Genomic DNA, 139,465 nt, shown 5'->3' with positions numbered 1-139,465 from the left:
TCGGGGGTCCCGCGAATCGCGGGAGGGGGGTCGCGGGGGTCCCGCGATTCGCGGGAGGGGGGGGGCGCGGGGGTCCCGCGATTCGCGGGAGGGGGGAGGCGCGGGTGGGGGGCGCGGGTGGTCCCGCGAATCGCGGGAGGGGGGGTCGCGGGGGTGGGGGGCGCGGGTGGTCCCGCGAATCGCGGGAGGGGGGGTCGCGGGGGTCGCGCGAATCGCGGGAGGGGGGGTCGCGGGGGTCGCGCGAATCGCGGGAGGGGGGGTCGCGGGGGTCCCGCGAATCGCGGGAGGGGGGTCGCGGGGGTCCCGCGATTCGCGGGAGGGGGGGAGGGCGCGGGGGTCCCGCGATTCGCGGGAGGGGGGAGGCGCGGGTGGGGGGCGCGGGTGGTCCCGCGAATCGCGGGAGGGGGGGTCGCGGGGGTGGGGGGCGCGGGTGGTCCCGCGAATCGCGGGAGGGGGGGTCGCGGGGGTCGCGCGAATCGCGGGAGGGGGGGTCGCGGGGGTCCCGCGAATCGCGGGAGGGGGGTCGCGGGGGTCCCGCGATTCGCGGGAGGGGGGGGGGCGCGGGGGGTCCCGCGATTCGCGGGAGGGGGGCGCGCGGGGGGTCCCGCAAATCGCGGGAGGGGGGGGGGGGTCGCGGGGGGTCCCGCGAATCGCAGGAGGGGGGGTCGCGCGAATCGCGGGAGGGGGGTCGCGGGGGTCCCGCGAATCGCGGGAGGGGGGTCGCGGGGGTCCCGCGATTCGCGGGAGGGGGGGGCGCGGGGGTCCCGCGATTCGCGGGAGGGGGGGGTCGCGGGGGTCCCGCGATTCGCGGGAGGGGGGGGTCGCGGGGGGTCCCGCAAATCGCGGGAGGGGGGGGTCGCGGGGGTCCTGGCAGAGGGTAGGGATGTGCAGGAGTAATGGTGGATGGTGGCTGTGGAGTAATGGTGGATGGTGGGCGTGTACTGTAGCCCTGGCTGGGCGGGGGGAGGTGATGTCAAGGGGGTGGAACGTCAGACACATGAAAGTGAAACTGTTCTACACAGGAACGTTCTCCACAGGGGTTGAGTGACAGATCTGGCTAAATATATAAGAGATACTATACTGATTATACTATGGCGCTCTAATCATTTTTGTATACCATAAATTAAAATTCCCTCAAATAATTTACCCACTATTGAAATTAAGCACCCAGGTCTATAATTTGCTGAGTCTTCACTTTTTTCCTTTTTTGAATATTGGTACTACATCTGCTATTCTCCTTAGGCACCATACAGACGAAAATGAGTTCTCAAAAATGTAATTCAGAGGGTCTGCTAATTCATCCTTTAATTCCATTAGAACCCTAGGATGAATCCCGTCCAGACTTGGGAATTTGTCTCTTTTTTATCTCATTTGTCATCAATTCAATATTAAGTTCTTGCTGGCTTGTCCCAGTTATGGTACCTGTGGGTTCCAGTGTCTGCTCTTCCCTAGTAAACACTGATGAGAAATATGTGTTTAACAGTTCTGCTTTGTCCTGATCCTCTGTAGAGCTATTACTGTTGGTGTTGATTAATGGGCCTATGTTCTCTTATATTATTATTTTGCTATTTATGTATTTGGAAAACTTCTTGGGATCGGTTTTGCTCTCTGTGGCTATGCACTCTTTAATTTCCCTTTTAGCTACTTTGATTACCTCTTTAAAATTGTATTTAGTTCTTTTTACTTATTGAACGCCTCCTCATTCCCATTAGCTTTGTAAAATTTAAATGCGCTTGTCTTATTTTTTATTGGTGTCCTTCTTCTTTTTTGCCCAACCATGGTGGCTTTTTCCTATTGATTTTACCCGTATTGTCCTTTGGGATATATTTCATAGTTAGTGTTTCTACCTAATTTTTTAGGGTTTCCCACATTTCCTCAAATAACGTTTCCAACTCAATTCCATTTAAAGAGTCCCTGAATAATTGAAAGTTTGTTTTCCTAAAATTTATATTATAGCTGGTCCTGTATGTTGGTGATTGCTAGGGAAAGAAAAGTATGTCTCATTGTGGTGCACTCGAGAACAAAATTAGATAAAATGTAACCTTTATTGGGTATATTTTAAAATTGTTGCAAAATATAGACACAAAGTGATAAACATTAAACACAGATATTAAAAAGGATAAGAAATCCCCACTCATTGTAGCCCGACCCTGTATGGTTCCCTAATAAATATAATATTTATAGTATTAGCCAGAGCATCAGTTATCACAAAATAGTAATGTGTCGTGTCACTTTAGCGATTGTGGTTAACACTGACAGCTCATTATTAAGGTTGCCGCTAGCATATAATGCAAGAGCAAAAAACTGGGGTTTTAAAGGTCATACACCCCAGTATTGCTTTAGGCAAAAATGTGTAGCAAGTATAGCATCCCATATGGTTAGATTACCGTGTACAGATAGGTCGCGGTGGAACGGATCACCTCCTGTTCGGTCAGTGTCTGGTGAGAACTGCCACCTCTACACCAGTTCACTGTACCGCTGCTGGGAGGGTGTCTCACGGCGGCTGCTGTGTGCTGGAGAGGGCTGAGGCATGTATGATACAACGCCGCCTGTCCTCCGTCTGCCCAGAGGTCAGGGAGTCACGGTGTGGACGTCACACGCCACGTCCCTGACCGAGCGGACCCAGTGGGGTCTGGAAACCGCTCTGGCCTATAAATTTTAAGCTAATACAGATCAAAATGCAATTTCAATAGGAAAAGGGTAATCGTCAGCGTACGCTTCGGGTAATCGGTCAGCGTACGCTTCGCAAGGGAGCTTCGGCAGGACCTGGTCATACAGAGACATAATTTTCTTTCCCTTGTAATCTAAATCAATTCATGTCCAGTGGTAGCACACCCTCACATGTCATGTTGGAAATAACAATATAATATCAATTGAGGGTTTTTCTGAAATTTGATTCTCCAATATCCTTGTGCGACTGTTATTTCCCTACTCCATCCCCTCTTTTTTTTTGGTCCTGTATGTTGTTGTTTACAGAAGTTGATTTTTAGTGAGACCATATTGTGGTCTCTGTTTCCCAGATGTTCTATTACTTTGGTATTTGATAGTAAATCTATATTATTTGTTAATACTATATCCAATAATGCCTCGTTACTGGTCAGTGCTTCAACCAATTGTGTGATAAACTGATCCTTAAGTAAGTTTAGGAACCCACTGCTTTTAGTTGACGTACTGGTCTCATTTGTCCAGTCGATGTCAGGAAAGGTAGAATCCCCTATAATTAAAACATGCCCCTGATCTGCTCATTTTTGTTATTTGGACTAAAAGTAGTGCCTCAATGATTTATTCTATAGCCCATATAGATTCTGTTTTTTTATGAATCTGTTGGCCTTGAGGCTGAGGTATGCTGGAGGTTGAAAGGTAGCTGGATGAATATGTAATTCGCATAAATGGAGCAACGATTGGAGATATATACCGGCTATGGAAGAATACACCAGGATACTGGAGTGGACTTGAATAGAGAAGACTGAAGAAAGACACTTTGGTTTCAGAAGAATTCAACAGGACACTGGACCAGACTTAATACAGAAGACATGAAGAATACACTCTGGTACTGGAAGAATTCACCAAGATACTGGACCGGACTTGATACAGAAGACATGAAGAATACACTCTGGTACTGGAAGAAAGAACGTTAAAGTTTCCCATCCCCGTTTATTTACATCATCTGGACATACTTCACTATATGTACTTTCCATCTTTTTTACATATCCACGGGAAATATCTGGAAGAAAGAGAAAGGAGAAAAAAAGCCGCATTTGGGAACTTTTAAACCAGAAGATCAGCTTATGTGAGATCTATCTATAAACAAATTGAAACCCTCAGTATAGCGCCAACTCACCACATTGTATTTGTGTATTGATATTGTATTGACAGGAAGATAACCCCTGTAGGTGGGCAGGCTGCTATTTTATTTGCGCAATAGAAAACTTTACCCCATTTTATAGTATACTGGAAGAATTCACCAAGATACTGGACCGGACTTGATACAGAAGACATGAAGAATACACTCTGGTACTGGAAGAATTCACCAGGATACTGGACTGGACTTAAATAAATACGACTAGAAAAATACACTCTGGTACTGGAAGAATTCACCAGGATACTGAAGAAGTGTACAGCTAACTGTATAAGAGCTCAGGACTTTGATCCTTTCTGTGGAATGACAAGCAAAGTAGATGAGTCCGTTCTTCCTGTTGCCGCCAGTATGCCATATATTAGTATATGGCGGCTGCTGGCGATCCGGTGAACATGGACACGCAAGCTTGCACATCCATTGCTGAGAAGGCGGTGCACAAGCATCTCCAATGTGCGCGTGCACCATTTGGGAAATGGCAGGGATGGCAGATGGTGATCGGCGTACCGGGAGACACTCAGATGAGAGTGCTCCAACTGTGCTGGCATCTGCTTGAAGTCTGGGAACCTGTTTTAACCCTTGACTGGAGGGTGGATTAATAGGGGCATTTATATTGAAGGCTTCAGGAAAATGGCGGTGCCTGGTGGACAGCACAGTAACTGCTGTTCACCCAAGCCAGATGCGCACCCTGGAGCCACTCCGGGAGGAAGTGAGCAACACGGGCAGGAGACCCCCACAGCATCCACATGCCGGACCACGGCACTGAAGGAGGCAAGGCCTGCCGCACGATCCGGACAGCCAGGCCATGACATTAAGAATGATAAACATGCGACACAGTAGCTGATTGGCTGGAGCGCCATTTATCATTCCTTACAAGTGATAACAAGAATATCACTTGTTGATAAATCTTACCCAAAACTTGATAAAATTTAATTTTTAGATAATTTGTTCAAATATATCACCAGGCAAGCCCACATCATAAAATACATCTGTGCTCCACATTGTTCAAGCAATCCACGTGAAGGTAATACAGTACAATATATCATCTAATACAGCATATTACCAGTTACTTTTATTATTATTTTTGGCATTTAGTGCATTTTAGCAAACTCTTTAATGCTTCCTTAACCTCTGTATTCCTAAGACTGTAAATCAAAGGATTTAGCATTGGTATAAATATACTGTACAAGACAGACGCCACCCGATCCTGCTGAAGGGCGTATTTAGAGGATGGACGGAAATACATGAAGAGAACTGTTCCGTAGAAAATGGTGACAGCCGTCATGTGAGAGGCACATGTGCTAAAGGCTTTATATCTGCCCTGTGCCGAGCGAATTCTTAGAATGGTCAGCACTATGTAGGTGTATGATACAAGAATAATGACAAGGCAGGTCATTGTGACAAAACCACCGACGATAAAAATAAGAGCGATATTCACAGAGATATCGGAGCAGGACAGCTTGAAAAGCGGTGGGATGTCACAGAAGAAATGATTGATGACATTGGGTCCACAGAAGTCAAGTTGGAACACAAAACCGGTGTGTATCGAAGCGGTGAGTAAACCTCCAAAGTACGCCGCAGTCACAAGTTGGAGGCATACAATGCTACTCATGGCAACACTGTACATTAGTGGGCGACAAATGGCCACAAAGCGATCATAGGCCATCACTCCCAGAAGAAGACATTCAACTGAGGCAAAGGAGACGAAGACATACATCTGCAGAGCACAACCAATGAAGGAGATGGTTCTGGTTGCCGAAACAAAGCCCCTCAGCATTTTAGGGGTGACCGATGTAGAATAGATAAGGTCTACAAATGAGAGATTGCTCAAGAACAGGTACATGGGCTTTTGAAGATGTCTGTCCAACTGGATCACTGTTATAATGCCAACATTTCCCAGTACGGTGGTGACGTATACATGAAGAAATATGATGAACAGAGGGATGTAGAGTTCAGTTCTGTCTGTAAGACCCATAAGGATAAATTCTGTCACGTGGCTCTTGTTCGTCATCATTAAATTCAAACGATATCTGTCTGTTAAATTACATAAAGGCGTATGCTTAGTAATATCATTGCATCTGTCAGGAGAACAAGACTCTTGTGGCATAGAGGCACTATATAAGTGGTATATTTCTACATGTCCCCACTAATAGAGCTGCACTCTCCTACAGAGTAAGTCCCTTGTCCATCTACACGTCCAGAGTCCATTTTTGTTGACATTGTGGAGGTGAAAATCTGGTATGGAAAGACCAGTGGGAAGAGTTTTAATAATGAATGCAGGAGATAATGTGTCTGGTGTGAGAAAGTTGCGTATCTTGAAAATAAGATGCATGTAACTAGATTTTACTGTAGTATGGATGTGAGTAAGAAAGGAACGTTCAGAAGCAAGGATGACACCAAGGGACACATTTACTAAGATGGGAGTTCTGTTGAAGTTCCTTCACGGATCCCTCCCAGCATGCCCAGCAAAGGTGTGCTGCAAAGGACTTATAGGAATAGTGTTGGTGCATGTATGATTATTAAGGTTGCGAATACCAGCGGTATGTGGCTGGATGCACCGCGCAGTTTAGTGCATCCCGCCCACAGTATTTGTTTTTGCTGCTGATTGGTTACTTTTGATAACTTCTCCACTGGTCCAAGTGTCGCCTCTTTTCTCTACTTAATACAGCACCCCCTGAATTCTGAGGTTTTTCATTTTCTATGACATGTTATTTAGGGGTCTATGTACTTAGAAAGAAATGAAGTGGATGTACAGTAGATAATCTACCAGCTAATTGGCTCTTAACTGCCATGTTACAGGCTGTGTTTGAAAAATTACAGGCGATAACTGCCTGGTAATTTATCTGCATCCACTTTATCTCTCTCCATGGATTAGTAAATTGACATAGATTGAGAAGAGCTTAGTGTAGAGGTCCACAAAAGTGAACCTTAAAGGCCCATACACACTTGACGATTTTCAGCTGAAAATCGCTCAAAACAGCCGTTTTGAGCGATTTTTGGCTCAAAATCGCCTAGTGTGTATGGCCCAAAGATTGCCCACTAGCGATGATGCGCGCTCCCGCATCATCGCTAGGAAAGTGGTTCATCTGCTGGTTTTACCAGCAGATGAGGCGATGATGGATGGTTTTTCATCCATCATCGCCATGTGTGTACGCCTGCCGGGCTGAAAGATTAACCACTTTCAGCCCGGCGGACCGCCCCGCTGCCCCCACGCCCCCACGCCCCCCCGCCCCCTCGCCTGTCATACTCACGGCACCCTGCGCTCTCCATCTGGCCGCCCGGCTGGCGCTGCTGCTGCTGCTCCCCGGCCAGGTTAAACACCCGGCTGGCCCCGCCCCCCCGCCCTGCACAACACGGAGCAGACAGCACAGAAGTGCTGTCTGCCCAGCTAAACACACTGACCACCAATGTTTATATATTTCTGCCCACTGCCACCAATGTATTAATTTAAAGGCAGCAAATGTTATATAATATATATATATATATATATATAATAATATATATATTATAATATATATTATATTATATATATATATATATATATATATATATATTATATTATAATATATATATATATATATATATTATAATATAATATATATATATATATTATAATATATATATATATATATATTATAATATATATATATATATATATATTATAATATATATATATATATTATAATATATATATATATATATATATATATTATTATATTATATGGCCAGGTAGCGCCCCAGGCGGGGGGGGGCGCTCCGGCACTACTCGCTCCACTGGGGAAGGGGGCGTGATGCGGGTGCCGCGTTGCTCCACGGGGTATCGCTCCGAGGGAGGTAAGGGGCTGCTGGTGATGCGGCCGGCGCTGCATGGCTCCACGGGGGGGAGGCTGGCGGGTGATGCAGTGAGGGCTGCCACGTCAGAACCCTTGGAATTCAAACCCAGCCCATTTATAATGAAAGATTTTCAGCAAAGTCTTTCGCCCTTCTGAAAATCTCTTGCTCTTTGGGGACAATAGCTCAGTGTGTACGCACTACTTTGGTGAAAGATATATCTATCAAAGATTTTGGCAAAGTCTTTTGAAATGAAAATCTTCAAGTGTGTATGGGCCTTAAGGCAGCCCAATGGTCCAGATTTTAAGTATATCCATGCTTGGCCCCAGGTGACTTAATATTCCTCAATTTGATTTTACCCTCTGTACTGCGCCATAGATATATCTAAAACCTGGACCATTGAGGTGCCTCGAGGACCGCATTTTGAAACCTGTGACTTAGGGACTAGGACAAAGCCTTGAGGTTCTCCAAGAGATAGAGGAAGTAGAAAACAGGCGGTACCTGAGAAACAAATACTAAAAGAGTGAATTGAGAAGAAGGATAAGAACCAGGACATGGCAGTCACCAGAAGACCTAGGGAACGCAGTGGTGTAAATCTAGCACACGGTTTAAGGATTGCTTTTAACTGAAGAGTATACAGTGAGGATAGAAACCGCTTATTCAAAAAGCTTGGAATGTCATGGGGCAGGAGATACCAGAGGCTCCTTGCAAAGACAGTTTGCATTGCAGAACAGGAGAATTCACTGCATGCTTTTTTAATCATGGAAAAGATGAAATTGGAAGAGAGAGACATTATTGTATCCTTGGATAAGCAATAAGGAAAGGAGAAGTACTGTAGGTTGAAGAATGAGTTATGAATCTTGTGCTTGAAGTAGAAAGAAGGATTTGATGGACACTGATGGATTTTGATGTATTGTTATTACGTATTTATTTTATTTACAGTGTCTTAAATATTCAGATTCCGTTGCGCTTTAATTGTAAACAGAGATAAACAAACTGGGTAACAACAGACAGACTTGGAGGTAAGAGGGCCCTGCTGCTAGTTTACAATCTATAGGGATATAAGAGGGAAACACAAGGACAGGCACCAGTAATAGCATAGCTTGTATGTCCAGATGGGAAGCTATAAGATACATAAGTGCCTCAGAGGGTTATACGTGTAGAACTTAAATATGATAGGCTTGCCTGAAGAGGTGAGTTTTCAGGGAGCGCTTGAAAGTTTAGAGGCTAGTGGAGAGTCTTATTGTGGGTGGAAGGGCATTCCATAGGATGGGAGCAGCCCGATGAAAGTCCTGTAATAATGAATGGGAGCTAGTGATCCGCTCAGAAGAGAGACGCAGATCTTGTGCAGAGCTGAGTGGTCGAAATGGGAAATATTTTGTGATAAGTAGAGAGATATAAGCTGGTGCAGTATGGTTAATAGCTTTATATGCTAGTAGAAGTGTTTTATATTGAATACGGTAAGATACAGGCAACCAATGAAGGGACTGGCAGAGCGGATCAGCAGACAATGAGCGTCTTGCAAGGAAGATCAGCCTAGCAGCTGCATTTAGAATGGATTGCAGTGGCGAGAGTCTGTTCTTGGGAAGACCAGTTAGGAGACTATTGCAATAATTAATGCGGGATATAATGAGTGCATGGATAAGAGATTTAGTAGTGTCTTGTGTGAGATAGGGTCGTATTTTGGATGTGTTTTTTAGATGCATGTAACATGATTTGGAGACAGATTGAATGTGGGGAACAAAGGACATTTCAGAGTCGAGGATGACCCTTAGGCAACGAGCTTGTGGGTAGGGTAGATTGTCGAGTTGTCAACAGTGATGGAGATCTCAGGATGGTAACTGTTCTTAGCTGGTGGGAATATAAGTATGGTATGGTTTAGAAGGATTAAAAAGAGAGCTAAATGCACCAATATCCATAGCATTTCAATAGGAGGAGTATATACTGTAACTGTATATTTAAAGAAGTCATTCTAAATTCATCAATATGCCGATCCCAAGCATGTTTACATTGTACTACTGTATTTGCCTCTACCACCTCTGATGGGAGGCTATTCCACTTATCTACTACTCTTTCTGTGAAGTAATTCTTCCTCACATTTCCCCTGAATCTTCCTCCCTCTAGTGTCAGTGCATGTCCTCATGTTCTGTTCCTCCTCTTCCTGTGAAGAATGTCTCCCACCTGTACCTTCCTCCCCCTAGTGTCAGTGCATGTCCTCGTGTTCTGTTCCTCCTCTTCCTGTGAAGAATGTCTCCCACCTGTACCTTCCTCCCTCTAGTGTCAGTGCATGTCCTCGTGTTCTGCTGCTCCTCTTCCTGTGACTAATGTCTCCCACCTGTACCTTCCTCCCCCTAGTGTCAGTGCATGTCCTCGTGTTCTGCTGCTCCTCTTCCTGTGAAGAATGTCTCCCACCTGTACCTTCCTCCCCCTAGTGTCAGTGCATGTCCTCGTGTTCTGTTCCTCCTCTTCCTGTGAAGAATGTCTCCCACCTGTACCTTGTTTAAACCCTTGATATATGTGAAAGTTTCTATCACGTCCCCCCTTTCCCTTCTCTGCTCTAAAGTATACATATTAAGGTATTTATTCTTTCCTGGTACGTTTTGTGATGTAGGCCATGCACCATTTTAGTTGCCCTTCTTTGTACAGTCTCTAATGTATTTATACAGTACTGTGTATTAGGGATGAGAGGGACCAATCTGATGTGGTTCAACCTGACATCATAGATGGGAAACCATTTTTGGGCAAACGTACTAGAACCTGTGGAGCTTAATAGTAATATAGAACATGACTTACATCTAGTAGGCGTGTTAGCTGAGCATGTGCCAGTGTTTTCCCACCAACCTTGTTGTTGTGTGATGTCCGAGATGGACAGGATGATAAAGGAATCAAATATAATCACATTTATTATGCTGGAATAACATAAATACACATAAAAATCATGCAGTGATATAAAATACAATGGTGCACGTGATATGGTGTAACAGTGTCAAATTTGGGATTCAGCACCATACCATGTATACACAAATAATAAATATACAACTAACAATAATGTCAATAATGCCTACAAAAACCCACAAAAATGGATCAATATATCAATTGAGTGATAGTTTATTTATTTATTTATTAACAGTTTCTTATATAGCGCAGCATATTTCGTTGCGCTTTACATAGGGGACAGTGATACAACAAAACAGGGTATTTACAGACAGTCAAAATGTAGGAGGGCCCTGCTCGCAAGCTTACAATCTATAGGGCAAGCTTACAATCTATAGTTAAATTGATAGTTGCGGGCTAGGGATCTGGAGTGGGTCCGCAGTAAAGTGGGGAGGACCTGGACCTGGAGGAGTCCAGTAGATAGACGTCAGGGTAACCCTAATCAGGTGTGACCCCCCAGTGTCCACTCCGCCCCTGCCCTGCCTGTGGGTCAGTCGGTGGGATCCGAGGGACACAGAGGTCCTAGAGATACTTACCTTCCCTGCACTGGACCACAATCTCTCCTTCTCATTGGTGTTTGTCCCATTGGTACCTGGGAGTTTGTGATGCAGCTGCAGTGTCTTTGTCTTTGTCCTTCCACTTGAAATGTCCGATCTTGTTGGGGGTGATTTCTTTAGCCTCAGTAGGTGGGGGTGAGTGGAATAAAACAATCTGTTGCCCCAACTCATTTCTGCCCCGCCGGGCCTTCACTTGGGTGTCTTTGTGGTAGCGTGTCTCCTGCAGTAATAGCAGAAGGACGATTATTAAAAGTGACATATTTCTATGGTGCCGATGTCTGAGCAGGGCACATAATAGGCCAAGTTAAAGGGCTTGGGCCATAGATTTGCAGAAATATATTGGCTTTGCTTCGCTTCAGGGTTATGTGTCAAGACATCCTCCTTCAGTTACAATGCATCACCATTGTGCTCTGGAAAATGTGACAGTTGGTGAACTCTCACTGTGCACCTGCTAAGTGACCAGGATTATGTGACCTGCTGGGTGGTCGGGAAACTGTGACAGTTATTTGCAGTAAGCAAGGGTTTTTTTTACTTTGACTCCTACAGGAGTCAAAAGGGGTAAATGTTCCATCCATCAAACCTTTGCTTGGTTGAAACTGGACACATCAGCTTATTTGTTCTGAGTATCATTATTCTTAGCGCACCTGCATTGTATTGTTCCTGTATTGTTCCGGCAAGGTGTTACAAGTCTCAGCAATATCACAGCACTTCTTATGACTGCTTAAGATTAGGATGTGCAGTCTGAACCTTGTTCCGCTTTATTTGTGTGTATAATCTACACTCGGAGGTGATGCTGCTTCTGCTTGGACTAATACCCTTCCCACAGGCTCGTAGGTGATTGTAATTACTATCGGTCCTTGCACTGCAGTCTCTTCACTGGAATGGGCACTATTACATGTAAAACATGGATAAATTTATATGTGTCAAGCAACAGGTCGACGTAGCTAACTAAGGTCAACATATGAAAATGTAATTGTTAGTTTTTGGGAATTTTTTATTTTTTTAGTACTTCCGTGTTGACCTTTTCAACTGTCAAATTTTTCCATGTAGATCTTGTGCATGTCGGCGTTGACTGAGACATTGGCAACCTGCTATACCACACCCGTACATAGTTACATCAAACAACAGTAAAATACAGCAGGCCACCCGTCTCTTGCTTCTGGGTGAGTTACAATCTGTTGGATTTCTAGAGAAACAAAACAGCAAGCAAAAAAAAAAAAAAAAAATGTATATATAACTTGCTGCCATATTTTTGCTTTATTATTATTCTTTTTTTTACATATGCTGAATACTAATCATCGGATTACTAAGCTGTCGCTTAATTATCGAAAGGCAAGACGACTGGAAAAAAATATGGCAGCTCAGAACCCAATAAGCAGAAGGGAGTATAGAGAACAGTCCTGGACTTTGTGCTGCCAGGTATTATTCATTTATAGGGGGCAAAACCCTTTATAATAACAGTATGGGCACACAATTATTAATAGAATATTTAATGATGCAAATCAAGATAAATAAATATTTAGGGCCAGATGACATTCTCCCTAGGGATCTTATGGAGCTGAGCGCATAAAAGGCTAGGCCATGATACTTTTATACATTTTGGAGATTCAAATGTATCATGCTGGGTACCTAGAGACTGGCGAATAGCAGATGTAGCGCCATAGTTTAAAAAGGGAAAGAAAACACATACAGCAAATTATACAGTATATCAGGCAGTCTAACATCAATAGTGGGAAAATTATGGGATAGCATTCTGGAGTACTTGGTGGGCAATAAGATTATTAGTGGGAACCAGCATAGGATTTGTGAGGACTAGGTCAAGTCAAACTATCTTAATTAGCTTCTATGAGGAAGTGATTTGGAAAGTAGATCAAGGCAACACCATAGATGTGGAATACTTACATTTTGCTAAGGCCTTAGATATTTTGTAATATTTTTATATTTGAATGAGGTATCTTGCATTTATGTTGTATAAGCACATCCAACATGAAATACACACAAATATATTTTATTTGTGCATGAAACAAGGTTTTTAAACATGAAACAAAGTTTGTGCACAACCCCAGACACTGAATTTGAATGCCAAACAATCATTTTTTGCACATATTTAGTGCCAGTTACATATTATGTCCCCATATTTAGTGCCAGTTACATATTATGTCCCCATATTTAGTGCCAGTTACAGATGTAGCCAGTAGGTTTTTAGCAAAAAAAAAAAGTACATTTTGGAAACTATAGCTTTCTGAATAATTTGGATAACAGATATTTGGATAAGGGATACTCAACCTGTACTATGCATACATAAAGGGTCAATACAGATCTGTTTCCCATGAGGACAGTGCACAGGACACATGGTCACCCCTTAAGGATAGAGGAGAGGAATATTCACCCCCGGTGAAGGAAAGGTTTCTTTACAGTAAGGGTAGTTAAGATACTGTGTGGAATACTCTGCTAAAGAAGGGTGTGATGGCAGACTCTAATGATACATTCAACATAGGGTTATGCCTATACATGGCACGACGGACAGGTGCGGTGCGTGCTCCCGCGCACATCACATCGCACAGCACTGCCCGTACTTCTTGAACTAGATCGCATCGCATCTAGTTCAAAGCGCACAGTGCTTTGTGTTTTAAACTAGATGCAATCTAGTTTAAAACACACTGAGTTTATCGCTCTGTGTATGGGCGGCATTACACATATTTTAGCAGAAAAAGGAATCCAGGGTTATAACCATTATTCATAATGAACTATAGTGTATCCGTAATAAATTGGACAGCCGATTTGGGTCATCTGGGATTCTAGTTAACAGATAGGCAGTAACCTCATCTGGGTCATTACAACGCAGGAGATTAAAGGTTGGACTTGATGGACTAAAGTCTGTTTTAATCCTCCACTACTATGTATTATTTAATGAATATGTAATTAATTAATTATTTTATGATATTAGGAGAAAATTACTAAAATTATATATATTTGTTCCATTCATACTCACTACGGTCGGCCGGCGACTGTCTCTCCTCCTCCCTGATCACTACTTCCCATGCTAGAGTTCAGGACTTTGCCCGTGCTGCACCTCTTCAGTGGAACACACTCTCTCGCTCCATTAGTCTCTCCCAATCTTGCAAAGCTTCAAAACTGAAAACTCACCTATTCATCAAAGCGTACCCTTCCACTGCATAAACTAGTCCTGAGGCTGCTCCTCCGACCCTCTGCCTCATGCCCTAACCATCTCTGCCTGCCTACATCCTGCCATCAAGCCACCTCCCACTCGCTTGCACCTCATGTAATCTGTCTGTCTCCCCTTCCTACTAGATTGTAAGCTCCTCCGAGTAGGGCCCTCTTCCCTCCTGTTGTCAAAGCCCTCTTCTCTTCACATTTCACTCACAGCTCTCCCACACTCAAACACTCAGCGACCATCTTCGTCCACATACTCATCTCCATCTTTGGCCACCAGCCCCTAGTAGCACATTGATGAAGTCCTGACTACGTTAAGCTGTAGTGTGTATTGAACTGTGGCGCTCTTTTTACCTGTTCTCTATTTTGTTACTCATTTACTGTAATGTTACGTTCGTCTCCCTGTACTATTCCTTTGTACGGCGCTGCGAAACACTTCTGGCACCTTAGAAATAAAATTATAATAATAATATAAAGGAACATTATTCTGAATGACATCACGGGGTAATAATATATGCATTTTAATTACGGCCATATTAATTAATGATGGGTGTTCGCTTGCACTTAAAGTACTGATTTACTGTAAGTCGTTATCCAACACCTGTTTTTTTTATGACATTAGATGCATGTGATATGGCACATTAACCGTTTGAGTGCCATCCTCTCTGTGACAGATGTGCAAAATACCCACTAAAACATGCCAGCGTCGCTCACATTTGTTATATAAATTCAAATTAAAGAAATGTTGGGTAAAAAAAAAAAGATTCTATTTCCTATATAAGGTAAACAATCATTGTTATGAATACAAATGTTTGCTTGGCAATTTTTGCACCTATTGTGACAAATTCTTTGGCTATCATCGCGTTTCCAGATAAATCCAACAGCTTTCTGTGTAGTCCCGGCATTGTGAAAACCTAACATACACTGATCTGTAACACAATGTAGCTGTGTGACACTGAAGAGGCAGCCCCTTGGAAATACAATGTAATTGCTAGTAATTATCCCCATACACCTTAATGTGCAGAAAATAACATGAAGATGTGAGAAACGATGGACTTACACAATTGATGTTGATTGCACGGTTTCCGAGCGTCTCTCCTTATTTGTAGACATCAGAACGCTTTATACGTTATCTATCACCTCTGGGAATCGTTCCCAATTGTTCCGTAGACGAGCTGCAAAATTGCATTGGACTCACATGGGATTAATTAATGAATATACAATTTCTGATAAATAAAGATTCCTCTAATTATGTCAACTACAGATTCCATAAAACATGGTATAGTAAGAATAAATGTGTTGTGTCCAGCAGGGACGGTGCTAGGGTGTTCAGCCACCCCCCCCCCCCCCGCAGACTATACATTTGGACCCTCCCTCCCATACTGTACCTTATAAACAGTGGTTCAAGTAGAAAAAATGTCTTAGTGGTACTGTGCCGCGTGCCAAAGGCGCATAGCTGGGAAATGGGTGTGGTAAGGGTGTGGTCAGGGGCATGGTCATATGACACAAGGGGGAGTGGCTACATGACAAAAGGGGCATAACCAAATTTACATAATGTTTGAACTCACCTGGGCACAACCTTGTCTTTCTTATTTAAATATCCTCTATTAGGAGGGGATTGGTGTCATTTGCTGTTGGAAAGCTGAATGCTGGACACATTGGACTACATATGCAAAGCATGGGCATACACAGAAACAAAATAGGAGAGCGCACCTTATAATAGATTGGAGGGAACAGTTTTTAGAGACTCGAGCATACCTCAGCCCCTGCCAAAAATGCTGCACCCCCCCCCCCCCTTCATGGAAAGAAGCAGCCACAAACCACCTCTTACCCATGGTACTGGCAGCCACTGGCACCGATGTCCACCTCCCCACCCAGTTGGGACACAACTTCCTGCAGTTCATTATTTCCAGCCCTTCGTCGGCTCACAGTATGAGGTGGATCACATTCCCCAGCACTCAATAACTGCACCTTCACTCACCGGGTGGTCACACAGCAGCCATCAAACACACAGCCCGGCTGGCAGGTAGCAAGGAAAACTGCTGTCTGGGCCATAGGGATAGCCATCGATGATTCAAAATCATCGATGGTTCATGGCCGATGTCGAATACTTTAGCCATCGATGGGGAGAACCAGATGGTTTCCCTCCATCGATGGAACAGCAAAACGATGTTTTGCCTTTTTTTTTTAAGTGCCGGGACACTGTGCATAGCTCCGCCCCCTGACACCCGCGAAGCCCCGCCCCCGTGTTTTGATTGGCCCACAGACCAATCAAACAAACACAATGGATGACCATCGATATGAAAAAACATCGATGGTTATCCATAGCATAGTTTAGCACTATCGATCACCAGTTGCAGAATTGCCATCGATGGCAACCATTGATGGCAATGGCAACGATGGCCATCCCTAGTCTGGGGACTTCTCTGGGACAGTCTTTTAGCACAAGATGCGGAGAGCGCATGAGCAGGTGCGCGCTGCCTGAGATCCACGCAGCATGAACCGGCGCATGCGCAATGAGCAGGGTACCAGCACAATATGTTTTAGCGCCACACCGTACAACCCCTTTACCGCCACACTTGCACCACTGCTTAAAAAAGAAACAGAGGCACGCACCACAAAAAAGGGTGTGTTTACACAAGGGGTGTGTCCCTTCACGACACACAGTAGAGAACATTATTTAGTATTCATTCTAGCAACCTTTCAAAACTGTACCTCTTCCCTGCCTGGGGTGTCATTCTCTGGTGTGGTGCTTCTAGTACAGTGTGGTCTGTATTTCAGCAGTGCGTGGGTTTTGAAAGATGCAGGGTGCTAGAATGAACACCATTATTGTTACGTTAGACAATGATACCCCTTATACACATAACACCACACAGTAGTGCCCCTTATACACAAAATGATCACAGTAGTAGTATTCTTTATGTATAATGCCATCAGTAGTAGTGCCTTTACACATCTAGGCCCACATTAATGTTGCTTACACGTAATGCACAGAATAGTGCTGCTTACACATAATGCACACAGTAATGTACAATAGTGCTGCATACACATAACGTCCAGAGTAATACCCCTTCACATAATGCTCACAGTAGTGCCGCTTACACATAAGAAGCCTCACCGACATTCACATCACCTGGTGAGGCAGTGACTGAGGGATGGGGTAATGAAGCATACGAGACAACAGAGGCGGGTGCAGGCTGGATGAGAGGGAGGGAGATGCTGGCACTGGCTAATTACACAAAGCCCAGCTCTCCATTGCCTTGGCCCTGGCTGCTGTTGCTCCAGTTTTCCATCTCCAAAGACTTCTGCGGTTCTGCCATGCCTAGTTTGCATATGTATTGTTTTGCCCCCTCTTAGTTAGCATACACATTTGTTTTCCCCTCCTTACCCTCCTATTCTGTATGTGCATTAGTGTGCTCCCCACTCCTCCTAGGCTGTGTATGTATTAGTGTGACGCCCCCAAGTGGTGTTGAGAGGGAGGGCGCGGGTAATATTTACCTGTGCCCCGGCCTGCTAAGGGGGACCTGGATCCCGCTCCCCCTTTCCCCACAACCAGGCCCCACCACAGAAGCCTCTGAGTCCCCCAACTACATGGCTACAAAGTTTCCACCCAGAATGGCCATCTCCCAAAACTTACCTAGGCTCTTACCCCAGCTCTGCGAACAGGACTCCACATGACGACCGTCTTCCTCCACTTCACTCCCAGCCAGAAATCTGCCAGAGTGTTAGCTGCAATGCGAGAGTCAGGCAGAACCAAAATCAGTGCCAGGCAGTGGCAGACTGCCTGCCTGCGTGGGAGCGCTGCCTGTTAGTGGTGATCTACCTGCTGTGGCGGTCGGCATCATCAGTGGCAGAGAGGAGGGGGTGGAGTGCCTAACAGGGTTGGAACCTACCTTCTTTTGCCATGATGGCCAGTGTGAGGAGGCAAGGTAAAGGGACTGCATGTTAGAAAGATCTTTATTTGAATCCCTTAGTCTGCAGGAGTCACACACAGGAAGCCTTGCAGGAAGCAGACAGTAAGGGACTGCTCCTTTTATAAAGCCCTCCTCCTTCCCCTCTGGAAAGACTGACAACACAGTGTTCCAATAAGAAGGAGGAAATGGAAAGAACCAGTATTGTGACACCTATGATACCTTCCAAAGAATGGGGAAGCCCTGAGGCCATGGTCCTGTAATCCATTGACAAATAGCATGTTGCGCAAGCACTGACAGTTGGGTTTGATACCCGCATACCATGGGCCCAAATTCCCAGCTAAACGAATGCAAACACTGTGGGAAATGTGGGGTGTCCGGCCTCTTCAGACCACCCCTTATCATCCACAGACCAATGGACTAAGTGAGCGATTCAATGGAATCCTTATAAGACTCCTACAAGCGTATGTACAGTCCGAGGGGAGGGACTGGGAATCAGCTTTGCAACAGCTTCTGTTATGGGAAGTACTTAAGGCATCTACTGGATACTCCCCGTTTGAACTCTTGTACGCATGGAAAGTGTGGTGGTCTCTAGACCTGGTAAAAGAGAGTTGGGAGGGAACTTTTCAAGAACACCAGCTGCTCATTTTGCATAATGTAGAGAACATGCGGTAACAAATGAGAAGATTGCTACAGTTAAACGAAGAGCATCTTTGGAAATCACTGGAGAAACTAAAGGAATGTATGATGGCCACGCTAAAGACTGCAAATTATATCCCAAGCAGAAGGTCAGGGTGCTTATCCTACTGTGGAGAAATAAACTACAGGCCACCTGGGATGGACTGTACACCTTGGTAAAGCACACCGGACTAGTCAGTTATGTGTTGTCACCCTGGATAAAGGAGGGAAGAACCTACGTACCTTCCATATAAATCGAATTAAGGCTTATTGAGATGACCATGGCAGCATGTTTCTTCCCGATAGAGATACTATAAACTGATTCATTGCCTGATCTTGTGGGAGCTGCTAAACAGAGGAAAGGTGTGTAATCAGTCCAGGTGGGAAAATATTTGAATGTGGCCCAGCAGCAAGAGTCTAACTCACCTGATTGCTCAACATGTGTACACTGGAAGCACTAAGTCCATCCGACAAGTTGCTTACCGAATGACCCCCAGATGTTATGAGGCAGGTAAAGACTGAGATCGATAATATGCTAGCTTTGGGGGTCATCGTGCCATCTAAAATCCCATGGGCTGCTGGGGTTGTGCTGGTTCCAAAGAGAGATGGGGCTAAATGGTTTTGTGTGGACTATAGCAAATTGAATAAAGTAACTATAACTGATGCATACCCTATGCCCCATGTTGATGAGCTACTTGTCCGTATGGAGGGGCCAAGTTTGTTTCAATGCTGGACTTAAGCAAGGGTTACTGGCAGATCTGACTTGCCAAAGAAGTCCAGGAACATTCTGCCTTCATCATGCCCATAGGACTATTTGAGTGTACTACCATGTATTTCAGTATGAAGAATGTCACATTCAGCATGTACACCACGGCCACCGCAGCCATCTTCTGGGGCCCCTGAAATCGTTGGGGCTCAGCACAGCTGTCCCCTTTGACCCACCCTGTCACCGGGCCTGCGGACTGTACAAAAAGAACAGGAACATTCAGCAGGATGACCAATTTTTTGGGGTGCAGGATGAATAACACACGGGTGCCGGATGACTGCCTGACAGGTGGGGACCCCGACGGTCAGTGGCTATTCTCGCTTGTGGAGGTTTGCAACCCCCAAAGAGGGAGAACATAACCTGTGGCAAGCGAAGCGAGCCACCAAGCCTGCAGCGTAGCGAGTGCAGAGAGCCCACAATGGGCTTCTTTGTCGGAGCACCGGCAGTCTGGATTCTGACGTCGGGATATTGGCCATCAGGATCTCCCTGTCAGAGCACTGGCAGTCGGGATTCCGATGTCGGGATATTGTCCGTCGGGATACCCCATGCCATACCACACCCATTACAGCCAACCTATCGAAATATATAGACTGCCTTCTACAAGAACTGGTGGGAAAACAATGATTTTTTTTTTAAAGACACTATTATTATTATTATTATTATTATTATTATTATTATTATTATTGTTATCGTTTATGTAACAATGGAGTAAGGAGAGAGGAGTAAGAAGTGAGTGCCCTGCTCACGAGAGCTTACATTCTAAAGGACTATGTGGTATGTTGAATTAGAGTCGATATTTGATATTTGGTTGAATTTATTTGTTGTTGTTTTATTTAAAATAGATCTTAATCGATGTTGGACTTCCAGGGCTAGAACACACATTTACCAACAATTAAAAAAAAAAACATTATCTGTCATGCAAAAGGTCCCTTATGTAATCCGCCCATGACACCCTCCATCAGATGGATCAGGTTATTGCAGAGCAAATCTTGCTGAGTATATTGCTGCGCCGATGCATCTAGCGGTACTCTGGGGCTCCCCGGCGGTAATGTGCAGACGTCTTACACATGTGCTTACCTGTGGCCAAAGCAAAGGTGATCTATTAAGGTGGGATCCCAAGAATGGATGTTTATAAGATAATACAGTATATTGTAGATTTCATATGTGGCATCCCATTACCGGTCCAGGCCCGCAGATTGTTCACCTCTTGTTTTAGACAAATAATTGACCAATTAAAGAAGCCATGGGCCTGAGATTTGCGGCGCTGATGTCATGTGATGTCAGCTGCCTGCCCGAGCAGGCATCAACCCGCTTGTGTTCCCAGGAGAATGCCCAGTGTGTACATGGGGACACCCATAAAACATTGGGTGTTCCCCTGCTCCAGGCCCCTGCCTGCCCCTCCTGGAGCGAACAAAGCCCTTCACTCCTGAGGATTGCGCATGAGCTTAATCGAGTGTGCACATGCGCAAACTCCCCACAATCGGACACAGGGTCAAATTCGGACCCGAATAAACAGGTCTGAATCGGCTCCTATGTGAGATGTGCGAGTTACAAGTTGTCACAAATTATATAGGCCCTTATTCTGGTTGGTGCGGTAATATCCGCGTGCGTTCGTGCCGCCGATGTTTTGTGTCTGTGCATGTGCAGAGGCATCTCTGCGCATGTGCGAGTGGGGCGTACGGCCAAATTCTGCATGAAATGTGAACACTCCGAACAGGGGGTGGAGAGGGGCGTGAAGGGCTATTTGGGCTCATTACCATATGCATACGCCCCGCGTTTCATGGGCGTTCCCATGCAAACGCTGGGCGTACGTATGGTAATGCAGTCGTGACGCACGTGTAGGGGGCGGACATATGACATCGCCGGATGTCAGCTGCCCTCCCAGATCCCTGCTTTTGCACGGAAAAATGTCCATGTGGTCTGAGGTTGCGGGAGCTGGTGGACCACTCTGTCCTGCTTTCGATGGTCTGCGACCATCGAATGATGGGGGAGGTTCCCTGAGATGGAGGAGGCGTCTTGCATGAAAAATACACGTGCGGTCCGTTCGGCCAGCTTCTTACCGCGTACGGACGGAGTTGCCGATCCGTATGGAAGGCGGGGTTTCGCATGCACGGTCCTGGCCGCATATTCGTATCCATAATTACTTTTGAGTCTCTAGCCTCCATGCCCCTTTTAATACATGCAAGAATTTTGTTGGCTTTTTTGTTGCTATATTACATTGAGCACTACACCCTAGTTTCTTTACTATTTGGACTCCTACTGTAGATCCTTTTCGAGTACTGATTTACCCAATTCATCCCCGCTTAGGTTATAACTAGCACACTGGTTATGTCTCCCAAGGTGCATGACCTTGCATTTGTTCACATTGAACCTCATCTTCCACTTTTTTGCCCACTCATCTAGATTGTCAAGATCATTTTGAAGCAGGGTGACATCTTCTGATGATTTAATATTTCTGCTCAGTTTTGTATCGTCCGCAAATATGGATACATTGCTGAGTAATCCCATCCCAATATCATTAATAAAAATGTTAAACAAAATGGGCCCAAGAACCGAACCCTGTGGCACTCCACTTAGTACTGGTATCATACTTGATATGGCACTGTTCACGACCACTCTTTGTTCTCTATTACACAGCCAGTTCCATACCCATATACAGATATTTGCCCCTAGTCCCATGTCCTCCATTTTATTTATCAACCTCTTGTGTGGTACTATGAAGGTCTAAATATTCGAGTACATTTTTTAGAGTATCCCACGTTTCCTCAGCATTTATCCCCTCAAAAACTGTTTCCCACACAATTCTTTTTAGGGCTTCTCTGAATAATTCGAAGTTAGCTTTTCTGAAGTTTAGTATTTTTGCAGATCCTGTATGATGTAATTTACTGAAGTTGATTTCCAGTGTAACCATATTGTGGTCACTGTTCCCTAGGTGTTCAATTACTTTTGTGTTTGAAACTAAATCTATGTTATTTGTTAATACTAAATCCAATAATGCCTTATTACGAGTTGGAGCTTCTACCGTTTGTGTGATAAACTGGTCTTTAAGTAAGCTTAGGAACCCACTGCTTCAAATGGAGACTTTGTATCCACCAGTGTCATTATAAGTGTCTGTTTGTTCCCAATGGGTCGCTATTTGTGGTTAAACAGGTCTCGGGAGCTGCGGGAACTTTAATTTGTCTTCTAGGAAATGCTGCGCTCGTTACTTAACTCTCACTGAGTCATCGGAGATCTAATTAGTAGAATATTCTCTAGTATTGGAACCTCCTGTGTGATGTAGAAGAGACATATTGCTGTTAATAATAAATCCATACACAACAGATTGAAGTTTAAGTGAGGGCTGCATAGGCATGAGTGCATTTGCGAGCATGTGAATTTTGTGATGGGTAATAAAGTTTTGTTGCTAGGCAGAGCCTTAGGTATTTGTTGTGTGGTAGATTAGCCAATTAGGTAGCTAAGGGGCGGTAGTTATGTTAGCGGTATATTAAGGTGAGACAAAGATGCTACTTCCTCTTTGAGTCCTGGAATCCCACCCTCCCTTTCCCTTATACCCCTTTAACACCAGCCTAAATTCCCGGGTAAACTTGCCGGCAATTCAACCGTGCTAGGTAGCAGGGTTGCTCCCGGGTCCTTCCAGGGTTACTGGCTGGTGTGAAAGGTGCTAGGACATGTCCCTGCTTCCCGTGCTGCCTCTGCTAATGCTGATTTGCTAGCAGGGCAACTTCCTGTTGTGGTGGACACTCACAGACACGCCCAGAGGCAGCACACAGCATGCAGGGAGACACTGTGTATGTTCTGTGGCACCACAGACCCCAGAAGTGCGTTTTAACCCCTTGAAAGAATGTCTGCATAGGCAATCACACAGCATACAGGAAGACACCGTGCAAGCTCTGTGGCACAACAGACCCCAACAGTGCTATGTCAACCCTGAAAGCCTGCAAAGACCCGCCCTCTCTCCCTTTTACCCCTCTCCCTAATTACTTCATCTTTGTGAGCCTAAAAAAGGCCATTTTCAATGATATTCTCATAAAAATGCATAATCATCCCGGGTTCAGTGTGAAAGGTGCCAACCCGGGTTGTCCCAGCTTCAAAAGCATGTGTGAATGGATCCCAACCCGGGAATGTCCCTGTATGTCCCTGGAATTTAATTCCCGGGATGGTCTCTGCAATTTTGGTGTGAAAGGGGTATCACAGTTGCTTCCTGGCCTGTTGGCTATCACCTAATTTGGCTTTTTGAAATATTTAATTAAAATCATCAGGAAGGCGCTCTTAACCAGCAGTCATGTTGAGGTACAGGGGGTCGCTGTGCGGTATTGCCCCCCTTCCCTTTGTCAGGATGTCCGGTGAGTCCTGCCTCCGCGGGGGGATGTTAGGCACTTCCTGGAAGTGTCCTCGCAATGCCATAGAAGATCATCACATCGCAGGCTGTACCATTAGTTAGATGAGGTGTTCATCGCCCGTGTTATAAGTTGGGGCATTCTAGTTGCACCCATTATTAACACCCATTGACCGGAGCTGGTCTCCAAGCGCTTTCCTAGCCATCCCGTTACAATAGGGTCATATCAGTTAATAAATATCCATGACCTTTTAGCTTATGCAGTTGTTGCCCGTGTCATTATTTTTTGTGATAAGACATGTCCGTGTGAGTTATTTCTAGGGGTAATATAGTATTACGCTAGTGTTAAAGGTCAATCGCTATATTTCAGTAGGCGCCTTATGATTTCCCGGTGGTGCACATGCACATTTGTGATGATACAATCAGTGTGTTTCTCTTGTGTTCTGTCATTGTTTGGGTAGCCGGCCCCAAGGTTATTATTTGTTGGTGAAAGGTGCACCTCTATCAGTGTCCGGTTGATAGGTTGACAGCAAAAGATCGACATTGGCAAAAAGGTTGGCATGCTCAATGTCGATGCCAATCTTTGTTCCCGGCACGCCGCAGCATCCCACCTTGGCGTGCCGATCGATAAGACTGGGAAACGCCGCATGCTTACGAGATGCTCGCTCGCCCCATTTCTGCAAATAGGGCCATTGTAGATCCTCAATGTAAGTACAGCATATAGATTTATTACTGAGTTAATTCATAATGTCTGTTCAAATATACAGATGTAGCTGGCCTCGTCTTTTCGGTTGGATCAACAACCACCAGCCCCTGCCAGCCGCCTGAAGGGGTCGCTTGCACGTCCCCTTCCGACGGAGCTTACCGCCGCCTCCACGCTGCTCCCCATCGGTGCTTGAAGCCCCGCACACACCCCCCCCCCCAACCCTGCCTCTCCCTGAAGCGAAGACGCACAGGGATACCGTCCCCAACCACCAAAAAACTATTGCCAGCTTTTGCCAGCGGGGGCATTCTGGAGATCCCCAGCGCTGAATGAGAGGCACTTCATCTGTATGGTACACTTATTTGCAGAAACTGAAATGAACCATGTTTTAACACCATAGTTTATATGAGCCTATTGTTTGGAGGTGCGAAGGGGTATAATTAATATGTACCTATTGCAAGTTCACTTCTGTACTTTTCCATTGATATTTTTATATTTGCCAAGTATAGGCAGGAAAAGTCTGGGGGGGGGGGGGGGAGATGTCTGCGGGGCCCTATTCAATGCGGTCTTCCCCCGACAGCATTGAACAGGGGATCTCAGCAGAACGACAGCCGTGACCCGAGATTGAATCCCCCCTAAAACTCAGGTGTTATTTGCTTATTAAGAATAGCTTTAGGCCATACTGTCCCCTGCTGCTAATACATAATAGAATGTATAATGTGTATCTGATATTGATATAATTTCTGACAAGATTTAACCTATGCTCTATTGGGCTATATAACATGGGTCGATGTAGTCTATTTTTCTATTCAATTTTGCTTATATAAGCAAAATCAGATCGAAATCGAATGAAAAGCAAACGCTTCAAATTCAATTCGATCCCGATGCGTGGCCCCACGCCATCGAAATTGAATAGAAAAACAGACTGTGCAGGCAAGGACTGTATAGTACAGATCTGTATTATATAGTGTAAATCGGACGAGTACACGGCGCCGTTCAATTCGATCCCGATTTACGAATAGAAAAGGAATCGCACCATGTGTACACCCCTTAGGGGTGATTCAACATCACTCGGTCCGCAGCGAATTCACTTTTAGAGAAAGACCACTGCTTAGAAAATGAACGTGAATTAGGCCCCTTAGGCATGATATGATGCCTGTTTAATAAGGTTTATAAACTCCTTACACCTAAAGAAAGCACAGGCGCCGGTATGACACCGACGCGGCATAAGGGGGAGGGGCAGACCGTGCGACCAATGACCTGGCACAACATGAGGGGGGGGTTTGGGCTGGTATCCCTGTCCCCCTTTTCACACCTGGGGGACAAGGGCAACCAGTGAAGCACCTGGGGGGAGGGAGCGGCCAGGAAGGGGATAAAAGACCGGGGCAGGGGTGGAGGCCGAGCACACACCATCGGAACACGATATACCCGGAAACCTCAGTGGCGGGAAGAGGCGGTGCGCAAGGCAGGCGGAGGAGGGGAACCAGCAGAGGTGGCAGATTCACCCCCAGCGCGGGGCCGCATGCCGGGCTCCAGCTTTCGACGGCGGGCCATCGGCTGCGCGCCAAGCGAGAGTGATTTGTGGGGGCTGGCTCCCAAGGGGGGGGGGGGGGCGTTGCCGAGGGCCTACCGCATATGTATGTGGCACGCCCCCGTGCGAAAATCAATGATCGGCATTGATAGGCTCTTGCACCTTGCCCACCGCTCTCTGTCCTCACCCTGCAAAACGTTGGTTAAGGATTGTGAATAAAACTGTGGCCAATGATTTAATCCCAAAACTTGTCTCAGAGTAGGATTTCAGGTGGAGGGTTAATTGGGACGGTCTAGCAGGGGCACAGCAGGCCGCCCGCTCTCCTTTATGAAGGACAGAGTATTGTCGGATACACCAGAACTGTGTGAGTTCATTTACTCTCCAGCCATAAGAACCTTCTCTCTTACAGATAAGCCCGGTTACTTTGCAACTTGCCTGTGACAAATACAAATCCAATTGATGATATTTAAATTTTATTTGAAAGATGTCAAACAAAGGGAACACACTGGCATTGACTTTGAGGCTGGTGGTTGAGCTCTGCTCGCCACAATGCATACTACATAAAGCCAGCAATCCACGGAACATATTTCTTGCCTAGGGCAGGATTTGTCATTACAAGGTTCTCAGTCATTGTGTCCCACGGAATGTGCACAGTACTCCGAATGTTTGCTGCAAGGTATCAGCATTCTACTTCTGCTTTATAGAGCTACGTGCGCCTGAGCCGAAACAGAAAAGGGGCACCAGGAGTGATCTTCTGATTGCATTTACCTAGGAGAGGAACACAGTAAATAACACGTGTGTGAGTATCAAACAGACATCGGTGAGAAAAATAAGTAATCCCCGTACAGTAATGTACATGATGCATCGACATATTAGTCCCAGGTCATAGTACACCAAGGTAAAGCTAGAATTTAACTACTGTGTTAGCCTCTACCACCTCTGATGGGAGGCTATTCCACTTGTCCACTACTCTTTCTGTGAGGTAATGTTTCCTCAGATTTCCCATGAACCGTACTAATGACCTATACAGAACTGGGCACAGTATCTAGATGAGGCCGTATCAATGACCTATACAGAACTGGGCACAGTACTCCAGATCAGGGCCGGCACCACCACTAGGCAGCTCGAGGCATGTGCCACTGGAGGGCGCCAGTTTGCAGCAGAGAGGTGAGTGGCACCGGTGGCGGCCGACTCCCCCCCCTGCCGCCGCATCACACCAGGCATCACCCTACACCCCATGCCAACCCACAACCCCCTGCCTCGGAACGCAGCAATCACCAGCACACCCCCCCCGAAAGCCACGGTGGCCAGCAGCCGCAATCACCGGCACCAACCCCCCTGTTCAGCGGCCGGGGGCGGGTGAGCACCGGAGCGTCCCCTCCCCCCATGGGGACATCAGCACGTACCAATGACCTATACAGAACTGGACATAGTGTCTAGATGAGGCCGTATCAATTACCTATACATAACTGGACCCAATATTCTAGATGACCTATACAGTGGCATTATTACGTATTTCTTTCCGCTGCTGATTCCTCTCTCTATGTACCAAGCATCTGATTTGCCTTACTCATTGCTTTGTTACATTGCCTACCTGCCTTTCACTTGCCTCAAATAGCGACTTTTAGATCCCTCTCTTCCTCAATAGTTTTCATTATAGTGCTATCTCTTATATATTAACCAGATCTGTCACTCATCCCCTATGAATATAACGTCTCCGCCCAGCGGCATACACAAACCCGCCCTCCCTAGGGAAAAGACCAGTGTTTTATGTGTATAATGTTTTCATGTGTATAACGTTCCACCCCCTTGACATCACCTCCCCCCGCTCAGCCAGGGCTACAGTACACCCCCCCCGGACCCCCGCGACTACCCTCCCGCGATTTGCGGGACCCCCGCGACCCCCCCTCTCGCGATTCGCTGGACCCCCGTGACCCATCCTGGGATTCGCGGGACTCCCGGTGCCCCCTCCCGCAATTCGCAGCCCACCGCGCCCCCCACCGCCCGAAATTCATGGCCACCGTGCCCCCACCCCCGCGACCCCCCTCCCGCAATTTGCGCTCCCATCCCCCCGAATCGTGGGCACCACTCCTCCCGCGATTCACGCGACACACCCCCTCCCTCTATTCGCAGACCCCCCCTCCCGCAATTTACACCCCCCTCACGATTCGCAGGCACCCTCCCGCGATTCGCGCCCCCCCCCACGACCCCCCTCCCACGATTCGCGCCCCCCTCCCACGATTTGTGGACCCCCTCCCACTATTCACCCCGCCCCTCCTGCGATTCGCAGGCCCCCCACGCCCCCCCTCCCACGATTCACGCCACCCCCTCCCCGATTCGTGACCCCCCTCCCGCAATTCACGCCCCCCCCACGATTTGCAGACCGCCCGGCCTCTCCCGCGATTCGCAGGCCCCCCACGCCCCCCCTCCCACGATTCACGCCACCCCCTCCCCGATTCGTGACCCCCCCTCCCGCATTGACGCCCCCCCCCCACGATTTGCAGACCGCCCCGCCTCTCCCGCGATTCGCGGACCCCTGCGCCCCCCCTCCTGTGATTCTAGCCCCCCTGCGCCCCCCCTCCCTTGATTCACGGCACCCCCTGTGTCCCGCCCGCAATTCACGGCCCCCCCGCGCACCTCCAGCGATTCACTGCACCCTCGCGCCCCTCTCCCGCAATTCGCGCCCCCCTCCCTCGATTCGCGGGCCCCCATGATTCACGGCACCCCCGCGACCCCCTCCCGCGATTCACGGCACCCCCCCCACGACCCCACATCCCGCGGGAACCCCCCTACCCGCGATTCACGGCACCACCCCGTGACCCCCTTCCTGCGATTTTCGGACCCCCGCGCCCCCCCTCCCCCAATTTGCAAACCCCTCTGACCCCTGATACAATTCTAACCCTATTTCTCACAATACAAACGTTCACAAATTAAGGGGGCGCAGCCCCCTACGACGGTGTGAAGAGCGCCCGTAGGGCGCGACCTAGTTAATACTATCTTTAGCCTATGGATTTTTGAGACCCAAGTGCACGATTTTACATTTATTTTGGCATTAAACTGTAGTTGCCATGCTACTGCCCATTCCTGTAGTCTACCTAGACCATCAACCATTTGTTTTACCCCCCCTGGTGTGTCTACCCTGTTGCATACCTTTGTGTGATCTGCAAAAATGCATACCTTTGCTTCAATACCATTTGCAATGTCAGCAACAAAGATAATAAAAATCACTGGTCCAAGTACAGATCCCTTGGGGTTCTCCTGTGAGTGCACTCCATTTATTACAACTCTCTGTTTTGTATCCTGCAACCAGGTTCTTATCCATCTAACTTGTATCGCCCTAATCACATGCTTTACAATGTATTTATCATTCTGTTATGTGGAAGTGTGATGCCATACTAGAGTCTAGATAAGCTTCATACTGTATACTGTATGCATCCTCCCTGATTCATTATTTCATGGAGTCACAAAAGTCAATAAGATTTGATTGGCACGAGCTCTCTCCAGTAAATACATATTGGTTGAGGCTCCTTTAAGTTGTTGGATTTATGACATTCCACAGGTTTAATAACGTATACCTCAAATATTGAAAAATGAACTTATAAATGGGTATGATAACATTGCCAAATCCATAGCTGTACACCAATTCTAATGCTTTAATTACCATGTACAGTATTTAATGGCTCATCTTCCAACACACCTTACTGCTACACCCCATGTTCTATATCTAGAACCCCGTATCCTCCGATCAGCTTTATTGCTATAATCCACCTTCCAGTTACCATGACTACTATGCCCCATCTCTTAATCATCATCAGTACCACTTCCTATTTACACCAATGCTACTATGCCCCATCCTGGACTATTACTAGGAGGTGCTTGTAGGTCAGCTGCCCAGGATACAAGGCAGAGGGTTTAAGCCAGTGCTGCACCATTGCGCCTGTATTTCGCTTGCAGGGTACCTTAGAGTCACCCTTTGCATCCTCAGGATGTGCCAACCTGCCACAGCACTAGCCCCGTCCCACAATTGACATTACTCCACCATTTATTTAACATCTACTGCAACCAACTTACTGGCCGCCATCACCACTGTGCCACCCCTTCCAATGTCTTCACGCCATCTGGTAATAACCACAACTTCAGCCTGCCTGCTCTATGTCACCCAGCATTGGCCTATCCCTACAACTATTCCCATTATGTACAGTATTGATAGTGGCAAAGTATTTCTTACCTCAAGGACACGGGTTGTAGGTGACTGCAGCATTTTCCTCTGTGGTAAAACAATTGAAAAAGTAAATATTTGTATGACAGAGTATATATATATATATATATATATATATATATATATATATTATTATAGTATATCATCATATGAGTATTTACTTCCATTGGATCGTACTGTAGATCTTTACAGACCAACAATAGCCGGCTCCACCACTAGGCAACTTTAGGCATTTGCCTGGGGCACTGGCCACTGGACTTGGGAACAGCCCCCCCCCCCCCCAGATGCTGGATGGAGATGAGCGCCTCCCTCTCTCCCCCCCCCCCCCCCCATGGAGCGAGATAGCCACATCTCCAGCCACCAACCTCCCCCATGCCCCCTGTGGAGTGAAGCCCCGCCTGCGATGCGACCGACCCGTTTTTTTTATTGAATCAAATGCGAATAGGGTCCCTGGGACCCGATTTTACATTGGATTCAATGTAAAATATTCCATACACCCCCAATTTAACTGCGTAAACCCCACCCACGATTGACGTGAACCCGAAGCGTGGCGAGCGCAGCGAGCCCGCGAGGGGCGGCGGTGCGCGTCCTCCGACCTTTTCATTCCCCTACTATCCACGTCGGCGTGGAGTTGAGAATATATAGTGTGGCGAGCGCAGCACGCCACCGAGCCCGAAGCGTGGCGAGGGGACGCGTATAACTTCACAGGAATACGCGTGCGCCTCGCCACGCTTCGGGCTCGGTGGCTCGCTGCGCTCGCCACACTTTATATATTCTCAACTCCACGCTGACGTGGATAGTAGGGGAATGAAAAGGTCGGAGGACGCACACCGCCGCCCCTCGCGGGCTCGCTGCGCTCGCCACGCTTCGGGTTCACGTCAATTATGGGGTGACGACGGGGCCATATATATATATAATGTGAAATGGGTCATATTGGCCCATTTCACATTTTTTACTATGTGAGATGGACTTAATCAAGTCCATCTCATCTTGTGCCATTATAATGGCACAAGACCGACGCGATGCTCCCGATTTCAATGTTAAAAAATATTTTAACATTGAAGCCTATGGCAAAATCGGGGGCATCGCGTCGGTCGCGTCGGGGCCAATGTTAATGGTCCTGACTGACGCGATGCCCGCGATTTTCCCTTTGACGGCAAAATGGACCTGATTTCAAAGGAATCGGGTCCATCGCGTCCATCGTGTACCTTAACTTTAAGGTACACGATGGATGCGATTGTGGCCGTGCTAGGAAACAAGTACCCATAAATGTTTATACGCACACAAACAAAACAGCGCTCCCCTGAGCGAACGCGCAGAGGAGCGAACAGACCATAAAGACCTCTTATTATACGTATGCCTCTGTTCACTGCTGGTTTCCCAGAATCAGGCCCTTGTTGTGTACAGTTGTCATAGCAACCATCTGACTAGTTGGAGCCAGCGCTCTTGTGGTCACAATTGTGCAGTCATCTGATTAGTTGTCACTGACTGTTGGTCTATGTCTTACCTGGCGCATAGTAGTCATATATCCTTACACTGGCTGGTTTCAGATCATTGACTGTAATTTCCTGCAGAATATCAATGTAGTAATCCTGAGACCTGCGGCCCAGCTGTACGGTAACACAGAGAATAGGGGAATGTCAGATTATAAGCATATAGGCTAACACTGCAGAACACTTCCAAGGGGCCACACAATGCTGCCACTACCGTCCCTGTGTTACCGATCTGATCATAACAAACTTCTTGTGTACATGAAATACTTTTCTTTAATAAGTGCCAGCATATAAATCCCACAGATACCTTATCCGGCTTCCAAATATATATACAGCTACCTACCAAAAATCTATTCTGCAGACGACACTGCGCATGTATGAAGCTACTGCGCATGCTCTTGCCCCGTGCATAGGACCAGCGGCTGGGACCGGCAGCAGCGGGGAGCACAGTGGCAGCAGCAGCGGAGGGGGGGCCGCATCACGGCAGCCCCCCTCCTCCGCAAGGGTAAGAGCCGCCGCTGATACTGAACATTGTTGTTTTTTTCTTTTTACTTTGTTTATTGGACCTGCTACGTGGGGACACTCATTCTCATTGTGTGGGCCATAATAGGAAGGAAATCTGGGGCAGATGTATTAAGCCTGGCGAAGAGATAAACTGAAGAAAAAGTGGAAGGAGATAATGCACCAGCCAATCAGCAGTGTTTGAAATATGACAGTTGGAAGTTGATTGGCTGGTGATTTATCTCCTTCCACTTTTTCTCCACTTTATCTCCAGTTTATCTCTTCGCCAGGCTTAATACATCTGCCCCAGTGTGTGCAAACAGATGTTCAGCGCCATTTGCCGTTTTCACCTACTGTACTCACTACGCTATTAGAAGGACAATGTGGTGGTCCTCAGTCATTGGCAGAAGGAGATACAATTGCTCCGTATTCGCCCATTCCAATAACTACTGAATTAGTCTTCCAGCTGCTCTTTTCCTCCGGACTTATTCAAATACTCTCCAGTCCTTGCCCATCCCATGCGCCGGTGCTCCCTACTGTGGTGGGATCAGCGTGTCTTACCTAACGTCCTCACCAGTGAGGCGCTGCGAAGAACCAGATGATTTACAATTGTCGTCCTGTCATAACTGTTTTCAACCAGCTATGAAATAAAGCAATTACTTTTATTTAGCGCAGCGAACAATTGGGATCTATGTGTTCACCGACCTCGCCAAGATATATGGTGACCGAATCCACCTTAGCGTTGACTTTCTTCACGAGCGGGGAGTTCAGTAGCTGCAGAAAAATAAGGTAACATGAAACGACTAATAAGTGTAATAAGTCTATGTAGATAATACACTGATCAACGAAAACGCAAAAAATAATATAGAATTTTTGTGATGGACTTTATGTTGTTTTTATATCGTTTTGTGAATTTTTTTATGAAGAACAGGCCGTGCATTGTCGCCAAAAGCTTCCCCTTCCACTGCCTGATTGACAGGCAGCGGTGTTGAAGGTGTTGGGAGGGGGCGGAGTAAGCGCTGCATTCCTAGAAAAGGGGGCGTGTCGCTTATGTTTTCTAGGAGGGGAAAGGCAGGGGTATGTTTGTCACCACACAGTTTTCCTGGCCTGGCAGCCCCCAATTCCATTGGCCAGGCTATCTGGGGGGTGGGGGGGCATCGCAACCAATGTTGGTAATGCTGGAATCTGGCTTGCGATGTTGCAGTGCTGAGATTGCAGCTATGGCACATATCCCCTTTCTAGCCCCTTGAGTGAATGTGTGGACGTGATGTTCTAGAAGTCCCACAGCCATCACCTGTATTTAGTACAACAAGGATGTTTGCCTCACAGACATCATTCACTTTGAGATAGGCAGAGTCAGTGGTGCCCCCCAGATCCCGGCTCCCTAGGCAGATGCCAAATAGTAGAGACAGCCCTTCCCATAATGTGCAGCGAGCACCCCGGCGAATTAAATATTTACTGAAGGCCCTCGCTGCGGGTTTTTACGCATGTGCATAATCACACAGAACCCCCACCATCAGGGATAGGGATGAATTCGGACCCTTAATTCCTTGCATGCGATATGGCCGATTTGAGTGCAGATTAGGCCTAAAATAGTTTCACCTCCGAGATTCAGTCTAGGATTGGGCTAAAAATGCAAAATGGTCGGCGCACATGACATGGGCCCCGTTCAGACAGCCCCTCGTGTTACTGTATTCCTGACGTATTTACCTGGTCGGCCGTGTTGTCAGATGGTTGGTACCCGGACAGCATTCCAACTTCTATAAGTGCCATATTGGAGGCATTACGGCTCCCGATATAGCTGCAGGAAAACCGATAGACCGTCAGACACTAATATTGCTCCCTTTAATGCACTAGTGAGGATTACACGTTCAGACTACATGTGGTTTATAACTTTTTATGGTCATACACTGAAGGATAATTGGCCAGATACTGTAAGTCCAATGAACGAACATTCTGACAATTACCTTTCATTGTATGGGCCTAAATAATAAATTGCTCAACGTCTGAATACCTGGCAGGATCGCTTGCTTTGATGATCAAGAATATCCATTTGTTCTGACTGATTCTGTGCGGTGAAGGGAAGAGCACAGAGAAAAACTGGACCTCTAGCGCCTCTCAGGGGAGGGGGGCGCAGCGCGTACAGCACTACCCAAAAGTGTCAGGGTCTGGGAGCGCTAGCTCGCTGTGAACACCTACCCCCTGGCAACAAGCATGTAACCCCCTGGCCACAAGCATGTAACTTCATGGCAACAAGCATGTAACCCCTGGCAACAAGCATGTAAACACTGGCAATTAGCATGTAACCCTCTGGGAACAAGTAAATAACCCCATGACAATAAGCATGTAACCCCTGGATAAGATCATGTAGCCCCTAGCAACAAGCATGTAACCCCCTGGCAACAAGCATGTAACACCCTGGCAACAAGCAAGAAACCCTGGCATTGAGCATGTTACACCTGGAAATGAGCAGGAAACACCCTGGCAATGAGCATGTAACCCCGGGCAATGAACATGTAGCTCCTGGCAACTAGCAAGAAACCCCTGGCAATGAGCAGGGCCGGTGCTAGGGTGTCCGGCGCCCTCCTGCATACCATCCATTTTACGCCCTTTCACATTGCCATTGCATCAAGCTGCAGCCCGATTGTGGGAGTGTATGCAACATGCGATCCTATGGAGGATCTCGGGTGCACGTACATGTATGCATACACCATCTCAGTGCTGTGTCCGCAAAATGTTGCAGGCACTAAAGGTGCCCATACACGCTGCGAGAATCGCATACGTTATGGGCTAGATCGCATCGCATTGCACGGCATGCAGGCAATGTGTGTGCGATGCGATCCGAAACCAGTACAAAAAGTATGTGCAGCACTCGTGACTGAGGGGGAAAGGAGGGGAGAGAAGGAGCAGATGGAAGAAGAGGGGAGGAGATAGAGGGGCGGAGTGTTGAGGACTGGCAGCGGCACTGGCACAGCACACTGAGAAGAGGTAAGGAAGGGGAGGCGGTGCTACTGCCTGTTCGTCATTTGATTGACAGATGACAGGCGCAGGGAGCAATGGGTAGGGGGCGGATCTGGACATGACATGTCATCCAAGCATTCACAGACAGCGCTACATGCCTCAGCGCAAGTGTCCGTGAGGAAGAGGGGGCAGGTCGCAGGAGGAGAACAGTGTGTGCGTGGTGCAGGGAGCTGCTGTCAGACAGGCGCTGCGGGCAGCGTGCAGGAGGCAGTGACAGTGAGGGCTGAGGCAGCTTTAGCAGAGCAGGGAGGGAGACAGCGCCTTTTCAGCATGGCGCCTCCCTGCTTTGCAGGAGCTGCTGAGTGGGTAGCGCCGGCCCTGGCAATGAGCATGTAAACCCAGACAACATGTATATAACCTCTGGCAATGAGTATGAAACACCTTGTAACGAGCAAAAAAAACCTGGCAATAAGCATGTAACCCCTTGCAATGAGCATTACACACCTGGAAATGAGCAAGAAACCCCTGGCAATGAGCATGTAGGTATAAAATTCTAATTATTGCATTGATGGGGCATTAAAAACTTGTTTGGCTGGGGAAGAGAGGGGGGATGCAACCTACAGCAGTGAGGAATGGAAAAATGGGCTTTAACACACGCGATGGACATTATGGGGGTCATTCTGTTTGGATAGCTAAGCAGCGGTAATCTGTTGCTTAGTGAGCCTTCAAACGCTGACCCGCCGGCTGTCTGAATGCCCAGGGCCGCCGACAGGGGGGTGCTGTGGGTACAGCTGTCCCAGGCCCCAGCCTCTGGAGGGGCCCGGGCAGCTGCACACAGTGACACCCCCCACACCGCCTCCCCCACCCGGCGCCCCCACCCAGGCATGCACGATACACAGTGCAGCCTGCAGAGCGCCGAGCCTAGGACACAGAGGGGCTCGGCGCTCTGCAGGCTGCACTGTGCACTGCAGTGTGCGCTCCTGAGGAGACGTGGGATGCCGCAGCTAGGTAAGTAATGGTGTGAATGAAGGTCAGTTCTGGGGAAGGGGGGGGGTGAGGGTGGGCCCGTAGTGAAAGGTCAGTCTCGGGCCCCAAAATTACTAGTGGCAGCCATGCACCAGGCGAACGCCCCCTGCCCACCTCCATCCCTCTCCCCCCTGGTCGAGCGCCACAGAGACTATGCAAGTCTCCGAAGGCGCTGGCATAGAAGCCCTGCACATGCGAATATGCACATGCGCAGGACAGAAACATTGGTCCCTGGTGCGAACACGCCAGGGGCCGAACCAACCAGAATGAGGGACTATGAGTATTTAGTTATACCAGTCATGTGCCAGCTGCGGGCTCCTAAATACATGAATAACATCTTCCAGGAGCTTCTTCTTTCCGGGCCTCTCTGGATGAGACCCTGCTCTTTTCCAAGGGTACAGAAAGTCAATGGAAGAAATTGGGATGAGAGTTCTATTTCACATGGACTGTTGCTATGGGAACCAATCAGAATCTACCTTATTTATTTAGCACCTAGAAGATAACAGATAGCATCTGATTGGTTGCCCAACATCCTCCCATATATGTACATCTCCGCACCGTGAGCATGTCGGCGGCGCCCAGAGAGTTGGAGCTTTCTATTAGAGAAGATCATAATGTTTATTGAGCTCAAAGCAAGATATAAGCGGTAACCGGACTCATGATAGATTGACTCAAGGTCTACCGTCATAAGGTCGACCACTATTGGTCGACAGTCAAAAGGTCGACAGGGTCCAAAGGTCGACTGTGGAAAGGCTGACAGGGTCCAAAGGTCGACATGGTCCGAAGGTTGACAGTGAGAAGGTCGACAGGATCAATAGGTCGAGAGGGTCAAAAGGTCGACATGCATTTTTAAAACAGTTTTGAGCCGACATGTGCTGCCAGGCGATATTTCATGCCCTACTATTCACGGTCATTTGGTCTACAGCATGACGGTCGACAGTCCTAAGGTCAACACCATTAGGTCGACATGGGAAAAGGTCAACACCATTAGGTCGACATGGGAAAAGGTTGAATGTCATTAGTTCGACATGGGGTTTTCCACTGTTTTTTGAGCCGACATGTGGCGACAGGCGGTATTTCATGCCCTACCATCCACTAGGGCGTGGTGGGAGAATAATATAGTGTGCCCGATGTATTGCGAGCGCTGTGAGGGGATGCGGTGCTTTTTAAACTGTGTCCATGTCGACTGTGTTGACATTCAGGTAAAAAAACTGTGAAAAACCCCATGTCGACCTTTTGACTGTCGACCTAGACAGTGTTGAACTGATGACCTGTCGAACTAACGACCTGTCAAACTAATGACCTTTTAATCTAGAATCATGTCGACCTTCTCCCATGTCGACCTAGACCCATGTCGATCTTTCCCCATGTAGACCTAATGGTGTCGACCTAATGACTGTCGACCATCATGCTGCAGACCAAATGATCCCAACCCCTACAACACTACGGCGTGGAGGGAGAATATAATAATGCCCGAAGCATGGGACGCGGTTCACTTACACAGTGTCCATGTCGACTTGTGTCAACACCGACGCCAAAAAACATGAAAAACTCATGTCGACCCTTTTCCATGTCGACCTTTACAATGTCAACCTTTGGACCCGACCATTTCAAAGTCGACCGTTGGACCTTGTGGCTGTCGACCCTTAGTGGTCAACCATATAACTGTAAACCTAGGCATTGTAGATGTAATATACCATAACCGATATACTGTAAACAGATAAAGCAATGTTTAATATGATCGGTCTGTTGCTATGTACTTCGTCCTTCTTGGCCGTACCTGACTGATAAGTGAAGCACCAGCGCTGTGTTCTTACTGCCGCAGTTATCGATGGTGGCTGAAATACTGAAAGCCGACATTTGTTCAACAGGCATCTCATTGTATTTTAAGACGACCTGTTAGGAACAAGGTCCTGGAGTTAGAAAATCCAACAGCATTTGGAAGTTCCAATGAACTTCGGAAGGAAATGTTACATCTTATGGGGCTGATTTATTAAAACTAATTTTACTAAAATAACATTATTTTCACATTATTTTTCTACCCTCTAAATGCAGTTTTCTTAAAACCCTTCCATTTGCAATCTGTCAGTAACCAGATCGCATTTCCCATAATGGGAAATGCGATCTGGCAAAATTTTCAAGAACAAACGAAAATGTGAAAAAACACGCACTGAGCACCGTGGTAATAATGCCAGCTTCAGCTGGCCAATCACAGGACTTACATGCAAATTGGGGCTTCTGCGCAGTGCGACCAGGGTCATCAGCTATGTTTCCAAAAAATGATCATTTAAAAAATGATACTCACCTATCCAGGGTCTGCTGATCGGTGCTCCGGTCGGGGGCTGCGACTCATTGGGGATATTCACTGCTCATGTGACCTCTGGTGCTGTTAAGTGATGCTGTTAAGCGACAGCTCACTTTACAGCACCAGAGGTCACAGTAGTAGGAAGCCCCGTTTACGAGCAGCACTACAGAAGTTGATCCTCGGGTAGGTGAGTTTGTTCAGCGGTGGTTGGGCGGTTCGGTGTGAGGGGTTAAGTTGTCTCGATGAGATGGGGGGTGCTGGTGATGGTAGCAGCAACGTCAAAGGATCGGGGGAATTTTTTTAACAAAAATATACCCCGACGGGGCTGCAGAGAGCCAACACAGAAGCAGGGATTTCTCGCAAAACAATGGGGAGTGGCAAGAAATTCATTATCATTTAGACTGGCAGCCATCTTACCAGAGACCAATTCAAAAGAGAGACTTGACCAAGGTTCTTTCTCTAGACCAGGCATTCCCAACCATGGTCCTCACGGCACAACCAGTGCGGGATTTAATGACATCAAGGCTTCAGCACAGATTGGTAACTCAAAATAACTGAGGTACTAATGAAGTTGCCTGTGCTCCAGCATGGCTATCACTAAAACCTGGACTGTTAGTCCGCCTTGAGGACCGGGGTTGGGAATGTCTGCTCTACACCATAAAGAAATGCTGAGAGGGAGCATATAGAGATATACCTGGATGTACACACATCCCGACCCTGTAATGAGCAGGTCGTATTGCCCAGGAATGTTTGGCAACTTGGCTGTCTGGAGAACAATCCGGTTGGTTGTATCCACCGTGAACTCTTTAACAGACGCTTGTCCGGTTGAGACTTTCACTAAGACGCTGGCTTCGGGGACAAAGGTGATTCTGTTATATTTGGCAAGAGCTTGAATGGCCACAACGGTGTCCTGAGATGGGAAGATAGAAACACAAGATTAAACCGGGCATAGGGCAAATACCTGTTATCTTTTTCTGAAGATGCCACCTCCGGTACCTGCGTGGACGAGAATCCCCCGTTGGAGTTCTGCTGTTTGATCAGCCAGGTGACAATCTTAGAGGCGGTTAGAATCTCCCCGGTGGTTACTGACGGGCCGGTGATCAAAGCCAACAGAACGTAAGAGGATAACTCAACTGCGGCAGATACTTGGTTATATCCCGTAGATGACTGAAGATTGTACTCCCAGTACAGGTCACCCCCTGGCAGAGAAAGCGGGTTAAGGGGTTCTCAGAAGATTTAGTATTTTGATATCATCCATTACTGTTCTCTAACTGGAAGTGCTTACCCATTGTATTGACAATTGTTTATTATAAGCAATTTGCAAGGAGTCATAAATATCTAAAAATGATCCCATAGATTTACATCTGCGCACTCGGCCTATGCATAAACTAATTGTTTGTGCCTGTACACAGAGAGCCGACTGAATGTATGCAAATCACTACGCATTTTAAAAGAGGTGTGGTCACATAATGCTGGGGGTGTGGCTAGAGTTGGTGTGGCTAGAGCTGGTGCACCTCTAGCTCCTCCCCCCGTTGCCTAAATAGACTTTGAATTCCACTGGGAAAATGGGGGGGCATGTATTTCCGATTTTTCCACCAGGATAACGTGCAGGGATTCACGACCAGTTGCACCTGTGATATCACACACAATTACCGATGTTCAGTACACATGCATGAGCGGATGGGTCCTGCGACATCGGAAGCAGGAATGCAGCAGTCTGTCTCTCTGAATCAGGCATGGCCAAACTGTGGTCTTCCAGCTGTCGTGAAACTACACATCCCAGCATGCCTTGCTATAGTTTTAGCATTACCTAAAAGCAAAACTGTGGCAAGGCATGATGGGATTTGTAGTTTCACAACAGCTGGAGGGCTATAGTTTGGACATCTGTCCATAACTGGGAACAAGAAAGTGATTGGTTCGTTACGGTATCCCACCCTTCCCTCAGTCTAATATTACCGGAGGAGACAGCCAATGGGATCAGTTTCTGCAAAAGCATCTGCCGGGTAACCATGTCATTGGCCAGTGCGAAGGTGTACGCCAGGAGAGCCATGGTATACGGGTTCACGGATCCATTCACTTTATCTCCCAAACAGGAGAGGGCCAGACTGAGCAAAGGGTCCTGGTAGGTACAAATATATATATTTCAAATCTAGAGCCTTGGATATAATCAAACAAAGAATGAAAAAAATATATATACGTAAATGTGGGCATAAAAGTAATATAAAACCAGGTACAATAAACTAAAATCTTCATAGATAAAGGTCCTTTTCATAGACTTTCAAACATATGTTTTTGAATGAATTTTTGTCCATTACATAATAAATGACAGATCGTGAGCAAATCTTTGGGAGTTTGCAACGCACTCACATTTCCGGGTATACCACGTTCAAGTAGCGCAACAGTGATGTATGAATCCAGGGATAGGTCATCCTCTACTCCACCCTGGGAAAAGAACACAAGTGGGCATTACTGTAAATCTGCTCTCGTCCGGGTTAGATGTCCCCGTGGCGCTCAGTTGGAATTGTTGTGTACTGTAGCAATAAACTGGTTTCAGAACCGGCGATCGATTATCGATACACTGTGCATGCATACGACCTGTAGCACGCATGCTCAAGGTGATTGACAGGAATTAGGCTTCTTCGGGCGGAAACCGTCTGTTTAGTGGGAGTGTTATGGCCTTTTAGATCTACAGTGTCTATAAGTCTACAATCAAAAGGTTGTCAACTAATGGTCAACAGGGTCAAAAGGTTGACATGTTGAAAAGGTTGACATGAAAAAGGGTCGACATCAGTTTTTCATGTTTTTTTTTTGTGTCTATGCCAACATAGGTCGGCATGGACATCATATCAGTGTACTGCGTCCTCTCGTGTGACTGACTTTGGGCACGGCGCCTCACTGTGCTCGGCACACTATTGCTATCTAACTCTATGACCCACGTGGATGGTAAAGTATGAAGTCAGACTTTTACAAAAAATCATGAAAAACTCATGTCGAACTATGTTGACCTTAAACTAATGATGACCTTTTTCATGTTGACCTTTGGACTGTCGACATTTTGATTGTCTATGTAGACACTGTGGGGGAAATTGACTAAGAATATGAAAAATCGTATTCATATTCTTAATATGAATAAATACGAATGAATACGACTGGTGTAGTCGTATTTTCATTCGTATTCCGGAGGATAATTTACTAATCAGCTGTATTTCACTGATTCGTATTATCCGATGGCGTACTGATTCGTATTTTTGCTGATACAAATTCATATTTTTAAATGAGTAGGGGTTCCCCGGTATTTTAAGAACCAGGCCCAGGCCCAACCAGCCAGCAGGGTAATGCCACAGCCGAGGGGAAACTTTTTAAGCCAGTCCCCACGGCCAAAGCATTCATCCCTACCGACCAGTCAGCCTGGCCAGGGGGCAAGGGGTCCTGGGGGAGTTGGGTACCCCCCCAACGAAGTGGTCCCCCCTCCAGAACTTACCTGCCAAAGCTGAAGCCTGGTGCTGTCCCCGGTACCCCTGGGCTGTGGTTATCGGGCTGATTAAAGGTGTAAATACAGAGAAAACCATTGGGTTTTGCTGTGGAACTATGAGTCCCAGCAAGCCTGGAACGCATACTGGGACATGGAGAACAACAAGTCCCAGCATGCTGCCCATTAATGGGCTTGCTGGCATTCTTAGTTCCACAGCAAAACCAATAGTTAAATAAAAGCACACTGACACATAAAAATAAAGCTTTATTACATACATAGCCCATACATACTAATACTTACCTATCTTAAGCCCGTAGGTAGGTCCCCGGGTCCGGTGTCCTGATGCTCCAGGGTCCTGAAGTCCTGGGCCTCCTGGTTCCGGTGTCCTGGGGCCAGGGGTCCGGTGTCCTGGGGCCAGGGGTCCGGTCTCCTGGGGGCCGGTGTCCTGGGGCCAGTGTCCTGGGGCCAGGGGGCCGGTGTCCAGGGGTCCGGCTCCGGTGTCCAGGGGTCCGGCTCCGGTGTCCAGGGGTCCGGCTCCGGTGTCCAGGGGTCCGGCTCCGGTGTCCAGGGGTCCGGCTCCGGTGTCCAGGGGTCCGGCTCCGGTGTCCAGGGGTCCGGCTCCGGTGTCCAGGGGTCCGGCTCCGGTGTCCAGGGGTCCGGCTCCGGTGTCCAGGGGTCCGGCTCCGGTGTCCAGGGGTCCGGCTCCGGTGTCCAGGGGTCCGGCTCCGGTGTCCGCCGAAATTCATAGGGGTAGTCTCCTCCGGCGTAGATCAGGTTGTCTTCGTTCCATGTAGGCTCCCCGGCACGTGGCAAAATAACAAACTGCTCACGTGAACCATGTCGGACTGAGCAGGAGCCGCACGCTGTCTTTGTTTACATCATGCGACTCTGCCCCCCGAATAGCGATATTGGCCGGCTTGCGGCACCTAATGGCCAATCAGGAGCTTCTAAGCCGCAAGCTGGCCAATAGCGCTATTCGGGGGGCGGAGCTACACAATGTAAACAAAGACATTGTGCGGCTCCTGCTCAGTCCGGCATGGTTCGCATGAGCGGTTTGTTATTTTGCCAAGTCTCCCCCCGGCTGTGGCATTACCCTGCTGGCTGGTTGGGCCTCGGGCTGGTTCTTAAAATACGGGTGACCCCATTTCATCCGGCCCTGGGGCTGGTTTTAAAAAATCAGCGGAGCTCTACTCAAAATTTAACCTGATTTTTTAACACCAGCCTAGGCTCTTTGAGCCTGGTGCTGGTTATAGCCATGGGGGGGACCCCACGCCATTTAAAAAAAAAATTTTTTTTTTTACACTGAAGCCTGCACGGATCTGAGTGATCCGTGCAGGCTAAAGCCAATTACGCCAGGAAATTGAAGTCTATTTTCCTGGCGTATTTGTCCGGCCATTATCGGCAGTTTGCCAATAATTAGCGGCCGTATTTTAATACAGCTGCTTAGTAAATTAGGAATCACCATTCTTTTGATTCGTGATTCCTATTCGTATTTCCCGATGGCGTATACATTTGTATTTGTAAATACAAATGCGAAGGTGCCATCAATACGAATAGGAATATGTATATTTTTGGCATAGTAAATGCCAAAAATACGAATACGCCTAAAATATTCATATTTTACTATGCAAATACGAATTTTTGGGGTGTATTTGCCTTAGTAAATTTCTCCCAGTAGAAGTGGAAGTGCTAATAAAAACGCAGGCATGCCTAAGAAAACATTAGGAGTGTCCGGGAAAACGCTGGGAGTGTCCGGCTGAGCGGTGGGGAGGGTGTGTGCCAGGCGGGATTTGCCTTTTTCCATCGCACCGCAGAGTAAGTCCAGGGATAGTCGGCGCCTGCGACTGGGATTTCACTCTAGCAATGTGGTGGCTTAATTGAACATTGGCTGCTGCCGTGCAATCCGGTCTGAATAAGGCCCATTATCATATTTAATAATTTCAAGTATATTATTTATCTGATATTCAGTAATAGTGCTGCCGTATGCTCTAGCTACAGAATGAAACATCCCAGGCACATATAGGGCACGATTCAGACCTGACCGCTGCTGAGCGAACTAAACAGCGGCCAGAGATCGGGTAGACGCCGCCCCACTATTGTGAAATTCCGACTTACGCGTGAATGTGTACTCTGTGCAAAATGATATGTACGGCTAGCAAAGACCGAGCGAAAATGTCCAAATCCATATGTAAGACGCTCACCATCGAGTCATCGCAAGCTAGGAGTAACCAGAGAGGCAGCAGCTGAAATCAGCCAAATCCAGGCAGGAGCTATTCTTGGCACTCCAGCTGAATGGCCGGTTACAGCCCCCAGAGGCCTACTTTCTACCAATCACATTGTGAATACCGTGCGTATAGAAATAGATACAGGATTTCATCGCAGGATGGCTTCACCCGTGTCTACTGTGAACTGTGCACATGTGCAGTGTATAGATTTATGCCTCCCAACTGTCCCGATTACAACAGGACAGTCCCGCTATTTGGAGACTGTCCCGCTGGCCCTCCCGCAGGTGGCAATGTCCGGTTAGCTGGTGGGGGGAGGGGCCGGGGGGCAGGAGATCACCGCTGCATGTCTTCAGTACAGTAGAGAGGGAGGGAGGGCAGGGAGGGGGCCAAGGGCTGCCTCTTTGCTAGGAGAGTGCTGGACATGCCATCTAAAATTATAAAAATGGAGGTTGCAGCCACGCCCCCAATAACAAAGACCCCACCCATTTTCAAGTTAGTCCTGCCCCCTTCAGTGCGGCAGGTCCCAATTTTAATATTACCACAGTTGGGAGGTCTGCAATAATTGGCCGCCGTGCTCATTCGCAGCTGTGTGATTAGGTACTGAATCGGGCACTTTTAGCGGTCTCTGGATGCCATGCTCTGAGCCTTCAGCGCTGTTACCTTCATGAGCGTGTGATACAGCTTTCCACTGTTAGCGAAACAGCCGTCAGTCTGCTGTTGGGCGCTAAGCCACGCCACGGCCTGCTGCAGGACATTGTCATCAATAAATATGTAGTTCTTTGCCTGGTAGAAAATCTTCATCACGAATGCAGTCAGCCTGGGGACAAGGAGAGTTCCATAGGTAGCGTAGAAAAGTGGATACAGCTTGTTTATTAATTGGAGTATGAGAGGGTTGGGGAGTGTGCCAAGATACAAAGGCGACACCAAGAGCAAAGGATGGAGAGGAGGTGGCCCTCCACCTATGCTGCTTGCTGGCGTAAGCCTTGGATTCTCTGAGAGTGAGGACCTATTCTGTAGGGAACTAAGGGTGCGATTCGGGATCACACGCAGCGATCCAAATTTGACCGCTGCCCCGATGGTTGGGGTTTGCGTATTTTCAAACCCCAACTTCGAACGGCCGCAGCGGGGAGATAGGGACGGGGGCAGACGGGGCGGTGGCGCTGCTGCGCCATGGGAACGCCGAGAAATTCATGGGCATCCCCTTGGAATCGCTTGGCGTTCCCATGCAAATACATGTGGGACAAGGTGTGCCGGGACCAGGCGACCATCAAATGTTTTCTCCTGCAATGGCGGCATGCGAGGTGACATGTCTTCATTACACATTCCCTCACATGGTTGCGAGGGAATACAGCGGTGGGGGGGATGTTTTTTGGGGGCGGGACGGGCACTCTGGGACACGGTGAGCTGCGATCTTCACAGCTTACCAAGACAACCAGAATGAAGCCCTAAACCACAATCAATAGGTAGTAGTAGGAATAATATGGAGAGAGAGCGATAGAGGGAGTAGGGTGCGGGTAGGTTATCTCACCAAGTGCTCCCTACACCATCCGAATCTCCGAAGGCGCTGTACGACCCATCAGAGAGCTTGTAGGAGAGCTCCCGCTGATACCCTGGTGACACACAGTGTGTTCAGTGTTAAACAACAACTACCATTTAATACCACAAATATCACAATGTGTCCTCAGTAATACAGCTGGAGGGACATGTTCGGTAATTACAATATGCCGGTCAAATATGTAACAAAACTGTTCTGTTATCTCATTGTCAGTTTCCTCCCCCTTGCAATAACGGCTTTGCATTATATAAATTAGCTCCAGATTGTAACTAAGATCGAGCCAGGGCCGCAACAAGGGTGGTGCGCAGTGTTCCACTGCACAATGGGATGGGGGTCGCTGTTGGTGGCACTCGTCAATAATCTGTTCTAATTTATTTTCCTTATATTCTTGTCACCTCCTCGAGGCCTGGCATCTCCTGACTAACTCAATGAGTAGGGTGTATGACTGGAATGGCAGCATATTGAAGCGTGCTATGTACTAAAGGGTACTGAATTAAAAAAAAAAGAGATCTCAAGTAAAGTGCATGAATGTGGTATAAATTATTAAGCACCCAAGTTTAAAAAAACAGATACAATACAAATGCGGAAATTTTATTGACAGAACCTACTGTATGTTGTCAGCGGTAGGGGGGGGGGGGGTCGGTTTTACATTATAAATAACTCATGCAATGCCTTCTAATTTGTGCAGTGTTTGCAGGTACATGAAGCGATGGCGGTGGGACTTGCAGCTCGGTAAGAGGTGTTGGTGGCATGTCAGCGTATAGTGGCACCGCTGGTATTGTATGAGGCACTGTCTGGGACACAGTCTCTCTAATACCACTTTCAGACTGCAAATGCCGGGTTGCACCTGGGATTATGACACAGGTCCGTCCCAGGAGCGACCCGGCATTTGCGGCCTGAAAGCTCCGCATTCAACTCGGTTTATTGCCAGGTCGGCTTATTGCCAGCTATTATCACACTGAGGCGCGACTGGCATTCACAATATCTGAGGAGCTCGGAGAGGAAACGCATCTGGCCGATGCAGGGGGTGGGCTGGGCTACAGATCCCTAGGCCCTGCCCACAAATGCTGCCATTCGCAGGTCCATGGTAGGGGCGGGGCTAAATTACATTAAGCCCCACCCCTCCGCATGGCATCACCGTTCCATGTTAGGTACATCTCACCGCTCCGCAGGTAGTCTAAGGCCTTGTCCTTTAATGCCTGGCCCAGCTGGCTTGTGGACGTTAGATAATCCAGCACAGATACGATGGGAGCCATGGTCAACATGTTCTGCTCTCCGCAGCCGTACGGCATGGTGATCAGCTGATCCAGGTTTTGCAATGTTGAGCCCAAAATGTCACCTGCAACAAGGATACACACGGACAACAGAAACATTGTTACCTTCAATGGACACAACAGACAAATAACTGGCATTATTGTCACTGTTCTGTAATAGAGCTATTGTTATTCGATAACACATCCCTCGCCTGCGTCCGCTAGCGGGAGAAATCATCCGATGGTCGATCACCATCGAATGATTTCTCCTGCCTTCGGTAATAAACATCAGTCTCAACTGACTTTTATTACTGATCGCGGAAGACGAGGCGGGAACTGACGTCATGCGACAACAGCCAACCAAATATATTGCAGCTATTATCTACTAGAGGTGCTAGATAAGTGGAACCTGATATGCAGCACTCTATAAGCCCGCCCCCTGCCCCCAGACACCCATTGGCTAGTTTCACAGGAGTCTGGGGGCGGGCTTATAAAAGAAAGACAGGACGAGCGATATGTCCATGGCGCAGTGTAGGGATGGCCATCGTTGTCTTTGCCATCGATCGATGGCAAAAGTGCAACTGGACATCGATAGTGTATAAATATTCAATGGATGACCATCGATGTTTTTGTATATCGATGGTCATCTATTTTCTGTGATTGAGTGGCCTGTGGGCCAATCAAAATGCGGGGGCCGGGCTTCGCAGGTGTCGGGGGCGGAGCTATGCTCCGTTTCCCGGCACTTTAGGGAAAAAGCAAAAACAAAACTATTCGTTTAGGCTTTACATTGATGGTGGGAATCCATCTGGTTCTCCCCCATCGATGGCAAAACTATCCGTCATCGGCCATAAAACATCGATGATTTCTAATCATCGATTGTCGACGGCCATCTCTAGCGCAGTGGCAGCTCAGTGGAACACGGCGCTGCTGATCCCCGGGGTAAGATGGGCAGCACTTATATTACATATAGATGTCCCTCTCCACAACTGGCTTCACAGATAGAAGCCAGGGGTCTTCCGGTGATGTGCAAATGGGGGGGGGGCAGTTGCGATATGTCACACACAGCAACTGCAATACAAACATGGCCCCCGTGTGACTGTCAGCGGGCTACCGGTATTGTGTGAGCAGTGCCCAAGGATTCTAGGGGCCCACTCCAATGGGAAAGATGGCACTGCTCCAGGGAGCTGCTGCTGCAGCGGGTGGCGGGCAGCGGGGGCTGGTGGCGCTATTTGCCGGGCAGGATTGGTCGGACTCTCAGCCGATCAGCATCCGGACAGTCTTTTCAAAATCAGCAGCGCTTCCCACCTGGCAAATAGCGCTACAAACTGCCAGCCCCAGCTGCCCGATCCGCCCATAATCACCGCTGCCTAAATGACGCTGCGGCAAATAGGTGTGTGTGTGTGGATGATGAGTGTGTGGTGTGATGAGGTGTGTGTGTGTGTGGATGAGGGGTCCCCAAATTCTTTTGCCCAGGGGCCCACTCCCCCCCCCCCCCCCCCCAAAAAAAAACAACATTTTGACCATGTCAGCCATATGTATATGTCTTACCCATCACAGAGATATAGGCGCTTTCGGATTGATTCACCCACGCGACCGTAATAACCACTGAGAAATTTCTTTCGATAGTTCTATTGGGAGCTAGAAATAGAGAAAGGCGTTATTTGGTTATTCCATCTCCGCCATGGTCTAACTCGGGGATTGTTGTCCTATTTTAGCTCTCTCGGAACACCAAACAGGATATTTAAATTGGCAAGGCTCACCATCAGTTCCCCACAGGGAAAAACACACATAGACTTGTGCCCACAGGAAAAAAAAAACCTTCCCTCCCCTCCCTGCCCACTCTGACAATGAATCATATTTTACCTTTCAGACAATAGAACATATTCTCTGTGTTCTCCTTGCTGATACCCCCAGGCTGGGGAAAAAAGATAAGAGATGTTGGGTTAGAAGACTTGTAGTATTTTTATACATGTAGGAGCCAGATAACAGCTTAGGAGCTAGATTGTCATCCGCAACCAAAAAATAGTGCTTCCAATAAACAGTATGCCACACCACAGTACTTCCAATACATAGTATGCCATACCACAGTGCCCCCATTACAAAGTATGCCACACCACAGTACTTCCAATATATAGAATGCAACACCAAAGTGCTCCCAATGCATATCATGGTACACCACTGTGCCACCAATACATAGCAAGCCACACCACAGTACTTCCAATAAATAGTATACCATACCACAGTGCCCCCAATACATAGTATGCCACAACACTGTGCCACCAATACATAGCAAGCCACACCACAGTACTTCCAATACATAGTATGCCATACTGCAGTGCCCCCAATACATAGTGTGCCACCAATAGATAGCAAGCCCCACCACAGTACTTCCAATATATAGAATGCCACAACACAGTGCCCCGATACATATTATACCACACCAAAGTACTTCCAATACATAGAATGCAACACCACAGTGCCCCCAATACATAGAATGGTACATAACCAGCCCTGGGCTCACAGAACCGATCCTGGTTTTGAGCCAGGACCAGAGGCTGCTGCTGATTGGCTGGGGGACGGACAATCCCCCAGTTTGGGGGTGGAGCCGTAAATGTAAACAAACACAGCTTCTCCCTTCAAGATGGTCCGGGTTATTTTAACCCCGGGAAGCCTACCTTGGATATGCCTGATGCCTCGGTAAGTATAATTTCCTTCCACCAAGTACCCACTTGGATTTCTACTGGAGAAGAGGACAGGCCAACGTTGGAATCCATAGGTAAGTATTTTATAAATTATTGTAGTATGTATTACCACTGCTCTGAGAGTGACAGGTGGTCTCCTAACTGACCTCCACCCAACTGCTCTCCCCCCCCCCCCTCCTGGGACACTGCTGCTCGCTATTGGGACAGCGGGACACGTTCAGAAAGCAGACGGCGGATTGCTGAGGCCCTATTTGCAGATTCGAAAGAACCGTATCGATACCTGAAAACATTACACCCACCATAACCATTGTTAATACTGTAAAATGTAATTAGTACAATGTGTGTTGGAGAAAGAAGTGTAGGTACTCTTTACCTAGAAGGGCGCCCACGATTTTGATCGTGGGCATCGTTAGGGAAAAAAAATTGCGTCGGTCGCATCGGATGCGACCAAAAAATGGCATGCGATGCGACCGCCGCGATGACCGCGATTTCCCATAGGGAACAATGTTAAATGTCCCAATTGACCCGATTTTCCTGTTCAATGTCCCAATTGACCCGATTTTTTCTGTTCAATGTCCCAATTGACCCGATTTTCCTGTTCAATGTCCCAATTGACCCGATTTTCCATAGGGAACAATGTTAAATGGCCCACAGAGGCCAAATAGCCACCCTGAAGTGTGAAATGGGCCCCCCAATTGTTAACGCCACCCCACGATCAACGTCAACCCGAAGCGTGGCGAGCGCAGCGAGGGGCGGCGGTACGCGTCCTACGACCTTTTCATACCCCCATTATCCACGTCGGCGTGGAGTTGAGAATAAAAAGTGTGGCGAGCGCAGCGAGCCACCTAGCCCGAAGCGTGGCGAGCGCAGCGAGCCCCGCGAGGGGACGCGGACAGCTGTGAAGCCCGCGAGGGGACGCGTATACCTGTGAAGGTGTCCGCGTCCGCTCGCCACGCTTCGGGCTCGGTGGCTCGCCACACTTTCTATTCTCAACTCCACGCCGACGTGGATAGTGGGGGTATGAAAAGGTCGTAGGACGCGTACCGCTGCGCTCGCCACGCTTCGGGTTCACGTTGATCATGGGGTGGCGTTAACAATTGTGGGGGCCATTTCACACTTCAGGGTGCCTATTTGGCCTCTTGGGGCCATTTAACATTGTTCCCTATGGAAAATCGGGTCAATTGGGACATTGAACAGGAAAATCGGGTCAATTGGGACATTTAACATTGTTCCCTATGGGAAATCGCGGTCATCACGTCGGTCGCATCGCATGCGATTTTTTAGTACATGCGATGCCCGCGATGGCCGCGATGGCCGCGATGGGCGTCCTTCTAGGTAAAGAGTACCGAAGTGTAAGTGTGACAGTGATCAGCAGACAGCAATTACAACTTACTTTCACTAAAAGGTGTCTTTGCAATATGTCTGTCTTTCCACTAGGGGGCACATAGGGTTTGCTTCCTCCGCAGGTAGAAGTGCTGCTCACTGCTTCGGCTGTAACAGTGATGTTCACCAAACCTGCGGCATAGACATAACACAGGTCATACTGTAGGTCACTAAACAAAACCACTCACCTGTCTAAAGGGCTCTACACACGGAGAGATTTGTGCCAGAGATTTATTATGGGAGATTCAGCATGAGAGACTTCACATCTCTCACGGAAAGTGTTTAGGCGAATTCAGGGGAATAAAAAAAAGTATTCAAATTTAAATTTAACTGAACTTCAATTAATTGACTTGGTTGTATTTGTATTTATATTTGTATGTACTAAAATAACAGTCGCTGTGAGCAGGCCGCTCACGCGTCCCAGTTTTAATGGAGTCCCTCTCCGCCGGCGTTCGCCAGAGGGGAGGTTCTGGCGGGCTCTGGGACTGAACGAGAGGGGCTACTTCTGTACAAAGGCCAGGCCCTGGCCTTTGAACAGATGTAGCCCCTCTCGTTCAGACCCGGCGCCCGCCAGAACCTCCCCTCTGGTGAGTGCCAGCGGAGAGGGACTCCATTAAAACTAATCTTCGACAACAGCGCAGTGTGTCCCTGCCCGTCTCCGCTTCAGGGAGACAGGCAGGGTTGCGGGGTGGGGGTTGGGGCGAGGAAAGCTCCGTTGCCACGGGGTGTGCAAGCGCCCCCTGGTGGGAGCTGGCGGCATCTGTAACTGATGTTTTGAGGATCACTCACAGCAAGGTTGGCACTCAAAGGATTAATGGTATAATTTTGTTCATCTGTCTGCCGTCGAGGGTATATGATAATATAATATCTCTGCAAAGTATAGTAATCATCATCAATAGACAAACTAGAAAATGATCTCTCCGGCATACCTGCTAATTCTGTCTATGAAGATATTGTGTTTCATAAATAGAAATGAGGTCAGTTTAGCATCAACAGTAGACTTTAAAGGGCGTACCCCCCCACACCCCCTCCCCCCCCCCCCCCCCCCCCCAAAAAAATGGATTAAAAAATATTTACCAGTTTCTTGGGCTGTGATATCCCAACTGAAGGTAACTGCCTGGTTGGAACAGACACACTTGGAATTCGAACAGTCTTTGCACGATTTCACGGTGAATTGTGAACTTGGGAGTAGTGTTACCTGGACCTGGATGACAGAGGAGGTCAATTGGTTAACCCAAGGAAAGTTTACAAAAAATATATACCAAAGGCTTCAAACATCAATGGGCGATCAGAACATGGCAGTGAAAACATCATCTGAATATTTCGGTTTGAAAATAGGTGTTGATAATCACCATCAAACACTGTGAGAGATAATTGAAGACTAAGGCGTTAAGAGTGAAGGCCTCCCCTTGGACGACGGAGTAGGGTAGGGCAAGATCGACAAAGAAGGACTTGAAGACCGTCAGAGATACTTGCGGAGAGAGGCCAAAACCAAGGTTCCCAATGCAGAAAATTCCAGCATTAAACTGTGTGATGGTGTCTGGGACGGTCACAGGGATGGTGGATTGACCAGTTTTCCTAGAGGAGACATTGAAGTAGAGGATACTAATACAATAAAATAATCATAATCACTGCAAAAAAAAACATGCTCCCGGTCGCAAACAGATCCAAACACTCGAACCAAATGATTATATTATTCCTGTATTATGGGGTTTGCGCAAGAGGGTGCGCTGTGCATTAACTGCTACTTTGGCCTAGTGGCAAGCTCTGCCGAATTTCAGATGTGAGAATTAACAATGCGTATTTGCCTATTTCCAGGTGATTCTGATTAGTTCTCTTTGCCTGTGAAATTGGCGATTCCGCGTGTTGTGTGAGTGTCGAGGGTCATGTTGCCAGAGTTTTACCGTATTCTAAGTTGTGGCTATGCCGACTGTATGCCTATTTCAGCCAAATGTCTTGCATCTAGAAGGAGTTGGCGGAAGTTCTGAAAGTGATGACAGGTGACTTAGCGGAGGGTAAAAGTGGGGGAAGTGCAGCAGCAAAGGCCGGCATTTGCAATCCATCCACATTGCAATCCATCCACATTCCAAATACCATCAAATTCGGAACTTGACTCGTGACCAAGTCACTGATTTTTAGCTCTTTTAAAAATACAAATATAGCACAACAGGCCCGATTCTGGGTCATACTCGTGTGTCGGAATACAAGTTATAGCAAGCTGTATGAGGATTGTAGCTAACTTACTGACTCTTTTTCCTATATCAAAGAGAATTTGAATTGGACAAATCCTAGCGGTTCCTCGTCCATCCCAACAGGGTGTACAAATGGAGAAAACCATTGCAAGCAGTGCCGCCGATTGTGTCCTATCCTGGAGGATTCTAGATTCTATACTCTAGAAAGTGCTAGATAAATGATAGGTAGAATCTGATTGGCTTCTATGGACAACATCTCTCACTTCTAAAACCACATACACCTTCCACCTCATTACATCTTATTTTATTTTACCTTACCTTGATTTTTCCATATTATTATATCTATGCACACAGCATCTATTCACGGAGGAACAATCAGCTCCTAACTGTCATCACTGGGATTGGCTGGTAACAGAAATCTCTGTCTGGGTCCATTAGCGTCAACAGTGGAGGAAGGTGCTAATTACCAGGACCCAGGCCTGATGTAAGGGCCCAATGGGGACCCCATCCACATGGTGCAATGTGCTGAGCTGCAGTGTGATTAGAAAGATGCTTAAAGTACTATTTTTGTCTTTATTTTACTCTAAAGATGTATGGCCACGCCTCCCATGAATAGGCCACACCCCTTGGAAAGTATCTAGCTCTCTACTGCCTGCCCTGGGTATCATTCCAGCAAGCAGACATTATAGCGTCCTTGATTCTACTTACCCTATGGGGATTAGACCCCAGAGCCAAGTGTCCGGGAAGAACTTTCTGACTACACCATCGCCGGCTGATTCAGCTGGGGCATTGTCCACCTTTAATAATACTGCCTCTGGCAAAGCTTCTAAAAAAAACCAATAAAACTGTTGTAAAACTTGACTGAGCAACATTTTTTGGTACTTGTTTCCTAGCACGGCCACAATCGTGGGGATCGTGTACCTTTAAGTTAAGGTACACGATCCCCACGATGGACCCGATTTCCTTTGAAATCAGGTCCATTTTTCCGGCACAGATACAAAATCGGGGGAATCGCGTCGGTCGGGACCATTAACATTGGTCCCGACGCGACCGACTAGATGCCCCCAATTTTGCCATAGGCTTCAATGTTAAAATATTTTTTAACATTGAAATCGTGAGCATCGCGTCGGGCTTGTGCCATGACGCGATGCCCCCGATTTTGACACAGGCTTCAATGTTAAAATATTTTTTAACATTGAAATCGTGAGCATCGCGTCGGTCTTGTGCCATTATAATGGCACAAGATGAGATGGACTTGATCAAGTCCATCTCACATTGAAAAAAATGTGGAAAATGTGAAATGGGCCAATATGACCCATTTCACATTATATATGGCCCCGTCGTCACCCCACGATAGACGCCAACCCGAAGCGTGGCGAGCGCAGCGAGCCCGCGAGGGGCGGCGGTGCGCGTCCTCCGACCTTTTCATTCCCCTACTATCCACGTCGGCGTGGAGATGAGAATATATAGTGTGGCGAGCGCAGCGAGCCACCGAGCCCGAAGCGTGGCGAGCCCCGCGAGGGGACACGTATACCTGTGAAGTTATACGCGTGCGCTCGCCACGCTTCGGGCTCGGTGGCTCGCTGCGCTCGCCACACTATATATTCTCAACTCCACGCCGACGTGGATAGTAGTGGAATAAAAAAGGTCGGAGGACATGCACCGCCGCCCCTCGCGGGCTCGCTGCGCTCGCCACGCTTCAGGTTGGCGTCTATCGTGGGGTGGGGTTTACGTAGTAAAATTTGGGGGTCTAGGGAATATTTTACATTGAATCCAATGTAAAATTGGGTCCCAGGGACCCGATTTACATTTGATTCAATCAAAAAATCGGGTCAGTCGCGTCGATCGCATCGCATGCGACCAAATCGCATGCGATGCGATCAACGCGATTTTTCCGACACGACCACCCATTTTTTTTAAATCACATGACTTTAGATCCTTTGGGGGAAATTTACCAAGAATCCAAATACGATATTTCGTATTCGTTTTCTTAATACGAATGAATACGACTGCATGCGGCCTGCTAAAGCCAAATACGACAAGAAAATAAAGTGTATTTTCCTGCCGTATTTGGCCGGCAATTCGTGGCCGTTTTACGCCAAATAGCGTCCGTATTTTCAATATGGCCGCTTAGTAAATCAGGAATCACCATTCTTTTGAATGGTGATTCCTGTCGTATTCTTTCGCTGGTGTATTCATTCGTATTTGTAAATACAAATACGAAATTTGAGGAAGAATTACTTCACAGAAAGAGATTTTGCACTGAAATGCATCAGAATGCATTGAAATGTGTATTAAACTTGTGAAATGCCTTCACAGCTATACGCGTCCCCTCGCGGGCTTCACAGGTATCCGCTGTGCTCGCCACGCTTCGGGCTCGGTGGCTCGCTGCGCTCGCCACACTTTCTATTCTCAACTCCACGCCGACGTGGATAGTGGGGGTATGAAAAGGTCGTAGGACGCGTACCGCCGCCCCTCGCAGGCTCGCTGCGCTCCCCACGCTTCGGGTTGACGTTGATAGTGGGGGTGGTGCACTATGAAAAATGGCATTTGGGGGCATTTCACAAGTTTAATACACATTTAAATGCATTTTGATGCATTTCAGTGCAAAATCGGGTGCCATCGCATTGCATCGGATGCCATCGTATGGCATCCGATGCGATCGCATATGATTTTTGAGCAAAAATGCTCAAAAATCGGTAAAAATCGTATCGCATCGTATGCCATCGTATGCCACTACATATGGCATACGATGCCATACGATGGGAGCCGTGATACTCCACAAGTACCGGTAGAGGCAAATACAGTAGTACAATGTAAACATGCTTGGGATAGGCATATTGATATCCTTACAAAAAAATAAGGATCAAATATGGTTTGAGGTAACATGTTTAAAAAAGGGGCAGACTAGATGGGCCAAGTGGTTCTTATCTGCCGTCAAATTCTATGTTTCTAATACGAAAATTCGTATTTTTGGCATAGTAAATGCCAAAAATACGAATACGCCCCCAAAAAATTGTAATTTCCTATGAAAATACAAATTTTTTATACGAATTCATCTTAGTAAATTTCCCCCTTTGTGAGCACCCATCAGTAACTGTACCATCTCAGTATAAAGGCTACACATTCCCAGTGCACCAGTGAAGTACGGTGAGGTCATTGCCTGAGGAGGAACTGGCTAGTATCACATCTGCCTCACCTCTGCTCTCTCCCTGACAGTCTCTGTATTCCCAAATCACATCTGCCTCACCTCTGCTCTCTCCCTGACAGTCTCTGTATTCCCAAATCACATCTGCCTCACCTCTGCTCTCTCCCTGACAGTCTCTGTATTCCCAAATCACATCTGCCTCACCTCTGCTCTCTCCCTGACAGTCAGTGTATTCCCAAATCACATCTGCCTCACCTCTGCTCTCTCCCTGACAGTCAGTGTATTCCCAGTTCACAACCGCCACACCCCTGCTCTCTCTCTCCCTGACACACCCTGTATTCCCAGCTAACAGCCATCCCACTCCTGCTCTCTCCCTGACAGTCACTGTATTCCCAGCTCACAGCAGCCTCACCCCTGCTCTCTCTCTCTCTCTCTCTCTCTCTCTCTCCCTGACAGTCTCTGTATTTTCAGCTCACAGCTGTCTCACCCCTGCTCTCTCCCTGACAGTCAGTGTATTCCCAGTTCACAACCGCCACACCCCTGCTCTCTCTCTCCCTGACACACCCTGTATTCCCAGCTCACAGCCATCCCACTCCTGCTCTCTCCCTGACAGTCACTGTATTCCCAGCTCACAGCAGCCTCACCCCTGCTCTCTCTCTCTCTCCCTGACAGTCTCTGTATTTTCAGCTCACAGCTGTCTCACCCCTTCTCTATCCCTGACATTCCCTGTATTCCCAGCTCACAGCTGTCTCACCCCTTCTCTCTCCCTGACATTCCCTGTACTCCCAGCTCTTAGCTGCCGAACGTCTGCTCTCTCCCTCATACTCCCTGTATTCCAAACTCATAGTTGCCTCACCCCTGCTCTCTCCCTGACAGTCCCTGTATTCCCAGCTCCCAGCTGCCACACATTTGCTCTCTTCCAGAGACTCCCTGTAATCTAAACTCATAGATGCCTCACCCCTGCTCTCTCCCTGACAGTCCCTGTATTTCCAGCTCACAGCTACCTCACCCCTGCACTCTCCCTGACAGTCCCTGTATTCCCAACTCATAGCTGCCTCACCCTGCTCTCTCCCTGACACTCCCTGTATTCCCAACTCATTGCTGCCTCACTCCTGCTCTCTCCCTGACAGTTCCTGTATTCCCAGCTCACAGCTGCTTCACCTCAGTTCTCTCCCTGACAGTCAGTGTATTCTCAGCTCACAGCTGCCTCACCTCTGCTCTCTCACTGGCAATCCCTGTATTCCCACCTCATAGCTGCCTCCCTCCTGCTCTCTCACTGGCAATCCCTGTATTCCCACCTGACAGCTGCCTCACCCATGCTCTCTCCCTGACACTGCCTGTATTCCCACCTCATAGCTGCCTCCCTCCTGCTCTCTCCCTGACACTGCCTGTATTCCCAACTCATAGCTGCCTCCCTCCTGCTCTCTCCCTGACACTGCCTGTATTCCCAACTCATAGCTGCCTCCCTCCTGCTCTCTCCCTGACACTGCCTGTATTCCCAACTCATAGCTGCCTCCCTCTTGCTCTCTCCCTGACACTGCCTGTATTCCCAACTCATAGCTGCCTCCCTCCTGCTCTCTCCCTGACACTGCCTGTATTCCCAGCTCACAGCTGCCTTACCTCTGCTTTCCCACTGACAGTTCCTGTATTCCCAACTCATTGCTGCCTCACCCATGCTCTCTCACTGGCAATCCCTGTATTCCCACGTCATAGCTGCCTCCCTCCTGCTCTCTCACTGGCAATCCCTGTATTCCCACCTCATAGCTGCCTCTCTCCTGCTCGCTCCCTGACACTGCCTGTATTCCCAACTCATAGCTGCCTCCCTCCTGCTCTCTCCCTGACACTGCCTGTATTCCCAACTCATAGCTGCCTCCCTCCTGCTCTCTCCCTGACACTGCCTGTATTCCCAGCTCACAGCTGCCTCACCCATGCTCTCTCCCTGGCAATCCCTGTATTCCCACCTCATAGCTGCCTCCCTCCTGCTCTCTCCCTGACACTGCCTGTATTCCCAACTCATAGCTGCCTCCCTCCTGCTCTCTCCCTGACACTGCCTGTATTCCCAGCTCATAGCTGCCTCCCTCCTGCTCTCTCCCTGACACTGCCTGTATTCCCAACTCATAGCTGCCTCCCTCCTGCTCTCTCCCTGACACTGCCTGTATTCCCAGCTCACAGCTGCCTTACCTCTGCTTTCCCACTGACAGCTCCTGTATTCCCAACTCATAGCTGCCTCCCTCCTGCTCTCTCCCTGACACTGCCTGTATTTCCAACTCACAGCTGCCTCACCCATGCTCTCTCCCTGGCAATCCCTGTATTCCCACCTCATAGCTGCCTCCCTCCTGCTCTCTCCCTGACACTGCCTGTATTCCCACCTCATAGCTGCCTCCCTCCTGCTCTCTCCCTGACACTGCCTGCATTCCCAGCTCACAGCTGCCTTACCTCTGCTCTCCCTGACACTGCCTGTATTCCCAGCTCACAGCTGCCTTACCTCTGCTTTCCCATTGACAGTTCCTGTATTCCCAACTCATTGCTGCCTCACTCCTGCTCTCTCCCTGACAGGGAAAATGCAGGCATGCCCAGGCATTTAAGGGGAAGGTGTGTGATGTCCACTAGGGCCCCGAACAGCCTGTTTCTATTGCAGCCAATAGTGAGCGGCTGGTAAATGGATTTTCAGCTACAGATTGAGCCGCTCTCATCGCGCAGTCCGCCAAGCACCATCCCCCACCAGAATGGGGCACACACGTGGAGATGCGCACGCGCCCCATTCTCGGTAATGGACAAATGGACATGTGAGCGTCCATGTCCCCTGCCGCAAGATCGCCATCCACCAGAAACCTGTCCCTAACACTAACCCACCCCCCATGCTGCCCAAATCCCCATGCTAGCATGCGAGGGGACGCTCAGCATTTTTATGGGAAAGCCCATAATACACTGGGTGTTCCCCTGCTGCCACCCCTTGTCTGCCCCTTTCCCTCCCCCCTCCTCGAGCTAACGGAAAGCCATTCGCCCCCAAACATCGGGAATGGGGCAGAGTCTTCTCCAAACATTTGCCAACCCTTTATGGTCTATTACACTCTAGAGCCCCCCATGACGCCCACATTCCCAGAAAAGGTCTGCGAAAATCTCTCACCGCCAACCAAATATAGAGGACAAATGACCGGGTCGGGCAATGGCTTCACTATCTGGGCATTGGTCAGGACCTTCACTCCGATCTCCTGTTTAGTGGACATGAGAGACAGCATAACGACATGAGAGACAGCGTAACGACATGAGAGACAGCATAACGACATGAGAGACAGCATAACGACATGAGAGACAGCATAACGACATGAGAGACAGCATAACGACATGAGAGACAGCATAACGACATGAGAGACAGCATAACGACATGAGAGACAGCATAACGACATGAGAGACAGCATAACGACATGAGACAGCATAACGACATGAGAGACAGCATAACGACATGAGAGACAGCATAACGACATGAGAGACAGCATAACGACATGAGAGACAGCATAACGACATGAGAGACAGCATAACGACATGAGAGACAGCATAACGACATGAGAGACAGCATAACGACATAAGAGACAGCGTAACGACATGAGAGACAGCGTAACGACATGAGAGACAGCATAACGACATAAGAGACAGCGTAACGACATGAGAGACAGCGTAACGACATGAGACAGCATAACGACATGAGAGGCAGCATAACGACATGAGACAGCATAACGACATGAGAGACAGCATAACGACATGAGAGACAGCATAACGACATGAGAGACAGCATAACGACATGAGAGACAGCATAACGACATGAGAGACAGCATAACGACATGAGAGACAGCATAACGACATGAGAGACAGCATAACGACATAAGAGACAGCATAACGACATGAGAGACAGCATAACGACATGAGAGACAGCATAACGACATGAGACAGCATAACGACATGAGAGACAGCATAACGACATGAGAGACAGCATAACGACATGAGAGACAGCATAACGACATGAGAGACAGCATAACGACATGAGACAGCATAACGACATAAGAGACAGCATAACGACATGAGAGACAGCATAACGACATGAGAGACAGCATAACGACATGAGAGACAGCATAACGACATAAGAGACAGCATAGCGACATGAGAGACAGCGTAACGACATGAGAGACAGCGTAACGACATGAGAGACAGCGTAACGACATGAGAGACAGCATAACAACATGAGAGACAGCATAACGACATGAGACAGCATAACGACATGAGAGACAGCATAACGACATGAGAGACAGCATAACGACATAAGAGACAGCGTAGCGACATGAGAGACAGCGTAACGACATGAGAGACAGCGTAACGACATAAGAGACAGCATAACGACATGAGAGACAGCATAACGACATGAGAGACAGCGTAACGACATGAGAGACAGCGTAACGACATGAGAGACAGCGTAACGACATGAGAGACAGCGTAACGACATGAGAGACAGCGTAACGACATGAGAGACAGCGTAACGACATGAGAGACAGCGTAACGACATGAGAGACAGCGTAACGACATGAGAGACAGCGTAACGACATGAGAGACAGCGTAACGACATGAGAGACAGCGTAACGACATGAGAGACAGCATAACGACATGAGAGACAGCATAACGACATGAGAGACAGCATAACGACATGAGAGACAGCATAACGACATGAGAGACAGCATAACGACATGAGATACAGCATAACGACATGAAACTTAGACAGAAAACTGTACAAAACTAGAAGCCATTCAGGCCATCGAGAAACGAGGGGGACATAATAAAAAGATGGTGACTGGGACATACCTTGAATAAGCTGAACACATCCACAAAGTCGTTCTGAAACGGGATGTTATTTAGTACAGACATTTTAAAAATAATAGGCCCCCAACAGGGGCTTTGTAGCCCCTCCTGCACGCTGTCCGGATAGCCACCTCTTGTAGAGTATGGGAACAATCCAAACACCTGGAAAAATGATGGAAGGCATCAACAACATTTTGCTTAAACTCCTGCCCACCATTACAATCCATGGTCAATGTCCTACTTGCAATGGGCAATATCATAGTTTTGTCTTGTCCCCTGATGTTATGACGGTTTGCCCATTCTACCGATGTGATCACGATTTGCCCATTACACTGATGTTAGTAAGATTGCTCATTCCACTGATGTTATGATTTGCCCATTCCACTGATGTTATGATTTGCCCATTCCACTGATGCTATCACAATTTGCTCATTCCAATACTGTTATTACAATTTGCCCTTTGCACCGATGTTAGAACTATTTGCCCAATACACTGATGTTATTATGATTTGCCCATTACACCAATGTTTGCCCATTAAAATTATGTTATCACAATTTGCCCATAATACCAATGTTAATCACAATTTGCCCAGTGCACCGATGTTACAATGCCACTGATGTTATCATGATTTACCTGTTCCTCTGATGTTATTTCGATTTGCCCATTACACTGATGTTATCACAATTTGCCCATTCCAATTATGTTTTTATGATTTGCCCTTTACACCAATGTTATTATGATTTGCCCATTACACCAATGTTATCACAATTTGCCCATTACATCAATGTTATCATGATTTGCCCATTGCACCAATGTTATCACAATTTGCCCATTGCACCGATGTTACATCAGTTTGACCATTCCACCGATGTTATTTACCCGGTCCACTGATGTTATCATGGTTTAACCATCCTACTGATGTCATCACAATTTGCCCATTTCACTAATGTTACTGTATCTCAATTTGCCCATTACACTGATGTTACTGGATCTCGATTTGCCCATTACACTGATGTTACCACAGTTTTCCCATCCTACAGTACTGATGTCAACACGATTTGCCCGTTACACTGATGTTATCTCGATTTGCCCATTACACTGATGTTATCTCGATTTGCCCGTTACACTGATGTTATCTCGATTTGCCTGTTACACTGATGTTATCTCGATTTGCCCGTTACACTGATGTTATCTCGATTTGCCCGTTACACTGATGTTATCTCGATTTGCCCATTACACTGAGGTTACCACGTAAGACATGTACACATACTGTAGTTCAAATCATTTTCACATTATTAGACCAGATCTACAGTCTCCTTCCATAACAAATCTCTACTCACACTTTCTTTAGTCAACTCTTTATCCTCATAGGAGATCTGGACGCTCTTATCCACAGCACGGAGGGCACACATAGACCCCTGCGAGGATTCCATGTTTAGGTTAAGCTGATCTTTAGGACTAGCGTCTGAGCGTGAAAATTTCAGCGCAGCCTAAGGAGAGGAGAATGTGCTTTCAGTGAATGAGCAGGATTCTTCTCCTGGTAGTCACAATCTCCATCCTGGACTATGAGAACAACTTATGAAACGCTCTTCTCGCAATACTGGAAGGTAAGTCTACATGAACCTCTACATTACAGCTCTGTATACTGCATCAAAATGATGCGGTATATAGTGATATACAACAGTAGAACTTCACAATAGACCCTTAATATACAGCATATAGATCACACGCGCGTTTCGCATTCTCACACTCTCGTTGCCATTAAGGTCTTACCTTGTTCGGAAAACACATTTCCACATTGAAGAGCAGTCTGTCTGATGCCACTCTCCCTTCCTTCAGCAGGAAAAACCCCAGCATCTTGGGAGCAGGTCCAAACTCAGTCATGAATGTAATCGGGACTATTAGTACTCCACGTAAGTCTGCTGTAGAGGGTGGAGGGGGATAGAGGTATTACGTGATAACCGCATGTAATGCAACCATTATAAAAACGACTCACCCACAAGGCCTGACACCACACATAGGGAACAATGCCATTTTGGGCAGAGCACCATCACCTTAATACTAGAGAAGTGTGGGTTCTGTTTCTAGAGAACCAACCCTCCCCCCCCCCCCCCCCCCCCTTTACCTGATCTAAGGCAATCTCATGGACGGCCAGCTCCTTCGTGCCATTTTCTGAATCCAGAACAAGGCCAAACGTCATCATCTCGCTGTCAGATTGTCATGAAACCCAGACCCTGTATAAATCCTGGTGATCTGCACCATTTTCATTCTGGCTGTGATTTCAGACAGCAGCGATGGGCAGCTATGGGGGACTACTAAGGGGGATTACTATGGAGGAATACTATGGGGGACTATTCGGGGGTAGCGGTGGGCGGTTGGCAGGGAGAGGGGAGACAGACTCACATCCAACATAAGACTGAGCTGCACATGCTCAGCGTGTAGCCAGATCTATGGTGGTGGGGAGCCAGTGCTTGTTAGCTGGATTTAAACTTCTCTTGATGGTGATTGGCTCTCTTTCTCCCTTCTCTCCTCCCCTCTATCTCTTTCTCTGACACAATCTCTCTCTCCCTGACAGTTTCTTTCTTTCTCTCTTTTTGACAATCTAACTCAATGACTATGTCTCTCTCTCCCTGACACTCCCTCTCTATAGGGGGCTTTCAAATTTTGCTATGGGGTCCACAAAGTTTTAGTTATGCCCCTGGTCCACCATTTTGGGCCCCACCCCCCTTTGTACCTTTGTCTCCGCTGTCCCTGCATCCCCACCATCCCTCTCACTGACTGTGAATTTTGGCTCAATCCGAGCGGGATCATGTGAATTTTAGCTCAATCCGTGCGGCATAATGTGAATTTTAGCTCAATTCATGTGAATTTTGGCTTATTTTGTGAGACATAATGTAAATCTTTACTCATTTGTGGGAATTTTGGCTCATTCTGTGTGGCATGATGTGAGTTTTGTCTCATTCAGTGTGGCATAATGTGAATTTTGTCTCATTTTGTGTGCCATTGTGTGCCATAATGTGAATTTGGACTCAATTCTGTGTGACTTTTGTCTCATTCCGTGTAGAATAATGTGTAATGGGCAAGTATAAGGGGTCTACTATTGAGTTGCTTAATGTGTATAAGGGATATATGGTGTGGTACACTAAACTCAAAGACATGCCCCCTTTTGAGTGGCCACCCGCCATTTCTGGAGCAGCGAAAGTGACAGCCATCCTCACTATCGCTCTCTCTCTCTCTCTCTCTCTCTCTGACACTACTGCTCTCTCTGACACTACTGCTCTCTCACCCTGACAATCTCTCTACATGACTACGTCTCTCTCTCCCTGACACTCACTCTCTCTAGGGGGCTTTAAAAATATTGCTATGGGGCCAACAAAGTTCTAGTTTCGCCCTTTGTCCACCATACTGGACCCAACGCAAGTCCCAGGTAAGTAACATCTTTGAATTAATCCAAGGTCCTGGAGGCAGCATTTTATACAAATGAGATCAATAATTATACAACACCCTAAACTACATATAGGGGCTCATGGAGAGCCGAACGTCTGACTTTCCCGAAACCCAAATGTTCTTACTAGGCCGGTGTACAAGGAGAAGTACACCTTTGCCCATCGTAGCTTGTGCCACATCGTACACTTCTGATGTCTTATAACCGGAAATGCCGGTGAAGGTGTGGCAAGCACAGGTGGTGCACAGTAAGGATGTGTCTACCTCACTGAGCTAGACCTGGAGGCAGACAGCGCTGTGGGTGCTGAAAGCTGCAGCAATGTCTGGTGGCTACCATTGCATCACCATAGCATTGCCGTCATTGTGCAGCAGCGTGACTACAATGACGTGATTCAGTGAGAATGGCGTCATCAGTCACCACGATACTCGCTCAGCAAGGCAGCAACCATCCAACAATTTTTCCTAATGTTTCTGGATTACATTCATGTCTCTCGTCAAAGAGGCCATACATGAACTATTAAGGCGCTCAAACGCGGTGTGATGCCCACTGTGCGTTTTGAACTATAATCGCATCGTATCTAGTTCAATACGCATCCAATGTGCTAAAGCAGCGTACGTTTTGAACTAGATATGATACAATCTATTTCAAAAAGTACCTGCAGAACATACTTTTTGGACTGTAATATGTGATGTGCACGGGAGCTCAAAACACACCGTGTATGGGCACCATTAGTATATTTTGAGCACAAAGAGGTGCTGCCAGGTTTGTGACGTTGTGGTGCTGCATGGTTTAAAAATATTTGGAATTTAAAAAATGATTAGCAATACTGACATCTTGTGGTTGTTTTGTAGATTGCAGTTAAGATTAATGCCAATGTACAGTAGTTGCCAGGAGAATGTGTATGAAATGAATGTCAGGGAAAAGGTAGGATTAGTCAAATGCTTGATTATAGAGCGAGTGTGGCCAGACCATACTAATCATGATTGTGGACACATGCTTTAACAAGTGGGATTTTCTAGGCTATAGAATTGCTAATGTCAGTAATACTGCTTTCACATCGCAAACCCTGCTCTAACCCAGTATTTCCGGGTTTCCTGTGGAAGCCGCTGTGTCGCGATCCGATCACGTGATGGATCGAATAACTCATGCCTCCTGTTATTATGTGTGAAATCAATGTATTTCTTATATTCTGCGTGTAAACTTAATGTGACCTAAGGGTGGCTGCCTGCCATTTTCCCCTGCATAGTGTAAGCACGGTGGACATTCCCTCAGAGTAACCATTTGTGGAGTTCTCTGAAGTTAAGGTCTGAAGACCCCTTATAAATCAGATTGGGGGTTTGATCAACATGGTACAGAAGAGAGGTCAGAGATTTTCTCTCCCCTCCAGTACAGATCTCTTTTCAGTCTTGGGGCCTGTCTGTTGCATCCCATTGGGTAAGGAATGTGTACAAATCACTTAAAAGCAGCAGACTAATCCTTCATTAAATAGGATCAATTAGTTAGGGACACTCATTAGTGTCCAGCAGGGAAATTGTCAAAATCCCAAAGGTGGGAGGGATGAGGGAATCTGCAGGTATAATTGCACATGTCTCCCTATAGCCTGTGTACTTCTGGGAGAACAGCAAGCTGGCTCGAAGCGACCTGATGTTTCATGTGGAATCCTCCCCACTACAGAATCAGTACCTGTGTGTAAGATACAGTTCTGTGATTTTTAATCCCTTTTATTTTGTTTGAGTTGTATTTCTTCTGTGTGTACTTTTAAAATCTTTGTAATCATCTCTGTAACCATTTTTATCACTAAGCTCTGAAGTATTTCTTGGAATAAATAATTAAAAATTCCAGTTCTAAATTGTTAAGTGTGTTCTTAGGACTTAAGCCGAAAGGGCGGTTTACGCTACAACCCTTTTTTATATTGTATTGTGTATCCGGATGTATGCAAGCATTCTTGAACTTGCATTGGTGGCAGTGACCTTATATAGGGGACCCGTGTGTCCAAAGTGAACCCCAGTCACGGCCGGAGCTGCTCAGATTGACCTATCTGGCGGAGCGACCAGTGGGTCCCTGACACGCTGAGCATAGTTAAGGCGGAGAAACGCATAGAGGAACACTGGTGATACCGATGGGCAGCACATAGACCGGAACCAGTGAAGACTGTCTGAGAAGACCGCAAGTACAGGACTGCACCAGCGGTCAGAGCAGCTCACTGGGGACTGGAAGCCGGAATTATTGCTGGGATTCATTTGAGTATAACACCACTAATATGTGCACAATGTGCACTGCACATAAGTCGGGACTTATAACCAGTTTGATTTTGCAGTGTAAATGATTGCCGCTTTAAAAAAACCTGGAGATTTCTTACCAAATCTCTCACTTTCTGAATCTCTCATCCTATTACATTTCACCCCATGGTACTTGTTTCCTAGCATGGAGCCCATCGCATACCGTATTTAGTGGTATGCGATGCGTGCAATGCGATGTTCCCGTTAAATTAACAGGAGTGCTTGTACAATGAAATATCGCATAGCATCGCATGCCAGCAAATAGCATGCGATGCGATGCGATGCAATTTTTAATTGTACAAGCACCCTGATGGGTGCTTACAATGTTAAATGCACCCCCATTGTCAATGCCACCCCCACTATCAATGCCAAACTGAAGCATGGTGAGCGCAGCGAGCCCGGAAGGGGTGGCGGTACGCGTCCTCCGACCTTTTCATAACCCCACTATCCACGTTGGCGTGGAGTTGATTTTATATAGTGTGGCGAGCGCAGCAAGCCCCGCGAGGGGACGCGGAATACATGTAAAGTAATCTGTGTGCGCTCGCCATGCTTCTGCTCCTATACTGTAAGCAATAGAGTCACGCCTTGTGTAATGTAACTGTACAGTGTTACTGTCTGCACTTACAGGGCTTCTTGCATATGATTGTCTTGCTTCCATATAGAAGAATTCCGTCTTTACCAATGACCTAGAAAACAAAGACATCTAAGATGCATTATCAGATGGGCAATCTTGTGTTATTCGCTGCAACACGTTCCATTAACGATGGTTGGATACATTATATACAGTATACTGCATAGGACCTTGCTACATGCCTTACGTCCCTACTTCCCATTACTCTCTGCGAGGAGCCCGGAGGGTGGGGATGGCCATCGACCCTTGATGATTCAAAATCATCAATGGTTTATGGCCAATGTCGAATTATTTTGGGGGAATTCGATGGGGGAGAACTGGATGGTTTCCCTCCATCGATGGCACAGCAAAACAGATGTTTGGCTTTTGTTTTTTCTTCAAAGTGCCGGGACACTGAGCATAGCTCCGCCCCCTGACACTCGTGAAGCCCCTCCCCCAGGTTTTGGTTAGCCCACGGGCCAATCGGTTAAAAAAATGGATGACCATCGAAGGGTATAAACATTGATGGTCATCCATTGCATAGTTTAACACTATCGATGGCCAGTTGCACTATTGCCATCAATGGCAACTTTTATCTATAAAAACGTAACAATTCACTGTACAGAGGGCATCAGAGATTTACGATAATACGTTCGCAGCTGTGAATTTCTACAAAGCAACTATGCACGTGCCGGCTGGATTTGTATTGAGGCGCCCCCCAGTGGCTGTGTGAAACCAAGCGGCTGCATACAAAGGCACTGCAATGGGGGCAGAACAGCCGAAGGCAGGTAATGTGAGTAGCTCTATCACGCAATTTATGCTAGCTGCAGGCAGTACGACGCGGGAGACATTGTCCCAGCCTCAAACACGCCCCCAAAATAGTCCTGTTACAACCCCTAATCGCCTACTCTCCCAGATAATGCGGAGAACTTGGAGAAGTCCCAGCACCCCTAGAAGAGAGGGCTCCCAACTCACATTCTGCCCAATTCCTATTGTAGTGGATAGTATGGGGAAAACAGTAACAGGAATATATGGTCCATGCTGAGGGGGCGGGTCCAAAGTAATTGCATCATTAGGGGAGGTACCTAAATTTAAAAAAATTGTGTCACCAGAGTCCCCCAATGGTGCAATTGCTCTGGCCCCGCCCCCATCACAGCCCACCTGCTTGTTCTCGGCAAGCAATCTAAACATAGGTTGGTATGCCCAATAAATCCTCTGTGTATCCGACAACCATTGCAGAACATTGGTACTGTCCCGCTTCCCAGAGCTGAGAGGGGCCACCTTCCCTGTCACAGTTACATGTGTTATATACAGGGTGTAGCTACCATAGGTGCAGGGGGTGCAGCTGCTTTGGGGCCCAGAGCTGAGAGGGGACACCTTCCCTGTCATAGTTATATGTGTTATATACAGGGGTGTAACTACCATAGGTGGAGGGAGTACAGCTGCTATAGGGCCAGAGCTGAGAGGGGCCACCTTCCCTGTCACAGTTACATGTGTTATATACAGGGTGTAGCTACCATAGGTGCAGGGGGTGCAGCTGCTATGGGGCCCAGAGCTGAGAGGGGCCACCTTCCCTGTCACAGTTACATGTGTTATATACAGGGTGACACTACCATAGGTGCAGGGGGTGCAGCTGCTATGGGGCCCAGAGCTGCGAGGGGCCACCTTCCCTGTCACAGTTACATGTGTTATATACAGGGGTGTAGCTACCATAGGTGCAGGGAGTGCAGCTGCTATGGGGCCAGAGCTGAGAGGGGCCACCTTCCCTGTCACAGCTACATGTGTTATATACAGGGTGTAGCTACCATAGGTGCAGGGGGTGCAGCTGCTATGGGGCCCAGAGCTGAGAGGGGCCACCTTCCCGGTCACAGTTACATGTGTTATATACAGGGTGTAGCTACCATAGGTGCAGGGAGTGCAGCAGCTATGGGGCCCAGAGCTGAGAGGGGCCACCTTCCCTGTCACAGTTACATGTGTTATATACAGGGGTGTAGCTACTATAGGTGCAGGGAGTGCAGCTGCTATGGGGCCCAGAGCTGAGAGGGGCCACCTTCCCTGTCACAGTTACATGTGTTATATACAGGGTGTAGCTACCATAGGTGCAGGGGGTGCAGCTGCTATGGGGCCCAGAGCTGAGAGGGGCCACCTTCCCTGTCACAGTTACATGTGTTATATACAGGGTGTAGCTACCATAGATGCAGGGGGTGCAGCTGCTCTGGGACCCAGAGCTGAGAGGAGCCACCTTCCCTGTCACAGTTACATGTGTTATATACAGAGGTGTAGCTACCATAGGTGCAGGGGGTGCAGCTGCTATGGGGCCCAGAGCTGAGAGGGGCCACCTTCCCTGTCACAGTTACATGTGTTATATACAGGGGTGTAGGTATCATAGGGGCAGGGAGTACAGCTGCTATGGGGCCCAGAGCAGAGAGGGGCCACCTTCCCTGTCACAGTTACATGTGTTATATACAGTGGTGTAGCTACCATAGGTGCAGGGGGTGCAGCTGCTATGGGGCCCAGAGCTGAGAGGGGCCACCTTCCCTGTCACAGTTACATGTGTTATATACATTTTTCACCATTGGGTGATACAGGACATATGGGCCCTTAGAAACTTTTGCTATGGGGCCTACAAATATCTAGTTACACCACTGCTGATTGGTTGGTACTTTCTCTCTGTCCATGGCTTAGTACATATGCCCCTTTATAGCTGTACACAAGCAGACCTGCAACAAGTAACACAGCAATGACAGAATGTGGTCCTCACTATGTAATAGAATTTCACTTGCTCTTTATCCAGGTCCTCCGGCTCTATGCGAAACGTCACATGTATGTTCCATGTGCTCTTGCATGGAATGGTTCCAAAGATGGGTCTCAGTTGTACAAAGCTCTTGGCCGCACTGTAATAAGGCGTCACTACTTTTTCTACACTTGAATACACTGGAGCCACAGATCCACGTTGGATATTGTTCACGTAGCCCTGAAAATGGGGAGGGTGATGGGGTTGACAAGAGCGGAGTTATTAGTGGACGCAAACTAATGCAAGAAAAGAGACAACACAGTTTGGGTAAGGAGCAGTAGAGGGACAGAGACAGAGGGAGGGAGAGAAAAGAGAGTGAAGTAATGAGAGAGGAGAACAGAGGGTCCTGCTACCTCCGCCACCAAACCACAACAATAGTGTTTCAAAAAGTAAAAAATTGAATGTACAAAATATTTATTTTAAAAATATATATATTTTTGTATTAATTTCATACCATTAAGGGTGTCCAAATCAGGACTCCTCCACCCAAAAATGGATGTGGCCTTGACAAAGGGTTGTGTCATGGAAATGACGCAATTGCAAGCCCCTCCTCCTGCTTGCCATCACTGTGGGGGCATCTCAAGCGCTCTGGGGGCTGCTGGACACACCCCAGTCCCTCCCCACCCGCCCCACAACCATATCTGTATAACTAACTGCGCTCTCCCTCTCTTTCCTAAAAGCAACAGCGCCACTGAACATAAATAACATTAGCTCCTGGTAGTGGGTAGGATCTGTACACGCCAAAGTTCCACTGCAGCGGTACCAAAGGAGCAAAGGCATCGAGGTCATCACCAGCCTTCATTACACCAGCCAATCAGAGGGGTCGATCCTATTAGCGCCGAAGGGTGCGAGGTGCCATTCGGCTGCCGTTTAAACGCTAAAAACGGCACCCGAATTAAGCCGATCTCACACCCTTCGCTGGGCCGAATTTGCTTAAAATTGATCGCAACCCTATGGAGGTGCAAGCACGTTTAAGCGAGTTTAGTCCGCCGTAAAGTGCGCCCGATGCCGTGATGATTCACGAATGCGAATCATCCGCACCTAATAGGATTGACCAGCATGATACATTTCAAAGATTCCTTGAAGATATGTGCATCTACAATGCACCCAAAGACTTTGAGTCTTCTGCTCTGGGATGCATGCAATGGTCACCTGGCTTCTTTAGGAAGGTTTTAACGTCTGCGTTTAGGTTTTCTCCTCCATTGATGGATCTCAAGACCTTTCATTTGTGACCAGTTTGAGTTTCTACTTTTTTCTTGTAGTTTGCAAATTCATTTTTTTCTTTGGTGAAATAAATGTGTGTCATTCTAGTGGGTCATTGATCACTGCTATGAAGTATCTGTACCCACTTATCCATGTTGCTTCCATTGCACCACAAACATCTGTATGTACCAATTCCAGAGGTGCCTCAGCACTGGTCGCTGATGTTGGGTTGGAACTACTGTATGGTTTATGTTTTCTATTATATAGCTCTCTCACAGACTGGCCTTTAAGTGTTGTTTATGGATATACATGTCACCGTCCCTTCTAGAAGTTTCTGGATGCGGTCATATCCAAATGACCAAATATTCTGTGCCAGAGTTCCATAGTCTGTGATTCAGACATCATCAAATACCAATCCTCTGTATCAGGGATATATGGTTGTTGGCACTAGGTACTTGTTGTTGGAATAGTCCCTCTTTTATTCTACACAATGCATTTTCTTTCTACAAATTGGAATTTTAATCCTATATACTCTAGGACACCTGTAGCTATGAGGTTTGTCCCCATCTCACACATGCTAAGTGTAGGGAACACTTTTAAATGTAACTGGAATGTGCTTTTCCTTCTCTTACTTAGAATGTCTTTGATGGCGACAAATCCTGTGGATTTCTGACATGCTACTACTTATTCCTGTGTCCTCTGCTGATGCAGCTATGGTTATGTATCTTGTACTTCTCTGTTATATTCAACTTTAAGTCACAGTTTTGCTTATTTGGTTATGTTCTCTGTAATTGGGCGCTGCAGATCTCTTATGCCACCATTTAAATAAAGGATATCAATAAAAATAATAATGTCTTGTGGCACCTGCGTCAATATACCAGCAATCTCTATGACTGCCGGTTGCATTTAAACTTGCTGCACTTTTCTGTTACATTTTTTTTTCTGTGTCACATCCACATTTTTTAGTTTACATTCAGATGCTTCGTGTCCTATTTTGTGGCATAAATAACACTTGTATTTGAACCTTCTGGGCTTTACATCTTCAGTATGTTATGTAGTATGCTCAGCACTTAAATTTAACTAGTACTTAATTCAACTAGAAATCTCCTTGTCATCGGCATGGACTGTGCGCATGTTATGCACTGATATTTGTATGGGGTGTCTGGGTCTATAACTTGTCGATATATGTGTACTGTACTATCTTGTGGTGTACACAGTTAGTAAATACCATTGGAAATAAGGGGGTTATTCTGGTTCATTCGCAAGGCTGCGAATTCGCAACCTTGTGAGTCCACCAAACCCCGCCTTGTAATTGGTTGGCTGCCGCCACCCATTCCCAAGTGCGATTCGCACGCAGCGCATGCGAATGGATGTTACACAGTAACATCTATTCGCAGGCCAGGGAAATCCACCCACATCTTTCGATGGTCGCCAACCATCGATAGATGTGGAAGGTGCACACATATGTAAGTTTGCTCTGAGCAACCTTACATAGGCGTGAACGCTCGGGGGGAATTGGCTGGGCAGCCGACATCCGGTGATGTCAGCAGGCTGCTCCCCCCCCCACATGTCCGTCACGTCCAACACAGAGATCATTATTACGCACCTATGTAACACTCAATGGTGTAGCGCATTTGCAGACTATATGGCGGTGACCATCTTGTTAAAGAAGAAACTGCTTCTGGAGCATTGTGGAGGCAGCGCGGCAGCAGCACATGTTACAGGCTGTGATTGAAAAATTGTAGGAGCTGATTTTATCTCGCTTCACTGCTTAGCACATCTGCCCCATAGAGAGAGATTAGGGTAACAGCACTATAGACATGGTAATAGGACAGAGAAAAGATATGAAGAGCAAAACAGCTACGGAGATTTGACACAAAGGGGGAAATTTACTATGATCGCCCGTATATGGCTGATCCCCATTCGAACGGGATTGGTCGTATATGACCCGAAAATATGAATGAGAAATACGAAAAATTTACAAAGCTGTTGTATTTTTCTCATTCCTATTTTCTGATGTCATAGCCGTTTGTACCCATTCGTAACAGGTCTTATACATATTTGGCGGCTGAATATACGGCTGCCAAACACGTGTCATCATTGTTCGGATAAGTGTGATCTTTGCAATGCTGTCCAGTGTAAAAATAGAATTCAGAAATAATTGTAAAAATTAGAACCAGCACCGGGCTCAAAGACCCAGTCCTGGTTTTAGAAATTGAGGGGCCAAAAATGTTGGGGTTCTTTTCTAAAACCAGAAGGCAGGGGCCTTCATTGTGGGTCCCCACTCCCCCAGGTCCCTGCCCAGGCTGAAGGGTGAATGATGAGGCCAGGGGAACTAATATAAATAGTCTCCCCCCCCCCCCCCCCAGCTATGGCATTACCCTGCTGGCTGTTTGGGCCCTGTGCTGGTTCTCTAAGTACAGGGGACCCTTAGTCATTTTGTCCCCCGTAGTTTGAGAACCAGGACCGGCCCGTGAGCCTGGTTTTAGAAATTGCGAGGATCCCCCAACTTTTTTGGACCCTGAATTTGAGGGGGGCTCCATGCCGTTTTTTTTTTTTTCCTCAATAATTTTTATTTTATTTTATTTTTTTACACCAAGTAGCCTGCATGGGTCTGATTGATCCATGCAGGCTTCCCTCAAATACGACCAAAAAAACATGGTCTATTTCAAATTCATATTTACTAGTGATTCGTATTCTCCAGTACTAATTCCTAGTAAATTTGTCCGTCCCCTTCAAAAGAGTAGGCTTTAACGGTCGTATTCTATGGATGGTCGCGCATTAGTACATTCGTAAATTTGCCGATGTGTGAAATACTTACGTATTTCACATCGTATGGTTACAAATACGACCATTCGTACCCGTTCGATCTTAGTAATTTCCCCCCAAAATGTAGGAATAAGTGATGGAGAGATGAGGGTGGAAGAGCCGGCAGAGGAACAGAACCAGAACATTTAATTATCATGTGCTCTTACTTGGATCGTGACTTTCCCCAACCATTTATCTGTGGCCAAATTGAACCTGGCCCGTCCCCTGCTGTCAGTTTTTGCATATATTTTCTGATCTGGAGTCTCTGCCATGGTAAGTCGGATATACACCATTTTGTACTGGAGTGGAGACCCTTTCCAGTCTTGTGCCACCAACTAGGACAGACACAAAATCGATGTCATGATGCAGTATCGCTTGTCTCACACACACACACACACACACACGCACACACACGTATGAAACGCGGGGCGTATGCATATGTTAATGAGGCCAAACAGCCCTTCACGCCCCTCTCCTCCCCCTGTTCGTAGTGTAAACAATTCATGCGGAATTTGGACGTATGTCCCTTTCGCACATGCGCAGATATGCCTCTGCACATGCGCAAACACAAAACATCGGCAGAACGAACGTACGCGGATATATCCGCACCAACCAGAATAAGGGCCATAGTGACATCACACAGCATTACATCACATGACTGCAGAGCATAATCCCAGCAGCCATATCATATAACCTCATATTACTATACCCGATATAGGCCCTTATTCTGATCGGTGCGGCCCGATCAGAATATGCGGCCACGACCGTGCAGGCGAATCCCCGCCTTCCATACGGATCGCCACCTGCCGTCCGTACGCGGATATGTGGCGATCCGCATGAAATTGGACGGGGATACGCCTCCTCCATGGTGGGAGCAGCCCCTGCATTCGATGGTCGCCGAACATCGAATGCAGGGCCGCACGCTCCACCAGGTCCCGCAACACAAGACCACACGGACACTTGTCCGTGTGAAATCTTGTATGGGGGCGGGCAGCTGACATCCGGCGATGTCAGATGCCCGCCCCGTACCCGCGCGTCACGGCCTCATTACCATGCATACGCCCCGCGTTTGCATGGGAACGCCCATGAAACGCGGGGCGTATGCATAGGGTAATGAGGATAAGTAGCCCCTCACGCCCCTCTACGCCCCCTGTGCGGCGTATAGAGAATCCTTGCGGCGAAATCGCCTGCACATGCGCAGAGTGACCTCTGCACATGCGCAGAAGATAAACATCGGCGGCCCGTACGCAAGCGGGAATATCCGCATCGATCAGAATAAGGGCCATAGTGACATCACACAGTATTACATCATATGACTGCAGAGCATAATCCAAGCAGCCATATCATATAACCTCATATTACTATACCCGATATATAGTGACATCACACCTCATTACATCACATGACTGCAGATCATAATCCCAGCAGCCATATCATATAACCTCATATTACTATACCTGATATAGTGACATCACACCTCATTACATCACATGACTGCAGATCATAATCCCAGCAGCCATATCATATAACCTCATATTACTATACCCGATATAGGGCCTTATTCTGGTCGGTGCGGACGGAGCCGAATATGCGGCCAGGACCGTGCGTCCTAAACCCCGCCTTTCGTACGGATCGCTCATTCCGTCCGAATGCGGTAAGAAGCTGTCCGAACGGACCGCGAGTGTATTTCTCATGAATACACCTCCTCCATCCTCCAATCTCCATTACCATACGTACGCCCAGCGTTTTCATGGGAACGCCCATGAAACGCGGGGTGTAAACATATGGTAATGAGCCCAAACAGCCCTTCACGCCCCTCTCCACCCCCTGTTCGTAGTGTACACATTTCATGCGGAATTTGGACGTGCGTCCCGTTCGCACATGCGCAGAGACAAAACATCGGCGGACCGACCGCACGCGGACATTACCGCACCAACCAGAATAAGGGCCATAGTGACATCACACAGCATTACATCACATGACTGTGCAGCATCACAGCGCATCGCAGATTGTTTTGCATGCAGTTGCTTGCGGTCCGCCACGTCTCACCGTTATATTGTACAGATAACCCCTTTTGTAATAAGAATCCATTTCTTCAAAATTTATGGAACCAGCAGAAAATGAAACCGGAAGATTTCGGGAAACAGAAAAGTTCACCCCTAAAACAAACAAGAGACACAGCACAGTTAGGCTAAGTGACTATATTGGTGTAAACAGCTAAATTGGGGCAAGCCAAAATCCAAATGTATCCTGATTCATAGGGAATTCTTAGCCTTGTGAGTCCACCAAACCCGTCCCGGCGAGTGAACGCCCACCCCACCCCCCTCGCAGTGCGGGTTCACCCACACAGGTTGCGAATGGATGTTTAGCATATGCCTTGGTTAACCAGCACATATAGCAGGGCTTGGCAATTGCGGCCCACCAGATGTTGATGAACTACACATCCCAGCATGCCTTGCATCAGTTTCAGAATGGCCACATAGCAAAACTAATGCAAAGCATCCTGGGATATGTAGGTAATTAACATCTGGAGGGCCGCAATTGCCCAGCCCTGACATATAGGATCACCCAGAAGTTCCGGTTTCCAGAAATAAAGCTAGCGTGTCTGTGAGCATGTAACCCTTGGCAACATGCAAGAAAACCATGGCAAATGTACAGAGGAGGGTGCAGAAACTTTTTTGGTCAGAAGGACACAGAATTTCTAGTTTCTGCTGGAAAATGGCTCGGCAATGTTGGTTACAGTTATTTGCAATTTCCAATTCATACACAATATGGTACTTTAATGAAATAGAGTATCATATACGTAAGTCTTTCTGCACCTGGATCTGAAATGCACACAAACCACAATGGCTCTGGCGTCTTACTTCCTACAGCCATGCTCTCAGTCAGTCAGCGGATGGTTTCTATGGCAGCATCCGCTGATTGGCTGAGAGTTCCACATCAGCGACAGCCGGGTCTGCGAATTGGGATTTACAATTCTGTGATCCCGATCATTTACACACAAGGGCACTGTTGCAATCATGCTGGAGGGTAACAGAATCAGGGCGGCAAAGTGATGGGCTGTTCTGGGTGGCATCCTGTCTCATGGGAGTGCTGAGGGCGTGTCAGAGACAGCGTCTGCGGGCCCAGATTCACAGCTGTTTCCACAGGGGCCGTATTCAGATGAGGAAACTGCAACTGCCATGCTGCAGTTGTCGATGGTGCGCTGATGGTGGCATGGTGGTGTTGCATTATCCAACACGCGCTTCTGGGTGCCAGAGGGAGACTGAAACTAGCATTTATATATAATCACGCCCATGACTAGAGTGGCATACCTCCCAACATTTAGCAAATGGGGGTGTGGTCTATGAAAAAGGGTGTGTGGCTCATTTACCATCACTACGGTAGCATGGCCATAGCTGTGTAAGCTGATGGCCATGCCCCCAGCCCCTCTTCCTCTCTGAATAGATGTACACATGCAGCAATGGTAAGGAGGGAGGACCCCCAACTGCAGAGAAAATGCTCTGTTCCTGGACTCCCCTGGTAATGTAGGATTGCCATAACCTGTAGTGACACCTTTCTTATCAATTACCTAGCTCCCCACAGGTGCTGGCAATCATACATTACCAGGGAAGTCCAGGAACAGAGCATTTTCTCCCTGAAGGAGAGGGTCAGGTAGGCAACCATGGCATACACTATAAACCAGGGTTGACCAAACCGGTCCACAGGTGCAGTCATTACTAACTGTCAGATATCCCAGACTCCCTAGCTGGTGCACAGCTGTAGTCATTACTAACTGTCACATTCCCCAAATCACCTAGCTGGTGCACAGCTGTAGTCATTACTAACTGTCACATATCCCAGACTCCCTAGCTGGTGCACAGTTGCAGTCTTTACTAACTGTCACATTCCCCAAATCACCTAGCTGGTGCACAGCTGTAGTCATTAATAACTGTCACATTCCCATACCCTCTGCTCCTGGACTTTCCTCTTAATGTATGATTGCCATCACCTGTGTGGAACTAGGTAATTGACGAGAAAGGTGTTTCAACTCAGGTGATGGCAATTATACATTAGGAGGAAAGTCCAGGAGCAGAGGGTATGGGAATGTGACAGTTATTAATGACTACAGCTGTGCACCAGCTAGGTGATTTGGGGAATGTGACAGTTAGTAAAGTCCAGGAGCAGAGCATTGTGTACCGAATGCAATTGGTCATGTTGGAGGGTATGCATTCCCCAGATCACCTAGCTGGTGCACAGCTGTAGTCATTACTAACTGTCACATTCCCCAGATCACCTAGCTGGTGCACAGCTGTAGTCATTACTAACTGTCGCATTCCCCAGATCACCTAGCTGGTGCACAACTGTAGTCATTACTAACGGTCACATTCCCAAGATCACCTAGCTGGTGCACAACTGTAGTCATTACTAACTGTCACATTCCCAAGATCACCTAGCTGGTGCACAACTGCAGTCATTACTAACTGTCACATTCCCCAGATCACCTAGCTGGTGCACAGTTGTAGTCATTACTAACTGTCACATTCCCCAGATCACCTAGCTGGTGCACAGTTGTAGTCATTACTAACTGTCACATTCCCCAGATCACCTAGCTGGTGCACAACTGTAGTCATTACTAACGGTCACATTCCCAAGATCACCTAGCTGGTGCACAACTGTAGTCATTACTAACTGTCACATTCCCAAGATCACCTAGCTGGTGCACAGCTGTAGTCATCACTAACTGTCACATGACCCAGATCACCTAGCTGGTGCACAGCTGTAGTCATTACTAACTGTCCCATTCCCCAGATCACCTAGCTGGTGCACAGCTGTAGTCATTACTAACTGTCCCATTCCCCAGATCACCTAGCTGGTGCACAGCTGTAGTCATTACTAACTGTCCCATTCCCCAGATCACCTAGCTGGTGCACAGCTGTAGTCATTACTAACTGCCACATGCCCCAGATCACCTAGCTGGTGCACAGCTGTAGTCATTACTAACTGTCACATTCCCCAGATCACCTAGCTGGTGCACAGCTGTAGTCATTACTAACTGTCCCATTCCCCAGATCACCTAGCTGGTGCACAGCTGTAGTCATTACTAACTGTCCCATTCCCCAGATCACCTAGCTGGTGCACAGCTGTAGTCATTACTAACTGTCCCATTCCCCAGATCACCTAGCTGGTGCACAGCTGTAGTCATTACTAACTGCCACATGCCCCAGATCACCTAGCTGGTGCACAGCTGTAGTCATTACTAACTGTCACATTCCCCAGATCACCTAGCTGGTGCACAGCTGTAGTCATTACTAACTGTCACATTCCCCAGATCACCCAGCTGGTGCACAGCTGTAGTCATTACTAACTGTCCCATTCCCCAGATCACCTAGCTGGTGCACAGCTGTAGTCATTACTAACTGTCCCATTCCCCAGATCACCTAGCTGGTGCACAGCTGTAGTCATTACTAACTGCCACATGCCCCAGATCACCTAGCTGGTGCACAGCTGTAGTCATTACTAACTGTCACATTCCCCAGATCACCTAGCTGGTGCACAGCTGTAGTCATTACTAACTGTCCCATTCCCCAGATCACCTAGCTGGTGCACAGCTGTAGTCATTACTAACAGTCCCATTCCCCAGATCACCTAGCTGGTGCACAGCTGTAGTCATTACTAACTGTCCCATTCCCCAGATCACCTAGCTGGTGCACAGCTGTAGTCATTACTAACTGCCACATGCCCCAGATCACCTAGCTGGTGCACAGCTGTAGTCATTACTAACTGTCACATTCCCCAGATCACCTAGCTGGTGCACAGCTGTAGTCATTACTAACTGTCACATTCCCCAGATCACCCAGCTGGTGCACAGCTGTAGTCATTACTAACTGTCCCATTCCCCAGATCACCTAGCTAGTGCACAGTTGCACTCATTACTAACTGTCCCATTCCCCAGATCACCTAGCTAGTGCACAGTTGCACTCATTACTAACTGTCCCATTCCCCAGATCACTTAGCTGGTGCACAGTTGCAATCATTACTAACTGTCCCATTCCCCAGATCACCTAGCTGCACAGTTGCACTCATTACTAACTGTCATATTTTCAAACCTGCTGCATTCATTCCTTCTATAGATCCACATTTGGCCTGAGACACATGAACTGTTGGTAGATCTTGAGGACAGGTTTGGCCACCCCTGCTATACTCGCTTCTGTCCAGCATAGTCAGCAGTACCAGCGACACATCCTACCCCCCCCCCCCCCCTTCCTGGACATTGCCTATGTAGGAACACCCATTTACAGTTGTCAGTCTCAGGATGAGATGGGGACTGATGTGTGTGCAATAAAGCTTAGATCTATGGACCCTGACAGAGGGCATCTCAGTCCTTGTACCCCAGGGGCGTGTGGAGTCCATTTATGCGCTCACCTGTGCCAATCTCCTCCACATTTGCGTTCACCACAACATTATATTGAAAATACCCAGAATCTGTGAGGTTCAAGAGACTGGTGAGGACGGGAGACTCCAGGCAGCCGGTGACATCCGTCTGGTAAAGTAACAGGAAAATGTAAGTTTTCAGTATTCAATTGTTCAAAGGGCAGTATTCAATTGTTTTTCACCAACATTTCCACTCCCTATCCCCCGGGGGTCTTGAGCTGAAATGCGGGAATGCGTTGCTAATCCTTATCCTAAAGAGCATGTAATGTGCAAACTTAGATCATTTGAATAGTGTCCTAGGATCTTCCTTCATTTTAGACAGGAGATTGGGAGCGATATAACAATTGAATACCACTCAAATCCCTCACATGAAAACAAATATCACACCCCCACATACAAAAAAAAAATACAATAGAACACAAAAAGAAAACACTTTGACCCATATATGATCACAGTACATTATGTGCCTGGCCCATCCGCTGGCAGAAAATAGCCTTATGCCGATGCCAATTGTTTGGAGCGTTTTGTGTCCCAGGGTTTAGCGTTAAATTTTCCTCATGTGATCATCATACGAGTCACTGCCCAGCTCCCATTATGTTCTCACATCACCAAGCCCCTCCCTGTTCCACACAAACGCCATGATTTGCAGATCTGAGGAGAGGGGGTGGGGCAAAATGATGCAATTTGTGGCATTTTAGTCTCTCCCCTAAAAGCTGCAAATTCTGGAATTTGCTTCAGCGGCTCCAGGGGTGTGGACATTCCTCCCACTTCTGAAATACCGAACTTGGGACTATGGCGTGCATTGAAGGTGCGCAGCTAAAATTTTGGGGAGTCGCATAGTGGCTAGGGGGCATTACATATGTTCGTGATGCTCCCATGAAGCCAAGCTCCCCGATTTTGCCGCCGTGGGGGCATGCGCACAGCATCTATTTACCGCTGCAGTAACGGGACAGTTGGAATGTATGGGTGTGTGGGGCTCCGGGGAACATGCAGAAGACTTGCCCACCTTCTCGGGGGGCCTGAAGGGTGACCCAATTTTTGGGAGCCTCCTGGCCATTCCGGGAGGGTAGGCAAGTATGATGTGAGACAGGACTGGAGCAGGAAGAGACCAGTGATAACAGTTGAACCGGTGGTGGTTAGAGAAGGGTCGGTCGCGAATGAAGCAGATCTTTTGGTTGAATCCCATAAAAGAGTGAGTGAGCCGCCGTTCCCAAAAAGGTGAACCGTCATTCTTTTACAGTTTCGTTTTCATTACAATGCATTTGCCTGAGCTCAGCACTGCCACCTGTGGCAGCTGAGATGTACTGACTCTGGAGACTGAGTACAGTGCTGCGACTGCAAGTGAAAGAAGGAATAATAAGGCTGCTGCTGCTAGGGATGGCCATCGGTGCAGACGCCATCGATGGCGATTCTGCACCCAGCCATCGATCAGTGTTTTACTCAGTCATGTATGTTCTTATTGTTCGGCTCACTGTTTTAAAAAAAAAAAAGTTAAAAAAAATGGCAATACATGATTGTAAAACAAATTATGCTTCGTTGTTATCAGATTACCCCTTTTTTCAAAGTGAGCCGAGGATCTGTCGAAAAGATCCGGATTAATCGCTTCATCTCAGCTCTTCTTAGTGACCCGTTTTGCCCTTCTATAGTGGTGGTGGCTGTAAACCGGTGTGGACATGTCTAGCTCTGGGGGCACACTATTGGTTGAAAAAACTCTGCTAAAGATTTGCCAGTTTAAGTGAACTACATATCTAACAGCGCCATCTTGTGGAAATACATACTATTACAACTAATAAACCACCTTTGTCATTGTGTTCAGGAAATAATGTAACAAAGTGCGCTCACCACTCCCGTCACTGTGGTACAGACCACTTTCTTTTCCAAAACGTACGGCCAATCTGTCTGCCGACACAGGGTCGTCATCACATTTCCATGTATGCCTCTACCATAGGTATATCTGCAACCGAAACCCAAGCATTCACCTATTAGCTGGATGGTATGGTATGAAATACCGCCTGTCGGCACATGTCGGCTCAAAAAAAAAATATGAAAACCTCATGTCCACCTTTTGACTGTCAACCTTCCCATTGTCGACCTAATGCTTAAGTCAACCTTCCGACCGTGTCGATCTTAGCCATGTTGACCTATTTCAGATGTCGACACAAGTGCTGTCAACATCCAGTGGTCAAACCAATGCATGTCGACCTAAATAGGGTCAGCGTAGTGACCATATCCCATTAGAACATCTCCCCCACAAATTTTAAACTGTTCCTTTACGAAAGTTTCTGTGTAGAAATAGGTTTTGCTGAAACAAAACGGAATGATACAATATGTGAAACTGCCGTATCTGCTGTATGGAGATAGCGTTCTGCCCTGTGTACAAATAGACTCCGTTACTGTGCGGTCTGACTATCTGAGGCCTTACATAACACTGCTTGCTGATCGGAGCGAGATGATCCGTGTAACACTATTATCAGGATTACGACACACCTAACGTCCGTTTCGCCATCACATGGTCACAGTTTGCTCAAACCTCCTCTGCTTTATCTGAATAGGAATCTATTGTCAGAGGTGAGCAGCTTATGTGATGTGACTTTAGCAGTCTGTCTAGAAATAAATACAAAGATTAAACATAATAATGCCTGGGGGTAGATTTTCTTACCGGTGGTTTATGCAAGCCGGTGTTAAATTGGCATCTTTGACCGATGGGTTTCAAACGGCAACTGTACCATGTCAACCTAAAACTTGTGTCGACCTAATGACCCTATCGACCTAACCTTCAGTGGTCGACACAATGCATGTCGACATTAGGTGTGTCTACCTAACGACCGTACACCCTTGCAATCACAGGCGTTTGGAGCCTGCGATCGCACACAGGGCTTGTGCATGTGCACTACGGACGGTGCGCATGTTTCCTCTGATGATCGCCAGAGCTGCAAATACCCATCCCTGAGAGCAGGGCTGAATCGGGCCCTTAGTCGAACATACCCCCTTAAAGGCTTTTTTATTAATCTATCCACATGAACAAATGCCTTTTGCATTTCTACAACTGCGCATTAAAGCATAAGGCAAATGCGTGCTAGGACCAGCGCACACAGCAGGGACAATAAACCCTACGGCCATTATAAAACTGTTAATAATCCCCGTGACCATATCACGTGACATCAAGTGACATTCACACAACTTCCCTGTAGGTGGAGCTAGTGAGCTCTCCTCCAACCTGAGCCTAGCAGCAGCCTCTCACCTGGCGCAGACTTTCAGTGCAAATACAGGAACGGTGGCAAATATTATAGATGGCTTTTCAATGGTTACTTCAAAACGGGGAAGCACTGCAAGAGAGAGGAGAGACAGCACAGTAACGCCTACATTTACTTACGCTTCTAAACATGGTAAAGAGAGGTTGCCCATAGAAACCAATCAGATTCTGTCTATCATTTTCTAGGAGGCAACAGAGAAATGATAGAATCTGATTGGTTGCATACCCTCCAACATCTGAAGAGTAAAAAAACGGTACAAATTCTGGAAGGGGCGTGGCCATGGGTAAATGGGGCGGGGCCTCGTCCTCTTTCCTAGACTTGCAATGGGCAGTTGGAGACCCCAAAAAATGTAAAGGCCATAAAAAATAGTACTGTACCTTCCAAAAAGGTACAGTTGGAGGGTATGTGGTTGCTAGGGGCAATATCACCTCACTTCCGTTTTATGGTTTCTGGTAGTGCAGTAGACTCTGGGAACATAGGGGCAGATTTATTAAGCTTGGTGAAGTAATATTGTTGCTGGTATCACCGGCCAATCAGCTCTCAACTGTGAAGTTACAGGTTTGGTTTGAAAAATGACAGGTAGGAGCTGATTGGCCGGTGATAATGGGCCTTATTCTAGTTCACTCTCAGAGGCAAATTCCTTCTCAAATGGACAAAACCATGTGCACTGCAGGTGGGGCAGATGTAACATGTGCGGATAGAATTAGATCTGGGTGGGGTTTTTCTTCAAAGTGAGATCTATATTGCAGTGTAAGAATAAAGCAGTCCGTTAGTATCCCTGCACCGAAACAAAATAACTCACCCAAATTTAATTCTCTCTGCACCTGTTACATCTGCCCCCCTGCAGTGCACATGGTTCTGTCCATTTGAGAAGGAATTTGCCTCTAAGAGTGAACTAGAATAAGGCCCAAATGTACCAAAAATGTTATCACTTCACCGAGCTTAATAAATCTGCCCCAGAGTAACTTCATACCTCCCAACTTCTTGAGTGCCCAAAGCGGGACCCTCACGCAGGGAAAAAGGGGGCGTGGCATATGTAAATGAGGGAGGGACATATGCAAATTATGCCCCCACCGGGCCACGTCCACGTCAAGCTGGGGGGACTCCCAACTGCCCCCCCCTCACATGCCTGCCAAAAAACCAGGACGGTCCCACCAAAAATGGGACTGTTGGGAGGTATGTAACTTCACTGTTCACATGCAAATCTCCTATAAAATGGTTGCCGCACCAGTGATATCTGCTACTATCATTGGTTATCATTATACTCCAGCTTGGGTATCTCTCCGCCTTCATGCGTGTGGTCACGTTGCCAGCTGCTTTTCCTTGCCAGCAGCTGCAACCTAGGGATGGCCATTTTGACCAACAAGGATTCAAAATCATCAATTGCTTATGGCCGATGTCGAATACTTTTGCCATCAATGGGGGAGAACCAGATGTTTTCCCCCATCGATGGCACAGCAAAACCAATGTTTTTTTTTTATTTTTTTAGTTAAAGTGTCGGGATACAGAGCATAGCTCCGCCCCCTGGTGCCCACGAAACCCCACCCGTGTGTTTTGATTGGCCCACAGGCCAAACAGTCAAACAAAGTGGGTGACCACCGATAGGTAAAAATGCCGATGGTCATCCATTGCATAGTTTAACACTATCGATGGCCAGTTGCACTATTGCCATCAATGGCAACGATGGCAATGCCTACTGCAATCATTAGTGTCGGAAGTTCCCCTCAGCTTCCCGTCTGTATGCTCCGAATATTCATGGGAAATATGCTGCATGCAAATATGATACTCCCATGAGATGACTCAGAGCCTGATTCAGACTCTGTTGCAGTCTGGCTCGCCGGATCCCTCCCCGCTATGTGTGAAGCGCTCGCACAGTAACGGTTCCCCCTGCCTATGCAGCCTAGCTGCGGAGCCAGGCACAGGCCAGCAATTCTCCGGGTCGCAGTGGTGGCGTGTGATGTCACGCAGCCACCGTGGTCCTCCTCCCGGACCTCTTTCACTATATGGTGTGCCCAGCTCCCGCAATGCCGCATCGCCCCCCCACCCCTGGTCAGCACTAAGACTGCGATCTCCCATGATTGCAGTTTCCGGGCTTGTACATGCGTGCCGCTGTGAGCACGCATGTGCAGAATAGCGATTTTCACAGATTTGCGTACGCTTCTGAATCAGGCCCATGTGTCCACAGTTACCAGCCCACAAGTGAGAGATCTCACGGAATGAAGCAAATGCTCCCGTGTCCTCTGATAAGATGCATCCTGTATGCATGGTGCAGTCTGCGGTAACCTACCGATCTGCTGATAATCATGCGCCCTGTTCTGGGATGGCGTCTGAGTCAGGCCCAAATGTATAGTGCGCTGTGATAGCGCTATCTTGTCCGTCCATCACTATCGCTTATCTGGGCTCTGGCCCGTCTTTGTAAATCTGGGTGGAAACCTGAATGATCCAGCGATCCGATACATTGTCACACTGCGCGATCCCCCATCCGATGGCATGATATATTATGTTGGGTGAACAATAATGCTCCTTATAATGATGTTTGCAGAAGGATTTAGGGGCCGATTCTTCCCCTTCCCTGACCTCAGGAACAAACGGCTTCGGCCGTTTGGGAAGGGGAGGTGCAGGAGGGGGAATGCCCAGCATTTTATGGTAGCCCCCATAAGATCAGGCGTTCCTCTGTGAACGCAGGTGTGGTGATGCTTACTCGGGGCGGGAGGCTGACATCACACAACGTCAGCACTCGCCCCGAATTCGGAGATCAGCGGCCATATGAAAATTAGTATTAGCGACGGCTACAGAAATCCCTGCGGGCCGCGGGCGGGGTTTAGTCCACACGCAACGCTGCGAAATTCACAGCGTTGCGTGTGGACCAGAATAAGGTCCAATGCCACCACTATTTTTCTCCAGAAGGCTTGATAGATATCCCCCATGGTACCAGATACTCACCCTCTTCATTAACCAGGAAGGTTTGGGACGTCTGTGCATTCTCCACGTTGATGGTGTAGGTCCCGAGAATGGGGTCATCAGACAGCTGGAAGCTCAGGTCTGCGATGCACATGGTAGTCTTCACATTCAGCCACTGGCCAATAACGTTATTTTTGGGATCCTTAATATAGAGAGTAAAATAAATTCCTGCACTCACTGATGTTTCACCAAAGCTCAACTACAGGTATATACACCATTCTGCTGCAAAGTTCTAGGTCACCTCCTTCACTAACATAGTGCACCATCATTTACTGGTATTGTACAACATCATTCACTATTATTAAGCCCCATCATTCACTACTATCATGCACCATTATTCACTAGCATTGTGTACAATCATTCACTACTATCATGCACAATCATTCACTAGTATTGTGCACCACCATTCACTACTATAATGCAGTCACTATTAAAATGCACCATTATTCTAGCATTGTGTACAATCATTCACTACTATCATGCATCATTATTCACTAGCATTGTGCACCACCATTCACTAATATAATGCACAAACATTTACTACTATAATGCACAATCATTCACTAGTATTGTGCACCACCATTCACTACTATAATGCAGTCACTATTAAAATGCACCATTATTCACTAGCATTGTGTACCATCATTCACTAATATTGTGCACATTTACTACTATAATGCACCATCATTCACTAGCATTGTGCACCACCATTCACTAATATAGTGCACATTTACTGCTATAATTCACCATTATTAACTAGCATTGTGTGCCATCATTCACTACTATTATGCATCATTATTCACTAGCATTGTGCACCACCATTCACTTATATAATGCACAAACATGTACTACTATAATGCACCATTATTCACTGGCATTGTGCAACATCATTCACTACTATAAAGCCCCACCATTCACCACTATCATGCACCATTATTCACTAGCATTGTGTACCATCATTCACTATTATCATGCATCATTATTCACTAGCATTGTGCATCATCATTCACTAATATAATGCACAAACATTTACTATTATAATGCACCATTATTCACTAGTATTGTGCAACATCATTCACTACTATAAAGCCCCACCATTCACTTCTATTATTCACTAGTATTGTGCACCACCATTCACTACTATCATGCACCATTATTCACTAGCATTGTGTGCCACCATCATTCACTATTATCGTGCATCATCATTCACTAGCATTGTGCATCATCATTCACTAATATAATGCACAAACATTTACTATTATAATGCACCATTATTCACTAGTATTGTGCAACATCATTCACTACTATAAAGCCCCACCATTCACTACCAGTATTCACTGCTATTGTGCACCATAATGTATTACTATCTTGCCCCGTCATTCACTACTGTTGTACACCATGATTTACAACTATAGTTCACCATCATTTACTACTATAGTGGACCATCTTTCACTACTGTCGTACACCATCATTCACTGCTATAATTCACCTTCATTTACTACTACTGTGCACCATCATTCACTACTATCATGTACCATAATTCACTACTACTGTGCATCATTCAATACTATCATGTACCATATTCACTACTACGGTGTACCATCATTCACTACTATCATGTACCATAATTCACTACTACTGTGCACCATCATTCACTACTACTGTGCATCATTCACTACTACTGTGTACCATCATTCACTACTATCATGTACCATAATTCACTACTACTGTGCACCATCATTCACTACTACTGTGCATCATTCACTACTATCATGTACCATCATTCACTACTACTGTGTACCATCATTTACTACTTTCATATAGCATCATTCACTACTACTACTGTGCACCATCATTCACTACTACTGTGCACAGCCAGAAATTAGTTCCACCAGCTCTCCAGGAATACTTTGAGCTGTGCCCATAACTATGCTGAAGACCTCTGACTAATTTAGTTAAATATTCATTTAAAAGCCTAGGAGTCTGGAGATGCCTCAATTGGTCAGGCCAATCATAATCAGCCATCTAGCGTGTGAAACAGCCCAGGTACCATTACAATCATTGTCAGTCCCTTGCTGATTATTATATAGGCATCATGTGAGGTTCACTGCATTCTATCAGGGAAACCAGGGCAGAGGCGCCCTGGAGCCACACACCTGTAATATTACTCAGCAGGTATTATATGACATCCGCGGCACTTACCTTTAACTCCACAACATAATACTGCAAGAAATAAAAGAGACAAATTAAACCTTTATCTCATGATTTCTCCTGTTACCGCACAGGGACGGTTGTACAGTCTATTCTCCATTTAGTGCATACGGTATAATAAAACAAAACTTCTCATTGACAGTTATAAGACATATCTGCAAACACTCATGAATGCAAAATAGCAACATTTAGGCCATGCCCACTTCAGGCCAGGCATTAAGCTTTGGTACAAAAGGCAACTGCTTGGGCTACAAATTTGGAAATGCTTCCATTTTACTAATTACATTTTTATTGTTTTCCTCTGGACCCCCCGAAGATATAGACTACAGATATATAACTTCACATGAAGAATATGCTATATAACTCACTATAAATATAATCTGACGCTGTGTTAATAAATGCTCATTATATTTATCTGGTACTTGTGTAGTTTCATGGCACCAGCGAAGCGGGGCTCGGTGGCTCGCTACGCTCGCCATGCTATCTAAATTCAACTCCATGCCAACATGGATAGTGGAGGTATGAACTATCCATGTTGGCATTGAGTTAATTTACTTTATTTTACATAGTTTGTGGCGAGCGTACAACCCGGAAGTAGCATACTGGCGCCGTGAAAAGACACAAGTACCATTTATCTATATAACTACTGAAGGGGTGCCGGACGGGATCCCGACTGTCAAAACACCGACAGCCGGTTCCCGACGGCCACCTGCTATTTTTTCTTGTGGGGGTCCACGACCTCCATAGAGGGAGAATAGAATAGGTGGCGAGCGCAGAGAGCCACCGTGCCCGCAAGGGGCTTTGTTGCGCTCGCCATGCTGTCTGAGTCTGTGCTAATGACTATTGGAACCCTATACCACACCCCTACTGAAGTGTAGTAGTCACTACCACCACTGTGAGTTACCAGAGTGCATCCTGTCAATTGGCTGGCAGCTAATTACATATTTGTTCGCCAACCCACAGCAGAGTAAACAGTGAAGTAAGATGGACCAGCGGTCAGGTCAGGGCGTCATCACTGTCGTCCTGCACAGAGAGCTCACAGGGAGCAAACATTTCACTTGATGTGTTTGCTACTGTTATAACTTGAGAAAGTCATAGTCAACACAAGCATTAAGCCAACAATGAAAAGGTCGACATGAGTTTTTCATATCTTATTTGTGAGCCATGTGCCGACAGGCGGTATTTCGTAACCTACCATCCACTACGGTGTGGTGGGAGAATATAATAGTGAGTACAGCGAGCCGTGCGAGGGGAAGCAGTGCACTTAGACAGTGTCCGTGTTGACTATGTCAGCATTCCGGGCAAAAAAAACCCTTAAAAACTCAAGTCGACCTTTTGACTGTTGACCTTTCCAGTGTCGACCTAATGCTTTTGTGGACCTCCGACCCTGCCGACCTTACCCCCGTCGACCTATGTCAGGTGTGGACCTAAGCCCTGTTTAGTGTTCACTCTAGTAGTGGCACCGGGCAGGGCGCTGGGGGGAGGACCGGGCACACCGACGTCACAGCTGGGGGCATGCCCGGGCCGCGACGTCATGAAAGGGGTGTGCCCGGGCCACCGACGTCATGGAGGGGGCGTGCCCGGGCCGCCGCCGTAATGAAAGAGGCCGCCATTGTCATTAAAGGGGGCGGGCCCGGCCGCCACAGTCATCAAAGGGGGCGGGCCCGGCCCCTCCGAATACACTGTGCTGCCGGGGAAGCGCCAGTCATCGCCGTCAACGGCGACGCTGGGCTTCCCCGTGAGGCTGTTTTAGCGGGGTGCTGCGAGACGGGCAGGGCGCATTTTGCCCTTTAAAAATCGGGCAGGGCACAGCGCCCCGCTAAAACAGCCTAGCGGGAACACTACCTGTTGATCTTCAATAGGTCGACCTTCATTGTGTTGATCTTATGACCCATACACATACTGTGTACTTTGTGTATACTATGCTCCGCCATTGTGTATTGTATCTGTCTTCTGATACTCTGTTACTATTCTATATGTTTACCCTACAGGGTGATGCGTACACTTTGCAGTAACTTTATAAATAAAATGTAATAATATATAAACGTTTATAATAATACAGGAATAATAGTAAATGACGACATCTGCAAAATGTTGACATGTTAACAAAGTTGGCATTGTGTATATATCAGCAAGCAAAGTGCAAAGGTTTTGTAAAATACTGGTATTGTGTAGTGTAAGTGTTGTAACAATGGCAGTGCAGCCCGAGCTGTGGCTTGGGGAGCTGGCACTGTGAGGGGGGGGGGGGGGGGGGGGGGGGGGATTCCAATGGGTCTGGCGTCCGTACGGAATCTGCTGAAAATGTCTCTAAAAATGGCCACCGCCTTGAAGGAGACAGATGCTAGAGGTCCTACTGGACAGATGGATATATGCTATAATAAGTGTATGATGTGGCAGGTCGAGGCATGATTTCTAGTTACACCACTAGACATACAGATGGAAACACGCTCATTCATTCGGCCGGCGTGCCACAGCTTTCCGTCTCGGTGCGCTGTTTGCCGAGAATGGGACGCATGTGCGTGTCCCCGTCTCGGCAAACAGTGCGCTGAGATAGGTCACTTTGGCCGGATGGATAAGAGCAGCTCCGTCTGTACACACTGCCGAAACCGTATGGTGAGGCGGTAGTCACAGATCGCGGTTAATGTCATAGAACTGCAAGAGGCAACTGCTGGAACATTAGGTTCAGAGTTAAGGAGGACATACACTGCCGCAACTTCATCAATGCCGTCCTGCTCAATGTCATCTTCGTCACATTAAAAGGAAAATGAGGCCAAAATCTCTAGCTCTAGTGGGACACTTGAGAACAGCACAGGGCACACTAGTGGTTTAAAAACTGCTAGTCTAGGTGGACACCAAAAGCTCAACAGGAAAATGGTCAACACATACTTTACCATCCACATGAGAGGTGTTGACAAGCGTTGACATTGACACAAAAAAAAAAAAAAAACACATTAAAAACCCATCTAGACCTTTTTATGTGTTGATCTTTTCCATGTCGACATTTAGGCCCTGTATAGCTACACCATGTCGACCTTTTGTCTGTGTCAAGTATTATGCCCACCTCTAATTTATGGCGTTCAATCCTTCTTACAACATTAACTAAGCACGTGGAATGTTCTGGAGTCCTGTTCCCTTCAGCCCTATATCTATATCATCAGGCACAGATGTTTCTTTTTCACTGACTTTGGATAGGCCAAAGTTGTGGATCCGAAATCGTAGGGTCTAGATCCCCTTCAGTTTTGACAATTTTCCCATCATGCCCTGGGTCCACGTATACCTGGAGGGGTAATATAAATCTGTGGCGAGCGCAGCGTGCCACCGTGCCCGAAGCGTGCGAGCACAGCGAGCCCGCGAGGGTACAATGCAGCTAAAATAAAACAAAATCACCTACGTGAATTACAGATAAAACAAAAAACGTTGTGAGGGCATCTAACAACTTCCGCCCTCACTGAACATCATATCCTGTAATCAAAACTGAAGGGGATCTAGTCTCTACCAATCTGAAAATAGGTATGGGTTGGTAAGTCCACACATGAAAAAGGTTGACATGCGTAAGTTCGACATAGTCAAAAGGTCGACATGGTCAAAAGGTGACGTGAGTTTTTCGCGGTGTTTGGTGTCTCTCAGGTCAACATGGACACGCCCCTCACATGGCGAGTGCCTCAATACGCTCAGCACACTATGATATTCTCCCTTTATGGGCCTGATTCAGCAAGGCTCACTACGCAGTGTACAGTCGCTGCCTATCGAGCCCATAAACGCCGCCTGGCAGAAAGCACAACGTCTGATCACTACAGAATCACCCCCTATGCCCACAGGGATGGTGAAACATGAACAAGTAATTTTTTTTAAAAAGATCATGAAAAAAAACATGTTAATCTTTTTCCACGTTGACCTTTATCATTTTGACCTTTTGACTACAGTATGTCGACCTTTTGACCATGCCAGTGGTTGAACTTTTGACTTCTGGCCTAGACACCGTCAACCTAATGACTGCAGAACCTTCCAAAACTCACATCAGCGCCACATTTACCTTCATCTTTGCACATAAAAAGTTTTCATCCAACGTCACGATGCGGAAGCGAACTAGAGAAGAAAGAGGCACGAGGTATTAGTATTTTATTCCGTCCACCTCCGCCACCCTCCCCCGCCCCACTCCCCATCGCACCAGTTTCTCTTGGCCGGTAGCTGGGTTTATCCGTCTGAATCACAACTCCTTGCGGTATTCTCTGGACGAGGGCGTATTTGCTTTGCTCAATGTTGACTTCTCCCTGAATAACAATTTTAACCGTTCCAACTTCATTGTCGCCGTTAGAAGGGGGAGGGACCTGGCGGCAGAGATAATAGGATTAAATGCAGAAGTATACTGGGCTGCCCCTGATTGGCGAGATGTGTGCCCAAATGGGTCACCCATTCGTGTCCCCTTGTAAAATCCCCCCATAAATCTGCAGAAATAGATTGTTCATTTATTACCAGTTATTTATATAGCGCACACATATTACATAGAGCAGGCTTACATGTATACATATTGCAGGAAACCCATAAAAAAGGAAGTTTTCAGAGGTTTGATCATCTCGTAGATGTTAGTGCTATATAAATGCAGAAGCTGATTGGCCGCATTGTGGAACTGTCTTTCTCCTTGTGCTCGGTTGCATTTCTACCTGGACTACTGCAACCTCCTCCTGCTCCCCATTGACTTGCCTACTGCAACCTCCTCCTGCTCCCCATTGACTTGCCTACTGCAACCTCCTCCTGCTCCCCATTGACTTGCCTACTGCAACCTCCTCCTGCTCCCCATTGACTTGCCTACTGCAACCTCCTCCTGCTCCCCATTGACTTGCCTACTGCAACCTCCTCCTACTCCCCATTGACTTGCCTACTGTAACCTCCTCCTGCTCCCCATTGACTTGCCTACTGTAACCTCCTCCTGCTCCCCATTGACTTGCCTACTGTAACCTCCTCCTGCTCCCCATTGACTTGCCTACTGCAACCTCCTCCTGCTCCCCATTGACTTGCCTACTGCAACCTCCTCCTGCTCCCCATTGACTTGCCTACTGCAACCTCCTCCTGCTCCCCATTGACTTGCCTACTGCAACCTCCTCCTGCTCCCCATTGACTTGCCTACTGCAACCTCCTCCTGCTCCCCATTGACTTGCCTACTGCAACCTCCTCCTGCTCCCCATTGACTTGCCTACTGCAACCTCCTCCTGCTCCCCATTGACTTGCCTACTGCAACCTCCTCCTGCTCCCCATTGACTTGCCCACTGTAACCTCCTCCTGCTCCCCATTGACTTGCCCACTGTAACCTCCTCCTACTCCCCATTGACTTGCCTACTGTAACCTCCTCCTACTCCCCATTGACTTGCCCACTGTAACCTCCTCCTGCTCCCCATTGACTTGCCGGTACTCTTTACCTAGCACGGCGCCCACGATCTTGATCGTGGGCATCGTGAGGTAAAAAATCGCGTCGGCAAATCGGGAGCATCGCGTCGCGGGCATCGCGGGTACATTTATGGCCGGCCGCGACGCGACCGACACGATTTCCATGTTTAACATGGGTTTCAATGGGAAATCGCGGGCATCGCGTCGGTCGCGTCGCGGCCAGACATAAATGTACCCGCGATGCCCGCGATGGGCGCCGTGCTAGGTAAAGAGTACCGACTTGCCTACTGTAACCTCCTCCTACTCCCCATTGACTTGCCTACTGTAACCTCCTCCTGCTCCCCATTGACTTGCCTACTGTAACCTCCTCCCGCTCCCCATTGACTTGCCTACTGTAACCTCCTCCTACTCCCCATTGACTTGCCTACTGTAACCTCCTTCTACTTGCCCTCCTTACGGTCCATCCCGAAACTCCGGCTAGACCGATCATCCGCTATTCCTCATCCTCTCAGCCAGAGGTTAAAGTGGGGGAACTCCGTTCTACCTCCACCATAGCTCTGCACAGTAATTCCAACAAAAATCATGGCATAGACAGCAACTACAGATGCAGCGGCTCTTTTCTAGTGGGGGTCTGATCACCAACCGCCAGAAGGGGACGCTCGCGCCTCCCAGTCAGATGGAGCACCATCTCGCCAGCGGGGGCATTCTGGCGAGCCCCAGCGCTAGCTGGGAGGCGTTCCATCTGTAGGTTGACAACCATTAGATCGACACCACAAGGTCAACATGCATGAGGGTCGACATGACTGAAGGTTGACATGCAGGAAGGTCAAAAAGGGTTAGGTCGACAGGATCATTAGGTCCACATGGCGAAGGTCGACATGGTTTTTTTTATTTTTTTTGTCCCAAATATCCTCACAATCGTCATGGACACTAAAACGTAGCACTACGTCCCTCAACATGGCTCGCTACGCTCAGCACACTATTTTATTCTCCCACCACGCCCTAGTTGATGGTAGGGCATGAAATGCCAACTGTCGGCACATGTGCGGCCTTCGCAGCTCTGAGTGAGTCCTGCGAGCAGGGGAAAAATCATTCCATTCCCGAATTCCACGTGCAGCAGTTCCCTGCTCTCTGGGAACTGAACACCGGCAGCCCAGTGAGCAGTTCTGAATCGGACATTAAATGCAATATATTCTCACATCAGTATGATCAGAAAGGTGTCCCACTGATATTACTAGAACTACTGTAGAAAGGTTTTTTTTCTAAATATAGGTAAAATATGACAATCTGGGGGAAATTTACTAAGAAAAATACGTATTTGTATCCAAAAATACATCTATTTTATATATATTTGTATTTTTGGCATTCATATTCATTTGATGGCACATTCGTATTTACAAATACGAATGTATACAACATCGACTAAATAGGAATCACCATTCAAAAGAATGGTCCTGTTTTAAAAAAAAAAAAAAAAAAAATTATCAGGAAACTATTCAAATATTTTTTAAAACAAGCAGCAGGCCAAAGGGCCGGTCATGGTTCTCAAAATACAGGGGACAAAATGAGTAGGGGTCCCTCGTATTTTAAGAACCAGCACCAACCAGCCAGCAGGGTAATGCCACAGCTGGGGGGGGGGGGGGGGGGGTAGACTTTTTATAGAAGTCCCGCCGGCCAAAGCATTAACCCCCTGACAGGTCAGCTTGGGGGAGTGGGGACCCCCCCCAATGAAGGGGTCCCCCCTCCAGAATTGACCTTCCCAGGCTGAAGCCTGGGGCTGTCCCCAGTGGCCATGGAGCGGTGTCCACCAGGCTGATAAATGTGTAAAAGATAGATGAAAATCATTGGGTTCTGCTGTGGAACTATGAGTCCAAGCCAACCTGGACCACATACTGGGACTTGGAGAACCACAAGTCGCAGCATGCGGCCCATTAATGGACTTGCTGGGATTCTTAGTTCCACAGCAGAACCAATAGTTAAATAAAAACACAACTGAAAAATTTTTCTAGAAAAAAAAAAGTGATGGATAAATCTTTGCGCTTGTCGCTGCCTGTGGACTTTATGCTGTTGTATGAATCACCAGTCATACACAAATAGACATAGAAAACAAAAAGACCCCTATTTGAATGGTTTCCTGGTTTTCTAAAACCAGGACCAGCCTGGGGCTAGTTATGCCCATGGGGGCACCCCATGACGTTTTTTTAAAATTACTTATTTAAAAAAAAAATTTATACTGCAGATGCAAATACGAATTAGCATTTTAAAATACGAATTCGTATCGGAAAAAATACGAATCCATTCGCCATCAGGAAATACGAAGCAGTCAAATACGACTGCTTTGTAAATACGAATTCGTAAATGACATCCAACGGCGATGCCAGTTGTATTCATTTGCATTTAGAATACAAATGTTTGTATTCTTAGTAAATTTCCCCCTCTATGTTTATCCCCACTGTACATTAAGGATCTTACTCTCTTATTTTGTGCTGTTCAGGGTAACCCAGCACATATCAGGCCCTCACCTGAAAACTGCTGCAGCGAAAGGCAGATATGGGATTTTTTTCCAACGGAAACAAGGTGACGACCTGACCTTGCACCTCGAAGGTCACCGTTACAGAGATTTTCCACGTTTGGGTATTCTCCAACAGCAGGCAGGCCGTTTCTGTGGAGGGGTAATGCAACTCAGCGGGGAGCAGCACCATGTAGATTCTAGAGGAGAGAGGTGTAGAGTTGATCCAAGACACCAAGGCAGATGCATTGCTTCTCATTAAATGCAAGTAGGGTGCAAGCTCCAATGGCCATGGAATTAAAACTGGATTTCTTGAACAAAATAGAATATTTGGGGGCTTGGATTGCATACCTTAATTTTAGACATGAGAGGTGCTTACAGGTACACCAATAAACATACAGGTACACCAACACGTAAAAATACACATACATGTATACCAACAGGCATACAGGTACACCAACATACATACAGGTATACCAATACACATACAGGTACACATCAGAATCAACTTTATTGGCCAGGTATACTTGCATATACTAGGAATTTGATTTGGATTGCTGTGCAGCAGCCAGTTAGGTACAGTTAAACAGTGACAGATATACAAACACATACAGGTATAGGCTAGCAGTACCCTGGGGGGATATAGACGCGGGGAACACACACCCGCCAAGCAGCACAGCGCCTAGGCAGCCATCAATGGCACCACTGGTCATTGCAGCAGCCCGGTAGGTAACAATACAAGCAGGGGCGTAACTAACTATTTATCGCCCCCCCCCCCCCCGCACGTTTATTCGGTGCCCCCCACCTAACCTGCCCCTTCTTACCTGCGGTCTGCGTCAGACTCTCGCCCGGCTCTCTGTCGGGACCTTCCTGACGTCACGGTCTCGGCCGGCTCCTGCTGCTACAATGAAAACGGACTCTTAGAAAATGGCTGCCCCCATACTGTAGACAGAAAACTGTCTGCAGTATGGGGGCAGCCATTTTCTAATTGTCAGTTTTCATTGCAGCAGGAGCCGGCCGGGACCGTGACGTCAGGAAGGTCCCGACAGAGAGCCGGGCGAGACGCAGACCGCGGGTAACTATAGCCCCGCAGCCCCCCCGGTGGCGAACCCAATTTCTCTGCGCCCCCCCGCCACTGCGGGGGCTGCGGAGCTATAGTTACGCCACTGAATACAAGCAGGGACAGTACATGTATAGCAGGGACAGTACCAGTTATCACACAGGAGTTACATATGGCTGAGTGCACAGTTCCAAGGCAGCCATTCGCACCGCCATCTTGAAGGGCTCAACAGGCCATTTTCCTGTAGGGAAAGCCAGCGTTTGTGGTGGTAGTCAGTTAGTGAGGCTGGGGGAGAGTCAGTGTGGGGGGGGGGGCGCCACCACAGAGTTCACATGGAGCTGGTGCGTCCTACTGGCCTCTGGGTGTCATGAAGGGGCCCCATGGCCGATGTGCCTCCTGTCCCGGGCAGGGAAGTCGCAGAGTGTGCTAGGCCTCCTCACCTGCCTGTGTGAGGACCATGGAGTGAGGGAGCTGAAGGTGATCATCCTCCGGGGGTTCCCCCGGACTGATGGTGCTGCAGCACTACCCTCCTCCAGCCAGGTGTCGCTGCGTCTTAGACACTCTGCACTCACTACAGCAGCCTTCTCCTTCCTCCAGGTGTCGCTGTGTCCTCGGCACTCGCTACAGTAGCCTCCTCCTCCTTACTCCGGCTGGGTGTTGCATGCGCTGCATCCTCAGCGCTTGCTACAGTCCACTCGCTTCCTCTGCCTTCTCCCTCTCCCCGCCATGTTGCACGCTGGAAAGGAAATCGGAACTCCACGTGCATGCGGCTATCCCCGACCGCCACCAAAAGTTAAAACATACACAAACAGGTACAAATGCACATACAGGTACAAATGCACTGGCTTTCTCCGATATATGGACAAATGTGAGTGCATAACGTCTTGTTAGCATATATTTCAGAAGTTTCACTGAAAACACCAAACAACTAGAACCCAGAAGTCACAATGAATGGTCCAGTTTTTGCCGGCAGTTAGCTTGGAACTGAGGAACTTCGTCTGTGTTGGCCTGGGAGGCCGGAGAGATGACAGTTGCTTGGGAGCTGATGAGTAGTTGATGGCCTGGGGGCCTGGAGGAGTGTTGATGACCAGGGAGTTGACACGGACTGTAGAAGGCCTGAAAGCTGGAGGGAAGTAAATGTGCTGTTTGGCGGCCTGGGATCCGACATGGGCAGTTGGCGGCCTGGGAGCCACTGTAGAGTCCGCCTGGCCTAGGAGCAGTGGCGTAGCTACGTTTTGGGTGCCCCCCCCCCCCCCCCCGTCGCCGCCCCGCCGAGCACCCCTACCCCGCCGCCCATGCAAACCCCCCTCAATCCCCCACAGCCTTACCTATCGCGCTGGTCCCGGCAGCTCCGTTCTTCTGCTGAGGACCACCAGAAAATGGCCGCCCCCATACAGCAGACAGTTTCAGAGAACTGTGTGCTATAAGGGGGCGGCCATTTTGTGGTGGTCTTCAGCAGAAGAACGGAGCCGCCGGGACCAGCGCGATAGGTAAGTGACAGTCTGCGAGGGATTGGGGGGGGGGGGTTTAACTATAGCACCACAGCCCCCGGCGCCCCCACATGCACAGCGCCCCCCCCCCCCGCGGTGGCGGGGGCTGCGGTGCTATAGTTACGCCCCTGCCTAGGAGCCAGGAGGGTACGTTGACCTGGGAGCCAATGCAGAGTCTGTCTGGCCAGGAGGGCACTGTTGGTCAGGGAACATATAGTGTATTCTTCAGCCTGGGAGCTGGGGATGGTTGCAGCGTCGACCTAGTAGTCAATGATGGCAGCGTCGACCTGGGAGTCGATGACGGCAGCGTCGACCTGGGAGTCGATGACGGCAGCGTCGACCTGGGAGTCGATGGTCCTGTGCTGCACTCGGGGAGCTGACTGTAAGCTGGAGACAATATAACAGCAGCTGCAATTAACCAGGCAAGGTGGTCGTAGCAGCAGCAGAAGGATGAGGATCACTGTAGCAGGTACTCTCTCAGGAGATTTGGAGTCAGTCTCTGGGGAACGATCAGAAGAATGACAAGCATACCTCCCAACTTCTGTGCTTCAGAAATAGGGACACTCGCGCGTGGCAAAGCCGCGCGAGCGTCCGAAAAGGGGGCTGGGCATATGTAAATGAGGGCACAGCTTATGCTAATTAGCCACGACCTCATTTGCATGCGCACAGCGTCTATTCTATTAGATTGGGGGGTCTCCCAACTGCCACCCCCCGCAGCGGGACAATGCCTGCCGCGGGTGGGACAGCGGGACAGGACCCGAAATCGTGACTGTCCCGCTGTAATCGTGACAGTTGGGAGGTATGGACAAGTGAGGTTTAGAGTAGACGCCTGTGTCGACTAGGGAGTCGAAGATGGTGATGGCCCTTTAAGACCAGTAGCAAACTCTGCTGGGACATGCTGGAGTGCTCTATCCTCTTCCCTTGGGAGCTGGAGATGGTAACAGCGAGGAAGGTAACCTGGCAGGTGGAGAGAGAGCCAGGGAGCTTTGGTAACAGCAGCAGATTGCACAGAAACCCACAGGGACGATGAACACAGGGCTCAGACTAGCTGTGTTTAAGGCCCTGAGCTGAGTCGTTATATCCCGCTAGGTAGCTGGGGATTGGCTACTGACTGCAGCACCAATTAGGTCACATCCAGGAAGTGGGATTACTTGAATACACTTGGATCATGTGACCAGTGCTGAAGCCAGGGAGCCTCAAAGAAGCTTAATCAAGGAGTAATGCAGAGCAGCTGCAGTAGCATGGACATAGACAAGCCTGGAAACATTGGAAATCAGAAAACAAAAGTAAACCAAGTCAGGTTTGTGACACTCGTAGCTCACATCAGGGGGGAGGGAACCTCCATCTACAATCTCTTATATGATAGCCCAGAACTGTCAATCTGTGAGTCTGTGTATAGTGCTGGGCGGAGTCAATCTATGACTCCGCCCAAGACAGTCACAAATTGACAGATCTGGGCAGTGCACTCGCTCCCCCCAAACATTAGAGCAGGCATTCCCAACCACGGTCCTCAAGGCACACCAACAGTACAGGTTTTAGTGATATCCAGGCTTGAGCACAGGCGACTTAATTAGTACCTGAGTGATTCTGATTAATCCATCTGTGCTGAAGCCTGGATATCACTAAAACCTGCACTGTTGGTGTGCCTTGAGGACCGTGGTTGGGAATGCCTGCATTATACCCCTTTCAGACAGAAAAATCCCAAAAACCCAGGTATTTCCCGGATACAAAAACCCGGGTACAACTAGGCAGCAAGGGGCTGACCCCCTTTCACACAGGAGCAAAAACCTGGGTATTTCCCGTGTCGACCCCTTTCACACAGAAGCCGGATTTTTCCTGAAAAACTCTGTGTGTTATAAGAATAGGACAGTTTTAAAGGCACACAGAGATGAGATCATCAAAAGTGGGTGGTGTCTGCTCACTGCATTGCATTAACCATGGCATGACAAAAGGATATGTTGTAAACAAGTTTTATTGTTTTTATATACTGGAAGGTACATGTTACCTCACATGGCTGTCAGTATATTTGCAATGTTTGAGTACACTGTGGCATCTTTGACTGTCCCAGTCATCTGTTTGCCGATATCCTCCTCCCCTCTCACTGCCAGCAGCTCTCACCTCTTGCTTCTACCAGTGGGCCATGCTATCCTTTTTTCAGCTCCCTAATGACATCAGAGGCCAGCTCCATTGCCATGCCCTCCCAGCCAATCAGAGAAGCCTATCCTCACAACCAATCAGCCAGCACCCCACCAGGAGAGCCAATCAGTGCCTAACAATGTGTAATAATCCCAAAAACCCGGGTCGTTTCCTTTTAGACAGCTGGCGACCCGGGTTTTTGGAATACAGACCCGGGAAAAGCCCAGTTAAATACCTGGGTCGAAGTCCCGGAACTTTAGACCCGTGTTGACCCTTTCAGACAGAAGAAAAACCCGGGTCGACACGGCAAGAGCAGGGAAATTCCCTGGTCTTTTTTTCTGTCTGAAAGGGGTATTAGAGAGTTGCTACCTGAAGGAGCAGAGGAGGGACGACCCCCTGCAGCTGCAGCAAGAAACTTGAAGTGTCCGTCAGGAGCCGGGTGCACTGTAGGGAAGAAACAGAAAATAAACTACAATTCCCAGCAGCCCTTGCTGCAGTGAGTTGTAGTTTACTTTCAGTTTCCTCACTACTGTGCGGTGCAGCCCAGGCCCAGCGGAGCAGAATGGAGACAGAGGGAATTGGGAGCACAGGGGGTAAGTTACCTCCCCTCCCCGCAGCCTAGCCTACCCTTCCCAAAGGCTAACCCTAACCTCCCCTCCTGCAGCCTAACCCCAACCTCCCCTCCCGCAGCCTAACCCTAACCTCCCTTCCTGCAGCCTAACCCTAACCTCCCTTCCCACAGCCTAACCCTAACCTCCCCTCCTGCAGCCTATCCCTAACCTCCCCTCCTGCAGCCTAACCTTAACCTCCCTTCCCACAGCCTAACCCTAACCTCCCCTCCTGCAGCCTAACCCTAACCTCCCCTCCCACAGCCTAACCCTAACCTTCCCCTCCTGCAGCCTAACCCTAACCTCCCCTCCCGCAGCCTGACCCTAACCTCCCCTCCCGCAGCCTAACCCTAACCTCCCCTCCCGCAGCCTAACCCTAACCTCCCCTCCTGCAGCCTATCCCTAACCTCCCCTCCTGCAGCCTATCCCTAACCTACCCTCCTGCAGCCTAACCCTAACCTCCCTTCCCACAGCCTAACCCTAACCTCCCCTCCTGCAGCCTAACCCTAACCTCCCTTCCCACAGCCTAACCCTAACCTTCCCCTCCTGCAGCCTAACCCTAACCTCCCCTCCCGCAGCCTGACCCTAACCTCCCTTCCCACAGCCTAACCCTAACCTCCCCTCCTGCAGCCTAACCCTAACCTCCCCTCCCACAGCCTAACCCTAACCTTCCCCTCCTGCAGCCTAACCCTAACCTCCCCTCCCGCAGCCTGACCCTAACCTCCCCTCCCGCAGCCTAACCCTAACCTCCCCTCCCGCAGCCTAACCCTAACCTCCCCTCCTGCAGCCTATCCCTAACCTCCCCTCCTGCAGCCTATCCCTAACCTACCCTCCTGCAGCCTAACCCTAACCTCCCTTCCCACAGCCTAACCCTAACCTCCCCTCCTGCAGCCTAACCCTAACCTCCCTTCCCACAGCCTAACCCTAACCTTCCCCTCCTGCAGCCTAACCCTAACCTCCCCTCCCGCAGCCTGACCCTAACCTCCCCTCCCGCAGCCTAACCCTAACCTCCCCTCCCGCAGCCTGACCCTAACCTCCCCTTCCGCAGCCTGACCCTAACCTCCCCTCCCGCAGCCTAACCCTAACCTTCCCCTCCTGCAGCCTAACCCTAACCTCCCCTCCCGCAGCCTGACCCTAACCTCCCCTCCCGCAGCCTAACCCTAACCTCCCCTCCCACAACCTAACCCTAACCTCCCTTCCCACAGCCTAACCCTAACTTCCCCTCCCACAGCCTAACCCTAACCTCCCCTCCTGCAGCCTAACCCTAACCTCCCTTCCCACAGCCTAACCCTAACCTCCCCTCCTGCAGCCTAACCCTAACCATCCCCTCACACAGCCTAACCCTAACCCCCCCCCCCATGCAGCCTATTAAAAGTAAGTTTTATAAAAAGAAATTAAAAAACTAGAACATTAAGCCAACCCTTTTGCATGACCACTCCCCTTTTATGTGGTCACGCCCCTTCAGCCGGCCAGTGAGCGCACCTTCAGCCTGCCAGAGGACATTTCTACTTTTCCATAACCCCACTTCAAAATTTCCACTTCAACCACTGTATCTGGGATAATGTATAGGGGTAGTGGGGCACAGCAGCATGTACAATATAGTGGGGCAAAGCAGCATGTACACACAATATATAGGGGCTGCTGTGTGTGCCGCCGGGTGCCTGGCCGCTGACAGGGGACGGTTCCCCCGGGCTGTCATTCGGAGGCTGGGGCAGGGAAGGGGCGGGTCTCAGCCTCTGATTGACGGACGGAGCCTGGATCTATGTGAGGAGAGAACCGTCGGCTCCGGGGAGGCTCTGACCGGACACTCATGGCCTGATCCCCAGCCCACGATGTGGTGGTGCTGGCTGCTGCTCTGACTGCTCCTGCCGGGGTACCTGGCACACAAAGACAACCGGAGGATTCCCCCCAACATCTCCCCCACTCACACACACACCCCATCCGGGGGTTGTTTTACCCCCTCCATCCCCTTGCGCTCCACCAGCTGCCCCATCTCAATTCTAACTGCCCCTCCATTACTAATAACTGCCCCTGTCACACCGCTGACTGTCCCTCAACTATCCCTATAACCCCACTCACTGCCCCCTCACCACACTAATTGCACTTCTACACCACTAACTCTACCCTCCCATCACTAACAATTATAGCCACTTACCCTGCTTACTCCCCTTATCACTCTCAATGTGCCCCAGTTACCACACAAATTGCCACACCACACTGATAATTGACCTATCAACCCTCCTCACCTCTCTAATTGCACCTCAGCACTGCTAACCCAGCACATCATCTGCCCTCCTGCCACACTGACTACAAAACATCTACCCTCCTGCCCCACTGTCTACACATCATCTACCCTCCTGCCCCACTGTCTACACATTATCTACCCTCCTGCCACACTGACTACAAAACATCTACCCTCCTGCCCCACTGACTACACATCATCTACCCTCCTACCCCACTGACTGCACATCATCTACCCTCCTCAGGAAAAAGCCCAGCAATGGCACTCGCCACTCCCCTACCACAGTACGGACATCCACAACCCACCAAAGCGGCCCCTCAACACCCACACTACCCTCACACACTCCCTTACCTCATCCGCCGCTCCTGGTGCTCCCATACCAACAGCAACCCGGACACACTCCCGCACTCCCATCAGCACTGCACCCACCCCTTCCACACCTGTGCCCACCCCGAACCTCAGCCAAACACAACTGCAGTACCCCCGTACATGACACTCCCCCACCCATGCCATCCCCGCAACCACACCTACTGCGCATGCAGTACGCCCACACCCACCCGCTAATCAACCACACCCAACCCTCACCCACCTGCAGTACCCCTGCAACCGCCCCTCGGCCACCCACACCACCACACCCGCCCCACCTACAGGAACCCCTGCACCTGACCCTCTCCCAGCCACAGCACCCCTGCAAGACCAACTCCACCACCCGCAGCACACACACACACACCCCCCACACCCACCTCTCTCCCACCCACCCTACTAATGCACCCACCCACGGCACCCCCGCACCTGGACCTCCTCAACCCGCAGTACCCCCAAACCCAGCCAAATCAACTCCGCACCCATCCGCAGTACACATGCACCCATACCTACCCCACCACACCACCATTGTTACTGCACCCACAGCACCCCCGCAACTTACCCTCACTCAACCAGTGTACCCCACCAACCCACACCACCCACACGAGGCACCCCCGCACCTGCAACTCCACCAACCAAAGCAGCACCACATCCACCTGTCGAAACACCACACCTGCCCCTCCCGCACCCGCACTAGTTCCCCTCCCGCACAAACCATATTTCACGCAATAAAGGCGTTCACAGGTTAAGGGGGCACAGTATACCAGACCCGCATCTCCCACAGAAAACGTATTTCACGCAATAAAGACGTTGAAAGATTAAGGGGGCGGAGCCCCTTACAACGGTGTGAAGAGCACCCGTGGGGCACGATGAACCACCTAGTAAGTAATAAAAGTACAGCTGGAACATACAGTAATAGTGATGCTGCCAACTGATATGACCAAATATAAAATGCACAGTAGATGTTACAGCTGGCGGGCATTGCAGGACCCTTACTAGCTACTTAACCTCATCAGTATGGGTGCATAGACTATGAAGCAGGATATGAGGGTCTAGGACAGACCCTCAGTCACTTACATGTCTGGCTTGATTTCTGCTGCTCCAAGTAGAAGAGGTAGGAAGAGTAGACTCAGGGTACATCCTGTGTGATAATCCCTGGCCTTGTGCATCTTTCTATGGTATATCTTTTCTCCTCCGCCTTAGTCCTAGTAGTGGTGTCCAGTGACTATTTATGGTCCTTCTATAGCCAGCTCCAAAGCCTGCCCCTCATCATCATATCCAGAGCCGCAGAGGATCATGCCCTTCAACACGTCTATTGTTTCCAAGACAAAGAACGTTGGCACCAAACATACGGTAATCTGTAGAGCATGTCTGCACCGGGCATTAATTCACGGACATGAAAACATACATATACATATACACAAATACACAAACACACACACAGAATATGATGCAGAACATAGGCGGCACTTGTCAGACTTACACATAATTGTAAATATAAAGGGCCTTTATTAACTTTTATTATTAAATATGTTACCGTTAGAGATATGGCATCTGTATTGTGTCCCCACCAGAGGTCCGAGGTCTGCATTGTGTCCCCAAGTGGGGTCTGCATTGTGTCCCCACCAGAGGTCTGCATTGTGTCCCCACCAGAGGGCTGAGGTCGGCATTGTGTCCCCACCAGAGGTCTGGTGTCTGAATTGTGTCCCCATCTGAGGTGAGGGGTCTGCATTGTGTCCCCACCAGAGGTCTGGTGTCTGAATTGTGTCCCCATCTGAGGTGAGGGGTCTGCATTGTGTCCCTACCAGAGGTCTGAGGTCTGCATTGTGTCCCCACCAGAGGTCTGGTGTCTGAATTGTGTCCTCATCTGAGGTGAGGGGTCTGCATTGTGTCCCCACCAGAGGTCTGAGGTCTGCATTGTGTCCTCACCTGAGGTCTGCATTGTGTCCCCACCAGAGGTCCGAGGTCTGCATTGTGTCCCCCACCAGAGGTCCAAGGTCTGCATTGTGTACCCACCAGAGGTCCGAGGTCTGCATTGTGTCCCCCACCAGAGGTCCAGGGTCTGCATTGTGTCCCCCACCAGAGGTCCGAGGTCTGCATTGTGTCCTCATCTGAGGTGAGGGTTCTGCATTGTGTCCTCACCAGAGATATGGCATCTGCAGTGTGTCCTCCCCAGAGGTCTGGTGTCTGCATTGTGTCCTCACCTGAGGTCTGGGGTCTGCATTGTGTCCTCACCTGAGGTGAGGGGTCTGCATTGTGTCCTCACCAGAGGTCTGGGGTTTACATTGTGTCCTCACCAGAGGTCTGGGGTCTGCATTGAGTCCTCACCAGAGGTCTGGGGTCTGCATTGTGTCCTCACCAGAAGTCTGAGGTCTGCATTGTGTCCCCACCAGAGGTCTGAGGTCTGCATTGTGTCCCCACCAGAGGTCTGAGGTCTGCATTGTGTCCCCCACCAGAGGTCCGAGGTCTGCATTGTGTCCCCCACCAGAGGTCCGAGGTCTGCATTGTGTCCCCACCAGAGGTCTGGGGTCTGCATTGTGTCCTCATCTGAGGTGAGGGTCTGCATTGTGTCCCCACCAGAGGTCTGAGGTCTGCATTGTGTCCCCACCAGAGGTCTGAGGTCTGCACTGTGTCCACACCAGTGGTCTGAGGTCTGCACTGTGTCCACACCAGAGGTCTGAGGTCTGCACTGTGTCCACAGCAGAGGTCTGGGGTCTGCACTGTGTCCACACCAGAGGTCTGAGGTCTGCACTGTATCCACACCAGAGGTCTGAGGTCTGCCCTGTGTTCACACCAGAGGTCTGGGGTCTGCATTGTGTCCCCACCAGAGGTCTGAGGTCTGCATTGTGTCCCCACCAGAGATCTGAGGTCTGCATTGTTTCCTCACCAGAGATATGGCATCTGCATTGTGTCCCCCACCAGAGATCTGGGGTCTGCATTGTGTCCCCACCAGAGGTCTGGGGTCTGCATTGTGTCCTCATCTGAGGTGAGGGGTCTGCATTGTGTCCTCACCAGAGGTATGGGGTCTGCATTGTGTCCCCACCAGAGGTTTGAGGTCTACATTGTGTCTTCACCAGAGGTCTGCATTGTGTCGTCACCAGAGGCCTGCATTGTGCTCCCACCAGATGTCTGAGGTCTGCATGGTGTCCTAACCAAAGGTCCGGGGTCTGCATTGTTTCACCACCATAGATCTGTGTCCCCATCAAAGATTTAGGGCCTGTATTGTGTCCCCACCAGAGGTCTGGGGTCTGCATTGTGTCCCCACCAGAGGTCTGGGGTCTGCATTGTGTCCCCACCAGAGATCTGGGGTCTGCATTGTGTCCCCTACAGAGGTCTGAAGTCTACAATGTGTCTGCACCAGTGGTCTGAGGTCTACATTGTGTCCCCACCAGAGATCTAGGGTCTGCATTGTGTCCCCACCAGAAGTCTGGGGTCTGCATTGTGTACCCTACAGAGGTCTGAAGTCTACAATGTGTCCGCACCAGTGGTCTGAGGTCTACATTGTGTCCCGACCAGAGATCTAGGGTCTGCATTGTGTCCCCACCAGAGGTCTGAGGTCTGCATTGTGTCCCCACCAGAGGTCTGTGGTCTGCATTGTGTCCCCCACCAGAGGTCCGAGGTCTGCATTGTGTCCCCCACCAGAGGTCCGAGGTCTGCATTCTGTCCCCCACCAGAGGTCCGAGGTCTGCATTCTGTCCCCCACCAGAGGTCCGAGGTCTGCATTGTGTCCCCCACCAGAAGTCCGAGGTCTGCATTGTGTCCCCCACCAGTGGTCCGAGGTCTGCATTTTGTCCCCCACTAGAGGTCCGAGGTCTGCATTGTATCCTCATCTGAGGTGAGGGGTCTGCATTGTGTCCTCATCAGAGATATGGCATCTGCAGTGTGTCCTCCCCCAGAGGTCTGGGCTCTGCATTGTGTCCTCACCTGAGGTCTGGGGTCTGCATTGTGTCCTTACCTGAGGTGAGGGATCTGCATTGTGTCCTCACCAGAGGTCTGGGGTCTGCATTGTGTCCTCACCAGAGGTCTGGGGTCTGCATTGAGTCCTCACCAGAGGTCTGGGGTCTGCATTGTGTCCTCACCAGAGGTCTGGGGTCTGCATTGTGTCTTCACCAGAGGTCTGGGGTCGGCATTGTGTCCTCACCTGAGGTGAAGGATCTGCATTGTGTCCTCACCAGAGGTCTGGGGTCTGCATTGTGTCCTCACCAGAGGTCTGGGGTCTGCATTGAGTCCTCACCAGAGGTCTGGGGTCTGCATTGTGTCCCCACCAGAGGTCTGCATTGTGTCCCCACCAGAGGGCTGAGGTCTGCACTGTGTCCACACCAGTGGTCTGAGGTCTGCACTGTGTCCACACCAGTGGTCTGAGGTCTGCACTGTGTCCACACCAGGGACACAGTGCAGACCTCAGACCACTGGTGTGGACACAGTGCAAACCTCAGACCACTGGTGTGGACACAGTGCAGACCTCAGCCCTCTGGTGGGAACACAATGCAGACCTCTGGGTCTGCACTGTTTCCACACCAGAGGTCTGAGGTCTGCACTGTGTCCACACCAGAGGTCTGAGGTCTGCATTGTGTCCTCATCTGAGGTGAGGGGTCTGCATTGTGTCCCCACCAGAGGTCTGAGGTCTGCATTGTGTCCCCACCAGAGATCTGAGGTCTGCATTGTGTCCTCACCAGAGATATGGCATCTGCATTGTGTCCCCCACCAGAGGTCCGAGGTCTGCATTGTGTCCCCCACCAGAGGTCCGAGGTCTGCATTTTGTCCCCCACCAGAGGTCCGAGGGCTGCATTATATCCTCATCTGAGGTGAGGGGTCTGCATTGTGTCCTCACCAGAGATATGGCATCTGCAGTGTGTCCTCCCCCAGAGGTCTGGGGTCTGCATTGTGTCCTCACCTGAGGTCTGGGGTCTGCATTGTGTCCTCACCTGAGGTGAGGGATCTGCATTGTGTCCTCACCAGAGGTCTGGGGTCTGCATTGTGTCCTCACCAGAGGTCTGGGGTCTGCATTGAGTCCTCACCAGAGGTCTGGGGTCTAGATTGTGTCCCCACCAGAGGGCTGAGGTCTGCACTGTGTCCACACCATTGGTCTGAGGTCTGCACTGTGTCCACACCAGTGGTCTGAGGTCTGCACTGTTTCCACACCAGAGGTCTGAGGTCTGCACTGTGTCCACACCAGAGGTCTGAGGTCTGCACTGTGTCCACACCAGAGGTATGGGGTCTGCATTGTGTCCTCATCTGAGGTGAGGGGTCTGCATTGTGTCCCCACCAGAGATCTGAGGTCTGCATTGTGTCCTCACCAAAGATATGGCATCTGCATTGTGTCCCCACCAGAGATCTGAGGTCTGCATTGTGTCCTCACCAAAGATATGGCATCTGCATTGTGTCCCCCACCAGAGATCTGGGGTCTGCATTGTGTCCCCACCAGAGGTCTGGGGTCTGCATTGTGTCCCCACAAGAGGTCTGGGGTCTGCATTGTGTCCTCATCTGAGGTGAGGGGTCTGCATTGTATCCTCATCTGAGGTGAGGGGTCTGCATTGTGTCCTCACCAGAGATATGGCATCTGCAGTGTGTCCTCCCCCAGAGGTCTGGGGTCTGCATTGTGTCCTCACCTGAGGTCTGGGGTCTGCATTGTGTCCTCACCTGAGGTGAGGGATCTGCATTGTGTCCTCACCAGAGGTCTGGGGTCTGCATTGTGTCCTCACCAGAGGTCTGGGGTCTGCATTGAGTCCTCACCAGAGGTCTGGGGTCTGCATTGTGTCCCCACCAGAGGGCTGAGGTCTGCACTGTGTCCACACCATTGGTCTGAGGTCTGCACTGTGTCCACACCAGTGGTCTGAGGTCTGCACTGTTTCCACACCAGAGGTCTGAGGTCTGCACTGTGTCCACACCAGAGGTCTGAGGTCTGCACTGTGTCCACACCAGAGGTATGGGGTCTGCATTGTGTCCTCATCTGAGGTGAGGGGTCTGCATTGTGTCCCCACCAGAGATCTGAGGTCTGCATTGTGTCCTCACCAAAGATATGGCATCTGCATTGTGTCCCCACCAGAGATCTGAGGTCTGCATTGTGTCCTCACCAAAGATATGGCATCTGCATTGTGTCCCCCACCAGAGATCTGGGGTCTGCATTGTGTCCCCACCAGAGGTCTGGGGTCTGCATTGTGTCCCCACCAGAGGTCTGGGGTCTGCATTGTGTCCTCATCTGAGGTGAGGGGTCTGCATTGTGTCCTCACCAGAGGTATGGGGTCTGCATTGTGTCCCTACCAGAGGTTTGAGGTCTGCATTGTGTCGTCACCAGAGGTCTGCATTGTGCTCCCACCAGAGGTCTGAGGTCTGCATGGTGTCCCCACCAAAGGTCTGGGGTCTGCATTGTGTCACCACCATAGATCTGTGTCCCCATCAAAGATTTAGGGCCGGTATTGTGTCCCCACCAGAGGTCTGGGGTCTGCATTATGTCCCCACCAGAGGTCTGGGGTTTGCATTATGTCCCCACCAGAGGTCTGGGGTCTGCATTGTGTCCCCACCAGAGGTCTGGGGTCTGCATTGTGTCCCCACCAGAGATCTGGGTCTGCATTGTGTCCCCTACAGAGGTCTGAAGTCTACAATGTGTCCGCACCAGTAGTCTGAGGTCTGCACTGTGTCCACACAAGAGGTCTGAGGTCTGCACTGTGTCCACACCAGAGGTCTGAGGTCTGAGGTCTACACTGTGTCCACACCAGAGGTCTGTGGTCTGCATTGTGTCCTCATCTGAGGTGAGGGGTCTATATTGTGTCCCCACCAGAGGTCTGAGGTCTGCATTGTGTCCCCACCAGAGGTCTGGGGTCTGCATTGTGTCCCGACCAGAGATCTAGGGTCTGCATTGTGTCCCCTACAGAGGTCTGAAGTCTACAATGTGTCTGCACCAGTGGTCTGAGGTCTACATTGTGACCCCACCAGAGATCTAGGGTCTGCATTGTGTCCCCACCAGAAGTCTGGGGTCTGCATTGTGTACCCTACAGAGGTCTGGGGTCTGCATTGTGTCCCCACCAGAGATCTGGGGTCTGCATTGTGTCCCCTACAGAGGTCTGAAGTCTACAATGTGTCTGCACCAGTGGTCTGAGGTCTGCACTGTGTCCACTCCAGAGGTCTGAGGTCTGCACTGTGTCCACACCAGAGGTCTGAGGTCTGCACTGTGTCCACACCAGAGGTCTGGGGTCTGCATTGTGTCCTCATCTGAGGTGAGGGGTCTGCATTGTGTCCCCACCAGAGGTCTGGGGTCTGCATTATGTCCCCACCAGAGGTCTGGGGTTTGCATTATGTCCCCACCAGAGGTCTGGGGTCTGCATTGTGTCCCCACCAGAGGTCTGGGGTCTGCATTGTGTCCACACCAGAGATCTGGGGTCTGCATTGTGTCCCCTACAGAGGTCTGAAGTCTACAATGTGTCTGCACCAGTAGTCTGAGGTCTGCACTGTGTCCACACCAGAGATCTGAGGTCTGCACTGTGTCCACACCAGAGGTCTGGGGTTTGCATTGTGTCTTCATCTGAGGTGAGGGGTCTGCATTGTGTCCCGACCAAAGATCTAGGGTCTGCATTGTGTCCCCTACAGAGGTCTGAAGTCTACAATGTGTCTGCACCAGTGGTCTGAGGTCTACTTTGTGTCCCCACCAGAGATCTAGGGTCTGTATTGTGTCCCCACCAAAAGTCTGGGGTCTGCATTGTGTACCCTTCAGAGGTCTGGGGTCTTCATTGTGTCCCCACCAGAGGTCTGGGGTCTGCATTGTGTCTTTACCGAAGGTCTGGGGTCTGTATTTTGAAAAACAATTATATCTGTCTCTTGGCATGTTAACGTTCAGAAAGCACTGGGACATCCATCCTGGAGAATAGACTGAAAGAAAAAATGAGAGAGGACGAGAGAGAGAGAGAGAGAGAGAGAGAGAGAGAGAGAGGCAATGGAAGGATAAGGGGCAGGCCAAGAAGTAAGTTTGAGTGAGATAGAAGATACAGTGTGGTATTTCCAAGAGATGAGGTGTAGAGTAGAAGAAGGCCTGGAATGGACCATCGTAGGATGCTTACAGATAGAGACATAGGGTGTATAGGCTGAAAGAGTGTCGCTCAGAGGAGGAGAAAGTGATGGTGGTTCACATGGAAGGAACAGCAGGTCCAGAATCTTGTCTACCCCCATAGTAAGGGGTGAGGAATAGAGGGGAGTTCACAGAAGAGACAGAAGAGGATAAGTGTTTGTTATCAGGAGAAGTTGGGTTTAGCAGAACAAGGGCGGGAGGAACAAGAACATGCCCCAAATAAGAATGCTGCATGGGCACATGGAGAGAGACAAGAAGTCGTAGTGTTGTCTTCAGCCTTTATGGAACTACGGATCGGAGCATTGTCTTGAAAACCAGACTCTGGAGAACTATAGTTCTCCAATCTCGGTTCTAAAGAATGGTTCATACCATTGAGCATTTTTTATTACTAAAATAAACTCCGATTTTATATTTTATTTTCCATGAAGTGTTAATTGCATACCATTCATTTTCCCCCTCGGTGTCAAAATTATTTAGGACAAAGCACCAGCGGCTGGAAAACATGATGTAAAAATAATTCCTCTAATACAGTTGAGGGAGTTTGTCCATGAAAATCAAGGCAATCTGGTATCCGCGCACAGTTATACCCTGGTTACTTTGGATATTGGAGTGCTCAGCGGTCAGCGATACAGCACAGATGGATGGTGTTTGTACAGGTGTATAAGTACATAGTGTGACCTCGGAACAGTGTGACTTCTCTGTGATATAACGAGAACTATTGTTTAAGCGTCTAAAAAAGTCACTTTCTATTTGGATTCTGACACCTTGGAGAAATGATCATGATTTGCCTCAATGCAAAGTTGAAGAACAGCCACGTACGGTGCAACATGAAAACAGACGCGTTTCGTCTATCCTAAAAAAAAAAACAGATTATGTTTTCTACCACTACACCCAGAAACATAAAGGGTTAGACAGGAATCGCTTTAGAATCCCAAGTAAGTAAACAGAGGCGCTGGATCCACGTCTGAGCGCACTTTGCTGGCACTTCATAATAAACACAAATTTGTGCCTACAGGGGCCTTATTCAGAGGTGCATGCAGGTGCGCCGAATCGTTTTCCTGCAACGGAAAAAATTGGCTGCTTGCATGTGACATCACCACTACCTGCTCCTGGATCAGAGTCACAGTTGTTCAGTATCTGGGTTTTCCTTGATCGTGCCCAGTGGTTGAACTTGTGGATGGTGAGGAGGGGGGGCCCAACTATAATTTGGAATACATGCACTGTACGGGAGCACACTTTTGGATTGCACAATATGTGCACTGTACGGGAGCACACTGTCGGATTGCAGAATACATGCACGGTACGGGAGCACACTGTCGGATTGCAGAATGTAAGAATCTCTGCTGTGTGACTGCTACTGTTTGGGCCCCTTTAGCCCTGTAATAGGATCATCAGACTGAGCCTTATTATCTGGCAGCCTCCCCACATACAGAACTGGGGCATTCTGTGAGGCTCAGCGGCTGCGTTGGATCACACTCCTTATCTGTCCACATGATGCTGCGCACAGCCCGGCTTGTATATTGCAGCATTATAGGGACGTGGGGACAAATCTCTCCAGTAATCTGTAATTACCAGTGAGCCACACAACAGTCCGGACAGGTTCCAGGCTTCATACATACATGACACTTATGCATAGCATACGGATGGCCATCGATGTTTCAAAAACATTGATGGTTTAGGACCAATGTAGAATAGTTTTGCCATTGACGGAGGAGAACCATCTGGCACAGCATAACCAAATTGTTTTTGTTTTTTTTCTTTTCTTCTGGAGGTGCAGAGATGCCCGACACCCATAAACCACCGCCCCCCAGTTTCAGATTGTTCCATCGGCCACTCAATAAAAAAAAAAAGGTACTTATGTAATATCTGGGCTCCCGTTTTTCTTATGAGACCGCGTCCCCTCGCGGGGCTCACTGCGCTCGCCACGCTTCGGGCACGGTGGCTCGCTGTGCTCGCCACACTATATAAAGTCAACTCCATGCGTAGTTGGATAGTAGGGGTATGAAAAAATGGGGTGCATTTAACATGGGAGCCCAGATAATACATAAGTACCAAAAAAAAATAGATGACCATCTATAGTCCAAAACATTGATGGTCATCCATTCGATATTATGTTGCCATCAATGACTGTTTGTACTATTGCCAACGATGGTGATAGCATCGATGGCCATCCCTAGCATATCATGGATCTGTTGTACCTCGGATGCGAAAAGTATCCGAGTATCCGAGATACACACTAGCGTGTGCGTGCATTGTAGTCATACCCACGGACCCTTAAAAATGCAATTTTTAGCAGCCTGGCCCCCTAAGTCAAGGGTGCAACTAGGCGCAACAAACGGGCACCAGCAGCCGCAATGCAGCCATGATGAGCGTGGCGACATTTGTATGTAACTCTACATAACAGCTCACCCAGCACTGACCACAGCTGCTCTATACACCCAGGAGGCCCAGAGGAGCTACTGCGGATACGGCTCATGAATTGGCGTGGTGGGGGAAGTCAGAGGACACATGTGCCATAGGGCCTTATTCTAGTTCACTCTTTCTGACAAAATCCTTTTTAGATGGACAAAACCATGTTCACTGCAGGTGTAGCAGATGTTACTTGTGCAGAGAGAATTAGATTTGGGTGGGGTTTTACTCCAAAGGGAGATCTATATTGCAGTGTATAAATAAAACAGCCAGTATTTACCCTGCACAGAAACAAAATAACTCACCCAAATCTAATTCTCTCTGCACATTTTACATCTGTCCCCTGCAGTGCACATGGTTTTGTCCATCTAAGAAGGATTTTGTCAGAAAGAGTGAACTAGAATAAGGCCCATAATGCCTGGAACTGTCCTGCGTTTCCTAGGGTCCTGTCCGCCCCTGCTCATTTGTCCTGATCATGTTACAGCCACTGAGACGTTGGTGCACTTTCCAGAAACGTTTCACTTGGGTCTTTAAGGAAGGACAATGCACAACGGCAGTCTCCTTTCCCTGTTTTATTCATTTGTCCCATCTGTCCTATAGCCTCCTGGAACCTTTGTCTTCTGCAATGTACTGAAATGACAGAACCTGTCTCTTATCTGTGATTCTCTATGACGTGACTCACACAAGGCTGGCACATTGCGTATTTGCTGTTCTGTATTTTATGTGTGGGTTTTCTGTGGCACTCACTTGTGGAATGTACTATGCGGCATCCTCTGAGTTAGCAGTTTATCTCTAGTGAGGCGTGACGCATACACTATAATGTGTCAGTGTGCTGTAATAGGTATTGCTGATGCTCATGACATTCCCTTCTTTGCTTACTATGACTCTCTCTAAGAAAATCCATGCCCCTTACACAGGCGTCTAAGAAAAAGCTGTCATTACCATTACCCATAAGCCTATGGGCTTCTCTCCGCCGTGGTGTCTGAGGGATCCGTCACGGATCCCTCCCAGCATGCCCTGCGGCTGGCGCTGTCACAGAGGGGCCCGCTAGGTCCCAGACCTGGAAGTCCGTCACCATGGCTGCTTCACAAAGGACAGCTCTTATCGCAACAGCTGTCCTTGGCATTAATAATCGCATACGTTAGTGTCTGTCATGTGACTCAACCACTGGATGTCCATCTTTGTTTCTGGCAAATTTCCAGGCCTCACATTTTAGTAAATGCTACTATTTAAGTGATTTCCGTTTCGTATCTGCAAATTGATGATCTCCCAATGTCATTTCTGAAGATAAAAGTGGTACAAACCTTCATATTGCAAAAAGCATAACTATGCACCTAGTAACGCACCATCGTACACTGTGCTGCGCTTTCTTTATGCCTCATCTTCCTGTTTTCTCCCCAAGATTTGCTGCTATCCCAACTACATCAAACTTGCTTCTTCAGCAGATGGATGGAAGAAGCTGTACAGGCCAGCAGGTGGCGCTCAGCACACAAACAGAGCAGATGTCTTGTGACTAAACACATGATACTCCATCTTTGTTCCTGGAAAGCTCCCTCCTTCAGACCTGACAGCATGGCCAGTATACAGCTGTAACTAATATGTAATGGTTGCAGCTGTGAGCGTCTAAATGACTGGGAATGTAAAACATTCCCCCAGTGAGGAATGGCACTTTTATATGTCTATGGTTTGTGTGATTACACTATGATATTGCCATTACGACCTACTTGCCTACGGTCCTAATTCAGCATAAGTTGTCATTTAGTGAAATTGATCAACATTACAACTTCCCGGGGTAGACTGTGGGGGCCACCCAGCACACATAAGGTCCCTCCCCGTGATGTGCCTGCATTGTATTATTACACAACTAATCACTTGCACACTACTGGTGCCCCCCTGGCTGTGCAGCCTAGCAGCAAAGCCAGGTGCAAGCATGTGACGTCATGCAGCCACCACGCCCCCTCACCCACCCCCCAAACAGTCCAGACATGCATTCATTGTCCAGACCGTGCCCCTGCAGCGCCAACAGTCCGGTGTTCACATTTTATTGTGAACACTGGGCTGTCTGCATCGTGGTGGCACTGCCAATATTTACTGGATGTGTTTTCCATACCACTATAGCATTAGATAAATAGATATGGACACCAGATTCTCTAATTAAATAAATGTGTTTAACTAAAGGAAGATTACTAACAGGAGCACACTATGGATGAGTGCACACTAGCACAGAAAAGAAGACCTTTGTGATCATGTGCTGCTGTCTCTCTCGCCTGTCACCAGGAGTTCCCTCAAGGGGAATAGTTGTATTTAAGCTGTAATGTGTATTGAACTGTGGTGCTCTTTACCTGTACTCTATTTTTGTTATTTATTAAATGTAATGCTAAGTTTTGTCTCCCTGTACTGTTCCTTTGTACGGCGCTGCGAAACACTTGTGGCGCCTTATAAATAAAATTATAATAATAATGAGAGTCGTCAGCAGAGACTCCTGTGCAGCTACAGCAAATCATTCTTCTTATAGGTACTCCTGGCAGGAGTTTAGGAGTGCAATGCAGGACAGAAGGTGATTTATGGCAAAAGCGAGAGCATCCTGCAAAATGCGGGAGTGTAGGCAACTATGCATTGTGGACTAAATAATAAAGGTGGATCATGTAGATGCACCTGCGCTATGATGCACCAAGTACAGATTATCGGTACTTTGTGGCGTCGGAATAATTGGGATGGGGGAAGAAGAGACATCATGCAGGTGTAAATGGATGGTGGCGTGGGTGAGATTGTGATATCATCCGGAATAATTGGGATGAATTGTCATGCAGGTGCTAGAGAACAGTACAATACAGGTAGCACTCTGATTGCTAGCAAACTATATTACACACCCCAAACTGGTGGCAAATACACAAATAAATCCCTGTTCTGGTGGTTGGCGCACAATACAGAGCCTATTCTGGTGGCCATCATACAGTGCAGAGCCCATTCAACACATCAACTCACTGCCTCCAAAGCCACATAATAAAAAAAAAATGATACCCCAGCAACCTACAAAAGAGTGAGCTCACCTGCTGGGCTGTCACAGATAGCTGCAGAGCTAATTACATGACACAAGTTTCCAGTCTCTATAGGGATCCAGACCATTGAGTCCCTTCCTCCAGAGATTCCACACCAGGCCAGTGGACTGAAACTTGGTCCCACACACTCCCTACCACAGCAACTCATCGCCTTCCTCAGCCCCTCAACATTGTCCTCAGTCAATTAATACCATCCTCATTCCCTCATCACCTTCCTCAACCACAATCCCATCACCTTCCTCAACCACAACCCCATCACCATTCTCAGCCACAGCTCCCATCATCTTCCTCAGTCACTACCCAATCAGCATTCTCAGCCACAGCCCCATCACCTTCCTCAGCCACAGCCCCATCACCATTCTCAGCCACAGCTCCCATCATGTTCCTCAGTCACTAGCCAATCAGCATTCGCAGCCACAGCCCCATCACCTTCCTCAGCCATCGCCCCATCACCTTCCTCAGTCACAACCCAATCACCTTCCTTAACCACAACCCCATCACCATTCTCAGCCAGTAACCCATCACCTTCCCACCCACAGCCCCATCACCTTCCCACCCACAGCCTCATCCCAGTCACAATCCCATCACCTTCCCAGTCACAACCCCATCACCTTCCTCAACCACAGCTTCCATCATGTTCCTCAGTCACTACCCAATCAGCATTCTCAGCCACAGCCCCATCACCTTCCTCAGCCACTGCCCCATCACCTTCCTCAGTCACTGCCTCATCACCTTCCTCAACCACAACCCCATCACCATTCTCAGCCACAGCTCCCATCATGTTCCTCAGTCACTAGCCAATCAGCATTCTCAACCACAGCCCCATCACCTTCCTTAGTCACTACCCAATCAGCATTCTCAACCACAGCCCCATCACCTTCCTCAGTCACTACCCAATCAGCATTCTCAACCACAGCCCCATCATCTTCCTCAGTCACTACCCAATCAGCATTCTCAGCCACAGCCCCATCACCTTCCTCAGCCATTGCCCCATCACCTTCCTCAACCACAACCCCATCACCATTCTCAGCCACAGCTCCCATCATGTTCCTCAGTCACTAGCCAATCAGCATTCTCAGCCACAGCCCCATCACCTTCCTCAGCCGCAACCCCATCACCATTCTCAGCCACAGCTCCCATCATGTTCCTCAGTCACTAGCCAATCAGCATTCTCAGCCACAGCCCCATCACCTTCCTCAGCCACAACCCCATCACCATTCTCAGCCACAGCTCCCATCATAATCCTCAGTCACTAGCCAATCAGCATTCTCAGCCACAGCCCCATCACCTTCCTCAGTCACTACCCAATCACCTTCCTCAACCACAACCCCATCACCATTCTCAGCCAGTAACCCATCACCTTCCCACCCACAGCCCCATCACCTTCCCACCCACAGCCCCATCCCATTTACAATCCCATCACCTTCCCAGTCACAATCCCATCACCTTCCCAGCCACATCCCCATCACCTTCCTCAGACAGAGCATCATCACCTTCCTCATTCTCTCATCATGTTTACTCAGCCACAGCCCCATCACCTTCCACAGCCCCATCACCATCCTCAGTCACAGCGCTATCACCTTCCTCATCCACCGCCCCATCATGTTCCTCAGCCACAGCCCCATCACCTTCCTTCAGCCAAAGATTTATCACCTTCTTCAGCCCCCAACCATATCATCATTCTCAGCCCCATCACCATCCTTAACTCTATCACCTTCCACCACAGCCTACCTCAACGTAGATGGGGGTGATATGCAGTGATGTGACACTGCCGACTGTAGGTACACGCCAAGCCTGGGCCTACACCTAGAAAGAGCCCACCTCTAACCTAGCCAGGCTACTAGTGGACTGCGCCACGGTTAAGCGTCCTGGCAGCAGTTTCCGATGCCTGGAGCTTGTGCTCTATCAGATCCACCTTCTCTACATCCTTGGTAAGATCCTTCTGGTCAAAAAAGACATACTCGGTAACTGCAATACGAAAACAAGAGGTAAGCTTGGCAGCTGAGTGTCTTGAATTGGTTACAGGGGGTCATGTTGGAGGCTCTTTATATTCCATAGTGCGGAATCGTACTAAAGCACAGCGCCTTACTTCTAACGGTTCTCAGGGGTGTGCACTACCAGCCGCCAATTCTTTCAGGATGCGGTCATTTGGTCTACACCATGATGGTCGGCAGTCATTAGGTCAAAAATGTCGACATGGGTCTAGGTCAAAATGTCATTAGTTCGACAGGTCATTAGTTCGACAGTCAAAAGGTCGACATGGAGTTTTTCACTGTTCTTTGAGCCGACATGTGCCGACAGCCGGTATTTCATGCCCTACCATTCACTAGGGCATGGTAGGAGAATAAAATAGTGTGCCCGAGCGTAGCGAGGCTCCGTGCTTGACGCATCGTGAGCACAGCGGTGCACTTTAAACTGTGTCCATGTGGACTGTGTTGACATTCAGGTAAAAAAGAACAGTGAAAAACCCCACGTCGACCTTTTGACTGTCGACCTAAATATTGTCGAACTAATGACCTGTCGCACGAATGACCTGTCGAACTAACGACCTTTCAACCTAGAACCACGATAACCTTTTCCCATGTCGACCTAGACCCATGTCCACCTTTTTCCATGTCGACCTAATGACTGTTGACCATCATGCTGTAGACAAAATGACCCCAACCCATTCTTTCTTACCGTATCAGTTTACATTTTTAGAACTATGGTACTTCCAGAAACAGGAGAAAAAATCATTGAGGTAATTTCAATAATTATAGAAGCATCTGAAGACTTGTCTAGAAACGTGGAGGCTGCTATACATCTTGGGTGAGATTTAATAGGATGGGAGATTCAGAAAGTGAGAGATTTGGTAAGAAATCTCCAGTTTTTTTAAAGCGCCAATCATTTACACTGCAAAATCACACTGGTTTTGCAGTGTAAATGATTGCCGCTTTAAAAAACTGGAGATTTCTTACCAAATCTCTCACTTTCTGAATCTCTCATCCTATTAAATCTCACCCCTTGTATCAGCTTGTTAATGAGCCTGTTCTAATCCAGCTAACAGCTAAGAGTTAACAGCCCATCGTCAGAGGTGAGTGAGTTCTTAGTTTTTAGTAACGGGGCAGGAAATACCTTATACTTTGCTTTGGGTATTTTAAGCTGCATTATAAAAAGGTTTACGTGTTTGCCATTATGTAATAAAAATGTAAATGTTTCATCTTTACTGCTCCTATAAGCAGTGGTTCAGGAAATGAGGACTGCATGGTCTTAAAGGGTATTGCATCTATCATATATATATATATATATATATATATATATATATATATATATATGTATTGACAGTACAAAATATAAAACAATATAATCTCTGGCGCAAAAAGAGGGCAGCGCTTAACCTCACTGGGAGTTACCTTCCCAGTAAAATAGAACAGTGAAAAAGAAATGAATGGGATAAAGCGCCCAACTGTTAAATACAGGATAATGTAGTCTTACTTTTTGCTGTGACTGTCCATAAGCTCTTATAATCCTAATATATGATTCAAAACGTCCAACGGTATTTCTCAGGCAGTTATCTCCGTATAGAACATGCAAAATAAAAGTATAAACAAACAATGTGTAGTTTTGTCTGGTACAGTCTTATAATAATGGTAATCCCCAGGGATGGAAAATCTTGTATATATTCTTTTCCTCCTTTTCCCACCAGTGCCTGTTCCAACCGATAGTTTTTATAGGTTCACCACGTGTCCCCCAGTCAATAATGTTCTTACATGTATGCTTACATGTAATCTACACCATCTACACACATCAAGGTTTCTTTCAGTGAAAGTTGTGCGTACTTGTATGCTTACTTTCACAGTGCTTGACTCCTCCTATCACGGTTTCTTTAGATGGACATCTCAGACACGATACAGGTCCAACAAATATTTTATTGGTAAAAAGAGTATTTTTCTCCTTTCTCATATAAAATATAACAATCCACAGCAATGAAAATAAAAATGGAAACCTGGACCACTCCTCCTGATACTTTCACTGGGAGTTTCCCTGATGTTATTTAGAGGCCTCGAGAAGCTCACCGGTTACAGCAGTCAGGGGGTAGAACCAGGGTCCAAAGGTAAAAAAGAGGTAGCAACACCGCACCAACGCATTTCGACTCTGAGGTCTTTATCAAGGTGGTGTTGTCACCCTCCATAGTGATGGTTTATATACCTCTTAATGTACCCTCCCATTAGGGGTGGGAGTGGGGTTGGTATCAATACATAACATCTTTCTGTACATCAAATCAATAAAAAACACAGTTCACAATAATATATATATATATATACTTGTATTAACCACTTTATGTAATGCTATTAATATATTCCGATAGGAATATATTAATAGCATTACATAAAGTGGTTAATACAAGTATATATATATATATATATATTATTGTGAACTGTGTTTTTTATTGATTTGATGTACAGAAAGATGTTATGTATTGATACCAACCCCACTCCCACCCCTAATGGGAGGGTACATTAAGAGGTATATAAACCATCACTATGGAGGGTGACAACACCACCTTGATAAAGACCTCAGAGTCGAAATGCGTTGGTGCGGTGTTGCTACCTCTTTTTTACCTTTGGACCCTGGTTCTACCCCCTGACTGCTGTAACCGGTGAGCTTCTCGAGGCCTCTAAATAACATCAGGGAAACTCCCAGTGAAAGTATCAGGAGGAGTGGTCCAGGTTTCCATTTTTATTTTCATTGCTGTGGATTGTTATATTTTATATGAGAAAGGAGAAAAATACTCTTTTTACCAATAAAATATTTGTTGGACCTGTATCGTGTCTGAGATGTCCATCTAAAGAAACCGTGATAGGAGGAGTCAAGCACTATGAAAGTAAGCATACAAGTACGCACAACTTTCACTGAAAGAAACCTTGATGTGTGTAGATGGTGTAGATTACATGTAAGCATACATGTAAGAACATTATTGACTGGGGGACACGTGGTGAACCTATAAAAACTATCGGTTGGAACAGGCACTGGTGGGAAAAGGAGGAAAAGAATATATACAAGATTTTCCATCCCTGGGGATTACCATTATTATAAGACTGTACCAGACAAAACTACACATTGTTTGTTTATACTTTTATTTTGCATGTTCTATACGGAGATAACTGCCTGAGAAATACCGTTGGACGTTTTGAATCATATATTAGGATTATAAGAGCTTATGGACAGTCACAGCAAAAAGTAAGACTACATTATCCTGTATTTAACAGTTGGGCGCTTTATCCCATATATGTATTGACGCCCTCTGACGAAGTCTTTGTGACGAAACGCGTCAGGGCGTGGCCTACGTCGCTCCTGTTACCTGTTACCTGCCTCCCAGACGTGTTCTCCGGCTGTGGCTTCTCGTTCCCCGTCTTGCAATCCAGCGTGGCGGCGCACTGATAGAGGTCCATTCGGGTCCATCGATGGTCATGTGAGCAGTATATGCCTGTGTTGTGCTTATTTCAAACCGTGTGGTATCCAGCCCACAGAGTGCATAATCTTGGTACGGGGCTACTCTGAATTGTACCGTGGATATTTTATTGTCCTAATTAAAAAACTCAGTTTAATGCACTATGAAGCGCTGTTTTTCCTCCGCTTCCCAATAGATTTCCATCTCTGTGGGTTCCAGAGATCTTCTCCTCCTGAGATTGAAAAACCAGCTGCGGGTTCTAGAACGGACTCTGGTGCTTCCCCAATCCTTTGTGAGAATATTCCAAAGGATTTAAATACTGGACTGTGTTTATTTTGGTGAATCAGTATAGCGCTCATTGTTGTTTCTTCCGCAAATATATATATATATATATATATATATATATATAGAGTTATTCACGGCTGCTGGCGGCACTCAACTGAGGGTCTTGACAACATGAATGAAGAACACTGGAGCCGTGTACAGTTCGTGACTAACAGTTTCGGAATTTTAATTCCTTCATCAGAGTACTCTGATGAAGGAATTAAAATTCCGAAACTGTTAGTCACGAACTGTACACGGCTCCAGTGTTCTTCATTCATGTTGTCAAGACCCTCAGTTGAGTGCCGCCAGCAGCCGTGAATAACTCTGCATATCCTCTTTTGGAGGGCACCGGGGGCCGTTATATACCCCTTAAACAGGAGTGCCGGATATCAACATTTGTTTTATATATATATATATATATATATATATATATATATATATATATATATATATATATATATATATATATATATATATAAAAACACCAACAGAAGTGCGCAAGTCCTTAGAATAGTCCAAAAGGGTGTATCACCCAAGTTTCGCTTTTTTCCTGCACTGTAGTCTGAAAATTAGACCGGCTGCTCCCTCTTTGGATTCACAGGTGGAAGATTTCTAGAAAAAGAGACAGGGGCGCTCCATAGTGCGTTATCAAAAGTAAACAATTTTTATTTCAAGGATTTTCTTCCAGCATTTAAAGCAATGGGTCACGTACCCTAAAAGGCGGTTAACACAACCGCAATGTACATCAGCATAAAATATAACCTCGTAGGTGTCGGAGCTGTGCTTGCTCCTTCAGCAACGTTCAGCAACGTCCACGTCCACGCTAGGCCACACCCCTTATGCGTTTCGTCATCCAAGACTTTTGATAACGCACTATGGAGCGCCCCTGTCTCTTTTTCTAGATATATATATATATATGTCTAGTGTCCGTGTGTAACTGAAACACTGCCATCTGCTGGCAGCGAGTGAAACTACATTTCTTCCTCTTCCACACATACAGAAACACAGAGGCAATAACACATACAAAAACACAGGCACTCACAAGGTAGCAGACTAGCTTTCGAAGCTTTTGCTACGAGCGGGCATAGATAGTAGATTGTAAGCTTGCAGCAGGGCCCTCCTACCTCCAAGTCTGTCTGTTGTTACACAGTTTGTCCTATCACTGTCTACTATTGTAAAGCGCAACGGAATCTGCTGCGCTATATAAGACACTGTAACGGAATCTGCTGCACTATATAAGACACTGTAACGGAATCTGCTGCGCTATACAAGACACTGTAACGGAATCTTCTGCGCTATATAAGACGCAGTAACGGAATGTGCTGCGCTATATAAGACACAGTAACGGAATCTGCTGCGCTATATAAGACACTGTAACGGAATCTGCTGCGCTATATAAGACACTAACAGAATCTGCTGCGCTATATAAGACGCTGTAACAGAATGTGCTGCGCTATATCAGACGCTGTAACGGAATCTGCTGCACAATATAAGACGCTGTAACGGAATCTGCTGCGCTATATAAGACACTAACGGAATCTGCTGTGCAAAATAAGACACTGTAACGGAATCTGCTGCGCTATATAAGACACTGTTACGGAATCTTCTGCGTTATATAAGACACTGTAACGGAATCTACTGCGCTATATAAGACCCTGTAACGGAATCTGTTGCGCTATATAAGACGCTGTAACGGAATCTGCTGCGCTATATAAGACACTGTAACAGAATCTTCTGCGCTATATAAGACGCAGTTACGGAATGTGCTGCGCTATATAAGACACAGTAACGGAATCTGCTGCGCTATATAAGACACTGTAACGGAATCTGCTGCACTATATAAGACACTGTAACGGAATCTGCTGCACTATATAAGACACTGTAACGGAATCTACTGCTCTATATAAGACACTGTAACGTAATATGCTGCGCTATAAAGACACTGTAACGAAATCTGCTGCACTATATAAGACACTGTAACGGGATCTGCTGCGCTATATAAGACACTGTAACGGGATCTGCTGCGCTATATAAGACACTGTAACGGAATCTGCTGCGCTATATAATACACCGTAACGGAATCTGCTGCGCTATATAAGACACTGTAACGGAATCTGCTGCGCTATATAAGACACTTTAACGGAATCTGCTGCGCTATGTAAGACACTGTAACGGAATCTGCTGCGCTATATAAGACACTGTAAATAAATAAATAATAGACTTAAAGCAGTTTTAATATCTGCCCCACTCCCCGACATGGAGGTGTCAGGGACTTGAAAGGGGAACAGGCAATGCTGGTGTATCCTGATGACCAGCATAGATATCACGGTGCACTTGCCAAGGGCAGCGATAACCTGCAGTATGTTCCAGACTTTTGTAAATAAAACAATCTGCAAACTTGTTATCCTAAAAAAGAAATGAAAGGGCGTCCTGCATGGAAAATGTCTATAGATCAATGTGTCCCTCCCTGAAAGCTATTTCTAGCCCAGTCAGCAGAGAGAGTGACCACAAAACCTTCCATGCATTAAACTTGTATTATAAAATGATTATTATTATGGTTTATTTATAAGGGACAACAAAGTGTACACAGCACTGTACAGGGCAAACGGCATGCAGTCAGTGTTCTGGTGGATGGGATGCCGGGAGTCAGAATACCGCCGGGGCCCTGAGTTGCAGGCAGAAGACTGGCGCTGAAATTCTCACATTGCTGAAGATACTGAAGCAGGAATCCGGACTGCCGGAATCCTGATCATAAGTCTGCGGGCGATTTAGCGTTAGGCCTAGGGGTGGGGTTTAGACACGAGAGGGAGCATAGGGTTAGGCTGCAGGGCAAGTTAGGTTTAGATGGTGGGGTAGGAGGGTTAGGGTTAGGCACTAGTGGGGAGGGTTAGGATTAGGCAGCAGGGTAGTAGGGTTAGGTGGTGGGGGGAAGTTTAGGGTTAGGCACTAGTGTAGGAGGGTTAGGTTTTAGAAGGCATGCTAAAGGTTAGGCTGCAGGGCGAGAGGGTTAGGCTGTGGGGGGATTAGGGTTAGGGTTAAGCACTAGCGGGGAGGGTTAGGCTGTGGGGGGATTAGGGTTAAGCACTAGCGGGGAGGGTTAGGCTGTGGGGGGGTTAGGGTTAGGCACTAGCGGGGAGGGTTAGGCTGTGGGGGGATTAGGGTTAAGCACTAGCGGGGAGGGTTAGGCTGTGGGGGGGTTAGGGTTAGGCACTAGCGGGGAGGGTTAGGCTGTGGGGGGATTAGGGTTAAGCACTAGCGGGGAGGGTTAGGCTGTGGGGGGATTAGGGTTAGGCACTAGCGGGGAGGGTTAGGCACTAGCGGGGAGGGTTAGGCTGTGGGGGGATTAGGGTTAGGCTGTGGGGGGATTAGGGTTAGGCACTAGCGGGGAGGGTTAGGCACTAGCGGGGAGGGTTAGGCTGTGGGGGGATTAGGGTTAGGCACTAGCGGGGAGGGTTAGGCTGTGGGGGGATTAGGGTTAGGCACTAGCGGGGAGGGTTAGGCTGTGGGGGGATTAGGGTTAAGCACTAGCGGGGAGGGTTAGGCTGTGGGGGGATTAGGGTTAAGCACTAGCGGGGAGGGTTAGACTGTGGGGGGTTAGGGTTAGGCACTAGCGGGGAGGGTTAGGCTGTGGGGGGATTAGGGTTAGGCACTAGCGGGGAGGGTTAGGCTGTGGGGGGATTAGGGTTAGGGTTAAGCACTAGCGGGGAGGGTTAGGCTGTGGGGGGGTTAGGGTTAGGTACTAGCGGGGAGGGTTAGGCTGTGGGGGGTTTAGGGTTAGGCACTAGCGGGGAGGGTTAGGCTGTGGGGGGATTAGGGTTAGGCACTAGCGGGGAGGGTTAGGCTGTGGGGGGTTAGGCACTAGCGGGGAGGGTTAGGCTGTGGGGGGATTAGGGTTAGGCACTACAGGGGAGGGTTAGGCTGTGGGGGTTAGGGTTAGGCACTAGCGGGGAGGGTTAGGCTGTGGGGGGATTAGGGTTAGGTGCTAGCAGGGAGGGTTAGGCTGTGGGGGGATTAGGTTTAGGTGCTAGCGGGGAGGGTTAGGCTGTGGGGGGATTAGGGTTAGGTGCTAGCGGGGAGGGTTAGGCTGTGGGGGGATTAGGGTTAGGTACTAGCGGGGAGGGTTAGGCTGTGAGGGGGTTAGGTACTAGCGGGGAGGGTTAGGCTGTGGGGGGATTAGGGTTAGGCACTAGCGGGGATGGTTAGGCTGTTGGGGGATTAGGGTTAGGCACTAGCGGGGAGGGTTAGGCTGTGGGGGGATTAGGGTTAAGCACTAGCGGGGAGGGTTCGGCTGTGGGGGGGTTAGGGTTAGGTGCTAGCGGGGAGGGTTAGGCTGTGGGGGGATTAGGGTTAGGCACTAGCGGGGAGGGTTAGGCTGTGGGGGGATTAGGGTTAAGCACTAGCGGGGAGGGTTAGGCTGTGGGGGGATTAGGGTTAGGGTTAAGCACTAGCGGGGAGGGTTAGGCTGTGGGGGGGTTAGGGTTAGGTACTAGCGGGGAGGGTTAGGCTGTGGGGGGTTTAGGGTTAGGCACTAGCGGGGAGGGTTAGGCTGTGGGGGGATTAGGGTTAGGCACTAGCGGGGAGGGTTAGGCTGTGGGGGGATTAGGGTTAGGCACTAGCGGGGAGGGTTAGGCTGTGGGGGGTTAGGGTTAGGCACTAGCGGGGAGGGTTAGGCTGTGGGGGGATTAGGGTTAGGTGCTAGCAGGGAGGGTTAGGCTGTGGGGGGGTTAGGGTTAAGCACTAGCGGGGAGGGTTAGGCTGTGGGGGGATAAGGGTTAGGCACTAGCGGGGAGGGTTAGGCTGTGGGGGGATTAGGGTTAGGCACTAGCGGGGAGGGTTAGGCTGTGGGGGGATTAGGGTTAGGTGCTAGCGGGGAGGGTTAGGCTGTGGGAGGATAAGGGTTAGGTGCTAGCGGGAGGGTTAGGCTGTGGGGGGATTAGGGTTAGGCACTAGTGGGGAGGGTTAGGCTGTGGGGGGATTAGGGTTAGGGTTAAGCACTAGCGGGGAGGGTTAGGCTGTGGGGGGGGATTAGGGTTAGGCACTAGCGGGGAGGGTTAGGCTGTGAGGGGATTAGGGTTAGGCACTAGCGGGGAGGGTTAGGCTGTGGGGGGTTAGGGTTAGGCACTAGCGGGGAGGGTTAGGCTGTGGGGGGTTAGGGTTAGGTGCTTGCGGGGAGGGTTAGGCTGTGGGGGGATTAGGGTTAGGTGCTAGCGGGGATGGTTAGGCTGTGGGGGGGATTAGGGTTAGGTGCTAGCGGGGAGGGTCAGGCTGTGGGAGGATTAGGGTTAGGTGCTAGCGGGGAGGGTTAGGCTGTGGGGGATTAGGGTTAGGTGCTAGCGGGGAGGGTTAGGCTGTGGGGGGATTAGGGTTAGGCACTAGCGGGGATGGTTAGGCTGTGGGGGGGTTAGGGTTAGGTTGCAGAGAGGGTGTCTTGTGATGGGGAGAAAGTACAATAAGTATACTTACCACACCCAAATTGGGATTCCCTCTATTGGGATGCCTGTATCAGTATTCTAAACACCAGCGTAATGACTGCCAGTCATCCGTATGTAGGGCCCAATTCAGACCTGATTGCACAGCCACAGATTTGCGCTGCCAGCATTTAGTAAAGTCGATGCCCCACTCGAGTGAAGTCCCGCCTTGTGAATTATTGTGCACGCTGGATGTGTACGGCTACACATCCATTCACAGCCATGCAAATATGTCCAGTGTATCGATAATGGGCCGCCATGTGAATTCGCAGCTGTGTGGTCAGGTCTGAATAAGGCCTGTACTCCAGGTAAGCATGGAAATCAGTAACAGGGCATCAGAGCATAAATACAATACAACACTGCAAATCGGAAGAAGTATATAGTGCCGAACAGACTGGGCAGGACAGAGAACGGGGGCAGGACAGGTAATGGGGGCAGGACAGAGAACGGGGGCAGGACAGGTAACGGGGGCAGGACAGAGAACGGGGGCAGGACAGGTAATGGGGGCAGGACATGTAATGGGGACAGGACAGAGAACGGGGGCAGGACAGGTAACGGGGGCAGGACAGAGAACGGGGGCAGGACAGGTAATGGGGGCAGGACATGTAATGGGGACAGGACAGAGAACGGGGGCAGGACAGGTAACGGGGGCAGGACAGAGAACGGGGGCAGGACGGGTAATGGGGGCAGGACATGTAACGGGGGCAGGACAGGTAACGGGGGCAGGACAGGTAATGGGGGCAGGAAAGGTAACGGGGGCAGGACAGATAATCGGGGCAGGACAGGTAACGGGGGCAGGACAGGTAACGGGGGCAGGACCGGTAATGGGGGCAGGGCAAATAACGGGGGCAGGACAGATAACGGGGGCAGGACAGATAACGGGGGCAGGACAGAGAACGGGGGCAGGACAGGTAATCGGGGCAGGACAGGTAATGGGGGCAGGACAGAGAACGGGGGCAGGACAGAGAACGGGGGCAGGACAGGTAATGGGGGCAGGACATGTAATGGGGACAGGACAGAGAACGGGGGCAGGACAGGTAACGGGGGCAGGACAGAGAACGGGGGCAGGACAGGTAATGGGGGCAGGACAGGTAAAGGGGGCAGGACAGGTAAAGGGGGCAGGACAGGTAACGGGGGCAGGACAGGTAACGGGGGCAGGACAGGTAACGGGGGCAGGACCGGTAATGGGGGCAAAACAGATAACGGGGGCAGAGCAAATAACGGGGGCAGGACAGATAACGGGGGCAGGACAGATAACGGGGGCAGGACAGGTAACGGGGGCAGGACAGGTAACGGGGGCAGGACAGATAATGGAGGCAGGACAGGTAACGGAGGCAGGACAGATAACATGGGCAGGACAGGTAATGGGGGCAGGACAGATAACATTGGCAGGACAGGTAATGGGGGCAGGACAGGTATTGGGGGCAGGACAGGTAACAGGGACAGGACAGGTAACGGGGGCAGGATAGATAATTGGGGCAGGACAGGTAACGGGGGCAGGACAGGTAACGGGGGCAGGAGAGGTAACGGGGCAGGACAGATAACGGGAGCAGGACAAGTAACGGGGGCAGGACAGGTAATGAGGGCAGAACAGGTAACGGGGCAGGACAGGTAACGGGGGCAGGACAGGTAACGGGGCAGGACAGATAATGGAGGCAGGACAGATAATGGAGGCAGGACAGGTAACGGGGCAGGACAGATAACGGGGGCAGGACATGTAATGGGGGCAGGACAGATAACAGGGGCAGGACAGGTAACGGGGGCAGGACAGGTAACGGGGCAGGACAGATAATGGAGGCAGGACAGATAATGGAGGCAGGACAGGTAACGGGGCAGGACAGATAACGGGGGCAGGACATGTAATGGGGTCAGGACAGAGAACGGGGGCAGGACAGATAACGGGGGGCAGGACAGGTAACGGGGACAGGACAGATAACGGGGGCAGGACAGATAACGGGGGCAGTACAGATAACGGGGGCAGGAGAGGTAACGGGGGCAGGACAGATAACTGGGGCAGGACAGATAACAGGGGCAGGACAGGTAACAGGGTCAGGACAGGTAACGTGGGCAGGAGAGGTAACGGGGGTAGAACAGATAACGGGGGCAGGAGAGGTAACGGGGCAAGACACATAACGGGAGCAGGACAGGTAACGGGGGCAGGACAGGTAACGGGGCAGGACAGATAATGGGGGCAGGACCAGGGCCGGTGCAAGGCACCGGAGCGCCCCAGGCGAGTAGGGGTGGGGGCGCCCCGGTGCCTGGGGAGGGGGGGGGTACCTGTCCTGCGGCGCTGTCCGGTGCCGGGGGAGGGGGGTACCTGTCCTGCGGCGCTGTCCGGTGCCGGGGGAGGGGGGTACCTGTCCTGCGGCGCTGTCCGGTGCCGGGGGAGGGCGGTACCTGTCCTGCGGCGCTGTGTATTTAAAGCTGGCGGCGGAGGCAGCGGGGGTCCCTGCAGTCCATTAGAAATAAGGAGCACTATCCGCCGGGCTATGCGGAAGCGCTTTTGTTGTGAAAACACTGGCAGCACGCTGATTGGCTGAGATCAGCGTGCGCCGTGCTGCCAGTGTTTTCACAACAGAAGCGCTTCCGCATAGCCCGGCGGATAGTGCTCGTTATTTCTAATGGACTGCAGGGACCCCCGCTGCCTCCGCCGCCAGCTTTAAATACACAGCGCCGCAGGACAGGTACCCGGGCGGCACGGGGGGGGGGGGGGGGAATGCCGCCCTCCAGTGGCCGGCGCCCTAGGCAAATGCTGAGATTTACCTAGTGGTGGCGCCGGCCCTGGGCAGGACAGGTAACGGGGGCAGGACAGGTAACGGGGCAGGACAGGTAACGGGGGCAGGACAGGTAACGGGGGCAGGACAGGTAACGGGGGCAGGACAGGTAACGGGGGCAGGACAGATAATGGAGGCAGGACAGGTAACGGAGGCAGGACAGATAACATGGGCAGGACAGGTAATGGGGGCAGGACAGATAACATTGGCAGGACAGGTAATGGGGACAGGACAGATAACGGAGGCAGGACAGATAACGGGGACAGGACAGATAATGGGGGCAGGACAGGTAATGGGGGCAGGACAGGTAACGGGGGCAGGACAGGTAACGGGGGCAGGACAGGTAACGGGGGCAGGACAGATAACGGGGGCAGGACAGATAACGGGGGCAGGACAGATAACAGGGGCAGGACAGATAACGGGGGCTGGACAGATAACAGGGGAAGGACAGGTAACGGGGCAGGACAGGTAACGGGGGCAGGACAGGTAACGGGGCAGGACAGATAATGGAGGCAGGACAGATAATGGGGGCAGGACAGGTAACGGGGCAGGACAGATAACGGGGGCAGGACATGTAATGGGGGCAGGACAGATAACAGGGGCAGGACAGGTAACGGGGGCAGGACATGTAATGGGGGCAGGACAGATAACGGAGGCAGGACAGATAACGGAGGCAGGACAGATAACATGGGCAGGAGAGGTAACGGGGCAGGACAGGTAATGGGGGCAGGACAGAGAACGGGGGCAGGACAGAGAACGGGGGCAGGACAGGTAACGGGGGCAGGACAGGTAACGGGGGCAGGACAGGTAACGGGGGCAGGAGAGGTAACGGGGCAGGACACGTAACGGGAGCAGGACAGGTAACGGGGGCAGGACAGGTAACGGAGGCAGGACAGATAATGGGGGCAGGACAGGTAACGGGGGCAGGACAGGTAACGGGGGCAGGACAGGTAATGGGGGCAGGACAGGTAACGGAGGCAGGACAGATAACATGGGCAGGACAGGTAATGGGGGCAGGACAGATAACGGGGGCAGGACAGATAACGGGGGCAGGACAGATAACAGGGGCAGGACAGATAACGGGGGCAGCACAGATAACGGGGGCAGGGGTCGGGCACTTCAGGCTGCTGCTCCAACCTTGTGAGTTACACATTAAAATGTTTGGCCAGTTTCGTGCAGACGTGCTCTCATGTAAGAGATTGCTGCCGCTGTAACTATCCCATGAAGAGGAAATTGTAAATGAATCGCAGACTCGCGGACAAGAACCTTTAACCTGCAGCCATGAGTTTCCTCCCAGCAGCCTGGCAGTGGGAGCAGCATGTAGACAGAGGAATGTGGGACAGTGCGGCGGCGGTGGGTGACTGCTGACTGCAGCGGTATCACATACACAAGACATGCCGCAGATATACCACTATGGAGCAACTGCACACTGAGCCACAATTTCCGTTTTTTTTTAAACATAGCATACAGTACCATGGATTCTGCATATGTTCGCAGCTTAGTGAACAGGTAAACGCCACCTCCGACCGCTTGCTCCCCCCCCCCCCCGCCGCATGAATCCTCGTATTTACACATCCCATCGCATGCGTCCACACGGGCACAATATCATTCGATGGTCGCTAACCATCGAATGATTTTTTTTTCCCCATTTACAGATAAAAGTCAGTCTGAACTGACAGCCGCGGTGAGTGTGAAAGTCAGTTATTCAGCCATGGTGAGTGTAAAAATGTCAGTCATTCAGCCGCCGTGAGTGTGAAAGTCATTCAGCCGCCGTGAGTGTGAAAGTCAGTCAGTCAGCAACGGTGAGTGTGAAAGTCAGTCAGTCAGCCACGGTGAGTGTAAAAGTCAGTCAGTCAGCCGCGGTGACTGTGAAAGTCAGTCATTCAGCCGCGGTGAGTGTGAAAGTCAGTTATTCAGCCGCGGTGAGTGTGAAAGTCAGTCAGTCAGCCGCGGTGAGTGTGAAAGTCAGTCAGTCAGCCGCGGTGACTGTAAAAGTCAGTCATTCAGCCGCGGTGATGAGTGTGAAAGTCAGTCATTCAGCCGCCGTGAGTGTGAAAGTCAGTCATTCAGCCGCCGTGAGTGTGAAAGTCAGTCATTCAGCCGCCGTGAGTGTGAAAGTCAGTCATTCAGCCGCCATGAGTGTGAAAGTCAGTCAGTCAGCCACGGTGAGTGTGAAAGTCAGTCAGTCAGTCAGTCAGCCACGGTGTGTGTGAAAGGCAGTTTATCAGCCGCGGTGAGTGTGAAAGTCAGTCAGTCAGCCGCGGTGAGTGTGAAAGTCAGTCATTCAGCTGCGGTGAGTGTGAAAGTCAGTTATTCAGCCGCCGTGAGTGTGAAAGTCAGTCATTCAACCGCGGTGAGTGTGAAAGTCAGTCATTCAGCCGCGGCGAGTGTGAAAGTCAGTCATTCAGCCGCCGTGAGTGTGAAAGTCAGTCAGTCAGCCGCCGTGAGTGTGAAAGTCAGTTATTCAGCCGCGGTGAGTGTGAAAGTCAGTGATTCAGCCGCCGTGAGTGTGAAAGTCAGTCATTCAGCCGCCGTGAGTGTGAAAGTCAGTCAGTCAGCCACGGTGAGTGTGAAAGTCAGTCAGTCAGCCACAGTGTGTGTGAAAGTCAGTTTATCAGCCGCGGTGAGTGTGAAAGTCAGTCAGTCAGCCGCGGTGAGTGTGAAAGTCAGTCAGCCGCGGTGAGTGTGAAAGTCAGTCATTCAGCTGCGGTGAGTGTGAAAGTCAGTTATTCAGCCGCCGTGAGTGTGAAAGTCAGTCATTCAACCGCGGTGAGTGTGAAAGTCAGTCATTCAGCCGCGGTGTGTGTGAAAGTCAGTCATTCAGCCGCCGTGAGTGTGAAAGTCAGTCAGTCAGTCAGCCGCTCGTGAGTGTGAAAGTCAGTTATTCAGCCGCGGTGAGTGTGAAAGTCAGTGATTCAGCCGCCGTGAGTGTGAAAGTCAGTCATTCAGCCACCGTGAGTGTGAAAGTCAGTCAGTCAGTCAGCCACGGTGAGTGTGAAAGTCAGTCAGTCAGCCACGGTGTGTGTGAAAGTCAGTTTATCAGCCGCTGTGAGTGTGAAAGTCAGTCAGTCAGCCGCGGTGAGTGTGAAAGTCAGTTTATCAGCCGCGGTGAGTGTGAAAGTCAGTTTATCAGCCGCCGTGAGTGTGAAAGTCAGTCAGTCATCCGCGGTGAGTGTGAAAGTCAGTCAGTCATCCGCGGTGAGTGTGAAAGTCAGTCAGCCGCGGTGAGTGTGAAAGTCAGTCATTCAGCTGCGGTGAGTGTGAAAGTCAGTTATTCAGCCGCCGTGAGTGTGAAAGTCAGTCATTCAACCGCGGTGAGTGTGAAAGTCAGTCAGCTGCGGTGAGTGTGAAAGTCAGTCATTCAGCCGCGGTGAGTGTGAAAGTCAGTCAGTCAGCCGCCGTGAGTGTGAAAGTCAGTCATTCAGCCGCGGTGAGTGTAAAAGTCAGTCATTCAGCCGCCGTGAGTGTGAAAGTCAGTCAGTCAGCCGCCGTGAGTGTGAAAGTCAGTTAGATTAAGCGAGGGCTGCATAGGCATGAGGGCATATACGAGCCTTGCAATTTTGTGATTGGTATAATAAAGTTATTTTAAATGTTTCTTACCCCATAGAGTCCAGTGTTGTAGGTGTAGTAGCGGTGGTAGCTTATGCAGGGGTATTTAGGAGGTAGTCAGGGATCCTTCTTCCTCTTTGAGTCTGGATTCCCACCCTCCCTCCCTTGCTTTCTTCAATTACCACCCGGCCTTTCGGCCTTCACACAATTTGGCTTCACAAATATCAATTTATAATTGGCGGGAGGGCGCTCTCGATCAGCGGTCAAGTTTGAGGTACAGGTGGTCACTGTGCGGTATTGCCACCCTCTGCCAGGAAGGCTGGTGAGTCCTGCCCCCGAGGGGGGACGTTGGCCACTTCCTTGAACTGTCCTCACCATGTAATAGGAGGGGCGGTAAGACCGTCACAGTGCGGGCTGTGCCTTGAATTCAATGGGGGCGGTTCATCGCCCTGGTTACAAGTTGGGGCGTTGTAGTCGCCGCCATTGTTAATGTTTGTGACTTAGCTGGTCTCCAAGCGCTCTCCTGGCCATCCCTTTCAATAGGGTCATACCAACAATAAATACTGTTGACCTTTTAAACTTACGCAGTGGTTGTCCGTGTGGTTATTTCAGGTCATGTGTCCGTGTGGTTATTTCAGGTCATGTGTCCGTGTGGTTATTTCAGGTCATGTGTCCATGTGATTATTTCAGGTCATGTGTCCGTGTGATTTATTTCAAGGGGTAACAAATGTTAATGTTAAGGCAAAGGTCAATCACAATAATTCAATAGGCGCCTTATTCAGCCGCGGTGAGTGTGAAAGTCAGTCAGCCGCGGTGAGTGTGAAAGTCAGTTATTCAGCCGCGGTGAGTGTGAAACTAGTTCAGGGGGTTTGCACATGTGCATATTCGGGGGACCCTTCACATAACAGTTTGAATGTCAATCATTTCTCTATTGTATCCTAGCAAATAATAGAAAAAATGTGATTGGTTGCTATGGGCAACATTAGTACTTGAAGGGCCTGATTCTCAGCCGGACTGTAGCCACCCGCAATGCCGGTACGCACGCAGCTGGCAGATGCTTGGCGACCGTCCTGCCGAGGCATCCACAACAGCCCACTGAGATAAAACCAGTTCATCTGCTCCTATGCCTGCAGGAATGCTAAAAGGTAGAGATCAGAGTCATTCTCTTTTTTTTATTCCCCACCACCACCCCCTCTCCTGGGGTATCTGACTCTCTCCTTTGTTTTTCAGATTTTTAGAAGGGAGGTACAGGATCTGGATGTCTTCTCAGGAATATTTTATAGAAGCTGCATTTCTGCTTCTGTCCAGCAGGTGGCGATGAACACTCCCAATACTATTTTTGCAGTTCTGGCATGTGTCAATGAGTTCATCATTGAACAACTGCAGTGTGTGTTTGAGGTTGGTAGCTCCCTCCCCCCACCCCCTCTCCCCTGCTTCAATATTCTGTAAAAGTCTTCTATCAACATGTCCGAATTTCTTGGTGTAGGGGAAAGCAGTTTAAACAAATGTGTCACCTGTCAATGTATTTATTTTGTGTTTATAGTTTTTGTTCTGTTTATTCACTGACTGTAGGGAGGGGGTGGCTGGGAGACTGCTACCTGTGCTGGAGGGGGTGCTGGGAGACTGCTACCTGTGCTGGAGACTGCTACCTGTGCTGGAGGGGGTGGCTGGGAGACTGCTACCTCCCTGTGCTGCGTGCGATAATGGGCTCAGGGAGAGAAATAGAAAGAGCTAGGGAGGAGCTTAGGGTTTATTAGGCATGTGTTCCTTGTGGGCGGGTCATAGTTGGATTAAGGAGGGGGGCGCACGGGATACTTTACCCTGGGCCCCCTCTGACGGGGGCCCCCTCAGCCAGAGCACAATGACATCACTAGCTCTTCTGATTCCTGTCTCGGTGTGCAAGTAGTACAGAGGCTGCTGCTATTCAAGAGGGACTAAGGGCCAGATGTATCAAATTCAAAGTGATAAAGTGGAGAGTTATAAACCAGCAGCCAATCAGCTCCTACCTGTCATTTTTCAAACCCTGTAACATGGTAGTTAGAAGCTGATTGGCTGTCTGTTTATCACTTTCCATTTTATCACTTTTTGAAGCTTGATACATCTGGCTGTAAGGGGTAGATGTATGAAGCAGTGATAATTGAGAAGTGATAAAGTGCCTTTAAAGTGAACAGGTAAACGCCACCTCCGACCGCTTGCCTACCCTTCCGGAATGGCTGGGAGGCTCCCATAAATTGGGTCCCCCTCCCAGCCCCCGGAGAAAGTGGGCAAGTCTTCCGCACCCCCTTTTCTAGTTGCATAAAATTATGAATTTTGTGGGTCCAAGGGGAGGGGGTGGTGCTAAAATGATGCATATTGCATCATTTTAGCGCCTCCCCCAATCTGCAGACACACAAATTGCTGCTGCTTGCTGTGATGGGGGTGTGGCTTGGTGAGTCCAGCCTTGCCCCGCCCCCTGACAGGTAGCTTCATCCCGCTCCCCTTTCACTCCTCTACGGGCTTCTCCCGGAGAGGAGTAGAGAAAAGTAGGCAGGTGTGAATAAATCTATCCTGTATCGGGCAGCATCATATATGTAAGATCTGTGAATCTAGTAATACAGGGAATACAAATAGCAGGGGATAGTGATCACAGCTACACAATGCTAAGGGAAGGGGGGGGGGGGGTGATTGCCCCAACCCCCTCCCCACCTTGGATCTTCCCATACTTGCAGGTATGCAGAGGTATGACCCAATCACCCCCCATGTACAAAAACTCTCAGGAAACCCAGCAGAAAGTGATAAGATCATGTACTGTAGAAGTGTAGAAGTTAGGTTAGTGCTAGGGGTTACCATTCAGCCCTGGATGATTTTAGCTATCTGTGACACCCCAGACAATTGGGTGCCCTTCTGGTGCCCAACATTCACATTGGTGGCCAGGGTCACCCCATTCACGCTGGTACCACAGGGGGTTGCTAGGCAACCACCCTGCAGTAACAGCACGGAGTAATAAGGACATAGGAGGGGGACACTTGGACCCAGCACTTGCCCAAGGTGCTGGAATCCAGCCAGAAGGAGGATGCCCCGCGATT

The 139,465-nt window shown here is 48.6% G+C and overlaps 2 protein-coding genes across 2 annotated transcripts; both read right to left on the bottom strand.

The window, feature by feature from the left end:
- Nucleotides 1-4,934: 4,934 nt before the first annotated feature.
- On the bottom strand, nucleotides 4,935-5,870 carry LOC146009779 (olfactory receptor 5AR1-like). Its single transcript, XM_083150239.1, has one exon. It carries the CDS (start codon nucleotides 5,868-5,870, stop codon nucleotides 4,935-4,937), a length of 936 nt encoding a protein of 311 aa, XP_083006365.1.
- A 20,867-nt stretch (nucleotides 5,871-26,737) lies between these two features.
- Nucleotides 26,738-106,496, bottom strand: LOC146009778 (alpha-2-macroglobulin-like protein 1). The gene is made up of 36 exons (XM_083150238.1): nucleotides 106,405-106,496; nucleotides 97,442-97,628; nucleotides 93,706-93,865; nucleotides 93,571-93,623; nucleotides 89,529-89,549; nucleotides 87,309-87,468; nucleotides 84,353-84,437; nucleotides 82,954-83,065; nucleotides 81,103-81,220; nucleotides 76,747-76,856; nucleotides 74,865-75,032; nucleotides 70,654-70,866; nucleotides 67,908-67,968; nucleotides 63,332-63,480; nucleotides 62,899-63,048; nucleotides 61,561-61,719; nucleotides 59,840-59,924; nucleotides 54,273-54,390; nucleotides 52,725-52,950; nucleotides 52,450-52,576; nucleotides 51,383-51,504; nucleotides 49,151-49,202; nucleotides 48,836-48,925; nucleotides 47,197-47,373; nucleotides 46,008-46,089; nucleotides 45,140-45,296; nucleotides 41,150-41,224; nucleotides 40,739-40,901; nucleotides 39,779-39,981; nucleotides 39,477-39,692; nucleotides 38,258-38,373; nucleotides 34,201-34,291; nucleotides 33,196-33,264; nucleotides 32,004-32,106; nucleotides 30,506-30,544; nucleotides 26,738-27,047 (listed from the first exon to the last, which is right to left on the bottom strand). The coding sequence occupies exons 1-35, from the start codon at nucleotides 106,494-106,496 to the stop codon at nucleotides 30,507-30,509; spliced, it is 4,308 nt and encodes a 1,435-aa protein (XP_083006364.1). The 3' UTR covers nucleotides 26,738-27,047; nucleotide 30,506.
- Nucleotides 106,497-139,465: the final 32,969 nt, after the last annotated feature.

Source organism: Crinia signifera, chromosome 6, assembly GCF_055691185.1.
Source record: "Crinia signifera chromosome 6, ASM5569118v1, whole genome shotgun sequence".
NCBI classification, from domain to species: Eukaryota; Metazoa; Chordata; class Amphibia; order Anura; family Myobatrachidae; genus Crinia; species Crinia signifera.
This window is presented reverse-complemented; position numbering and strand designations above follow the sequence as displayed.

Excerpts from the sequence above, each read along its gene's own strand:
- LOC146009779 (XM_083150239.1), bottom strand. The coding sequence starts at position 5,870 with ATGATGACGAACAAGAGCCACGTGACAGAATTTATCCTTATGGGTCTT.
- LOC146009778 (XM_083150238.1), bottom strand. The coding sequence starts at position 106,496 with ATGCACAAGGCCAGGGATTATCACACAGGATGTACCCTGAGTCTACTC. Across the intron at positions 48,926-49,150 it reads TATGTTCTATTGTCTGAAAG|CTCCCAATAGAACTATCGAA; the intron begins GTAAAATATGAT and ends CTCTATTTCTAG. Across the intron at positions 39,693-39,778 it reads GGGGATTCTCGTCCACGCAG|GACACCGTTGTGGCCATTCA; the intron begins GTACCGGAGGTG and ends TTCCCATCTCAG.